The sequence below is a fragment of the Dromiciops gliroides genome, chromosome 3 (assembly GCF_019393635.1).
Source record: "Dromiciops gliroides isolate mDroGli1 chromosome 3, mDroGli1.pri, whole genome shotgun sequence".
Classification (NCBI taxonomy): domain Eukaryota; kingdom Metazoa; phylum Chordata; class Mammalia; order Microbiotheria; family Microbiotheriidae; genus Dromiciops; species Dromiciops gliroides.
The window spans coordinates 69,637,926-69,782,104 of record NC_057863.1 but is presented as its reverse complement, the minus strand read 5'-3'; the positions used below and the strand labels follow the sequence as shown (position 1 = coordinate 69,782,104).

The 144,179-nt window shown below is 42.9% G+C and overlaps 2 protein-coding genes across 3 annotated transcripts in view; one reads left to right on the top strand and one right to left on the bottom strand.

Annotated features, from left to right (window-relative positions):
- The window catches only part of TNS1 (tensin 1), a 284,132-nt gene extending 271,283 nt beyond the window's left edge, over positions 1 to 12,849 (bottom strand). The window contains exon 1 of the mRNA XM_043991711.1: positions 12,776 to 12,849. Coding sequence (XP_043847646.1) covers positions 12,776 to 12,802 — 27 coding nt within the window. The 5' untranslated portion in view covers positions 12,803 to 12,849. The remainder of the gene's footprint in view (positions 1 to 12,775) is intronic.
- A 69,852-nt stretch (positions 12,850 to 82,701) lies between these two features.
- On the top strand, positions 82,702 to 128,889 carry LOC122749447 (C-X-C chemokine receptor type 2-like). Of its 2 annotated transcripts, XM_043995824.1 has the most exons (5): positions 82,702 to 82,797; positions 87,359 to 87,505; positions 89,091 to 89,201; positions 116,097 to 116,147; positions 126,847 to 128,889. In XM_043995824.1, exons 1-5 carry the CDS (start codon positions 82,751 to 82,753, stop codon positions 127,952 to 127,954), a joined length of 1,464 nt encoding a protein of 487 aa, XP_043851759.1. In that variant the 5' UTR covers positions 82,702 to 82,750; the 3' UTR covers positions 127,955 to 128,889. The 2 variants fall into 2 exon arrangements, with proteins under 2 accessions (XP_043851759.1, XP_043851758.1); XM_043995823.1 differs by lacking the exons at positions 82,702 to 82,797; positions 87,359 to 87,505; positions 89,091 to 89,201 and adding an exon at positions 118,476 to 118,522 and having other exon boundaries at positions 116,112 to 116,147.
- The last annotated feature ends 15,290 nt before the right edge of the window (positions 128,890 to 144,179 follow it).

Here is a 144,179-nt window from a genome sequence, read left to right as displayed (position 1 = left end):
GGAATGGAGACTTAAGGGAGAAAGGGTGGAACAGTCCTGGGAGGAGGAGTTGATTATGGGAGGTGAGAATTCAATCCTAAAATATATCCTGATGAGTAAATGAATCCCCAGCCATAAGATTACAGGATTTACAGCTCAAAGGAATCCTAGAGATTACCTAGACCAACCTCATCATTTTACAGATGAAAAAACTGAGGCCAGATATTACTATTCACAGTAATAATAATAGCTGATAGTTACCTGGTATTTTAAGGTTTGCAAAGTGCTTTATATCCATTAGAATTTGGAGGCAACATGGTATAGTGAAAAGATTGTTGGATTTAGAATCAAAAGACTCGAGTACAAATTCCAGCACTACTACTTATTACCTTGGATAAGTCACATAACTTCTGTGGCCTCGGTCTTTTCTTCTTTAAAATTAAGAGGTTGTCAGATATCCTACTAGAGGTCCCACATATAGGAAAGTATTTATGGTAATACTTTTTATAGTAACAAAGAACCAGAAACCAAGTAAATGCCCATCATCTGGAAAATGGATAAATAAATTGTGATATATGAAAGTAAAAAGAGGGGTAGCTAGGTGGCGCAGTGGATGGAGCACCGGCCCTGGAGTCAGGAGTACCTGAGTTCAAATCCGGCCTCAGACACTTAACACACACTTACTAGCTGTGTGACCCTGGGCAAGTCACTTAACCCCAATTGCCTCACTAAAAAAAAAAAAAAACAAGAAAGAAAGAAAGTAAAAAGAAAGGATGACCATGAAGGATATAGAGAAGTAAGTGAAGATTTGTATGAGTTGATGCAAAGAAAAGTAAGCTGAATCAGGAAAACAATGTAAGTAATAACTACAGCAATTGAAATGGGAAAAGCAACAATGCTAACAGACAAAAAAATCATAACCTTGAATTCTTTGTAATTATAATGACCATGCTTGGCCCTGAAGATAAAATGAGAAAATGTGCCACCCTCCCTTATTTGCAGCTACAGAGGATTTGGGGCATGGGACTGTGCAAAAACACTGCCAGACTCCATTAATGTATTGGTCGGTTTTACTGAATTGCCTTTTTTTCTTTCTTTTCATTTTTTTATTACTGAGATGGCTCTCTGGTTAGGTAAAAAGAAAGATATATTTGGTAATGTAGGTGATGTAAAATTAAATTTTCTTAAATTTTAAAAGACGGGGTTGGACAAAATGACCTCTAATTCTCTGACCCCCTACATTCATTTGATTCTCAGAAAAATCCTGTGAGTCAGTCAATAAACATTTATTAAGCACTTACTAGGCAGGTAACAGGCACTATGCTAAATTCTGGGGATAGAGAGAAAAGTTCAATGCAGTCCTTGCTCTTAAGAAGCTCATAATCTAACAGCAGAAACAACGTATAAATTACTATGTATAAACAAGCTACAGACAGGATACGTTGGAAATAATCGACAGAAGGAAGGCACTAGAATTAAGAGGGATAAGGAAAAGCTTCTTATAGAAGGTGGGTTTCTAGATGGGACCCAAAGGAAGCAAATGTTATTGTTTCCATTTTACGAATGTGGAAACTGAGGTGTAGAGAGATGAAATAACTCACCCACACTATCATGAGAGGTCTCTCAGATCTTTGGAGGAATCTCTCCTCTCCTTCCTCCCTGTGTCTCCCAGCCAAGCCTGCCCACCAGATGTTTGTTCCCAGCGGTGAAGGCAGTGGTAATGTGGTTGAGGGTGGAGCCACTTTGAGAGCCTTGGAAACAACCCGTTGCTAAGAAAGGATGAAAGTCTGTTCCTCCACATACCATCCCATTCCCATAAGGGGACATGGTAGGGGGGTGATGGATGGGGAGCAATGTCCCTCAGTCCCCAGGTCCCCTGCTGGCTCTTCAGGCTGTCTAGTCATTCTTTTCCCTTCTGCTTCCTGCGGCTAAACACATACTGCTGAGCCCAGCCTGTGTTAACTGCAGACAGAGCAGTCCTGAGATCAAGGGATTCCAGGAGGATAGCTCCAGAGAGTGAAATCCACCAGGCAGGGTGGTCTCCCCTCCTTCCCAGACTGACATTTGCAATGAGCTCCAGGAAAGGGGAGAGACCAATTTCCTTCTATTGCTCCCTAATAATAGTTCAGGTTTTTAAGGCATTTTAAACCAAGCACTTTCCTCACTTCTTACTCTGAGGTAACTAATACATAGGATATTATCCTCATTTTACAAATGCAAAAATCAGCCCTTAGAGAGGTGCAGTGACTCACTCAGGATCACACAACTAGTAGCAGTGATGAACCAGGTTTCAAACTCAAGGCTTCTAACTCTGATCCTGTATCTTGGAGAATTTTAGCATCAAAGGAGCTAAAACGAGAAGAAGCATTAGGGGTCATCTAGTCCAATTCCTCTATTTTTCAGTTAGGGAAACTGAGGCCCCAACAGAGGAAGTGACCTTGCCTAAGATCACTCTATCTTAAAGAAAGGCTGGAAGTCCACTAAAGAAGGGATTGTTGTGGGGCAGCTAGGTGGCGCAGTGGATAGAGCACTGGCCCTGGAGTCAGGAGGACCTGAGTTCAAATCCAGCCTCAGACACTTGATACTTACTAGCTGTGTGACCCTGAGCAAGTCACTTAACCCCAATTGCCTCACCAAAAAAAAAAAAAGAAGAAGAAGAAGGGATTGTTGCTCAGATAAGGTCAGACCAGATGGCTCTCCAGTTCATGGAGAACATTTCCCCAATGCCTTGTTTGGCCCAGGCCTTTTTGTGTCCCCTGAGCTTGGTCCCTTAACTGGCTTGCCTTAAAGAGTAAAGCCAATTCCCCTCTCTGGGCCTCAGTTTTCCTCACGTGTGAAATAAATGGTCTGGACCAGGTAAGTTCTAAGACTCCCTCTGGCTCTGACATTCTACTGTAGAATATGTCCCATCCATCCCCTTTAGCCTTCTTTCTCAAGGCTAAAGAAAAGGGGAGGGGAGAGGAAGAGAGAGTTCTATTTCTTTCTGGGGATTAAAATAATTGAAAACATTTGGATTATAATTTTTAAAATGATAATAACGTTTGGCACTTTGCATACTTTATCTTATTTGGTACTGAAAATAATGGAGCATGAAATGCTTAAGATAAGGGGCTCACAGGCCTTTCCCCCCTTTAAAGAAAAAAAAAAGGATTTCTAAGAACCATGCAACAGGAAGGTTTTGATGTCAAACCATCTGCTGTATCAAATCAGTACAGTTCCTGTACCCCGAGGACAAGTTGAAGGGTGGGAAATCTCAGAGGCAAGAACACTGTGCATTCCTGCCTCTAGGGGGAGCTTCAGTTTTCACCAGGAAAGGAGGCACCTTAGTTCACTACACTGTCCCATTCAAAAAAAAAAATGGGACCAAGTAGACAGTTTTATGTGGCCTACAAAGTATACAACTGGTTATAGAGTTTGGTGTGTGTGGTTGTTGTTTTTTTCCCCTAGGGGTCAGGGCGGGGGGAGGGGAGGGAAAAGGGAGAATGGAGGTGGAAGATTCTCTTTTTTTTTTTTTCCTTTCAGCTTCTTATCCTAACAAGAGGCTTCCTGTGTCTGTTTCGCATCAAGTACACGAAACTTTTTTTTTTTGCTTTAATGTTAAAGGATTTCTTCTTTTATCACAGTTTTGCCATTTCTCCTAGGAGCAGCAAGATCTCAAAGATGCATGATTCCTTAAAACTCAGATCTCTGCTTTGTAATGAAAGCTTCAAACATTTCCTGGTAAATTCAATTAGCAAATTTCTAACTATTGCCTGATGTACTTTCAAATGTGATATTGAAATTGTGTTTTTATGAGCAAACCAAGTTGTACCTAATTCCGTGTTTTGTCTAAGCCGACAAAGCCCTTCTGGGTCTGATGCTAATATAATTCTTGCAGATATGCCAATTTTCCACAAATTTTCCATAATCACCACCCCCAGATGCCCCATGTACACATACATACTGTTAAAGGCACAACTACTTTCTCTGTTCATTGCTGTTTCTTTAGTAAACACTCCAAATCTGATGGAGCAGACCATTCAGCAGAATATAAACTCCCTGGAGCAGGGATTGCTCTTTGACTCGTAGTAGTAGGTGCTTAATAAATTTTGATTGACTGATTGACTCTAGGGCCTAGCACAAGCATTTATTAAGCACCAATGTGTTTGATGCCTGTATGTCAATGCCTGTACTAGCATTGGGGATATAATGGCCAATTTGGCTGGACCATAGAATGAATGAAAGGCATGAAGACTGCTAAGGCAGGATGGAGCCAGGTGCCCAACAGAGGCACTTGTATTTGATCCCACAGGTAATAGGGAGCCAGGAGAGTTTTTTGAGCAGTGGAGTGACATCTTGAGATCTTTTCTTTAGGAGTATCACTTTGGCATCTGTATTTAATAAATGTTTATTGGATTGAATCAAAGAGGAAAGGGGTGCACTGGTCCATTAGGGGAGGCTAAGACTAGAATGAGGTAAAACAATGAATGAGTCAGCAGATCATGCTGTGAGACCAGGCAGAGCTGTTACTAACAACAGTACAGTTTAAGCAGACACTTGGGAAAGAAGTATGTTAGCAGGGCAGCTAAGTGGCACAGTGGATAGAGCACCAGCCCTGGATTCAGGAGGACCTGAGTTCAAATCCAGCCTCAGACACTTGACTCTTACTAGCTGTGTGACCCTGGGCAAGTCACTTAACCCCAACTGCCTCACAAAAAAAAAAAAGAAGTATGTTAAGACCTCTGTGCTACAAGTAGGGGTTTGCTCTTGTAGCCCCTCTCAAGGCACTAGAAAAGAAGAAGGGGGCCAGAATGACCTCAAACAGACCCTCAACTACCTATTCCAGGTGAGCCCTGATTTGTGCCTAGCCTGGGGAAGAGAACTGATGTCTTCAAGGTGGTTCTCCGTGTTCTCCATTCATCCTTACTTGCATTAAAGCTTAGCCATGGGAGAGAAAGCCCATCAGACCTGTTGCTACTCATGCAGCGTACACACACACACACACACACTTTCTTATTAAGTACTTACTATATGCCAAGCCTTGTGCCAAGCATTGGGAATACTAAGAAAAGCAAGGAAATGAACAGACACTTGGAGGAGAAGGAGAGGAGCTAAGGGCATTGAGAGGAGCCAGGCTGAGATAGGGGTTTCAAGAGGAAATAGGAAGAAGAGAGGTCACTATGGGAAATGCATAGGAGTAAGGGTTGGAGCATCACTCTGGGAAAAATAAAGGGAAAGTGGCTGGGGAGGACAGAAGAAAAGAGAAGGGATTGAGAGATGCTAAGGAGAAGGGTCAGAAACAGGGGGATTGAAGGGGGAAAAACTGTGGTCCAGTAAAATGTGCTGGCTTGAGGTCTAGTCAGTGAAGCCCCAGGAATCTTACTTTTTATTACTTAAATTTCTTATCGGCTTCATTGCCCAGATTTAAATGCCATCTTGAGACCCTCTCGGCTAATTGGCTATTCCCAGTTTTACAAGGCTCTAGGGTGGAGTACTAGAACAAGTCCCTGAGCAACATGGGACAGTGGATTTGGGGCTGGATCATGCAACCCCATTTTACAATCAAGGTTACTGAGGTTTAGAAAGAAATGACTTGCTTAAGGTCACACAGGCAGTGAGCTATGATTCTAGTCAGGCTATGAACTCAGTGCCCTGTCTGCAAATCCAGAGAATCACACCACAATAAACTCAGGAGCTGTGAGTCCATCTCTCCTCTTTAAGATCTTGAACCTTCCACCTCCAAACCCAATGCAGTTGGAGGATCTGCGGTGAGGGGGTAAGGGGAGGTGGGAGAGAGCTGCTGCACATTCCCCTCAATCTCATCCAGTTCAACACTTAAGGGAGGGAAGGAAGAGAAGGGAGGGGAACAAGCATTGATTAAACACCTACTATGTAACAGGCACTTTACAATTGTTATGCCATTTGATCTTGCATCCACCTAGAGCAGAACTTTGTAGGGGGGAGGAGGGGAGGAAGGGGGAATACATGATTTAAATTAGACACAATCCCATGCCTCCTGAAGCTCACAGTCTAATGGGTAATGAGACACCTACACATATTAGAGAAAGCACGAAAGGAGGCAACATAGTACAGCTGACAGAGGGTCAGGTTTGGATCCAGCAGACCTGAGTTCAAGTATGACTTCTAACATAGACTGGCTGAGTGACCCTGGGATGGTCACTGAAAATCTCCGTGGCCCTGGCTGACTCCCTAAGATGATGTGTTTCAGAGCAAGTACCTGTTTCCATGGAGCAGGGGTTCTTCACCTGGAGTTCATTGACCACCCCCACCCACAATGCATCAACAGATAAATTTCAGGGGGTCCAGGAACTTGGAACTTTTTATATCTTGATAATTGCATTTCAATATAATCACTTTCCTTTATCATCCTATGTATTATATTTTTTTAAATATTATTCTGAGAAGGAGTCTATAAGCTTCATCAGACTGACTAAGGGATCCTGGATACAAAAACTGGAGGAGTCTCCTAAACCTATGAAATTAGAGGTCCAATTCTCTCTCTGTGTCTCCCTCTGTCTCTCTGTCTCTTTCTCTCTGTCTGTCTCCCTCTCTCCCTCCCTCCCTCTTTCTCTCTCTGTCTCTGTCTCTGTCTGTCTGTCTGTCTCTCTCTCTCACACACACACATACAAGATGTAAAATACTAAATGAGAAAAGAAAATCAGGGAAAGCTTCCTGGAGGAGGTAGCATTTGAGATGGATTTTAGAGGATACAAAGAAATGGCCAATCCAAGTTTAGAAAACAAGGTGGGCAAAAGCATAGAGATAAGAAAGCACAGGACATGTGTGGGGAATGAAGAGTCTACTTTCCCTGGGCAAGTCACTTAACCCTGATTGCCTCACACACACACCCCCAAATATATATATATGTGTGTATGTATATATACACACACATATATATGTACCCATTTTGCATAACTGTTTTGATATAATAGCTTTCCTTTGTCAAACCTTTTAAAATTAGTGCTGCTGTTATTATTCCTTCATGAGGTGGGTGGTTATGGATGTGCCATGCTGCATATACTGTCAGATAAGGGAAGTGGCTCTATTGGATTTACCTAAATTTATTTGTGACAAGGGAAAGCTCACTTGGCATGGGGGCTGGGGGAAAGGGAACTCTCTAGAAATAGCTGATATAAAAACAAAAGGCATCAATAAGATGTTTCAAAATAAAATAAAAGGAGGAGGCTGGGCTAGGTGATCTCTGAGCTCTGGCCCCAGTTTCAGAAGCTATGATGCTCAAGGAAGCCATTATAATGGTCCAGAGAATAGGTAAGGAAGCAGTCCTGCATTATGGTAGTGACATAACTGGATGGCTATGAGAGGTGGCGTCAACAAGACTTGGTAGACATATGAGAGGTAAGGAAGAACAGAGGGCTAAAGATGACTTCAACATTGAGAATGTGGCAGACTAGGTGGTGCTGCAGACGATGAACAAGCATTTATTAGGCACCTACTAGATGCCAGGTGCTGACAAAAATGAAATAGTCCCTGCCCTGGAGGAACTTTGACATTGTATCAGAGAGAAACAGTGAAGCCAGAAAGAGAACCAGATTTAGGGGGAAGATTTGGATAGCCTAGGTTTGGGACACATTGAGATGGAGGGAAAAGGTGTAGCATCCACATAGAAATGTGAATGTCAAAGTCTGAGGGAAGAGTTATGGGGGCTTGGAGCCAGGCATCTAGCTGGCTCAGCACCAAGGTCAGAATGCTGAAGGTGTCTAGCAAACGAGAGCCACCTGTGACCAGGGGAGAGCCCCCCCCCCCCATCCTGGCTAGGGATAGTGGTGAAAATAGGATGGATTAGAGTGGAAAAGGATTTTCCCAAAAGAACAGTTTTCTTTCTCCCACTCCTTGGCAGTAGAAGGGCAGGGGACAGAAGAGGTGTATGGATGCGGAACATTGTATATATTGTCAGCTTTTTTTTCCAATTTATTAATTGGTTTTGTTAATTTTTCCTCATTTTTTTTAAGAATTTTTTTTCTCAATAAGATGGCTTCCTGGAAGGGGCTAAGGGGAGGGATGTAGGGGGAAAATGAGACAATATAAAATAAAAAGATAGCAATAAGAAAAATGTTTTATGAAAAATATTTTATTTTTAAGGAAATTCCTATTCCTTTGGGTGTTATTGATGCATGTGACAAGACAAATAAGCAAAAAACAGTGAGCTTCTTCCTGAAGGAAAGAGATGCTAAAGACCAGGCCTGAGGAGCTCTGGGTCTCTGGGATATGGTTGGAGGGGGCTGGATACACCCCTAACCCACAGGGGAGAGGATATCCCAGACCCTGAATTCTTGATTTGGGACAGGATGGGATATAAAGGGCTGGCTAGACCCTCCCAAGCTCATTTCATCCATCTCCCTGCACCTTGGCAGAATGCATTCCTCGGGGGCAGCTAGGTGGTGCAGTGGATAGAGTACTGGCCCTGGAGTCAGGAGGACCTGAGTTCAAATCCAGTATCACACACTTGACACTTACTAGCTGTGTGACCCTGGGCAAGTCACTTAACCCCCAAGGCCCCGACAAAAAAAAAAGAATGGGTTCCACCAGTTGTCCTTCCACATTGAGAGGTTGGGGGGCAGGTGGGAAGGGAAGAGGTTCTCTCCTATTCTTTCTTTCTTTCTTTTTTTTTTTTTGCGGGGCAATGAGAGTTAAGTGACTTGCCCAGGGTCACACAGCTAGTATGTGTCAAGTGTCTGAGGCCAGACTTGAACCCAGGTACTCCTGAATCCAGGACCGGTGCTTTATCCACTGTGCCACCTAGCCGCCCCCCCTCTCCTATTCTTTCAAAGGCTTCCAAGGAAAGAGAGTGCACAGGAAATCTAACCTCCATCCCTCCTATTACAGAAGTGCCAACCCTTTTTCCTCATGTTTCAGCCTTGGTGGAGATGAAAACCAGCTGCTCACCAGCCTCTGTGTAGCAGTACCCCAGAGATTTGAAGCCCGTTAATCAGTTCTCATCCCCCCTGCCTCACCACCCCCTCCAACCTCCCCCATTCTGATCCTTTCCTCCCCAGCCCTACAAAGCCCAGTGATTCTTTTCCTCCCAGCTTCTGTCCTATGGGTCAAAAACACTTAGAATCATAGAATGCCATCCCCTCACTACATTTGACCAAAGTTGTGACTTTAAGTTCTACTTTTCTCCACTACTTCCACCCCAAGACAAGATGATTTTTCCATGGACCCAGACAGAGGGTTCTCCCTATTCTGTGTACCCCCCTGCTCCCCAACCCTGTAAACAAGGTAGGATATCCTGGCCCTCCCAGCAGAAGCATCTGAACATCTGGACACCAGAACTCCAAAAGTCCTATCTCTTTCTCAGACTCTGAAGTTAACCCTGCCTAAGGTTATTCCCCAATAGCTCTCTCACCTCCTTGACCTTTCCTGAATTCTGGGCTTTCTCTTAGCCAACCCATGGAGAGAAGGGGGTGGGGATGTCTGGAGACCCCTCTGTGGGGGTCTCTGTAGTCTGACCATACTGCTAGGAATCTCTCTTCCTCTCTGCCCTCCCCCTACCCCTCCACCCATTTCCCCCATCCCATCCTTACCACATTCCCTGAAGCAAACCTCCCCAACCCCATTCTGCACTCCCAGAAACCTCTGCCCCTGAATGATGGGAATTACCTGGACCATGTGGGCTACAGACCTTGTTCCCAATCCCCTTGCACACACCCGCACTGGGGGTGGGGGAAAGAAGGAAGGAAAGAAAGAAAGAAGGAAAGAGAGAGAGAAGGAAGGAAGGAAAAAAGGAGGGGAAAGGAAAGAAAGAGAAAGAGAAAAGGACAAAAGAAAGAAAGAAAGAAAGAAAGAAAGAAAGAAAGAAAGAAAGAAAGAAAGAAAGAAAGAAAGAAAGAAAGAAAGAAAGAAAGAAAGAAAGAAAGAAAGAAAGAAAGAAAAAAGAAAGCATCCATAACCTGGTATAGGATAGCCAAGGATAGGATAGTTGAGAGGTAGAGGATACTTAGACAGAATCCCCATGGAGGAAGGGAACACTGGAGGTCATGGCCAAGAGTGGGTTTGTGATGGAATTAGAGTGGAATTCTCTCCAGCCCTGATTTTACTCTGATTTTCCAGGACGATGCTTGACACCCTCTCCACCCTACCCCGCTCCCATCCCTCCACCCCGCAACCTACCCTCAGCCCCTAATGCATCCACCCATGCACAGAAAGCTGGGCAGCCTCTGGAGATGACAACTAGGCACTGGAGCTTAGAGAAGGCTTTTGAACACCCAGGCAGAGCAGGGGTGCAGAGGGGGTGAAGGAATATTTCCTCCCTATTCCAACTCCAGGATACCTTGTAGCCTCTACCCAGGTAAAAAAGGAAGGGGGGAGGTTCTGGTTATGGGTATGGGGGAGGGAAAAGTCCTATATAATGGCCAAAAGGACAAATCCACAAGTATATAAGCAATAAGCCAAGAGGTCCCTAAGGTGTGGGGGATTCTTTTCCTAGAACTTTCTGCAACCTATCAAGATACTAATGAGAGGGAGAAAGCCGTCCTCCAATCCCACACATACCACCAATACTGACTCTGTTCCCTAATCACCCTGGGGACTAGGTATTCTGCCTAAGAAATTAAGTGGAAGCAAGGGTGGGGGAAGAGAATGAACCCCCCAAGAGCCGAGGAAAGCCGACCTACCCAGAGCATACAAGACAGACAGATCCACGTCATCTTCTAGCCGTGTCCAGTCTCTTGGGTCACACCCTGGAACCTGAAGACATGCCCTTCCTGAAACTACCACTTGTGCCAGGCTGAAGAGAGCAGGACAGGGTAGAACAGACCCCCGGTCCCTCAGACCTCTGCCTCTCTTCGCTGAGACAGCATCTGTCTGGCGGGTCTTGCAGCCTGCCTCTCTCCCTCCTTCCTTCCCTCCCAGCAGCCAGCCCTCCCTTACTCCCTCCTCCTCCCCGCCCCCCCCCCCCGCCCCCTGTCCCTGCCTCCTTTTCCTCTGTCCTTCCCAACCCCTCTGGTGGAGTTTCAGGTCAGCTCCCATACTTCTTCATGAGTAGAAAGAAGAGTGGAGAGGGAAGGGCAAAACTTCATTCACTCGTCTCCAGTTGAACCCCCCTCTCCAAAAAAAAAGACACACACACACACTCACTCACGGGCGGGCTCGCTCGTGTACCTGCATCCCTCTGGGATCTGCACGCTTCTCCCTCCCAAATTCTGCCTTGTGGTCCCCTAGTTTTTAAAAACTTCTTTGAAGTGACCGTGGGGAAAGATGGGAGTCAATCTGCTGCATTCCCCTTCTGCCTGGCAGAAATAGCACCGGGTATTGATACTGTGAGAAAAGATTCAAAGACCTTCTCCATGGAGGAACGATCCCCCACATACCCCCCCCACCCCGTCAGCTTTGTGAATTTATAAATGCGCGCGGGCGCGCAAACACACACACACACACACACACACACACACACACACACACCCGGACCAACTGACAGCTCACACTCCCAGAGAGCCTAGAATGAGCTTGAGCCCAGGAAGCAGAGAAGGCTAAGTCCCGGTCAGCCTGGTAAGTGGCCCACCCCATCACTTCCACTCTCCCCCTCCCCCCACTCCAATCTGTGGACTTTCCCCCAGTATTTTCTTTCTTTCTTTCTTCTCTCTAAACATCTGTCCCGGCCCTTCCCTTCCTGAAGGGAGCCCCGACGCAGTCTCCCGCAAGAGTCTGTTTTTCTTTACTCTTCCCTGGGCCAACATTTGGTTTACATTTTCCCTCTTCCTCCTCTTCTCCCTCCTTCACCCCCCACCAATTCTTCTCCTTCTCAGGTCTCTCCTTCCCACCATTTCCTTCCCTCACTTCTCCCCTCCCCCCTGAGATTCCCCAGTGCCCACCAGCTCCAAGTTTTCTCATTGGCCTCCATCCGGGTTTCCCCCGGCCCTTGCTCCTCTCCCCCAGGACCCTCCCCAGCCCTTTGTCCTAACCTTCTCCTCCAATGCCCCCCTAATCCTTGCCCTTTGCCCCTTCCAGTCCTTGCTCGTCCCTTAGTGCCCTCCCAAACCCCAGCTCCCCTCCTACTCTTGCCACATCCCCACTTTTAAGACATTCCTGTTCAGGGATATGACTGATGAGGGAAAGTGGGATACAGAATCCAGACTCTCTCTACTGCACTGCATGGGTATCCAGCAAAACTAAATAACATCACACCCCCACCCTGCCCTCATTGTCTCCTTTCCTCTCCATCCCATCCCCTTCCAAAAAAATAAAAATAAAATAAATCTTTCCAAGTTTTTAACATGGCTGGGAGCAAGGGTGGGTGGGGACTGGTGAGTCACCCACCCAGTTCCAAAGAGAAGTCCCTGAGCATGAGGAGGCTCTGAGGCACAAGCCCAGCCACACAGGCACACACCCTTACACACACACACACACACACACATGTTTATTCCAAAGTACCATTTCAGCTTACGTGTCCACACTAACTCACTTCATATGAGAGCAGGCTAGAAAAATCGCAAAGAAATCCTTTCCTCTAGCTCTCTCTCTCTCTCTCTCACACACACACACACACACACACACACACACACACACAAACTAAACATGCAAGCTTACACACACAAAGCTATCCTCAGTGACAACCCAAGAGGTTCTCCATCCCTGCCTACATGAATACACACACATATACCAGGCATGAAGACCTAAGCACCCTTGGCCAGATGCCTGAATGCTTTGGCGAGCGTGTGACCATATGCAGGTTGCATGTGTCCATTGGACACAGCCATCCCCGACGCCCACATGCACTTTCACCTCATCACCATTCTTTTTATCACATTGTACATTGGGGTCCCAAGGCTCACATTACCTCCTCCACGGTCTGCACTATCCTCATTCAGTCCCTGACTCAGCCCAGGTGCACTGGCTCTCAGCCCATGGCCGGGCCAGTCTGTCCAGCCGAGGAAACCCAGAAGTGTGAGAGGAGCACTTACCAACACAAACAGGGAAAGGGAACTTGAGCCCCCCTGAACCTCTACTTCCCCATCTGTAAAATGGAACAGGGGTAGCTAAGTGATCTTTAAGGACTCTTCTGGTTATTCTGAGACTCTATGCTCTGTTCTGACAACACACAGGACAAGGACCCCAGTTCCGGCCCCTGGCACCGGGCAGAAGTTTAGGCACGAGGGAGTCTGTATTCCCATGCAGGAGTGGCTGATAGGGGAGTCCCAAACCCGGGTGCAGCACTGTTGACAGCCCTACCACAGTAGGAGTAGTGGAGAGTTAGCAGTAACCCAAAGGACTTCCCCCACCAGCAGAGTGCAGCTCTCTCTCCTAGCCTCTCACCCAGTCCCATGCCCAGGGTCTGTGCAAAAGGATGGGGGTGGGGAACACTGCAGCTATACACACTTTGAGCTGCCCTCCTCTGGCTGGCTAGGCAGTCACCTCTGAGGAGATCCTGCTGAGCCTTGTCCTGCTTCCCTCCCATCAGAGGCTTGCAGGGAGGGGAAGGTGGGGGAATAAGCAAGGACCACACTGTAGGGGACTCTGGGTCACTGAGACCCTGCATCCCCATCCCCAGCAGCCTGACTCTCTCTTGTCAGGGGGTGCTTGCTGCCAAGCCTGTCCCCAGACACTAACCTGCACATGGCCTGCACCCCCATCCCAGAGTCACGCCCCCCCCCACCCTTGCCACCCAGAAGTCATTGTCTGTGTCACATGGACTTTTCTTTCTCTCGCTATCTCTGGATTTCTGAGAAACCACCTTGGAGCTTCCCAGAAGTGTTGGGAAAAGCCAACCAGACAAAAGGCAGCGTCTCCATGACACCTTCTCTGGCTCTGCTGCGTAAATCCAGGCAGTTTCCTTCCCCAGGAGCTGCCCCACTCCCTCCCAGGCCTCCAACATTAGGGTTTACAATGATAGATAAAGAAGTGTGAGGCTAGAAGGAACCTTGTGAGGTCATCCAGTCCAGGACCCTGCCTCCTAAAGGTACCACCCAGTTTCCTTCCTTCCCCTGCCCCCTGCCCCCACAAAGCAGAGGGTTACCTTCCCAATACCAAAAGATTTTCCATGAAAGCACATTATAATAAGAATAATCCACATTTATATAGCACTCTATGACTTACAACTCTGTGAGGTAAAAAATAAAAGTATTTTTTCTGTTGGTTAGTCATTTTTCAGTTGTGTCTGACTTTCTGACCCCATTTGGGATTTTCTTGGATGAGATAGTGGAGTAGTTTTCCGTTTCCTTCTCCAGTTCATTTTACAGATGAGGAAACTGAGGCAAACATTTAAGTGACTTGCCCAGGTTAACAGCTAAAAAAGTGACTGAGGCCAGATTTGAACTCAAGAAGATGAGTCTTCCTGACTCCAGGCCTGACACTCTATCCACTGAACCACCTAGCTGCCCACAAGTATTATTATCTTCATTTTACAGAGATGGAAACTAAAGAACAGAGAGGTTAAGTGATTTACCCACAGTTACACAGGTAGAAAGTGTCAGAATTAGGATCCTACTCCCGGGCAATGAGTCAAGTGCACTCCTCATTGTGACATGCTATTATGCAGATGCTTTTTTATCCCTTCTCTGTCAGGAAATTCTTCCCGGTGCTTAATAATCAACCCTCCTGCTATATTCTAAGCCCCAGAAATCTCAGGAATCTCTAAACATATGTAGTAATTACACATCAAGCATGCCCTAGACTCTTCCTCTTCCCTTCAACAATTGCACCCCAACCTACCTTTCTCCACCTGGTTCACTGTTCCTCCACCCAGATGCTCTATTCCAGCCAGATGGTACTCCTCCTAGATGGTCCCTGAAAAACCTAGCGTAACCCCACTTCTGAGCACTTGGTCACAACATTCTCCCATGTGCAATGCCTTCTCGCCAACTAAATCCTCTCTATCCAACCTTCCTGCTTCAAAGCTTAACCCAAGTGCTTCCATGAAGACTTTCTGGATTGTTCCCCAGTCCATGTGGATGTCTCATGTATTATGAGCTTCCTTACCTGTGAAATGTGGCTGACCATACTTCTCTTTTTATTGTGGTTTACAAATAATCACTGGCCTTCAACTAAAAGCTCTCCATTATCACCTAGAAATATTAGCCCTTGCTCCCCTCCACTGAAAACATTTATCTATCTGTCTGTCTATTCATTCATTCATTTGTTTGTTCGTTCATTTATTTATTCACTCATTTATTCATTTGTTTATTTTTCATCTATTTGTTTGTTTATTCATTCATTCATTTTTATTTATTCACTCATTTATTCATTTGTTTATCCATTTGTTTATTTATGATTTTGCCCAGTCTTACACGTAAAAACAAATTGTAACATCGATTTTTTGGGGTGGCAATTGGGGTTAAGTGACTTGCCCAGGGTCACACAGCTAGTAAGTGTTAAGTGTCTGAGGCTGGATTTGAACTCAGGTACTCCTGACTCCAGGGCCGGTACTCTATCCACTGTGCCACCTAGCTGCCCCTTGTAACATTGATTTTTAAAACCATTTATTTATTTATTTATTTAGAATCCCTCCACTGAAAATAGAGTCTAAAGGTCAAGCAACACTGGAAGGAAGAAGGTAGATTTAGAGATGAATCTGGGTTTTAAATCCGACTTTGCTTTTTACTCACTTTGAGACCTTAATCAAGTTACTTAACTTTTACAGACCTGTTTCCTCATCTGCAAAATGGGCTCAGTTAATGGTTCCAGCCAATCAGTCAATAAACACAGATTAAGCCTTTACTATGTCAAGTGTGCTAAGAGCTGGGAATACTAAGAAAGGCAAAAACATGGTCCCAGCCTTCAAGGAAGAGAAAAAAACATATAAAAATAAGTACATTTAATATGATCTATATCAAATTGCCTGTCTTCTCAAGGAGGGAAGCGGAAGGGAGAGAGGGAGAGAATTTGAAACTCAAAGTTTTTTTTTTTAATTAAATATTAAAATTTGTTTTTCCATGAAATTGGAAAAAATACAAATGCTCATTCTTGGGGGAGAAACAGGAAAAAAGATAAGTACATACATGATGTATGCAGTGTGAATTTGGAGTAATATCAAAAGTAGGGGAGGGAGAGAAAGACCAGGAAAAACCTTTGCAGATTTGAGATGCACCTTGAAGGAAGGCAGGGAATCAGGTGGAAATGAAGAGGGAGAGGCCACCAGGCATGAGGGACAGACTGCTAAGACAGATTCAGGAGACTGAATATCATGTGTGAGGAACACAAGGGGCCAACTTATAGACTCTTCTACATTTGCTCCTGGAGGTCATAGGGATCCACTAGAATTTAGGGAGCAGGAAAGGTTGACCCTTTGGCAGTAGAGCAGGAGGCAGGCTGAAATAGGGGAGAGATTTCAAGAAGGGAGACAAATCAGGAGGCCATTGCAATAGTTCGGGTATGAGTGAGAAGGGACAAGAAATGTGATGGGAGAGCGGTTGCTGACCCCTACATGGTAGCAGAATCAGAATGAAAGAAATCCCATTTCTGACACTGCTACCTGTGTATGACCTAAAGCAGGCCCCGGAAGACACCCCACCATCCCTCAATTTTCTCAACTATGACACAACGGAGTTGGACTAGCTGGCTTTTGGGGTCCCCTCTGGTTCTAAGCCCGACCTCCAAGTCGATCTCTCTCTGCTCAGAATCCTGAGGAGCTGGATTGCCACCCTCTATCACCCCAGTGTGTCCATCTTCACAGAGTCACCTTTGCCCTCTCTTCTTTGTCCAATTTGCACAGCCTTCCCTGCCCCTCCCCAAGTTATGCTCAGTAGATAGAACTAGGCCAGAAAAAGGATGAGGATGGATCAGGGGAGGGCTGCAAATAATCTTCTAGAGAAGGTGCCTTCCCCACCACCCAGCCCAGACTAACAAAGAACCTTTTCTGGGCTGAGAGATCTCCAAGAAAAAAAAGCTCCTCCACCACCCCTTGCCATTCCACAGGCCCCTGACCTCAGAACGTTCTCATTGATATCTGACGCCCCATCTTTCTTGTGGAACGTCGAGCTATTTCTTCCTGTTATGTCTCCAAATGAACTGGATAACAGCTGGTGGACGTGAAACCCCTAGCACTCACTAACCATGTGACCCTGGGCAAGTCCTTTTACTTTTCTAAGACTGTTAAATGAGGGTAATCATCATTGTGTTACCTACTTCATTGAGCGATTGTGAGGCTCTAATAACATCATATATATATGACGCATTTTGGCAGCTTTAAAGAGGTAGTGGTCCTCTCTTCCTTCCTATCAAATAGTCCTAATTCCATTAATGCCAGAACTAGGGTATATCCCAATCATATTTGCTGCTTTTATTCATAGTCTTCCAGATTGTACCACACGGGTCTGGTGCAAAGCCAGCATTTAGCAGGACTGACCTTTTCATACCTTTCATAGAATTTAGAGCTGGAATGGACCTTAATGATAGCCTAGCCCAAGCCCTTTCATTTTACCCGTTACAAAACTGAGGTATTAGGGGCAGCTAGGTGGCACAGTGGATAGAGCACCGGCCCTGGAGTCAGGAGGACCTGAGTTCAAATCCAGCCTCAGACACTTAACACTTACTAGCTGTGTGACCCTGGGCAAGTCACTTAACCCCAATTACCTCACTAAAAAAAAAAAGAAACTGAGGTATCAAAATAGGACAAGACTTGGCCAAAGGATCTAATCCAAAATAACTAGAATTTAGAATTAATTATAAATATGATAATATTATATAATGAAAGGGCAGCTAGGTGGTACAGTAGATAGAGCACTGGGATGGGAACCAGGAAGACCCAGACTCCTAAGTTCAAATCTGGCCTCTGACTAACTACCTGTGTGATCCCGGGCAAGTCACTTAACCCTGTCTGCCTCAGTTTCCCCATCTGTAAAATGAGCTGGAGAAAGAAATGGCAAACCATGCCAGGATTTCTGCCCATAAAACCAAAGAGATAGACATGGCTGAAACACCCAGACAACAACACGAACGTGTGATATATGTATAGTGTTCACTCCTAGTACTTTAAAGGTGCCAAAATGCTTTGTATTCAGTATATGATTTGAACCTCACAACAACCCTGTGAGGTGGGTAATGTAGTTATCATCCTCATCTTACAAGTGAGGAAACTGAATCTTAAAGAACAGAACCCAGGTCTTCCTGACTCTAAATTATGGAAGTTGTTCCCTGTGCCTTCTTCTAGACAGAGCGGGACACTGAGACACAGAGAAACTGGGAATTTACCTTGAATTTCAGGAGAAACTTCAGGATCTGGAAGTCTTAGCTACAGACCTTAGCCTGTGGGTCAGCTCCTGACATTATTCCTTGGCCTCCCCACCTGTGGGGGTAACTCCCTGACCCCTGAGTTCCTCTGCTTGCCAAGGGTAGAAGATGGAGTCCTGGCTGGAACTGGGTGGGCAGTGGGGGGGGGGAACAGCAGAAAACCTCAGCTTGGCTCCTGATTGGCCAGGAAGGGGCCTGCAAAGGCATCAGGAAAACTGAAGCCCCCTGCCCATTAGGTACTGTGGGATCCCAGCAGACAGGGCTTCCAGGCCCAGCTGGGTCCTCTCTACCTATCAGCCCTCCCTTATGTGGCCGACCAGCCCATCCCTGCACACTTCAGCTCCCAAGCCTGAAGTATCCAGAGCACACTCATCCCTAATTCTTCCCCGGTTCTACAGATGACTCGGAGATTCCAGCCCAGCTATCCCTTCCTTCTTCCCTCACACAAAGCGGGGAGCTGGGTGGCACAGTGGATAGAGAGAGTGTGGGGCTTGGAGTTATTCACCAAGATCTCAGTTCAATTCCTGATGAGGCCCTTAATAGCTGTGTGATTCTGAATAAGTCGCTAAACCCTTCTCAGTCTCAATTTTCTCACATGTAGAATGGGGACAATACCAGAATCCACCTCACAGGGTTGTTGTGAGGACCAAATGAAATCACATCTCATAAAGGGCATTGCAAACCTTAAAGCATTACATAAATGCTAGATATTATTGTTATTAATTAGGTGATGATCTCAGACAGGGAAAGTTGGGGCAGGGTGGGGAACAGTTGGACTGATTTCCCTGATCCCTCCTTGGGTTTTATCCAGGACCCTTCCCCTATCTTCCATGCTTGAGTCTTGGTTTTTCCACCTGGGACATGGGGAGGAGAGTCATTTACTTTCTCACCACTCAAGGACCTTGGCAAAGGAAGGGCTCAGGGTGAAGAATAGGTCTGGGAGGGGGTCTGTGATCTGGCCGCAATTCCCACAATTTGTAATAAGATCCCTGAACGTTACTGCGTTTATCTCTACCTGGTCCCTGCTCTAATTTCCTGTCTGAAATGAAAAGGCCTGGAAATGCCCATTCAAGATATAAAAAGTGCCCCAGTCCTGGGTAACCAGCTGCAGCTGCAGCAGCAGCCCAGCACAGTAAGAAATTCAGTTCCCATCCAAACTGTCTCTGTCTTCCCATGGAAAAGGGAAGGGGAAGGGGAAGAGGAAGGCAGAATCTCTGGAAGACACAGGGAGTGGGGAGGCATTTGAGAACCTTTGGTTCCGATGTCCTCATAATCTATTTCCCAGCGCAGGCTTCCCTCTCTGAAAGTAATAGAAATTGAAAATTGGAGCCCAGCAGATTTTGGTTTGTTTTTTGTGGTATTTTTTTAGTGAGGCAATTGGGGTTAAGTGACTTGCCCAGGGTCACACAGCTAGTAAGCGTTAAGTGTCTGAGGCCTGATCTGAACTCAGGTACTCCTGATTCCAGGGCCAGTGCTCTATCCACTGCACCATCTAGCTGCCCCCAGCCCAGCAGATTTTGAACCCTGGACCAAGCTGGGAATAGCTTCGAGGACCTCTTCCCCACCTCTGTATTTCAACCAGTTCCCTTTATATTCCTTTACTCCAACTACTGGATTTGGAGACAACACCTTTTGTTAGAGAATCTCAAAGCACTTTGGCCAGGGCCTGGCATCATTTCCCTCTGCAAGCTAGGTGAATAGGAAGCTAAGCTGAGAGAGGCAGGAGTCTGCTAGAGAGAAAGACATCCCAACAGGCCCTCAGAGTCCTAAGTCCAAACTCTCCCATCTCACCTCATGGCAAGGAGGGAGGGGAGAGATGGGGGAGATGGTGCGGTCAGGAGGAAGCCCCATCACCGGCTCTTTATGAAGCTGCAGAATTATGCCTGAGTCTGTTTTGTGCAGAGACTAGGCATCGTGCATGTTGTAGGGTTCTAATTCCCCTCTGCCATTAATTAGCTACGTGACAACCCTCTCTCTGCCTCAGTTTCCTTTTCTGTATAATGAAAGCATCACACTGAAGGATCCCCAAGGTTCCACCCATCTCTAACATTCTGTAGCTATGTAAAACCACACTCAGCCCAACTGTGCTTTGCCCACAAGGCAGGGAAGAAGACAAACCCCCTGGGGTAAGGGGAATTACCCAGAGCTACCTGCCCTACTGCATCTTCCCATGTTCTCTTAGAGAAATGCAGGGCAGGTTAGAAAGCAAGGCAGTCACAACCTTCAGATTCCCTCTCCCCTCCCAACACCACATTCTCTTAGCCCAGGGGGCTCCCTGGGCTCTATGCCCAGCTGGCTTCTTGCCACCCCGGCTGTTAATTCCTAGCCACATGAGAAATGGTTCTTTCTAAAAGGGACCCTAGCCAGGCAGCTTTCCCACCATCTCCTCTCTCCCTCCCCACCCTCCAATCTCAGCCAAGGAGAAGCCTAAACCAGGAATGTGTTTGGAAAGGAAGGGTTCTTTACCAAGGGGGCTATGCTGGGAAATCAAGAGGACCCGTTCCCAAAGAAATGGTGTACTCCCTGCTCCCCAGCATCTTTCTGGCTCGTCCTGTCCCCCAGGATCCTGATAGATTCTGCCACTCTGTGAAGTATCCCCCCAGTTCCTGTCCCCGACCCCAAGTGTCCCCAAATGCCATCCCTGATCCTCTCCTAATGTCCCCCAGACTCTGCCTTTCTCCCCAAAGTTACACTCACCCTTGTCTCTCTTGACAGAGTGTACATAGCCCCTGCCTATATTCCCCCCCTCTCCCCCAGTGTAATCATGCCTCTCTCCACCCTGTCTACCTTTCCTTATCCCTTAGCCTTTGCCTCTCTCCCCTAGAGTCTACCCAGCTCCTGTCTACATTTCTCCATCCTCTGCCCATCTCCCCCAGACCTTGCCACTCTTAACAGCATCCACCAAGCTTCTACTCTCTTCCTCAATTCCCTCAAGCTCCTGTTCCTCTCCCTGTCCAATTCTCCCGGTCCCTGAAATCATCAGAATCGATCTGACATTGTGCCCGACGTTCGTTAAATACCGGCCAAACTCATCTCCCTCTTTTCATCTTAATTTGTTTGCTTCTCGCTCTAGGAGGCTGAACCTCTGATCCTTCCAAGTAAAAAGCATTTTCCAGGGGCTCCAGGGACCCTTCCCTTCTCACAGAAACTTGGGGGAGGGGATTCTAAAACCAACAGAAATGCCTTTCTGTGTCCAAATCCACTAGAGTGTCTATTATCTCAACTCATATACCCATTGCAAGGTGCTCCGACTTCAAATGCTGGGGTAACTAAAGTGAGCAGCAATGGAGTGTGGAAGAAAGGTAATAATCTCAGTGGGGCAATAATTCTCCTCCCTGGCTTTTACCAGGGGGCTTCCTTGGGTAGAGCTATTGAGGGCAGGGGAGACCCAGAGCAATGCATCCATCTCTGATGTTTTCTCACGGGGGGGGGGGGTGATGAAGAGGAGAAAGATGCGGGGGAGAGAGAGCCTCCTGGGCAGGCCTGAGAAGGGGTCACCGCCCCCCAGTCCTAAGGGAGCAGGGAAGAGCATTTCCATCAGCTTACCTCCTTTCGCAGACAGAATCGCAGGGGCAGGAGGCAGGAGAAAAAATACTTGCCCCAGCGGATTACGCAGGTGAAGCACCAGCTCAGACGCGTCATGTTGTCAAAGGGACCAGCTTCTGAATGGACACGGGGGTGGGGGGTCCTTAGGTGACCTGAGGAGAGGGAAGGGGGGACAAAGCTTCTGCTCTCTCTCTCCTCCCCGCGCGGGGTTCCTCTGCCTCAGCCCCTGGCAGGCTGGCTCCCATTCCCTCCTTCAAAGGGAGCGGTAGTACACAGAGGGTCAGTAGCCCCAGGCCGAGGGCCCCACATCTCTCCAAGTCGGAGCCCCAGGCTGCTTCCAGGAAGCTCCCAACCAGTCTGGACTTCCCCGACCTCCTCCGGAAAGCCGTTCAGCTGCTCCCTCTCCTCCTCCCCTCGGCAGTGACAGCCTCTAGGCACACCTCCGCCTCTCTCTTGATGGATTCGGTCAAGCTGGGGCTCCTGGCTGCTCCACGCTGAGAGGGCTGTGCCAGGCAGACAACTAACTTCGAAAGGGTTCGGAGCTTTGTGAGAGATGCAGGCTTAAGACTGGGGCTGAGCCTTCCACACACAAGAGGCCAGCTCCTACAACAACCCTGTGGTCCAGTGAGTGAGTGAGTGAGTGTGTGTGTGTGTGTGTGTGTGTGTGTGTGTGTGTGTGTGTGTGTGTGAGAAAGAGAGAGAGAGAGAGAGAGAGAGAGAGAGAGAGAGAGAGAGAGAGAGAGAGGATGGATTCCCTCCAGATCTCATCCAATTCCCATATTGCTCCCCAGAGCACAATGTGATTACTTGGAGGAGAGGCCACCAGCTCGCTCTAAGGGCTTAAGAAAAAACACCCAGTCACTCATTCTAACACAATATTCCATCCCTGTGCACTGTCTCGTCCTGGATGCCAACCCCTGACCCTGGACCCCTATCTGAACTCATACTGGATCTCCAGGGAGAAATGTTGATGAGCCTGAACAACCCAGGCTGAAACTGGGAGAGATCATCCCTCTGCCTTCGGGGAAGACTGAATATTTATCCAAACTAGGCAAATAAGGTCTTGGTTCTCAAGATCAAGGAGATTCAATCTCTTCCCTCCAAAAACCCTGGCAAGCTAACCATCAGCCCTGACCTCTGGGGGGAGGGGGCGTTAACCTTCCCATTTCCTTCCCACCCTACCTTGGCCATACACTGATTCATGGGAACAAAGGGTGCAGTGCCTGGACATCATCTAATCCAGGGGTTCTTACTTGGGGTCTGTGAACTCCCAAGGAAATTTTAGATAGATCTCATGGAATCTATGAAACTTGGATGAGAAAAAATTATATCTTTAGTTTTATTAACTTTTTGTTTTCTTTGTAAGTTTATGGATTTTATTTTATGCATTTAAACCTTATTCTGAGAAGGGGGCAGTAGGATTCACCAGGCTACCAAAGGGGTCCATGACCCAAAAGAAATTAAGAATCTCTGATCTAGTTCAGTATGCTCATTTTACAGATGAGTAAAGTCATTCCCCACAGAGATGGGAAATGACTTGCCCAAGGGCACACAGGCAGTAAGGAGAGATAGGAAACTCACATTCCCTAGTTCCACTTCCAGGTGTCTTTCCATTATACCTCCTGGCACATGCATGTAGAAGAGATGCCTCTCCCTCCCTCTCTCTCTCTCTCTCTCTCTCTCTCTCTCTCTCTCTCTCTCTCTCTCTCTGCCTCTGATCCATATGGATGATGTTCAGTGTCTCTTAGCAAATATGAAAGCAACAGGGCGCTGCTCTAGACCAAATGCCTTCCCTTGCTTCTCTCAGCCACCCACCCACTGTGATAGTCTCAGTACTGTAAGGTTAGACCAGCCTAGAAAAACGTCCCAGCTCCCCACCCCATTCCCCCAGCAATAGCAGACTAAATAGAAAGGACAGAGGAAAAGGGGAAAGATGGAGAGACCCCCGGAGGGAGGGCAGGAGGTCTGAAGCAAGGAACAAGGCCCTGTAGAACAGGCCTGGACTGCTTCTGGTTACAGAGCTTGAAGGCCATGGTCCTGCAGGCTTCAGCTCCCCCTTCCCCCTCCCCTGGTCTCTGCTGGTTGGCAGCTCTCCCAGTTTCTCAGGAGCAACAGAGCTGGGCAAAGCGCATGTCTTCCTCAAGGGGAGGGAGAGGTGTCATCCGGCAGCGCCCAGTTCTCCCCAAGTCCCTCAGCCCTCCCTTCTACCTGGCTCTTCCAAGAGCCAGAGCTACCCATCTGATCCACCCAGCGAGCCCTCTGCTTTGGGGAAGCCCACATTTCTGATGATGGGCAGTGGATATTAGAAATGACTTGAGGCTCATATACATAGAATCAATCCCACAATCCTCTCATCATCAAGGAAAAGGATATAGTATCATGAACATGCACAGCTGGATAATTCAGTCCGGACAACACCCCCTTTCCTATCCCACATTTTACAGATAGGGAAACCAAGGTCCAGAGAGGAGACGGCACTTAGCCCCATTCCAAAGTCCAGGCTTCCCATAAAGCATGTCCTTTATTGACTTATTTTCTCCTTCAAGGAGGACTTTGATTTCACCTGGAGAGAATTGGGGTGTGGCAAGGAGGGTATAAAGAACCCAGAGCTGGCTACCTTTCTTTTTGCCTCCAACATAATCCAAAAAACCCAACCCATCCGCCTTACTTCATGCCTGGGAGCTAGATTTTAGGACCCTTGGGCTGGGGGCCAGGACTCCCGAGTGTTTTCCTGTCATGCAATAGGGTGGGGAGTGGGGCTCCATCATCATCTCCATGCCTCATAGTTACAGAGTCTTAGAACTGGAAGGCCAAATAGCCTGACCCCCCATTGACAGTGAGGAAACAGGCCAAGAGAGATGAAGCTCAGAGTCAGACGAGTGTTAAGGGGCACAGTGGGGTTTTAAACTCCAAAGCCAACTCTCTTTCCACTGCCCCACAGTCATCTTGGCCCCTCTGTACCAAAGAGAGATGTAGGTAGGGGGTGAACATAAGGAGCAAAATTTGTTTTTGTTCGTCCTTTGTTTTTGAAGAGGACCAGTGACACCCCGGGGGGATGTCCTGACTTGTGAGGGAAGTGGGACTTGCCCAAAGCTGTCCCCCAGCCTCACTCTCTCTTCCAGAGTGGCAGGACAAAAGTCCGGACAGCTGCCGATGACCCGAGGATGCATCAGAGGACTTTGTGATCTTAAGTGTCTGACCAAGCTCCAAGCACCACACGGCACTTGCTTAGGCAGCCTTCTGTGGCCGCTGGAACAAATTGTTCTCATCTGCCCATTCCGCTGGGGAAGTCTTCACACGGTGGGGTGGACACCCTCCTAATTCACTGACGGGGTTGAGGTCTGTTGGTCACCCTCAAGGAATGAAATTTAGAAAGGCAATGGGACGCAGGGAGGAGCTTCCTGGTCGTGGTATCTGTGAGATGCTGGATGGAGACTGGAATCCCCTTCCCTGGAGACTCTTGGAGACAGAAGAGCCTGCCTCCACACAGTTCCGAATTGGCCCTGGCTGGAGGATTTGTTTGATAGGGAGAGCCCCGGATTTGGAGCCAGAGAACCTGGGCTTGAATCCTTGGGTGAATTATCTCATTTTTCTGGGCCTCAGTTTCCTCCCAGATGCTTTCAAAGGTCCCTTTCATCTCCAAATATATGACTCGGTCTTTGAAACTTTAGAAAGGGCTGGGGGTGGGGGGACATCCTTCACCCCCAGGCTTTCCCCAGCAGGAGGTGCCCTCCGGCTAGAGACTTCCAAACTCAGAGAGAAAATTGATGGCCAAGACTGTGTGCCAGGGAAGGGCCAGGCAGGAAAGGAGGTCTAAGATGCTGAGGCTAAGTGCAGACTACTCTCCTCTGGGGGACCAGGGAGATTCTCTGTATAACCCTGAACATCCTTCCTCTAGGACAGTCATCTCAAACATGAAGCCTGCAAGACTCAGAAGCACTTGAGAACCAGATTAAAATTGGGAAATGTTTAACAAAATAAACAGAAATGCAATGGAACATAGATAATGCTAATATGTGGTTTTCTAAGTCAACACTGCTGCTCTAGGGGACAACAGAGGTGTGCATTCCTGGGACCAACCTCAATTCTTTTTTCACTTGCTAGTCTTCAAAAAAAGCTCAGAGTGTTGCCATTAAAGAATCAGAGGTTGGTGGTGCCTGCTGAGAAATACCTGTGGTCATCCCACCCCCACCCCCATTCCCAATGGCCTCCTTCTTTTTCACAGAATCAAAGGATGCCAAAGAAGAAAGGATCATCTAGTCCAACCTTTTCATTTTACAGATGAGGAAACTGAGGCCCACCTGTTCAAAGGCCAGCTAATGGTGTAGAGGAAAGATCACCGGATCTGAGTCAGAAGACCTGGGTTCAGATCCTGCTTGTCTGACTTACTGCCTCTGTAACCCCACAGAACGAGATATTTCATCTTTTGGAGGCACAGTTTTTTTTACCTGTTTGTAAAATAAGGAGATTGAAGCAATGCTCTCTAAGGTCCTTTCTAGCCCTCTATGATCCTAGAGTTTTACATTCTTCTCTGAGGGTTCATAAGCTCAAAGCTGATAATTATAAGCAAGCAAGCCAACACGGATTTTGAACAGGAAGGGATCTTAAAGGTCCTCAAGTCCAACCTCTTTTTATAAGTGAGGAAACAGGCACAGGGTGAAATGACTTGCCCAGAGTCACACAGCTAGTAAGTGTCTAAGAAAGGATTTGAACTCAGGTCTTCCTCGCTCCAAATTCAGTTGATTAGCAGGGTTTTGTTGTTGTTGTTGTTGTTGTTGTTGTTGTTATTGTTGTTGTTGTTGTTGTTGACTTGCTAGCTTATGATTATCCCAAAAAGGCTTCTCTTTCTGACCTTTCACATTCGATTAAGGGTTGGGAACACAAACCTCCACACAAATAGACAGAATATCAGGCAAAAGCTGCAATAATTATCAGAGGTTTTCTCAGCATCATAAAATCTGAAGCTCAGGACTAAGCCTTGCCTTTCAGAGGTCAGCTCATCAATCCCCCTATCTCTAAGAAGCTCAGAAAGAAGGGGCTTCTGGGGTCAACTAGGTGGCTCAGTGGATAGAGCACTGGCCCTGAATTCAGGGGGACCTGAGTTCAAATCCAGCTTCAAACACTTGACACTCACTAGCTGTGTGACCCTGGGCAAGTCACTTAACCCTCATTGCCCCACCAAAAATAGATAGATAGATAGATAGATAGATAGATAGATAGATAGATAGATAGATAGATAGATAGATAGATAGATAGATAGATAAAAGAAAGGGCTTCTCCCATCTGGAGAAATTTCCAGGGGATTCCATGGCTGTCCATCCAGGTGGGATGTCTAACTCTGCTCCAGCCCGGCCCCTCTTACTTTGTCTTCCATGAAGCCAAAGAACATGCCACCACCTTTTTATGATGGCCACCTTCCCTATCCCTCCCCCTAACTCAGCATCAAAGATTCCTCCATCTCTCAGACCTTCTACCATCTCTACTCTAATTCTCCATCCATCAATACACACACACACACACCATTCTCTAGTTATAGACCTCATACCTTGACCTGAATTCCAGTTAGGATCCACCTAGGACAAGGATAATTGTAACTGCTGTTCTCCATCCCCTTAATCCAACCCAGAGACATCAAGTCTGAAGGCATGAAGGGACAGAGAGAATGACAGAGGGTTCGTGGTCCTCAGCAGATAGAAGGGGCCACCAAAGAATATGGAAGGGACCTTAGAAATCATCTACTCGGACCCATTAATTTTTTTTTGCAGGGCAATGAGGGTTAAGTGACTTGCCCAGGGTCACACAGCTAATAAGTGTCAAGTGTATGAGGCTGGATTTGAACTCAGGTCCTCCTGAATCCAGGGCCAGTGCTTTATCCACTGTGCCGCCTAGCTGCCTCCCCCCCCCCGCCCCCCCCAGACCCATTAGTTTTAGAGATGAGGACGTTAAATCCAAAAGAAGTCGAGTGACTTCCCCAAGATCAATCCTCTCTGATAAGATTTGAGAAGAAATTTGAACCCAGGTCTTCTGACTCCAAATCCCGGGTCCTTTCCATACAGTGTCAGGATTGTGTTTACACATTCCCCACCCACCCCCACCCCAGTTAGAGAGAGAGAGAAGACACTGGGTCATTCCATACAAAATGTCCAGAAGGGTCTTTCTCCCCACCCCACCCCACCCCCAGTCCAAAGAACTTGGGAGTGGAAAGGATTCCCAGAGACTCAGTCTGTGTGCTTGCTATCCAGGAAGAGATCTCAGAGAAATGAGAGAGCGGGTCCCAGCCCCTGGCTGGTGGGCTGGGGAGGCGAAGGGGGGCGGGTGGTGAATAGTGTAGGGATTAGAGAGAGAAACCAATGGAGTTAGGAGACGCATAGTGTGTCCTCTGTCCACTCCCCAGGCCCCTCCCCAGGCCCAGTGTTCCCAGCTGTGCTTTGTCTGAAGGGGACAAAGGCGGCTCCTGTCCGAGAAGTATCACTGGGGATCTGATCGGGAGGCTCCAGTTCCCGCTTTCACACCCTGAGAGAGATGCACAGAGCCCCATTCCCCAGGGACCTTGCCGCCCTTTCTTTTCCCATCTGATGGGGCCAGATCCCGTCCGGCCCCAGACTCCTCGCTCAGCCCCTCGGCTTTCTCACAAGGACAGCTTGAGTTTCACCTCCTTTCCCTACGGGCCACAATCCCTCCTGCATTCCTCTAGGAGGCTCTCGCCCAGGTCCCATTTCCCAGGTCCATGCCTCCTTCCCAAAGAGGCAAAGGTTTTCTAGCTAGATTCTCGATAGAGAAAGTAAATTTCTCAGGCTCTTCCTCTACCTCCAGGTGGGTTGGATGCCTCCACCAGCCTCGACAGTGATGTGGGCTAATGTCAGAGTTGGAAGGGACACCAGAGGTCATCGTCGAACCCTCTCCTTTTGCAGATAAAACCCTGAGGGGAAGTGGTTGGCTCTAGGTCGCACAGGGGCACAATTTTAATTCCAAAGCTCCCCGAGGGGTGTCTGATTCTAACCCTTCCCTGCCCCACTCCCAGATTCTGGAACAAAAGCATCTCACAGCTCCCCAGACCCACCTCTCCAGGACCCCAAAGAACTTTGTGACTAGTACGGGCAATGAAGTCATAGAATTAGCAGAGACCTTAGAGATCGACAATTAATCAACAAAGCATGTGGCAAGCACCTACTGTGTACTTAGGGCAGGAGAGACAAAGACAATCTCATCGAATCCAACGGAATCTGTCATTTTACAGATGGGGAAACTAAGGGATGAAGCACCTTGCCCAAGGTCACACATGTAGTAAATAGCAAAGTAGCATTCAAACTCGGGTCCTGTGACCCACCCCAGGTTCAGTGCTCTTTCTACCATGCAATACCGTCTCTGCTCCACCCTGAAGGTTCAGGTAGTCTGTCCTGATATCTGACGGCCTCCCCTCCACTCCTGCTGCTGTAACTTGGAATTTCTTATTCTCCCTTTCAGGAGGATGAAGAATAGCTCGCTGGCCCTTCTCTGTATCATAAATCCCGGCAGACACTAAAAGCTCATTATTCAGATTTCCTCCCCACTCCACCCCCCCTCCCCCCGAAGGCTTTCTATTTTCACGACTGAAAAGTCTAGGCCTTCTTTTGGGTCACTTTCAAATGGTTTCTATCAGCTCTACATTGCATACTGACATGGTATGGGGGGGGGAAGGGGAAGATGTTCGCAATGAGCATAAGGTGATGCTGTATATTAGTTAGGAAAAACTCCAACATTGCTCTGTCCCTGAATATGGGGAAAAACAAAAGGAGGAGGTGCCACTCTTACGGCAGCATCCGCAAGAAGGTGGTGAAATGGACCCTGGATCAGTTTGTCCATCCCTCTGCCTCCGCTTATCTGTCTGGACCTTCCAGGAGCCTGCAGTAGTCAGAGAGCTGAGCCACTTCATCTAAGCCCAGGCCCCTTTAAATGAGATTAAAGCTAGGGCTGCCTAATTGATGCTGATGAAACCAGGGAGAGAGTGACATGAATGGAGAGTGGAGTGGAGAGGGGGAGGGGACACCTCAGAGATGGGGGGGGGGTCGGGAAATCAAGGGAGCCAGGATAAATTAGAACTAGCTAATACCATTAGCTCCCCACACACACACCCGGTCTCCTCACTGCAACTCTCTCTTCTCTCCTGGGAAACCAGACCACTGACTGTTGCCCCAGTGGATTGGGGAGGGGGAGGCAAATAATAGAATGACTGGGGCTGAAGGAGGGGTACTGAGGTAAAGTCTCTGTCCTGGATACTTCAATGATGGGGAGAGAAAAAGGCAGAGATGGTAATAGAGACAAAGAGACAGACAGAGAGATAAACACACCCATAGGGACTAACAGAGAAACAGACACAAAGAGATGTAGACAGAGGCAAAGATAGAGACAGACATAGCTTATTTAAAAGATTCCCCCATCATGCAGATCTCAATCAACTTCTCTTCTTCCAAAGTCTCCCCTATTCTCCCCATGCCTCTCCCCACCCTCCACAGCCCTCCTCACATCTCCATGTATCTCCCCACCCTCTATGGCCATCCCCACATCTACCTCCCCAACCCCACCCCTCCCTGTCTATAGCTGGGCCCTGAGATCCCCCAGCGACCTGGCCATGAGTCCCAGCTCATTTCATTATTAAGTTTGGCATCGTGAAGAGGAAAACAAAAGGAACAAGACAGCTAGAAGGGAAGCAAAAGGAACAAACCAAGCCCCTGCACCTCTCCCCAGGCACCTCCTGCCCCTGCATCACAGCCTGAATCATAGAAAACGGTGGGGAGCTTAAGGGAAGTCCCGAGTCTGGGGGATTGGGAGAAACAGTTGGGAGAAACCAAAAAAGAGGAAGAGATAGAGACAGAAACAGACATAGATGGAAAAGGGGGAGGGGAAGAAAGGGAGGGAGGAGAATCTAGGCAGAGAAAACTGGAATTCCAAAGAGAGATAGAGAAGGGAATGAGGCAGAGATGGAGAATCAAAGACGGGAAGAGACAAAGACCGCCTGAGGAAAGGAGAGAGGGAAGGGGATGGAGAAGAAACAGAAGAAGAGGAGGAGGGAGTGGGAAGAGGTGGAAGCAAGGGTCAGGAGGAGGAGGGTGAAGAATTCATGGCTAACCCCCCCCACCTCTCCAAAAGCAGCCTGAGACAAGGAGAGTCGACAGGGAAAGTTGGGGAAGTGATGAGAGACAGCAGGAGAGAAAGGGAATGGAAGAAAGAGGAGAGACAAGAGTCCGTTTTGGACAACCACCCGGGGAAAAGGAAGCATAAAGAGTCAGTATCTTGTTCCCAGCCCTGAACATAAAAGGGCAGAGTTAGAGACCCAAGTTATTAGCTCCTTCTGCCCCTCCCCCACTACCCTTTTCAGTCCTCCTCTAAATGGGACCATCTGAAGGGAATAGCAGTTTTTGAGCCCATGACCTCAAGAATCCCCCAATTCACTCCTTCTAGTGATCTTGAAGATCTTGAAGTAATTAACCCTTCCCATTCAAGAGCACGGGTACAGAAGGGGAAATTAATAAAACTTTATTTTCTCTCCCTCACTAGAAAACCAAACCATTGCTTAAAAAATTTATGCATAGCCAAGCAAAACAAAATGCTGCATTGGCCATGTCCAAAAATATATATCTCATTCTGCATCTCGAGGCAGTCACCTCTCTGTAGGGGAGGTGAGCAGCATGCTTCATCATCATCCTTTGAAATCATGGCTGATCATTGCATTGATCAGAGTTCTTAAGTCCACTTTTTCAGAGTTTTTCTACCATTGCCATGGAAGACCTGGGAAGTCACAAAGAATTTGCAATACTATAGACGTGCAGTGACCCCTGGATGGACTATTGGGTAGATGGAGCATGAATCTCCTCACCTCTTCAGCTAAGACAGGATGGCATAGTTTAAGGAACGCTGGGAAAAAATGAAAAATAAAGAACACTGGATTTTGAGTCAGAGTCAATCAACTAGCATTATTAAGTGCCTAGTATGTGCTAGGCTCTATGCTAACATGCCGGTGATAAAAAAGGAAGTCAAAAGACCATCCCTGCTCTAACGGGGGAGGCAACATGCAAACTACTATGTGAGGACAAGATATATACAGAATAAAATGGGGGTAGTCTCAGAAGCAAGGCACTGAGATTAAGGAGGACCGGAGAAAAACTTCTTGGGATTTTGGCTGAGTCTTGAAGGAAGGCAAGGAAGTGAGGAAGTGGACAAGAGGAGGAAGAACCTTCCAGGCAAAGGAACAAGCATGGCGGTCAGCCAGAGAAAATGCCCAGTCAGGAGATGAAACAGCAAGGAGATCCGTACCACTGGATTGCTGAGTATGTGAAGAGTAAGATGTAAGAAGTGGGAAGGGGGCAAGGACAAAGGGCTTTAAAAGCCAAATGGAGGATGCTAGATTTGATCCTGAAGGTGATAGGGAAGAGCTGTAGTTTATTGAGTAGTGGGTGGCAGGTGGGGGTGGGGTTGACATCGTCAGACCCTGCTTTACGAAGATCAGATGAGTAGATGATGGATTTGAGGAGGAAGACCAACCCAAAAACCCTTACAGTAGTCCAAGCAGAAGGTGATAAGAGCCTCCTCTGCCACTTGCCTCCAGGTGTGACCTTAGGCAAGTCACTGTTTCATCATCCTATAAAATGAAGGGGTGGACTAGATGATTTCGAAGGTCTCTTCCAATTCCCGTTCCTATCTAAGGTTCTATGGCCAGGGCTGACCCCCGATTGTCAACTCTCCCCCTCTGACAGCCAAGACAGTTGGGAATCTGCCTCCCCCCAGTTCATCTCCCCTTCTCTCTAAGACACCAATCTTTCTCCCCTATCTCATAGCCCACCTGATGAAAGAGACCCCAGGCAAGGAGGAGCCCAGTTTTCAAAGTCCCCGTTCAGCCCAGTGCTGCCCTGGGTTTCTTTGATTATATTAGGTGCTCTGGAGTGGGATCAAAGAAGTTTACGTTGGGCTTCCAGAAGACCTATAACTGAGACTCAGCTGAGGCTGGTTTCCAAGCAGATTCCAAGAAACTCCTATGGCAGCTGGTGACTGCTGGTGGGGGAGGGTTTGAAGGGCAAAGCAAAGTGGAAGCACCACCCTGGGATGGATGGCCAGAGACAACAGCACTAACCACCCAAGCAAGAAAATTCCAGACACAACTCGAAAGATCTGAATTCTGTTTCATTCTACTAACCTGAGTGTAATCCATGCATCCCTCCCCTTCACCCCTGCCCTGCCTCCCATCAAGTCGACCCTTCCCTCGATCTGACAGAAGGGCTGTAGGGTGAAGCAGGGAAGAGAGTTGTTTTGTTCTTATAGACCTCAAGGAAAAGGAAGGTCCAGCCTCCTTAGTCACCCAAGGCTCATGTTCTAATCTCATGCTCCTCAAAGGACCATAGGTTAGATGTTGGAAAGTCATCCTACAGTAGCCAGCATCGGGAGACCTCCAAACAGGTAGGGCTAACTCCTAAGATGCCAGGACAGAATTTTCACATGTTCCTGTTCCTGCCACCTGAACGAATGAAATATCACTGGTAAAGCACTTAGTATGTGCTAAGCACTAGAGATACAAACAGAAAAGTAAGACAATCCTGGCTCTCAGGAAGCTCACATTCTAATGGGGAAGACAATACTGATGGAAAGTTTCAGCTCCAAGTCGGATGGAAAAAGTCCCATGGTTCTTAGGGTATGGCAATAAAGCAGGGAGAGAGAGACAGAGACAGAAACAGACAGATAGGCAGCGACAAACAGACAGACAAGTGACAGAGACAGAAAGACAGAGACAAAGACAGAAAGAGACAGAGAGAAATGGATATATATATATATATATATATATATATATATATATATATATCACCTCTTCTTTAATACCTTTTCCCCTGATAAAATCCCATCCGTTTCTGACATTGAACCATTTGAAAGGGCAAGGACTTTGGTGCCAAGAACTTTCCTTCCTGGGTCCTCAGTCTCGGCAGAAGCATTGGCCAGGCTCCCTCCCTATAGGGGCTGCTCCCCAGGATGATGACTATGGGCACCGGGTTGGAAGCCTTGCCGTTTCCAAGGCTTGTGGGTTCGGGCTCCTGAAGGTCCGAGGGAAGGTTATGGTCAAGGTGATGGTGGTGGTGGTGGCCTGCCCTGCCTAGCACAAGCTGCCTCCTGTTTTCCCCCCCAGGTTGCTTCAGCTAGCCTGGCTTGCCTGTGCTCCTGTTCTTAGAACTTTCAGACACTCATACTTTTCCATTCCCATTTCCTAAATTTCCACTTTTTAAAATGAACAGTCTGTAGTTCTTCCTTAGGTGTCCCCTCCCCTCGATTACCAAATGAAGTAACATACATGTAGCACCTTGCAACCCTTAAAGTGCTCTATGAATGCGTCTATTATTCTGATTATGATTATGCCCAGCAAAGTTATGAAGAGTGTAGGTTACCACTCTGGTTGCCATTGGCCTGACCATGGAGATGACTGGGGGGAAGAAAGCAAGTATCCTTCAATGCTTTTATTGCTTATAGGTTGTAACTTTCCAATGAACTCACACATCCCCCCATACAGGATATTTCTGCCTTCCCCATCCCCTAAAACCCAGAAAATAGAGCAGGTTCTGTCTGGTACAAACTGTTCACTCTCCCAATTCAGGTGTTTCTGGAGAAAATAGAGGAAAAGGAGCCAGGAGTCCCTGGGAGCCAAAGTAATATTATTAAGAGAACTTGGAGATAGGCCAGAAGGAGAGAACTGAGGTGACAGAAGGATGGGGGAAGGAGGCCTGAAAAGGGCAGGGGAAGGGAATGGGGATTAAGTCTCTGAAGAAGGGAAGGCTGAGAGAAGACATAATGATGGCCTTCAACCCTGAGGAAGATTCAGTCTTCAACAAACACGTCTGCTGGGGCAGACTTTTTTTTTAAATAACCTGCTCCCTGTTTTCAAAGAGCTAAGATTGGAATAGGGGGATGAGATATGCACTAGGATTTTTATTGGTGTTCAATTGTTTTTCAGTCATGTCTGACTCTTCATGATTCTGTTTGGGTCTTTCTTGGCAGAGATACTGAAGCAGTTTGCCATTTCCTTCTCCTGGTCATTTTACAGATAAGGAAACTGAGGCAAACAGGGTTAAATAATTTACCCAGGGTCACACAGTTAGTAAGTGCCTGAGGCCACATTTGAACTCAGGTCTTCCTGACTCCAGACCTAGTTCTATCACTACCCCACCTAGCAGCTGTGATACGAATGAGAATGTCATCAGTTCATAGGAAAAAGCAAGCAGATGGAAGATTGAGAAAGATCATAAATTAAAATTATGAAATGTGTAGGTTGTCACACAGGCTGCCTGATCACCCCCTAGGGTAACACTGTGGCCTGCCCATGGAGATAATTGGGGGGGGGAAAAGTAAATATCCCATCCAGCCCAACCTCATCATTTTATAAATGGGATAAAATGAGTTTCTAAATGACTTCCCAAAGGTTATACAGGAAGCAAGCGGCAATACTGGAAATCTAGCCTCTGTCTCCATCTGAAGCTCTTTCCATTGTATCAAGTGAGAAAGGACCACTTCTGGCTGGGTTATCAGAGAAGGCTTCCTGGAGGAAGTAGCATCCGAGTGAAGCATTGAAGAAAGAGAATTTCAATAAGAGATCTATGAGAAAGGCATCTAATACACACCCATTGAGGCCAGAGCATGCAAATTCAGGCACCAAGTCGAGTGCAGAACAAGATAAGTGAATTCCAACTGAATAACAGAAGTGTGAGCATGGAATTAATGGGAAATAAGGCCAAACCTAGATGGGTAGGTGATCCCCAAATGTTGGAAAGGTTTTGCACATGAGGATAAGGAGCTCTGGGTTTTATTCAGTAGGCCATGGGGAGCCACTGAGAGTCTTTATGCAAAGCAGTGAGTGACCCAATCAGACCCATGCATTAGGAAGATTATTCTGGCTGCTGGGTGAAGAAGAAATTGGAGAGGAAAGATTGGGGGCGGGGCAAAAGGTACAGAGGGTAACGTCGGCTGCCCTTCATCCTCACTGAAGGTGAATAAGAACTGGGCCATGACTAGAGGAATCAAGTTAGACATTGGAAGGAATTTTCTGACAATGTCCCCCATGTTTCCCCATCTTTTGGCCCCTCCCCCCAGAGGAAGGGGCTAACACTTAAATCTTTCTGTGGCTTAGCCCAAAGTATAAATAACGACTTCCTCTACTGCTCTCTCAACCTTAAGCACCTACTATGTGCCAAGCACTTCACTAAACTCTGGGTATACAAAGAATGACAATAATTTTTTAAAAGACAGTTCTTGCTCTCAAGGAGCTTACAATCTAAAAACTCCATTAACCTCTTTCTTCATCCTTAGTCAGTTCAGAAACATCTGTTCCCTTGCTACTCTTATTTTTGAGATCATATCCCCCTCCTATGTCCGATCCCTGGATAGTAAACTACTTGTAAACACGTTTTAGTTGCCTTGTTCATAGTAGGTGCTTTAAGACATTGTTGTGGTTGTTGTTGATTGTCCTTCGTTCTCGAAGAGGACCGTGACATTGGGAGGTGATGTCATGACTTGCAGTGAATTGGATTTAAGTGAGGCAAGGCTGTGCAAAGTCACCAACCTCACTCTCTCCTCCAGAGCTATGTGGATCCAGTAGCAAGATGGATAGATAGGTAGATAGATAGATAGATAGATAGATAGATAGATAGATAGATAGATAGATAGATAGATGGATGGATGGATGGATAATAAATAGATATCTCTCAAGACAACTGATATGTTCCATATGTTTAAGGCAATTGGGGTTAAGTGACTTACCCAGGGTCACACAGTTAGTGTCTGAGGTGAGATTTGAACCCAGGTCCTCCTGAATCCAGGGCCAGTGCTCTATCCCCTGTGCCACCTAGCTGCCCTTTAAGGCATATATATTGCAGGAATGAATGGCCTAGGGGCAGCTAGGTGGCACAGGGGATAAAGCACTGGCCCTGGATTCAGGAGGACCTGAGTTCAAATCCAGCCTCAGACACTTGACACTTACTAGCTGTGTGACCTTGGGCAAGTCACTTAACCCTCATTGCCCTGGGGGGGTGGGGAATGAATGGCCTCCCCTGCCCTCCTCCAGGCTCTCCATTTCCCTTTTTAGAAACCCTAGTTAGATCCAAAGCAATAGGTCTTTCCTCCATCTCCATCACCTTTTCATCTACATATTTCTGATCTTGAACACCCCAAAGGACTCCCTCCCCCCAGATTCTCAGCCTTTCCCAGCAGCCACTCACTATTCTTTGGACTTTCTCCCCTTTGTGCTTCCTGTCTGTGGGAAAGAACCGATGTATCCATCGGTTTTCTCCTCACACTTCTCACACACCCATACACAGGCCTATAAAACATGGACCAAACCAGAGGGACTGAGGGTAAAGTCTAAGACTGGAGCGCCAGGGGCACTGGAGGAGAAAGAAGCAGGACCCTTGAAGGAAGAAGTACTGGAGACGCCAGGAGGAAAGAATTAGGTTCTGAAGAGCCCTCTGTGCATTCCGACCCCAAATTACTGCCCTGGCATACAAATGAAATACAAAATACTATGGAAATGAACTTGCACAGGGGACTTCTTTTAAATGCCTAGTTTGGGCTTAATGAGGCAGCAGTGTTGAGCCTTCCCATGAATCAAAGTTCCCAGAAGCCTGTCCTCTGAGTTCCTTTCCATCTCGGCGAGATCTCTGTTCTAACTTTATTTCAGAAATTGGGCTTCCTGGCCCCAGGGGCTGGCGATCTCAGCAGAACTTCTTGTGCTGTCCCCCATCTTTCTCCTTCCCGCATCAAATCTGCAGAGAGGAGCTAAGAACAGCAGGTAAAGAGGAAGGGGAAGGGGGAGCAAAAAGCCTTTTCTGCCTTTTGCTCTTGGTCCTCAGAACTCTCACCATTTCCCCGGCAACATTGCCTGACACCCGGGTACTTCAGCAGCTCAGTCCTTGGGGCTTTAGGGTATATATTCCATCACCAAAGGAAACCTCAGTTCCATCCCTCTCTGACCCATCTCTCTGCTCATTTTCTCCTTCCTCCCTTGGCACCTGTTGCCACAGAAGGTGAAGAGACTTCCCTTAAGGCACCACAGAGAGGAGTCAAGGATCAATAGACCCAAGAAGAGAAGCTTTGTGTTGTTAGAATAAGAGAGAGAAAAGGAGGTTGGGAGGACATCAGTAGCGATTTCTCCCATCTGAGGAAAACCTCTCCAGAGGCCATTTCAGCTATCCTCCTGCCATCAGGAAGCTGGTGACCCCAGCCAAGAGATCCTATGTTCTCTTCCATACTAAAAGTTCTTGGGATTGGGGGGGGGGAAGGAAATCCCCACAGTCCCCCATAACAACCTCATTCTCTGGTCTCTTACAACTGACTAGTGGAAGTCCTTGCTGATGTCCAACCTCCCTCCCTGCTGCTTTTTTCATTCTAGAGCCCTCCGCCCCAGGCCAGTGCACTGACCCTTCAAACTGACCTTACAGTCACAGCCTAGAGAAATCCTGGGGAAGGAAGGAAAGGAAGGGGAAAACTTTTTTATTCCACTGCTGGATCACAGAGAGTGAAAAGAAGGATGGATGGAAGGGGTCTCGCCTTCAGGAAAACCCTAACAGTTTCTATCACACTGGAAGAAAACTAATTTTTTATCTCCTTTCTTCTCTTCCCTTCAGAAGCCATAAAGACCTCAGTTGTTCCTATTATTTATACCAAGGGAAAGATGTAGGGACCAGAGGAGAAACTCATGTGGTAAGTTAAGATGGTTTTGCAGATCCTAATATAGACTAGGACAAAGGCATTCCCAGTTCCAGTAGGGAGAGGGTATCACAAAAGCAAAGTTATGCTGGAATTGGGAGAACAACTACAATAATATCAGATAACATTTTGCTTTACAATTTCTAAAATCCATGGGTAGCTAGGTAGCACACTGGATAAAGCACTGGCCCTGGATTCAGGAGGACCTGAGTTCAAATCCAGCCTCAGATACTTGACACTTACTAGCTGTGGGCAAGTCACTTAACCCCAATTGCCTCACAAAAAAAAGAAATACCTATTAAGTACTTGTTTACTGACAACTGAATAACTGTTCTCCATCTATAGACTGGAGAGAGTAAAGAAAAGAGAGGAATTGACATCCTTAGTCTACAACTCCATTCTCCCAGAGGGTGCTAGGTGATACCATGGATTGAATACTGGACCTAGAGACAGGAAGGATGCTGAGTTCAAATCCAGCATCAGATATGTATTAGCTAAGTTATCTATAGCCATATGAAAAAATATTCTCAATCACTATTGATTAAAGACATGCAAATTAAAACTACTCTGAGGTACCACTTCATACCTATCAGATTGGCTAATATGACAAAAAGTGGAAATGATAAATGTTGGAGATGTGCAAAATTGGAGCACTGATGCATTGTTGGTGGAGGTGTGAACTTATCCAACCATTGTGGAGAGCAATTTGGAACTATGCCCAAAAGGCTATAAAACTGTGCATACCTTTTGACCCAACAATACCACTACTAGGTCTATATCCCAAGGAGATAATAAAAATGGAAAAGAACCCACATGTACAAAAATATTTATAGCTGCTCTTTTTGTGGTAGCAAAAATTGGAAATCAAAGGGATGCCCATAAATTGGGCAATGGCTGAACAAGTCGTGGTATGTGTTTGTAACAGAGTAGTATTGTGCTATAAGAAATGATGAGCAGATTTCAGAAAAACCTGGAAAGACTTACATGAATTGATGCTGAGTGAAATGAGCAGCACCAAGAGAACATTGTACACAGTAACAACATTGTGTGATGATCAACTGTGATAGGCTTAACTCTTCTCAGCAATGCAATGATCCAAGACAATTCCAAAAGACTCATGATGAAAAATGTTCTCCACATTCAGAGAAAGAACAATGGAGTTTGAATGCAGATCAAAGCATATGATTTTTTCACTTTTGTTGTTGGGTTTTTTATTGTTTCTTATTTCTTGTGGTTTTTCCCTTTCGTTCTTATTCTTCTTTCACAACATGACTAATGTAGAAATATGTTTAACATTATTGGGTAAGTCACAACCTAAATCTGCTTAAGTTTCCTCAACCATAAAATGGGGATAACAATAGCACCTACCTCCAAGGGTGGTTGTGAGGATCAAAAGAGATAATATTTGTAAAGCACTTAGCACAGTTCCTGGCACATCGGGGCTGCTTAATAAATGCTTGTTCCCAAAAGAGAGAGAGAGAGAGAGAGAGAGAGAGAGAGAGAGAGAAATAAATGCTTGTTCCCTTCCTTCCTCCCCACTTACCTCCCTCAGCATGAGGCCCGCCTGACTTAAGTTGACATTGGTGTCAAGTTTCCTTTGCCAAATTTCCTATCTCCCTCAGACTAGTGGATTAGATGTCAGGATCTCAAAGGAGAGAGATCAAAAGAATATATAGCAGGGTAGTCCCTGGAGAGGAGGTGATGGAGAAGAGTCCTGACTAGACCCTCCCTTCTCTGCTGCCCCAGAATACCCTGAAGCCAGAACCAAGCAGCTCTATTTTTAGCTTCAAATGGGCACCTCCGTGTTATTCTAGGCCTCCAAGGTCTCAGGTCCAGGTTAGGGTGGAAAGGACCAACCAGAGGGAGGCTGAGCCTCTGGAAAAACAAAGACCAGAGATTGGTGAGCTGGCTGGAGCTGGAGAGATGGGGGCAGGGCTAAGGAGTGAAGTAGAGAAGGGAGAGATCCAGGGGAGAAACAGAGATATAAAGATATGAGTTAGGAACTGAGCCAGGAGGACAGAGAAAGGAGTGAGGTGATTGAGAAGGAGTGAGAACCACAGAGCTGTCCAAAGAAGGCACAGACATAATATCGATCTAGAGCTGAGATCATTGAGCCCAGCTGCTTCATTTTACGGATAGGGAAACCAAGGCCACGAGAGATGAAGTGATTTACCCCAGGACTCAAAGATAGTACATAGGACAGCTATGTACTGTGATTCCAAATTAAGCTCTCTTCCACCTCAAATACTCAAAGACAGTCAATATATGGTCCTTAAGTCTTCTCTTCTCCCTTGTTCCTTTTACATTTTTTTTTTGAAATGAGCAAATTTAGAAACATCTCCACTCCAAATATTCATATGGACCATTTGTGCCCAACCTGTGGTAGAGCCTTCTGAGCTTGTATTGGTCTGATCATTCACAGTCAGACACACTGTACATTGATATAATGATACCATTTTGGAACTCTTCTAGCACCAAGAACAACCACCAGCCAACTCATTACAGTAGGACCTCCAAGGCCATTCTTCTAGTCACCCAGATGTGCAACCTTGAAGTCATTCCACCATTCCCTCTCACTCAGCCCTCCCCATAACTAATGACTGCGAAGACCCATCCATTCTATCACCGAAGCATTTCTTGCATCTATCTCTTTCTCTCCTCTCATAAACTGACCCTACCTAAAATCCTCACCATCTCTCACCTGGGCTATTGCAAGATTCTCCTAACTGATCTCCCAGTCTCAAGTCTCTCTGTTCAACCAATCCATCCGCCATGCATTTGTCAAACTGAGATTCCTAAAGTACAGTTCTGATGATCTCATTGCCCTGCTCAGAAAGATTTAGTGGCAAGTCCCTTCTGCCTCTGTTTGGCATTTAAAGCCTTTTACAATCTGGCTCCTATATTTCCAAACTGATCACACATTAGTCCCTCTCACATGCAGTATGTTCCAGCCAAAATGGCCTGTTTGCTGTTCCCAAGACTGGACATTCCCGTCTCTGTGCCTATGCACAAACTGTCCCTGATGTCTGGAGAGCTCTCCTCTGGGGCTCAGCTCAAGTGCCAATCCCTACTAAAAGGCCTGTCCTCAGCCCCTAAGCTTCTAGGGCCTCTCCACAATAAACAAACGAATTAATTAATTAATTAATAGATAGATGAATGAATGAATGCATGAATTAAATGAATGAATAAGTAGATAGATAAATGAATGAATGAATAAATAGATAAATAAATAATTTCCCTGTGTTTACTTATATACGTGCATGTTTGTGTGTGCATGCTATCTGTCCCATTAGAATGAAAGTTCCTTAAAAGCAGGGTCATTTTTATATTTGTACCCCCAATACCAAGTAGATTCCTGGCACATAGTAGATGCATAATAAATACTTCCTGAATTAAACTGGGAGTAGGGGCTGAGAGACATAGAAAGCAATTCAGAGATAACAAAGATCAGCTAAAAGAACATCCCTCACAGATCCATCCCAACTCCTTATCCTCCTCCTCCTCTTCCTTTCTTTCTTTTTCCTCCTCCTCCCTCCTCTTTCTCCTTCTTTTTCCTTCCTCTCCCTCCCTCCCTCCTCCCCCCCTCCCCCTCCCCCTCTCTCTTTTCCTATGGCTTTAGTGACCACTGCTATGCAGATGACTTCCAAATCCCAATTTCTAGCCCTGACCTCTCTCCAAATAGTCCAATTTAGCTGGACTATAGAGAATAAAGGAAAGTCTTATGCAATAAAGGCAGGTCAGAGCCAGATTGCAGAAAGCAAAGGACATTTCTATTTTTAAAAGCCAATGAAGAGTTTTGAGCAGGGGAATGACAAAATCAGATCTATGACACAGTAGGAAGTCAAACCTGGCATCTACATGGATACAGGATTCCACAGAATCTCTATTTAGAAGCAGGTTGAGGGAACAGGACCCCACAAAGTCTTACTCAGTCGCCTTGCTGTGGTGCAAAAGGGATCTTGGGGTCCCAAAGACCACAGTGTTGGACAGATTTTAGCACAGACTTGGCAACAGGCCATTGCAAGGACCTGCCTGGATGAGTATGGAGATTTTCAATGCCAGGAGGCTCGCCACTAGGTGACAAAGCCTTTGATGGGGCAACCAAGATCTCCAGCTGCCCTAGGTGCAGCATCCTTCTCCTTCTTTCAGAGGGAAGTAAAAAAGGGGGAAGAGAGGGCTAAGAATCCTAGTTTTTACAACATCTAGAAACATTAACTAACACTTGATAATCTAAATGGGAAGTCCCTGTCCAGGGGCCAAGGAGTGCATTATGGAAGAAATGGAATCTTATTCATCTTGCCATTCTCACGACAGATAAAAACCATGAGACAAAAGGAAATTATAGCTAAATGAGTTGCCTCTCCGTGGCAAGGCAAATAGAAATTGGTACAATTGATCATGCATGGAAAGGGAACCAGAAACAATTCCAAAGGATCTCATGTTGTTGTGCACAATGGGGTGGCCCAGTGGATAGAGCACTGAGCCCAGAGTTGGGAAGTCCCGATTTTAAATACCGCCTGAGATATTCACTAGCTTGTGTGGCCCGGGGCTAGTCACTTCACTTCTGTATATCTCAGCTTCCTCATCTGTAAATGGGGATAACAAAAGCATCTGCCTCCCAGGGTTGTTGTGAGGATTAAATGAGGTAACAGTGGCAAAGCATTTTGCAAATCCTAAAGTGATAGTAAATGCTCACTATTATTACTATTGGTGCCCACGATTAGTATTTGGAAAAGACCATCATGAAGATAACTGCAGCTTATATGCCACCATATGTTTCAGAGGACAAGGAGGCAACACAATTCTACAAAGATTAGATCCATATATACTTTAATACTCAGTGATTTCAATACAAAGGTGGTCGTGGAATTTCAAAAAATATATTGAACGATACAGTGCAGGAATAAAGATTTCAAATGCTTGGAAAAAAACATGAACATTATTACCCAAAAAAGAGGATTAAGAAAATATTAATAAGTATGAATCTGTGTCTACTTTCCTATCTTTACAAAATCTTGATAAGAATAATCTAAATACATATGTATTTTCTTTCCCCCCCAATTGTAAGTTCCTTGAGAGCAGGGGCTGTCTTTTGCCTCTTTTGTATCTCCAGTGCTTAGCGTGGTGTCTGACACATAGTAGGCACTTAATAGATGTTTATTCATTGATATTGATTGATTTACCAAATGAGAAAGGAACATGAAGGCTTTAACAAGCAATATTCTGCAATGGACTGAGTATTTATGCAAGTAACTGAAAGGTATAGAGGATACAAGATCCCACTGCATTTATTAGTTGTTGACTTTTTAAAAAGGTGATGTGATAAATGTGTATATACATTTTTTTAAGTGAGGTAATTGGAGTTAAGTGACTTGCCCAGGGTCACACAGCTAGTAAGTGTTAAGTGTCTGAGGCTGGATTTTAACTCAGGTCCTCCTGACTCCAGGGCCGGTGCTCCACCCACTGCGCCACCTAGCCTCGCCCATCCTGTATATACTTTTACATCCTAAGAGTCCTTGAAAGAAGTAACAACAAGGATGATTTTGTTCAGTGACCCTATGATTATAATTACCAAGCAAGGCATATACCAGAGAGACATATGCTCACCAAAAGATGTTTGCCGCTGTCAAGAATCAAGTCCAAATCAAAGAGGGGCTCCCTGTGGATGGTAACATCCCCTAAATGCTCTTGTTTTCCCATAACATTGTTCTGATTGTATTATTTCCTGGTCACTGCAAAGCCTCCTAAATGAGACCCATCATGACTAAGAATAATTCAAATGAACAAACCACACAGAGAAGACCAAGTGGACAACGAATGCCTATTCTGTAGATTAAGATATGTAATTGCATGGAAAACTCAAGGAACTGCACTTTCAGTTGGGAGACACTTTGAATGGCGTATGATTTGGATCCAGAATTGAATGGGATATGGACAAGAATTACATAGGATGTGTGAAAGGGCACAGTGGGTGACAATCCACATTGGAGGGCATAACCACATTGATAAGATCACAGATCAATGAAAGAATCAAAGAAATGAAGACCTTTTTTCAAGAGAGAAAAAGACTAGAGGCAAAGAAAACAATTAAAAGGCTATTAAAACAGTTCAGCCAATATTGAGACCTAGTACAAGGGTGGCAGCTGTAAGAGGGAAGTAGAGGGTGTAATGTCCTGGAGGTAGAATCAAAAGAACTCATAACTTGGCAACTTGACTGCCTCAGTTTTGCATTTGTATTCCTAGCATGTAGTACAGGGTCTGGCAAACACTAAATAAATGCTTTTTCACTCATTCATAATTCATCCATCCTTTGCCCATCACCAGATTATAAGCTTTTTGAAAGAAGAAGCGATTGTGTCACAGTTTGGGGATTTTTTCATCTTTGTATCCCCAAGACCTAGTTTGGTGCCTTGAACACAACGGTCACTTAGCAAATGTTTGTTAAATTGAATTGCATTGGATAGAAAAAAGGGAAGGGGCTCACAGAGAGAGATGGAGAAGAGGAGAAAGGGGGGGATGGAAAAATGCTGAGTAGGAGAAAGGATTTAGATTGGGAGACATGGGAGGATAGGAAAAGGGAATAAGGGAAGAGAAAGCAGGAAAAATGAGTGAAGGGAGACTGAGAAGAAGGCAGACAATGGGGTGGGGGATAAAAACCTCCAGCTAGCTCCCTGCCTCCCACAGGAACCTCATTCTCTTTTTGTTTTGTTTTGTTTTGTTTTTTTAGGAACCTCATTCTCAAACTTTACTTTCTCCAGTTCCCTTCAAAGGCAGCTTCCTTTCTCTCCATCATGAGTAGCTCAATCTTGATTGAGTAAATCTAGGGACCAGTTTGTTTCTCTGGATCTCCTCCAATACACCCCTCCCTGCCCCCCAGAGTTACACATCAAAGGCCCCCAGGCTGGGAAAAAAAGAAACACACATACACATACACACACACAAAAACCCTCCCAGGAAAAAAGAGAGGGAGAGAAAGGGAGGGGGAGAGAGAGAGAGAGAGAGAAGGAGGAGAGAGAGGGGTGTCCCTCACCCTCCTACCCAAGCCCTGGGAGTTCAAAATCACACAAAGCCCCACACAAAGAGACTCTCTCTTGCAGAGGGAGAGATAAATAGGAGAGAAAGGGAAGGAGAGGGAGGGAGACGCCCTGTCTGTGGGGCTGGGAAGGAAAATGGGGGTCGTTCTCACAGGCACAGATGCAGATAAAGAGCTTGGGGAGAAGCTGGTGGGGGTGGAAAATTACAGAGATTGGGGCCTTAGAGGGGAGAATTCATAGGGGTTAGGGATAAGTCTGGTACCAAAACAGGGGCATCCCAGAGGAGAGAAATGCCCTTGTCTGTGTTCAAACAGACCAGTTCCTCCCTACCTTCAGTTGGGAATAAAAAAAAGGGAGACTGGAGTCTCACTTTTCCTAAATTTCAGTAGAGGCAGTAGGCCTTCCCCCTTCCCCAAGCAGGACCAATTCCAGGTACCAGGCACTGGATCTCATGCAAGTCAGAGGCCACAGACCTTTCTTTCCAGATCCTAGAATGTCCTAAGCCCAAGATGGCACAAGGTGGGCAAAGTTCATTGCAAGACCCAATCATAACAGACAGATTGGAATAAGGATGGAGGAGTCCAAGTAAAATGTGGGCCTCCCTTTCCTTAGAGATGTTTAGAAACAGGAGAATATACCCTGCCGCATCCTGCTCCGAGACAGGGCAATGGATGGCATGGCAGGAAAGCCCAGTGAAAGTGGAGGAGGTAAGAGCCCTCGGTTCTTCGAGGATCGAGGTCTTTGTGACCTCAGGTAGAATAATGCGATCCCTGCCTACTCACAGGGATCCTGTGGGACTCACTTAAGAGACTGTTTGTGGAAACACTTCTGATGCTATAATGAGATTCTGTTGGATAGAATGACCCACGTAAGGAGTCCACAGCACGCTCCCTGAGCCCGGCAAGGATTCTTCTCCAGGAGCCCCCATCTGTCCTCCACTCCTCTGACAGGAAAAGGCTCAGAAGTGAAGCATTTGCACAAATTTGGTGTAGTGCAAGAAGAGTCAGATGATTCGGATCCCAGTCCTGGATCAGCTGTGGGACCTTCAGAAAGTCACTTAGAATCCAAGTTAAAGCTGGAAAGGAAATGAGAGATCGTCTAAACTTTACCTCTTGATTTACTCCTTTTGCAAATAAAAGGGGAAGGGGAGGGATGGAAGGAGTTGGGCTAGAATTCCACTGTAACATTCTTTGGTTCAGCGATTCTGATGAAATAAGGAAGAGATGTCCCTCCCTCTGTCCCCATGACCCCTTTTTCATCTCTGGGGGCCCATGCTTTGGAAAGAGGGAGGGAAAGAAAAAAATGAGAAAGAGAGACTGTGTACAGAGGCCCAAGGACATGGGGAAGGGAGTCTCTCTCCTCCACCCTGTATCCCCCTCCCTGGTTCCACTACCACCCTGAGGACACACCATCCATCCTAGGGGGCTGTAAATAACACAGGGCAGGGACCTGAGGGGCCATGGAGGAGGACTAAAGGGTGAGAGAAAGAGGGAAAACATCTCTGATGTATTACAGCCACCCCACGTGCAGACTTGTGGACACCCAGACACACCAATCCAGCTTCCTCTGTGGCAATTCAATTAAAAGTCAACGGAATAAATTAGCCCCGTTTAGCATAATGAGTGGCTAGAGTTCAAGAGGCCAGCCTCATACATCTCAATGCCGTCTGCGCCCGTGGCAGCAGCTGTGGGGGGAGGTTTGCAGGGGGTGGAGCTGTTGGGGAGGGGGCCACAGTGGGGTGGGGAGACAACCTGGCCATCCAGTGCGGACTTTCCCCCAAAGCATGCCTGACACAGTGCCCAGAAACAAAGCATCCACATCCAATTTCATTCCCTTAATGGATTTGCAGCCTGGCAGCTTCCCCTCTCCCTGGTACATTCCCCACCCTCACCCCCAGCAGCACCAGCCTTACCACCCTGCCCTGACCCCTGCCAACCTCAGAGAATGTGGCAAGACTAGGGGGCAGCTATGAGGGAGGCCAGGGTGGGGAGGGAAAGAGGCGAAATGTGTGAGGAAAGCAATGACGTCACAGTCTGGATGGCCAGGGTGCCTATCTTCCCCCCAGGCTCTGACAAAACTGAGAGGGAAAAGCTAGTGACCCAAGAGGCAAATAGGAATCCATAGTTCCCCAGTGAGACCAAGATGGGAGAAGCCTTGAGCAGAAAGTCACAAAGGACTCCCAACCACCACTTCACTACCCCAGGAGGTGTCGCATCCTGTGCCTCAGTTTCCCTTTCAGCTCTAAGGCACTCCAAGGGTCTGAAGGAAGGAAGAGGGGAAACCCTGAGAGAGGCACACAAAGGCAGAGGAGGCTGGGGAGGTTACAGGTAAAAACCCCACGAGGTACATGAAGATTGCAGATTGACCCCCTAGGGCTGGAACCAAGACAAGTAATGAATGACATCACCCTCTTTTCTTGGGGTGGGGAGGAGGTTCTTCAGTGTCCTAATCTGCAGCCTCTAAGCCTGATCCCTTCAGTCTCTCTAGATGTCTTTAGACCAGAGGAGGGTTCTGGGGGTCGTTCTCAGGCAGAAGGATGTGCCGTTCAGTTATCAGCAGAGGCCTATCAGTGAATCCAAAGAAGGATCCGGGAAAAGAATGTGACAGTCTGGGGCCTGGCTTTCTGACTTCTCCCCGGGGAGACACAAGGTATTTGTCTCCCTACATGTCTCAGCTTCCTTCTCTGTAAGATGAAGATCAACCCTGCTCCTTCCTCTCTAGGCCCATGGGATGACAAGGTCAGACAAGCATCTTCTTGACATTGCAGAGGGGAGCAGCTAGGTGGTGCAGTGGATAGAGCACTAGCCCTGGATTCAGGAGGACCTGAGTTCAAATCTGGCCTCAGCCACTTGACATCTACTAGCTGTGTGACCCTGGGCAAGTCACTTAACCCTCATTGCCTCCCCCCCAAAAAAGTATCATACTGCTATAGAGGCAGCTAGATGGCGCAGTGGATAAAGCACTGGCCCTGGATTCAGGAGGACCTGAGTTCAAATCTATCCTCAGACACTTGACACTTCACTAGCCGTGTGACCCTGGACAAGTCACTTAACCCTCATTGCCCTGCCAAAAAAAAAAAAAGACATTGCAGAAAGAGCACTAGACTTAGAACCAGAGGAGCTAGATTCAAATCCTGGCAGAGCTACTTCATAGTGCTGTGTGACCGTGAACAAGTTCTCTAACATCTCTGGGCCTTAGCTGGTCACCAATCAAAAGAGAGTTAGATTTGATCATTTCTAAGTTCCCTTTCAGCTCTAAATTGATGATCCTATGAGAAGTAACGATTCAGACAGAAGCAGAGAAGGAGGATAAACAGACATAAAAGAAAAAAACAGGGCAGAGAGAAGGAAGATCAAAAAAGGCAAAGAAGTGGAGAGATGGCCAGAACTCAGGGGGAAACAGTCCTGATCCTGTGAGGGAAGGAGTGCCCACTTTCTGCAGAGACATACAGTTTTGGACATAACCACATTGTGTAGATTCATCTCTATTGACTATGCTTAGATGGGACAGCTTGTTTTTTTCCTTTAAAAAAAAAGAAAGTACTGCCAGCCTTGTTCCTGGTCTGGCTTGGTAGGGATTAGAAGGCCAAGGGAAAAAGGTGATAAATAAAGAACAAGCCTTCACAGGGCTTGCTTGTGTTCTTGCTCTCTCCTCTCCTCTCCTCTCCTCTCCTCTCCTCTCCTCTCCTCTCCTCTCCTCTCCTCTCCTCTCCTCTCCTCTCCTCTCCTCTCCTCTCCTCTCCTCTCCTCTCCTCTCCTCTCCTCTCCTCTCCTCTCCTCTCCTCTCCTCTCCTCTCCTCTCCTCTCTCTCTCTCTCTCTCTCTCTCTCTCTCTCTCTCTCTCTCTCTCTCTCTCTCTCTCTCTTCTCCCTCTCTCTCCCTCCCTCCTTCTCTCTCCTCCTCTCTCTTTCTCTCCTCTCTCTTCCCTCTTCCCTCTCTTCTCTCTCTTCTCTCCTCACTCTTTGTCTCTCCACCCTCTTTCTCCCTCCCTCCTTCTCTCTCTCTCTCTCTCTCTCTCTCTCTCTCTCTCTCTCTCTCTCACACACACACACACACACACACACACACACACACTCACACACTCACTTTCTCACACTCCCCACCCCCAGCATACCCATGGTCAGGGGCATGTGACGGGTGTGTGTTGGGGGACCTCAGCCAAAAACAACACCTCCCTAAGTTCTAAGTTAACCTTTCACTCTGCAGCACAGCTGTTGTCTCAGGGACCTCCAGCCACACATGGGGCAGACTTGTTACCCCCTTCCCTGTTCATCAACACCTAGGGAGAACAAAGACCTTCCCAGGTCAGAACCTAAGCCCCACACGAATAGTCCTGAACCCCACACAAACCATGGGCCCCTCCTCCCACTCCAGCCCCCCCACCCCCAGCCCCCACTGTCTAACCCATCCGGCTCTGAGTGGGTTACACCTGGGGCTGGGGAAGGGCTCCTCTCAGTGCCAGTGGAGCAGAAAGGACATGGCAGGAGGCCAGCCCATTGCTCCAGTGGGTTGTTGGCTTAACTCCTCTGCTGCCAACCAAGAGTTCCACAGCAGCAGCTAGGGACTGGGCGGAGGAAGAGAGCAAATTCCCTGAGAGAGCAGATGGAACCCCTAGGTTAGTGTCAGAACCTAAGCTACCACCTCCAGTGCCTTGGCACTAACTTGGGCATGCCATCCCTGTGGGCTAGGGAATGCCAGCTGGGCTCCACCTAGATATACATCTGCCACACCAAGCACACAGACCCTAAGGCCCAGGCTACTTACTGGAGAAGCAATGGAAATCTTCATCGACAGATCTGGGAAGATGAGCCTGTGTTTCAATAGTGCCCACCCTTGGCTCCACCCTTGATTTAAGTAAAAAGAGAACTAGGCAGGATGGGAGTAGTAGGGCATGATTTCCTCCCTTGCATTTCCTCCAGGTTGAAAGGTAAGGGTTTAAAGGATGGATGGAGGGAGGTGTAATTGGAAAATAGTAGGGAACTGGGCCAGGACAGAGGAGGTGAATGGCGGGTCCCATCAGGCCCTCCAGTGCCAAACACATGCTTGCTTGCTGCCCCAGTTCACATCATTGCTGGACCCGTTGTGATATCCCACTCATCTTTCTATTGGGAAAGGACCTTTTGTCATCTACTATTATCTGTTGAAATTTACCAAGCATTTGCCAAGAGGCTAGGTATGTCTGAAACAAGCCAACCACCCATTTCTCTGAGCCTCCAGCCTGATTCCCTAGCCCCATCCCACACCCCTTCTTGCCCAGGACCAGAGGAAACACCATTTAACCTGCCTGGAGTGAGTGCTTGAGGAAAGAACAAGAGATAACCTGGAAAAAAGATTTTGTAAACCTAGATCAAGCAAATTCTCACACCCCCCTTCATCTCTGGGGCTTTCTTTGTTTCTGTCTCTCCCTTCCTTCTTTCTCTAGCCTCCAGAGACATCCCAACACTCTCATACCTCTTACTTCCTGAAAGACAAGACCCTAACTCCAAGTCACACCAAGTGATACCAAGTCACCCAATGATATAGAGAAGAAACTCAGGCTAAAATTAGATGGAGGTATCATGCCTGGGATCTGTTCCTAATCAGACTCTACTGGAGTCTTAGACAATGAATCACAAATCCTCACTTTGGGAGAACTGGACGCCCCTCCTCATCTTCCTCCACACATCTCTGGGCTGAGAGGGTAGGGCGACTAGGAAAATAAAGCATCAGCTCTCCAGGTCATAAAATTATGGGATGATAGATTTAGAGATGGAAGGAACCTCAGAAGTCATTGATTCTAACTCTTCAGTTTTATAGATGAAGAAACAGGCATAGAGAGGTTAAATATCTTATTCAAGGTCATACATTCTTCTGCTCCCTCTGCCCTCCAATCATGAAGCTCTCTGATGAGATACTCTCATCAGACTTGAGAATCAGAATCTCCCAATTCTCCAGCAGCTGGCCTTTCAAGACAGGGATTCGTCACTGGAGTCTGTAACCTTGTTTGTTTGATATTTTTATAACTGTATTTCAAAATAATCGGTTTCTTTTATCATCCCATGTATATTTTGTACATTTACAAACATGATTCTGAAAAGGGGATTCCCTAGGAGTCACCATCAGGTCAAAGTGGGCCATGACACAAAAGAGGTGAAGAAGCCCAGTTCTTTAGGATGACTAAGCTTGTCCACCCCTATCGGGGGAGGGTTCTGCCCACAATGGCAAGGGCTCTGCTTTATGTCTTTCATATTCAAAAGGAGGGTCAGGAAGAAGAGTAAGAGAAGAATGGAGGAGTATTGATCAGTCAACAGGTATTTATGAAGCACCTACTATGTGCTGGGTACAAGAGATACAGAGAAAAAAATTACAAAATCCCTGCCCTCAAGTAACTTACCAGGGAAGGCATGTATATAAATAAAAATACACACACACACAATGAATACAAGGTAATTTGGTGCGGAGGGCTGGGTGGGACCGGAAGAACTTCAGTAGAAGGGGTGCTTGAGTTCAGTTTCGAAGGAAATGCAGGATTCCAAGAGATGAAGAGAAAGTTCATTTCAAAGGTACAGAGATAGGTGATGGAAGACAGCAAGCAAGAAGAGATTTTGCCTAAAAAATGTCTAAGAAATTCCCATATTAGCTAGTTGTGAGAGAAAACAGTCAAAAATGTATAACTTATTTTGAATTGCTTGAGTTCTTATGGGTGGGGGGTGTGAATGGAGGGGGGAAGAGAAGTTGGAACACAAAGGTTTTTAAAAATTGATGTTAAAATTTTGTTTTTACATATATTTTGGAAAATAAAATTCTATTCAAAATTTAAAAATATCTAAGAAAATGGCAAAGGGAAGCTGAGATCAAGGTGTGAAAGGCTTTAAATGTCAAACGGGGGCGGGGGGGGGGGCCGGGGAGACCAATAGGGAGTCACCCTCCCCTTGCATGCACCTCTACCTTCCCCAACTGGTAAATGCTAAACATCTCCATTGAGTGAGTGTTTCTGCCTAAAGGACAAGACCAGATCATCTCTGCTCCCTTCCAAATTCTACTCCCTCTCCCCATATCCTCATTTTTTAATAAACACTAAACCTGACAGATTCAACTAGGACTGGAAGGCAGAGTAATTGGCCTTACTCCTCTGCTGGGGCAACTTTTTGTTGTTGTTCTATCTGTCTGACTCTTTGTGACCCTATTTGGGATTTTCTTGGCAAAGATACTGGAGTTGTTTGCTATTTCCTTCTCCAGCTCATTTTACAGATGAGAAAACTGAGGCAAACAGGGTTAAGTGACTTGCCCCAGGTCACAAAGCTAATAAATGTCTGCTGATATATTTGAATTCAGGTCCTCCTAAGTGTAGGCACAGAGCTCTATCTACTGCTCCACCCAACTGCCTGCTCGAGCTACTAGAGGCCCCCAAATAAACAAACAAAAAACCTCCACCTGACATGGTACCTGAAATTCTACCATTTCTTTTCATTCTGGAGTCCCTTATTAAAATAAACATTTTCCTAAAAGACATAACAGGGTAAAATCAGCTAATACTTTAGAGCCATAAAGCTAGGAGGGGTAAGCTAACATTTCAAAGACCACATGTCATGGATAAAGCACTGGCCCTGGATTCAGGAGGACCTGAGTTCAAATCCAGCCTCAGACACTTGACACTAGCTGTATGGGCAAGTCACTTAACCCTCATTGCCCCGCAAAAAAAAAAAAAAAAATATTTTGTCAGTTGCAGTGGTTGATAAATGGAACAATATCTCATCACGAGGATAAATGTCAAGTCCTTCACTTAGGTTCAAAAAATAAAATAAAATTCACCACACCAGTCTAAGAGAGAGTTGGCTTCACCACATTTAGTTTCACATGAAAACAACTCCTGAGTCTTAGTGGATAAAGAAGAGAGGTCAATACGAGTCAACTGTCCAGTGGAGCTACTTCCAAGAAATCTGGTGATATAAATGACAAGGTCACTCAAAGGAGCCCAACTCTAAGTCATTGATCAGATAATGAAACATATCCCCTCTTCTGGTAGGGATTTCTAGGGTAGAAAAATTGTATATGTTGTCAAATGCAGGAACCGTATGGGGTGCTTTTGCTTATTTGTTCTTTATTACAAGGGATCAAATGGATGAATGGATAGAGTGAATAAATGACTAAATGAATAGAATAAACCAATAATGAATGAATGAATGAAGTGCTTACTATGTATGGAACAGTCCGAAGCACTGAAGATACAAAGAGAAAAATCAAGACAGTCCCTAGCCTTAAGGACCTCACATTCTAATTGGGGAAGACAACAAACATAAGAAAACTTAGCTACAGGACAAATGGAAAGGTCCAGAACTCCAAAGGACACAGATGGCAGGGACTCAGGCTACATGACACCTAACAGTGTCAGGAGAATAGCCAGACACAGAGGCAGAGTAAATGATGAGCCCTTGAGGATCTTTGAATGATAAGGCATACGGTCACATCTTGTAGTCTCACATGTCACCAGAAGGACTAGAGCTGTTGATTCTTATCTCACCGAAACCCTTGAGCAGCCAAGCTACAAGGTGAGTAGACTGCCTTTGTCTCTGTTGATCCCATATGGCATTCCATCTCCTCTCTCCATGACTTTGTATGAGCTGTCCCCATACCTGTAATACCTTCCTTTCTCATCTCTTCTAACTCCTAGAACTCCTCATTTCCTTTAAGGCAAAGGTCAAGAGACAGCTTTTAGAGGAACCCTTTCCTGGTCCTCTCAATGACGGCTAGTGGCCTCCAGCTCTAATGACCTGTATTTATCTCCTAGGGCTCCACCTAGATATAAATCTAGGTTTATTTTCTAGGTTTATTGTGCATTCTTTTGCCTATATTTATTCCATACTCTGCATATGTTGTTTCTCCCATTAGAATATAAACTCTTTGAGAAGAGGGATTATTTTATTTTCTGTCTTTGTATCCCCAGAGCCCAGCTCATAATAGGCACTTAATAACCCCATTAATAAGTGAATGCTTCTGATTGATCGATTGATCCCACAAATGCCTGTGATGTAAAAGCAACAGACATCAATGTAATTTAAAATAAAAAATAACGACAATGAAAGCTAATACAACCATCTCAATGAGGAAACTGGTGCCACTGTACTCTACTCTGACCAGACCACATCTGGAACCAGTGTGGGAAGGCAGAGAAAGAACTGGGAAGACTTGGATTTGGATATCTCCTCAGATAGTTACTAGTTGTGTGATCCTTACCCTTTTCAGTCCCGGTTTTCTCATCTATAAAATGGTGACAATAATAATACCTATCCCACAGGGTTATGGTAAGGTTCAGATGAGATAATATATGTAAAAAACTTCCAAAGAACTGTATAAATGTTAGTTGTTGTTGTTGGTTGTTATCCAGCCCTGGGCACCAAATTTAATAGGGATACTGACAAACTGAAGCATTTATTCACTAAACATTTATGAAACACCTACTGTATACAGAATCCTGTGCTAGGTGATGGGGAAGATAAGACACACAGATAAAATACCATTCCTGTTCTCGAGAAGCCTTCAGACCTAGAAGAAGAAATTATACTATTTCACATCTCCATCAGAAGACTAGAACTTGGGGGCAGCTAGGTGTCATAGTGGATAAAGCACAGGCCCTGGATTCAGGAGGACCTGACTTTAAATCTCATCTCAGACACTTGACACTTACTAGTTGTGTCACTTAACCTTCATTGCCCCACAAAATAAGAAGAAGAAAGAAAGAAAGAAAGAAGACTAGAACTTCCAGTTAAGATGACTAATATAAAGTAATTACTAATACAAAGTCATAATGGCAGCTAGCATTTATATAGCACTTTAAGATTTGAAAAAAACTTTTAGAAATATTATCTCATTTTGTCATCACAGTTTTGGGAGGTAGATGCTATTGTTAGCCACATTTCACAGATGAGAAAACTGAAGCTGACAAAGTGGTCCAGGGTCACAGCTGCTGCTGCTGCTGCTGCTGCTGCTGATAATGATAATGTTGGAGGAGGAGGAGGAGAAAGAAAGGAGAAGAAAGGAGGAGAAAGGAGGAGGAGGAGAAGGAGGAGGAGAAAGGAGGAGGAGGAGGAGAAAGGAGGAGAAGGAGGAGAAAGAAGAAGGAGAAGGAGAAGGAGGAGAAGGAGAAGGAGAAGGAGAAGAAGAAGAAGAAGAAGAAGAAGAAGAAGAAGAAGAAGAAGAAGAAGAAGAAGAAGAAATATTTATATGGTGCTTCTATGTGTCAGATACTGGATGTTGGAGGAAGCTGTGCAATGGCAGGCATGCTAATGTACTAGTGGTGAAGCTGTGGAATTTCCCCCAACCGTTCTGGAAACCAATTTGGAATTGTGCTAAGAAAGTGATTCAATTGTCCATGCCCTTTGTCCATGAGATCCCACTTCTGGTCTCCTATACACCTAAGGAAGTTAAAGGGGAAGGGAAGGGAAGGGAAGGGAAGGGAAGGGAAGGGAAGGGAAGGGAAGGGAAGGGAAGGGAAGGGAAGGGAAGGGAAGGGAAGGGAAGGGAAGGGAAGGGAAGGGAAGGGAAGGGAAGGGAAGGGAAGGGAAGGGAAGGGAAGGGAAGGGAAGGGAAGGGAAGGGAAGGGAAGGGAAGGGAAGGGAAGGGAAGGGAAGGGAAGGGAAGGGAAGGGAAGGGAAGGGAAGGGAAGGGAAGGGAAGGGAAGGGAAGGGAAGGGAAGGGAAGGGAAGGGAAGGGAAGGGAAGGGAAGGGAAGGGAAGGGAAGGGAAGGGAAGGGAAGGGAAGGGAAGGGAAGGAGGTTAAAGGCAGAAAGAAAGGCCCCTTAGACAACAAAATGTTTATTGCAGCACTTTTTATAGTAGTAAAGTAAAATATAATGGAAACAAAATGATGCCTATCAACTGGGGAATGGCTAAACAAACGGTGGATATGTGAAGGTAATGGCAACCGGGAAGACCATATGAACAGATGCTCCGTGCAGTAAGAAGAACCAGGAAAACAATATGCATCATGACTACAACAATGCAAGTGGAAAGAACAACAAAAACTCTCTTGTTGCTGTGCTAATTATGACTCAACTTGGTCCCCAAAAGAGATGAGAAAATGAATGCCTGCCATTTCTTTGCAGAGATGGGAGTTGTGTATACTGTTGGACTTGGCTGGGTTTGCTGAATTGCCTTTTCTTCTTGTTTTCTTGTTTTTGCTCTCTGGGGATGGCTCTCTGGCTAGAGGAAGGGGAGGTATACATTTGGAAGTGAAGTTGATATAAAGTAAAAGATTTCAAAACACAAGACGCACGCACTTAACTCTCCAGGCCAAAGCATAAGAGAGTCCAACCCTGACTCATTTGAGCCCGTGGTTTAAGTTCCCCTCCCCAGAACAGCTGCCTCTGGATGTGTGATTCAGAAAATGACTATCTCCCAGTTCCCCACTCACAACTCTGCACTCCCTCCAGAAGCTACAAGTAAATCACGGCAGGTGGAGATTCCACAGGCTCCCCCAACAAGGGTCCCACTGATAAAACCATGTAGAGAGAAGCCAAACTGAAAATTGGGAGACCTGGGCTCCTAGTTCCAGATCTTGTTTGTCAACTACCTTCATGTCCTTGGGCAAGTTACTTCCCTAATCTTGGCTTCAGTTTCCTATTCTGTAAAATAAGGGGACAGAACTAAAATGACCTCTAAGGTTTCTTGCAGGTCTAAAATGTCACCATTGCCATGATTCTGTATAACTGAGAAAAGAACAAAAGAAAACAGTCCCTAAGTTCAAACTAAGGTTAAACAATCAAAAGAATTTCCTGACTCTGAGAGGTAAGAACACAGAATAGGAAATAAAAGGAGTTTATGAAATAGTCTTAGCTGGGGATCATTCGGAATAATATCCCCCATTTTAGATAGAAAAAAAAAAAACCTGCCAAGTCCTGAGTGGGGGAAGGGCAAGGAGAGAATGGGGCTGGAACAGACACAATGACCTTGAGAGTGGGTGTGGAGAAATCTCTGGAACTGCCCCATATCTGCTTGTTCCTCTATACCTTTACCAGTCCTACAAGTGCCTGCTTGTCTCTAGAGGAGGCTAAGAGGGAGAGAGTTGAGACTGGCACCTGGTGGTGCCCCCCTTGGGGCCCCTTGGCATATACCCCTGGAAAAGTTTAGCGGGAATGGTTCTGGGGAGGGCTTGCCAGGCACGCTCTGAATGGGGCAGCCCCACCCTCCTTTCACCGCCAGCAAGGCAGGTTGGCACTGCCAGTGGAGTGAGTGAGAAGAAGAATTAGCTAAATACATTGAGGGCTTCCTGTGCCCTCCCAGGAGAGGGGAGGGGGTCCTTCTAACCACCAGGAGTAACCATGCAGAGCCTAACACATAAACAATTTTGGGGTAACCAAGACATCTGGCTCTCTTTAAAGACCAAAAAAAAAAAGAAGGCCAAAAAAAAAAATCCCAGGAGAGGACAGTGGAAATAAAATTGTGATTTGGAGGAGAGAAAAGGAAATATTCCTCCTATTAATGATGATACTAACTAGAATTTATGTAACACTTTACAAAGTATTTTAAATTCGTTGTCTCAATGGTTTCTCGAAACAGCCCTGAGTACAAGTATTTATTTCCATTTCTCAGATGAGGAAATTAAGGTTAAGCCGAAGCCCACACAGTATGAAAAGGACAATGTGGTCTCTAGATAAGAATAGGCAGGGTGGTCTTAGAGGGGAGGGGAGGGAGGATTGTGTGGTCTGTGGGAAAAGAGAGGGGCGTCCTGGGCAGGGAAGGAGAGAGAGTGTAGTGTGGGCTGTGGGAGGAAAATGGGAGTCCCTCTCTGGCAGTCAGGACTGAGAGAGCTGAATAGTGGAAGGCAGCTAACATAGAAGAAGTCTGGGGTCTCCACTAGAAATGACAAGAACTGACGCCCCGGGCTGTTGTTCTGAATTCTCAAGGCTCTGTCATGATTTAGTCTCTTAAAATTGGGGTTTGGGGGCATGTAAGTAAAAGCAAGCAGGCTGAAGGAAAAAAGCCATGGGGCAAGGAAAGCAGCAGCTAGACCAAACTGAAAACAGCCATCCCAGAGGGTAGCAGAGGACATTGGACTGGGCTTTAGTTTAAGCAGATGAAAGCTAGGCATGAGTCATAGGGGAGGGAGCAGGGGTTCTCTCAGGAGACCTGTTCTGTAACCAGCTCATCCTCATGCAGCAGACTTCATCTCCTCTCCTCCTTCTTTCTCTTTCTCTTTCTCTCTCTTTCTCTCTCCCCCCTCCTCCCTCTCTCTCCCCTTTCTCCCCCCTCCCTCTCCATCTCTCTCTGTCTCTCTCTAAATATGTGTGTGTATTTCTCTCTCTTCCTCTCCCTTTCTTTCTTTATCTCTCTCTTCCCCCCTCTGTCTCTCTGTCACTGTGTCTATGCCTCTCTGTGTGTCTGTCTCTCTCTGTCCCCCTATCTCTGTCTCTCTCCCAACACCCACACCCACACCCACATCTTCTCCAACTAGTCCACTTCTCCATCCCCACCCTCACTTGTCTCTTAATCCCCTTTCCTCCAATGAAGCTCACCTTCTTGAAAATAGCCCCTAATTATTCTCAGAGTCCCAGTCCCAACTCCTGAGTCCTGCTGACCTCTGAAAATAAGCAAATGGGTTCCTATCTTGCTCCCTGGTAGGAAACCATGTACTATGATAGAAAGAGCATGGACTCAGGGGCAGCTCTGTGGCGCAGTGGATAAAGCATCGGCCTTGGATTCAGGGGGACATGAGTTCAACTCTGGCCTCAGACACTTGACACTTATTAGCTGTGTGGCCCTGAGCAAGTCACTTAACCCTCATTGGCCTGCAAAAAAAAAGGGGGGGGGGCAGCTAGATGGCGCAGTGGATAGAGCACCTGCCCTGGAGTCAGGAGTACCTGAGTTCAAATCTGGCCTCAGACACTTAATACTTAACTAGCTGTGTGACCCTGGGCAAGTCACTTAACCCCAATTGCCTCACTAAAAAAAAAAAAAAAAAGGGGGGGCAGAATCAGAGCAAAATTGAGAAACAAAGTCTATGCCAAGAGAGACAGAAATGGAGAAAGAGAAATAGGAAAAGATAGGAGCACAGACTGAAGCAGACAGTAACAGGAACAACAACAGAAAGGGTGCCCGAAGTAAAGACTGGAGTCAAGGGGAGCTTGAGGCAGAATCTCGGAAGCACTAGAGAGCAGAGTAGAAAACAAAGGCCCCAACTTCCAGAAAGCTCTAAGGGCGAGGACCAAGGAGTCCCTAAGAACTTAATGGAAAAGGGGGTGGGGGCGGTCTCTATCTCCACTGGAAATCAAATAAGGGGAAATGAACTTGAAGGACTCTTTGAGGTTGGACATGAGCAAAGGCAAAAAGGCATAGGGTAGGGGGGCAGCTAGGTGGCGCAGTGGATAAAGCACCGGCCCTGGATTCAGGAGGACCTGAGTTCAAATCCAGCCTCAGACATTGGCACTTACTAGCTGTCACTGGGCAAGTCACTTAACCCCAATTGCCTCACCAATAAATGAATGAATGAATGAACGAATGAATGAATAAATAAATAAATAAATAAATAAAAAGGCATGGGGCAGGCCAGCCTGTGGGAGGGAGCTATACTATAGCCTTTCCTGGAAATCTTGAAGGAGAGACTACCACTTGTATGGGCTAAGAGGAAGTCCATACTGCACAGAGGCAAAGAAAAGGTGGCAGATTTCTGCCAAGGGTTCTGGAAACTAGATACTTCTACAATTTTGTCATAAGCCCCTTATGATCACCTTTTACTCCACTCCTCCCCAGCCTCCCACTACATTGAGCCAGACAGCAGACAAATGGACTTCTTTTTGTGGTTTTTGTTTTGTTTTGTTTTGTTTTGTGGGTTTTTGGGGGGTGTGGCAATGAGGGTTAAGTGACTTGCCCAGGGTCACACAGGTAGTAAGTGTCAAGTGTCTGAGGCCAGATTTGAACTCAGGTTCTCCTGAATCCAGGGTCGGTGCTTTATCCACTTCGCCACCTAGCTGCCCCCAACAAATGGACTTCTGAATCCTTCCCATTCTCCCCTCCAGACATCATTCCGTTCACTAGGTCCCCTTGCCCAGCCCCAGAGCTTCCCCTTGATGTGATTTATTCTGAATCCTGAGCAACCCATAGAAGGAGAGTCACCTCACCTCTCCAATTCTCACCCAGCCTGGCTTCATCCCCTGCTGTGGACACTCCCTAGGTTGGGAGCTAGGAGTTTAGGGTCTTTGATAGACCATGATTGAGGTCTGAGGAACACATGATTTCCTTGGGGGATGAAGACTACAGTTACCGGAAATAATGCAAAGCAGATGGTTCCTGATTAGTATTTAGGCATTGCTTTGCTTCCTCCCAACAGTCTCTGGGACCTCTACCATCCAGGTAGGCTCCTTCTTCTGACTGTGGAAAGAGGAACCCCAAGACACCCCAGCCTTAAGTGCCAACAATCCAAATTCCAACATTGCAACTACATGGTCCAGTGTTCCAGTCTTTGCCCCAAAGATGCTGAGTTAGGAAGGGGGTAAGTAGCCAAAATCAGAAGTATCCAAGCCCCTGACTCTTCATCTATGCCCCCTGCTGAAAATGTCCAAGAAGAGGGGCGGGGGATGGACACCTCAGGTGATGCCAAATGAGTCATTTCTCTCCAGCAAGTCTGATTCCAACCACCCAGCCCGTGTCCCTGGGACACATATACTACTCATCAAACCTCAGCTTCTCCCCTTGTGGCCAAATCCCTAAGAAATACCAATTGTCCAGGCTCAGGCCTCTAACATCCACCTCACTTCAACAAAGACCCGGAGACTTACCTCCACCAATAATGAAGGAAGAGATGAGAGTCCAGCTTACTAACATCTCTCTCTCTCTCTCTCTCTCTCTCTCTCTCTCTCTCTCTCTCTCTCTCTCTTGGAAGGGCAATAGGGGTTAAATGACTTGCCCAGGGTCACACAGCTAGTAAGTGTCAAGTGTCTGAGGTCAGATTTGAACTCAGGTCCTCCTGAATCCAGGGCTGGTGCTTTATCCACTGTGCCACCTAGCTGCCCCCTTACTAACATCTCAATGCCAGGCCTCAGCTCTTGAAGGACCCCCTTCTCGCCATCTGCTTGCCCTTCTGGCTCAGAAGTTCCTCCCAACCCAACTCAACCAGGTAGAGTCTGACCACTGGACATAGCTCCCCACACAGGACTCAGCATCTGGGTACTCAAGGCCTGAGACAGACTCTTAGAAAGACTAGCTACGGAAGTTTAACCCTTTTGTCATCCTTCCTTGGCACAGTCCTGCTCCCTCTTACACACACACACACACACACACACACACACACTCCTGTCCACTTCACCCTTTAAACTGTCCTGACCGGAGGCTCCCTCCCCTGGCCCAGGTAAGATACGACCACCCACCCCACAGCCCCATGCCCCTCCCCACAGCAATCACAGAAGCATTTTGAATGAAAGGCAATTTAGAAATCACCTAATCCGACCCCCTAACTTTTGAGATAAGGAAACTGAGCCCCCCCCCCCCCCCGCCCAAGCCAACTGGCTGCCCGGTGCTCACACAGGTGGAAGTCCTCCCTTATCCCCAGAACGCGCTCATTAGCCTGCCCTAGGGCTCCTGTCCCAGCCCAGACACAAGTATATACCTCACCCCTTTTCCACAGGCACGGATAGTCAGCTCCTCCCCACCGGCATCTCCCCTGTCTCCCTTCCACTGCCCCTAAGCTTACCCCCACCAGCCGCTTCTTTCTCTGAGGGCTCTCTGAGCCCCAGGGGGCTGGGCGCTTGCAGTGTCCTGGATCCGTTGAACACTTAGGAAACTGGGGGATCCCCGAGGACCCAGGATCCAGCTCCTCGCAGCAGACCAAGCTCACCGTGCAGCCCATCAGTCCGAGAGGCTCAGCGTAGGGGGCGGAACAGGGAGAGGCAGCTGGGGACCCGGACCTCCCAGCCCTAGAGACGTCCGCGGGTCACCACGTGCCCCACCCCCACGGAACGGTGGGCTGGGGGTGGCTCCGATCCTAGGCACCCAGCCGGGACAGCGGCAGGCGGTAGGGCCTGCCTCCCTCCGCTCCTCCTTCTCAAAGGACGGCCAGGAAGTGTGGGAGTGTGCCCTGGGGACAAGAATGGGCAGCAGCATATAGATGGGGAGACAAACCCAGCTAAGCCCCGCGATCCGAGGGGCTAGGCACAGGCGGGGACTAACCCTGGAGAAGTCAGAGACAGAACACTAGCTTTGGAGTCGGAACATCTGTGCTTGATCCCACTTGGTGTGACCTTGGGCAAGGCACTCACTCCCCCCACCCCCCCATCGGCCTGTTTCCTTAAACTGTAAAATGAAAGGGCTGGCTTAGATGCCCTCTAAGATCTCTTGCTAGCCTGGATCTATGACCTTATGAGAATGACCCAGTGGGCTAGCGGTAAGAGGCGTGGAAGAGACAATCACTGGGAGAAGTCGCAGAAAGAGATAGAAGCACATTCTTGAGAGGAAGTGGACAAATCAGAGAAGAATCACTGAATTACGATCTATAAGCAGTCTGAGAGATCAGCTAATCCATTCTTCAAGGATGAGAACATTGAAGTACTTGTTCAAAGTGCATAGCTGGGTGGAGTAGTAGATAGGGTCCGATCTGGAGTCATCTTCCTGAGTTAAAATCTGGCTCCAGATATTTATGGGCTTGACCTCGGGCAAGTCACTTAACCCTGTTTGCCTCAATTTCCTCATCTGTAAAATTAGCTGGAGAAGGAAATGAAAAGTCCCAAATGGAATCACAGAGTCTAATTTAACTCTGCCCCAGTTTTCTCTTCTGTAAAATGAACTGGAGAAAGAAATGGCAAACCACTCCAGTAGCTTTGCCAAGAGAACCCCAAAACGGAGTCCCATAGAGTCTGACAGGACTGAAACAACAAAAAGTAGCAAGCAGATACCCTAACTCAGAATGCCTTTACTCCTCTGTCTGATGCCTAGAGAATATCTTATGTACCTCCTCTGTGTATTTTCCTGTTGTCTTATTACAATGTTTGGAAATTCTCACCATCACCCCCTCCTTTCCTCCTAGTATGTACAATCTGAGTACAAGCCTAACAAACCACAGGTAGAGCTTTGAGCTGTCCTTTCCATAAGAAAACCGAGTCCCACTTTTGGGGGTGGGAACCAGAAAATAAGTCAACCCACTTGGGTACCTTTCCCAGAGTTCATCATCTGAGTTCCTGGGACTTCATTACCTAATCAGCTGAAAGTTTTGGAGAAAAAAAAGGGAGGAGAAATGAACTTCAGAAGGTGACACTAAGAATCATAACGTCTAGCTTCCTCTAGATGGCATATTTCTGTAGGGGAGGGTCTGATCTTTCTCTCCACAAAACCATTATCCATCCTCCTATTTCACACACCTGGCGGGGGGGGGGGGGGGGGGGGGCGGGGGCGGGAAGAAGATGGAAAGTGTGTGTGTGGGTCTAGGTGCTGATGACAGCATCCCAAGATCTTAGCGCCACCTGGCGGTTATAGTGAATATAAGCACAAACAAGTGGAAGTGATAAGAATTTACTGTGTGAAGGAATAGGTTCTCTCTTGGGAAGCACACAGAGTTTGTTTTTGTTTTTTAGGTTTTTTTTAGTGAGGCAGTTGGGGTTAAGTGACTTGCCCAGGGTCACACAGCTAGTAAATGTCAAGTGTCTAAGGCCGGATTTTAACTCAGGTACTCCTGACTCCAGGGCTGGTGCTCTATCCACTGTGCTATCCAGCTGCCCCGAGTTATTTTTTTAAATAAGTTCTTATTGATATTTTCTGTTTCCTACATCACCATAGTTTCCCCAAGTATTCTTTTCCCCCTCCCAAAGAGCCATCCTATATGATAAATGGCATTTTTAAAAAGAGCAGAATAACAAATTCAGCACAACTAATCAATGTATTGAAAAGACCTGAAAACATGTAAAATGTGCAACACCTGTGGACCTCCCAACTCTGCTAAGGGGTAGGTTGAGGGTGTTCTGTCTCTTCATTCAAGAACTGCTTGCTCCTTTAAATTTTGCTACATTTGATTTTGATTTTTAAATTTTTTATAGTTGTTCTTTCTATTTGCATTGTTATAGTTAGCGTGTACATTGTTTTATTTGCTCTGCTTCCTTCACTCTGCAGCAGTTAATACAGATCTTTCCATGCTTCTCTGTATTTATCACACCCCTTTCTTACAACACAGGAGTATTTTACTACAGTCATGTACCTCTATTCCTATAGCGGTTCCCCAAACAATGGCTATCTACTTTGTTTCCAATTAACTATCACCAAAAAAAAATGCTGCTATAAATATTTTGGAGTATATGGGGTCTTTCTTCATATCGATGGCTTCCTTGAGTTATTAGCCCAGTAATGGCATCCCTGATACAAAAGGTACGAAAATTTTAGCAACTTTATTTGCACATTTCCGAATTGCATTCCAAAATGTTTATGCCATTTCCCAGCTCCTCCAACAATGTATAAGTGTATCCATCCTTCCACAACCCCTCTAACATTGACTGTTCCATTTTTTGTCATTTTGTACAGTGTGAGATGAAACTTTAGGGTTGTTCTGATTTGTATTCCTCTTATTTTTAGTGATTTGGAGCGTTCTTCCATGTGGTTGTGGATACTTTGCAATTCTTCTTTTGGAAATTGTTTGTTTATATCCTCTGACCATTTATCTATTGGGGAATGGCATATATGTTGTTGTTATTCAATCATTTAAGTTACGTTTGACACTTCATGATCTCTTTTGGGCTTTTCTTGGCAGAGATACTGAAGTGGTTTGCCATTTCTTCTCTATCTTATTTTACAAATGAGGAAACTGAGGGAAGCAGAGTTAAGTGATTTGCCCAGGATCACACAGACAGCAAGTGTCTGAGACCATATTTGAACTCAGGAAGATGGGTCTCCCTGACTCCAGACCTGGCACTCTAGCCTCTATGTCACCTAGCTGCCCAACTACACTTTAAAAAAACAACTAAATGAATAGGCAGCAAATAGAGATTCTTCTAAAGGTCATTAGTATTCCCTTGGATTCATAGGATTTATATTCATTAATTTATACATTACAAATATAAAATCCTCTGGCTTTTTTTTGCAGGGCTAATGAAGGTTAAGTGACTTGCCCAGGGTCACACAGCTAGTGTCAAGTGTTTGAGGGCAGATTTGAACTCAGGTCCTCCTGAATCCAGGGCTGGTGCTCTATCTACTGCACCAACTAGCTGCCCCCTCTGTTTCGCTTTTAAAGCCCCTTATAACCTAGTCCCTTCCTATCTTTCCAGTCTTCTTGCACCTCATACTCTACAACACAGTGACAGTGATCTCCTTGCTATTCCCAGGACACCCCATCTCCCAGTTTTATGTCTTTTCACTTGCTGTCCCTCCTCTCTACCTCCAGACTCCCTGGCTTTCCCGAGTCTCAGCTAAAATCCTGCCTTCTCAGTTTTCTGATGAAGAAACCAAAGCTATCTATTCCCATATGAAAAAATGCTCTAAATCTCTAATGATTAGAGAGATGCAAATAAAAACAACTCTGAAGTACCACCTGACACCTATCAGATTGGCTAGAATGACAAAAAAAAAGGAAAATAATAAATGTTGGAGAAGCTGTGGGAAAACTGGAACACTAATCCATTGTTGGTGGAGCTGTGAACTGATCCAACCATTCTGGAGAGCAATTTGGAATTATGCCCAAATGGCGATAAAGCTGTGCATACCCTTTGACCCAGCAATACCACTTTTGGGTCTTTTCCCCAAAGATATCATGGAAAGGGGAAAGGGACCCACATGTACAAAAATATTTATAGCTGCTCTTTACGTGGTGGCAGGGAATTGGAAGTTGAGGGGGTGCCCATCAATTGGGGAATGGCTGGACAAGTAGTGGTATATGAATACAATGGAATACTATTGTGCTGTAAGAAATGATGAGCAGGAGGAGTTCAGAGAAACCTGGAGGGTCTTGCGTGAGCTGATGATGAGTGAGATGAGCAGAACCAGAAAAACATTGTACACAGTATCATCAACATTGAGTGTTGATCTACTGTGATGGGCTATATTCTTCTCACCAATGCAATGGCACAGAAGAGTTCCAGGGAACTCGTGATAGAAGAGGATTTCCAAATCCAAGAAAAAAAAAAGAACTGTGGAGTATAGATGCTGAATGAACCATACTATTTCTTTTGGTTTTGATGCTGTTGTTTTTTTCTATTTTGAGGTTTTTCATCATTGCTCTGATTTTTTCTCTTATAACATGACTAATGCAGAAATAGGATTAATGTTATTATGTGTATATATATAACCTATATCAGATTACCTGCTGTCTAGGGGAGGGGGGAGGGAGGGGAGGGAGGGAGAAAAATCTGAAATTGTAAAGCTTGTATGGACAAAAGTTGAGAACTATCTTTACATGTAATGGAAAAAAATAAAATACTTTATTAATTTTAAAAAAATCCTGCCTTTTATAAGAAGCCTTTCTTGTTCCCCCTTAATGCCAGTGCTTTCCTTTTGTTGGTTATCTCCATTTTTTCCTGCCTGCAACCTGTTTGTATATAGTTGTTTACATGGAGCCTCCCCTATTAGACTATGAGCTCCCTGAGGGTGGGGACTGTCTTTTGCCTTTCTTTGTTTCTCTAGTGCTTAGCACAGTGCCTGACACATTTGTTGTTTTTGTTCAGTCATTTCAGTTCTGTCTGACTCTTCATGACCCCATTTGGGGTTTTCTTGGCAAGGATATCAGAGTGGTTTACTTTCCTTCTTCAGCTCATTTTACAGATGAGGAAACTGAACAGGGTTAGTTGCCCAGCGTCACACATCTAGTAAGTATTTGAGGTCAAATTTGAACTGAGGATCACGAGTATTCCTGATACCAGGCAAGGCGTTCTATCCACTGCACAACCTAGTTGCCCTATCTGACAAAGGGTGGGTGCTTGCTGACTTCACTTGACTTACATAGAAAGGGTCCTTAGTGTCCTCATTTTATAAATGGGAAAACTGAGGCACAGGGAGATAAAAATCCCAAGATTACACAGGACCATAAGTAGCAGACCTAGTTTTACATCCGGCTCCTCTGATCGAATGTTCTCTCCATTGTCCCACACTGGCTCTTTCTACCTTCCATCACCCTTCTACTCTCCTAAAACCCAAACCCCACCTTCTCCTGAAGCTATTTCTCCAATCACTATGACTCCAAGTCCTCTGCTCCTTCTCCTTCCTAAACGCTGGTCCTGTGGTTCTCTCCTACTCACCATTTCCTCCCCCTACTCCTTCCTTCCCAAGGCTCTAGAGTTCCTCCCAGCCTCCTAGAGGTCCCTAGTGGTGCTGGACATGAGTCACTATCCGGAAATCAGGATTCAAGGAAGGCTTCCAAGGCTAGACAGACACACAAAGACATTCCACTTCTGATGCCACAAACTGACCACTCCAGTCCTTCCTGGGTGAGTAGCCAAGGATCACTTCTGAGGAGAAATATGGGAGGGGGTTAGTGGCTCACCTGAAAGAGTCTGAGAGATTTCCCATGATTTCCAGGATCTGACAGTTTCTTCCTCCACCTCCACCCCTTCTCCAACCACCTACAGAGTCTCCTCTCCCATTTGTCCCTTAATTTCCCCAGGGATGCTTCCTGCTACTCTATAATGCCCCTACCAACCCCAGCAATTTGATTAGGACCTCAGAAGTCATTGAGTTCAATTAGTACCTGAAACAATTCATTAACAAGCACTTATTCAGTGCCTACTATATGCCAGCACTGGGAGAATGGGATACAAAAGCAAAAATGAAGCAGTCCCTAACCTCAATGAGCTTCCATTCTATCAGGAGAAACAATATGTAATTGAATAAGACTCCCCTCTGCAACAGGCGATCCATTCAGCTTTCTCAAAGACATCCAGTGAAAGAAACCTACTACCTCCCAAAGAAGCCCACGCTACTTTGGGGCATCTCTACTTGCTAGTAAATTTTCTTACACTGTTTCTAGGTCAGCTTCTCTGCAGCTTCAGAGTTCTGTCCTCTAAGACCAAGCAAAAGAAGCTTGATCTCTCCTCCAGCTTTTCTAATACTTAAAGACAATTATCATGTCCCCACCTAACTCTTGGTCTAAATATCTATAGTTCCTTTAACTAATCCCCTTCTTTTTTTCTTTTTTAAGTGAGGCAATTGGGGTTAAGTGACTTGCCCAGGGTCACACAGCTAGTAAGTGTTAAGTGTCTGAGGCTGGATTTGAACTCAGGTACTCCTGACTCCAGGACCGGTGCTCTATCCACTGCACCACCTAGCTGCCCCAAACTAATCCCCTTCTGGCACGGGCTAGAGATCCCTTTGCCTTCTTCTGGGCACTTGCTATCCTTCCTAACATGTCTTCCCATGATTAAAGTCAGACCACCTATGCTGTACTCCCTATACCTGTTCATGACTTCCAGTGTGCATACCAAGTTCTTTGACTCTCTAATGCTATCCTTAGATTCTTAGTAGTTATAGACCCTTACAGGGATTAGAGGAGGGAATAAGCATTTATATAGTACCTACTACATGCCAGGCACTGTGCTAAGTGCTTTTTAAAACTATTGGCTCATATGATCCTTATAACAACCCTGAAAGATGTTATTCCCATTTTATAGATGAGTGTAATTGAGGATTAGCATCAGTCTGGAATTACACTGAGAATCTCTGGCAGAATTGATGAAGGAAGCCAGGACTCCTGGCTCCAGTCTAGTCTTTTTCCTATTTCTCTATATCCTGGGGTCTCTATCCCTTTGGTCCTTTCTCCCTTTTCTTGAAATAAATCAGACTTTCCACTCAGATGGAGATCAGGAAGGGATGAGTGTGTGTGTCTTAAGGATGACTGTTCCTAGGAGGCTGTCTTTCTTGAGGGGGAAGGGAACACTGAATAGGAGAGGATGGGATCTCATAACCCAACTCTCAACTGAGATACTCAACCTAAACCCTGGAGGGGTCTGGGGAGGAGAAGTAAGTGCATTGCAATAGGAGTACAAAATCAAGAAAGAAGACCTAGAAAGGAGCTTAAAGGTCTTCTTTGCTGTATCATCATCCATGTCTCAAGATTGATATCTCTGCCAAGGCTCTGTTCTAGACATTCTTCCCTTCTCTCTCTCTCTACCCTCTCTCTTGGTGATCTCCTCAGTTCCCATAAGTGCCATTGTCATCTCTCTGAAGTTGACTTCCATGTCTATATCAAAGGGCTCATAAATAGTCCCCATCTGACTCCTGGACCCCAACAATCTATGAAACTTCTCCAACTCAAAATGTCCAAAAATGGAACTCTATCTATCTTCTCCCTTAAACTAGCTCCTCTTCCAATCAAAGGTTCCCAATCTCAGTCATCCTGAATTTTGTGCCTCTCTGGATTTTGCTACCCCATAGCCAAAATTTTGTCAACTCTGTCTCTATAACATCTGATCCATTTACCCCCTTCTCTTCATTCTCACAGTTACCATCCTAGCTCCACCATCATCCCCTCTTACATGGGCTATTGCAGTAGCCTCTTAATTGGTCTCCTGCTTCTAGTTTCTCACCCCTCCAGTTAACCCTCCCCATTACCATCAAAATGATCTTCCTAAAGCAGTTTTGACTAAGTCACTCAAAAATTTTCTGCAGCTCCCCATTGACTCTAGGATAAAAACAGACTTAGTGGCTTGTCGTTCTTTGTAACATATTTAAAAAGAAAAGAGAAAAGAAATTTAGCAAAACTAACCAATATATCAATCACCATAGCACATGCGATATTCTATATTCATAGTCCCCTTCCATCATGAAGAAAGGAAGGTGTGTTTTATCAAACGAGATCTTTGTTAAATGCTTAACACAGTGCCTAGTATATAGTAGGTACTTAATAAGTGTGTGCTCCTTTCCCTGCCCTTCCAGGGTTCTCAAGGCCCCAGCTTGGTCATTATAATTATGTAGCATTTGGTTACATTTTTATTGTTGTTGTCAATATTGTTCTTCCCATTTTCATTTTTATGATCATAGTTTTCTGCCTACTTCCTGCTACAAAAGTTCACGTATATCTTCCCACGCTCCCTTGGATTCTTAACATTAGTCATTTCTTACAGCCAAGAAATATTCCATTCTATTCACAAGCCACAGTTTATTTAGATATTCCCTACTTAATTTGCACCTATCTTGTTTCCAGTTCTTTGTGCTCTCTGTCTCTCTGTCTCTCTCTCTCTCTCTCTCACACACACACACACACACACACACACACATGCTACGAATACTTTTGTGTATATCATCCCATTCTTTCTGTCTGAGTCTCCTTAGGACATATGCCTTAACACTGGTATCTCTAGATCAAAGGATATTGACATTTTAGTCCCTTTCTAAGATTAATTTTAAGTTGCTTTTCAGAATGATTGGATCAATTCACAGAACTCCATTCCCACTGTATACTCATGCCCGTCTTCCCAAAGCTTTTCTAACACTGACTTCCTCTTTTGCCAGTTTGTCACAGAAGTGAAACTTTCTAGTTGTTTTTAGTCACATATCTCTTTTTACTTGTGATTTGGGGTAATTTTTCATATGACATTATTTGTGATTCTTCTTTGGATAATTATTTGTTCAAAACCCTTTTCTGCTTATCTGTTGAAAAATGGTTCTTAGATATTTGTTTCAATGTTCAATATCTTGGACAGCAGACTTGTAAGATTTGATCAAAAATTGTTTCCCCCACCCCTGCCAATGAGGGTGTCTTTTCTTAGCTTTACTACATTGATTTTATTAATGCAAAAAAAAAACTTTTGAATTTAATGTCATCTAAATTTTTTTTTTATCTTTTCTGTCTTTTATTTGGTTAAGTATTTTCCCCTGTCTATACCTGATTTTGCCCTCTTCTAATTTGTTTTAATGATGTGGTCTCTTATACTCAAATCACATATTCATTTTGAGGTGTTTTTTTTTCTGTTGATTAAGATATTGGCCTAGGGCCGGCTAGGTGGCGCAGTGGATAAAGCACTGGCCCTGGATTCAGGAGTACCTGAGTTCAAATCTGGCCTCAGACACTTGACACTTACTAGCTGTGTGACCCTGGGCAAGTCACTTAACCCCCATTGCCCTGCCCCCCCCCAAAAAAAAAGATGTTGGCCTAAACAATTTTTTTTCTTTTGCCAGTCAGCTTCCCATTTTCCCCTACAGTTAGCCAATTTAATTGTTTTATTTAATTTTTGTTCCCAGTTTTATTGAACACTGGCTTACTGAGTTTGGTTGTTTCTGATTCTGGCTTAATCTATTTCATTGGTCTACTTTTCTATTTTTAACCAGTACTAAATGGTATAATAATGGATAATTACTGCTTTATAATATAATTTGAGGTCTGGAAATGTTAGCCTCTTTTCATTACTTCTTTTTTTTTCTTTATGTTCCTTAAGACCTCTTGCTCCTCTAAGGGAATTTTATAATTATCATATTTAGCTTTATAAAGCACATCTTTGGTAGTTTGATTGGTGTAGCATTAGCTCTGTAAATATTGGTCTTTATTTATATTTATAAAATTCTAGAGTATGCATTGGTAAATTGGTAGGTTATGCATTTTTTAGTTATTTTTATGGGATTTCCCTCTGGATTTTGTTATTTATAAATAGAAATGCTAAAAAATAAAAAATAAATAGAAATGCTGATCATTTTACTTTATTGAATTAATAATTGCTTATTCTTTGGGGTTTTCTAAGCAAATCACATTGTCTCCCAATAGAGATAATGTTGTCTCCTCTTTGCCAAAATTTCTACTTTAATTTATTTTTCTAATTGCTAGTGCTAGCATTTCCAGAACTACATCAAATAAAAGTGAATGGAAGGGATTTCTCTTTAAAATAGTTTTTAGAATAAACTTAATAGCAATCCTAACAAAAACACAAAATAAGAAATAAAATCATTTATAAACCATAAACTCCAAATAATGTATAGTTTGCCAAAAAGAAATAGCACGTTTTACATATAATACTTGATATGTGTTTTGATCGATGTAAGGAATTCCTGAAAAATAAATTCCTTCCACCAGTGCAAATTGGTACCTGCTCTGTATGCATGTATTTGTGTGTGCATGTGCACATATGCATATATACATGCACATGTATATGTGTGTATATGTATACATGTGACTATATACATGTGTACATATTGTGTATTTGTACACATGTGTATGATTTTGTGTTGTATAAATTTGGGATTATGTGTAATTATGTATTAATACATAGAAATTTTAACCAGATGGTAATAATATCTTATTTGTTCTATATATCTGCTTCCTATCTATCTTCTTTATGTGTCCTTATTGGGATAAACTTTTTAAAAGGTTGTTTGTCCTACAATCTCAAAGAGGACCATGACATCAGGGTGATGTCATGACTTGTAATAAATTGGATTTAAGTGAGGGAGGGGTGTGCAAGGTCACCAACCTCACTCCCTCCTCTAGAGCAATCTGGGTCCAGTGGCAAGATGTATATCAGGATGACTGGAGATGGCCCTGGATGCTTAAGGCAATTGGGGTTAAGTGACTTGCCCAGGGTCACACAGCTAAGTGTCTGAGATGAGATGAGATTTGAACTCAGGTCCTCTTGACTCCAAGGCCACCAAACATATGGTGGGACGGCTGGGAAAGATTGGAAAGGGCCTGGGAAACTTTATATGCTAAAAAAATAGACAGCCGGGGAAGCTAGGTGGCGCAGTGGATAAAGCACTGGCCTTGGATTCAGGAGGACCTGAGTTCAAATCCAGCCTCAGACACTTGACACTTACTAGCTGTGTGACCCTGGACAAGTCACTTAATCCTCATTGCCCTGCCAAAAAAACAAAACAAAATAAAACAAAAATAGACAGCCAGATAACTGGAATCATGAAGAACTATTCCATTTCAGAGTCACTATGGAAGGAGCTAGAACCATCCTCAGAGTTATCCAGGACCTCAAAAGTAAGTAAGACCTCTAAGGTTTTCTTGGTTGGTTTCCAAAATGAGATAAAAAGTTAAGGTGGGGGGCAGCTAGGTGGCGCAGTGGATAAAACACCGGCCCTGGATTCAGGAGTTCCTGAGTTCAAATCCGGCCTCAGACACTTGACACTTACTAGCTGTGTGACCCTGGGCAAGTCACTTAACCCCCATTGCCCGGCAAAAAAAAAAGTTAAGGTGGGTCTAGTCCATTTTTTGGCATTGTTGCCCAGATGTCCATTTTCCTCTTTGCAGAAGTCATCTCTGCTATCCTTCGAGGATACGGGGAACAAGATCAACCAGTAACAGATGCCTGCGCTGAGCTACATGGATTCTGTGGCTATCTGGAGCTCTTGCTACAGGTGAGTTGTGGGGCAAGGAAGGGTCATTGAAGCCATCCCCCTGCCTCCTAAAGAATGCCACCCCCCCAAAAAAAGAATGACCCCTCTGCAAGCCCAGAAAGTCCGAGGGACTTTCTCCTCGCACTGAATGAGAAGCTGTAGACTCCCTCAGTCACCTATTTCACTGTCTTAAATCCCACATTTTCCCCTTGAATTATCCCATTTTACCAGTTTGTTTTTCTTGCTTTATCCATAGGTGGACTAGAGATTAAATGGCTACCTGCTTCTATGTAATAAGCCTTAAGAGGCTTGGGTTCAAATTTTACCTCTGCTACTTACCACCTGTGCAAACTTGAGCAAGTCTCTTCACATGCTTAGACCTCAATTTCCTCACCTGTAAAATGAGGGAGTGGGACTGGCTGACCTGTGAGGTCCCTTCCAGGTCTATATCTATGATTCCGTGATGCTGCCTTCAAGGTCCTCGACCTCCAAGGAACAGTCCTTGTTGTTGCTTTTTAATTTCCAATTCAATATTTATTTTCTTTTTTAAAATAATAATAAACATTTTCATTTAAAGTTTTGAGTTCCAAATTTCATCCCTCCCTCACCTCTGCTCTCCCTGAGGCAGTAAGCAGTCAGATACAGGCAACATCTATTTTCTTACATGAAAGGCACAATACCAGGTGCTAGAGATACAAAGTTTATAGCATCATAAACTCAGCCAGCTTAGAGACCGCTGGGTCCAACTCCCTTGTTTCACAGATGAGGAAATGGGCCTAGGTCACAGGGGTAGCAAGCATGAGAGGTGGAATTTGAATGTACGTCCTCTTACTCCACAGTCATTTTTCTTTCTACTGTACCGTGATGCCTATCTCCATCAATACTTTGGTGAATCAATCATCTCATCAACGTGGTTCATCCTTTACTAGGTCAAACTAAAATATATCTGCAGTCTCACTGTATGATTCTTATCCCTGTCTGTCCCCATGTCCTCCAAAAAGGATCTGCCCAATCCAGTGGCAGCCTTAGCATTATGTGTCTCAATGATGCCCTGGTATTCCCTGATTTTTTTTTTTTTTGCGGGGCTATGGGGGTTAAGTGACTTGCCCACGGTCACACAGTTAGTAAGTGTAAAGTGTCTGAGGCTGGATTTGAACTCAGGTACTCCTGAATCCAGGGCTGATGCTTTATCTACTGCGCCACCTAGCTGCCCCGGTATTCCTTGATCTTGATGTGTAAGCACTCCACCTCCTCTTCCCACCATGTTATTGCCTTGAAATTACTTATTTTTGCATCATTTCTTTTTTTGTTTGTTTGCTTGTTTGATAATGTGAGATTCATTCAATTGCTCCAGTAAAGATTAAGTTGGGTTACAATATACTTATTGAGAATTTCTCTCTTAAAGGGTGGTATCTGCAGTAAGAGTTATAGGTAGCCTTAGTCATTCTAAGACAATCTTACAGCCATTTTTACAATCAAGACAACAGATGTATTTCAATTTTATATACAACAGAGTTTAAACATAATACACACACACACACACACACACACACACACACACACACACCCTCCCCATTGTATGGCTGGTGCTCCCTCAAGCATCTCATCTGTGTTTTTTGCATTGTTTCTTTAACTAAGTTACCACTAGTAATAAGTAATCCCTAGATATACAAAGATGAAAAATAACACAATCCTGTGTCCTCAAGGAGTTTACAATCTAACAGAGATCTGGGGAGATAATAAGAAGAGCCTATAGATACAAGTGGAAAACAGCATAATTCCTGCCCTCAAGGAATTGAGTTTTATAAAGGGCTAGAGACATCATAAAGGGGCCCCAGGGATACAAGGGTAAAAAATAGCACAATTCTTATCCTCAATGAGTTTACAGTCTAATAGAAGGTTTGGGAGCTAGGTGGAGTCATGGATAGAACCTGGAGTCAGGAAGACTCATCTTCCTTAGTTCAAATCTAGCCTCAGACACTTCGAAGCTGTGTGACCCTGGGCAAGTCATTGAACCCTGTTTGCCTTGGTTTCTTCATCTGTAAAATGATCTGGAAAAGGAAATGACAAACCACTTCAGTCTCTTTACCAAGAAAACCCCACGATGGGTCACAAAGGGTCAGACATGACTGACAAATGACCGAACAACCACATGAATAAAAAGGTGAAAAATAATAATAATAAGTAACATGGTAATAAATAAGCCCTAGGGATGCAAACATGAAAAACAACACATCAAGGAGTATGCAGTGTATAATAGAGAGCAGGGGAGGGAAAATATGATAGGTATAGAAATGTGACATAAGGTAGTATGTGACCATGTAAGGGAGCAGTTTAATATACTCTAAAGGTGCGGAGGAGAAGCTCTGAGACAGAATGCCTGAGTCTGGGTTCTACCAGACCATCCTCCATTCCCCTAGCTGCTGGGTAGACAGAATCTTACCATAAGATTCTAGAAGGTAGCATAGGAGAGGTGCTAAAAATAAAAGAAACTAAACAAAATTTTAATCGGGGAAACAATGAATGAATGGATGAGCTAGGGGGCAGCTAGGTGGCGCAGTGGATAAAGCACCGGCTCTGAATTCAGGAGGACCTGAGTTCAAATCCGACCTCAGACATTTGACACTTACTAGGTGTGTGACCCTGGGCAAGTCACTTAACCCTCATTCACACACACACACAAAAGAATGGGTGAGCTGGAAATAAAAAATGTGGTCTGATGGTGGGTTTAGAGAAGAAAACCTCTTCATGCTTTGTTCCCACCCCCTACCTTGTCCCAGTTTGATCAGAAAGAGCGGAGGAGATTCCTGGGACCTCGGAAAGATTACTGGGACTTCCTCTCCATGGCCTTGCAGAGGAATGGTGGAGACATGGAAGCCGTGCGATTCGTCTACACCCTGGACAAGGTAGCATCAGGAAGGGAAGAAAGGAGAGGGGAGACAGCCAGATTAACTGCACCCACCAGGACCTCCTCCCTTACTGATAGCTTGCTTGGTTTTCATGTGCCCCACCCCCTTGATTCTGAAGAACACACACTCTTTCTCTCTGTCCCTCTCCCCCTGTCACTCTATTTCTCTCTGTTTCTCTCTGTCTCTGTCTCTGTGTTGCTCTCTTTCTGTCTCTGTTTCTGTCCCTCTGGCTTTTTCTCTCTGCCTCTGTCTCTCTCCGTGTCTGTCTGTCTCTGTGTCTGTCTGTCTCTCTCTCTCTTTGTCTGTCTCTGTCTCTCTGTCTGTCTCTGTCTGTCTGTCTGTCTGTCTCTCTCTCTCTCTCTCTCTCTTCACTCAACCCCTGAGCTGTCAGCTTTAATTGTGTCAGCACATCAATATGGACTGTCCCTTTAATATTGAAATTCAGCATGATCCTCTCATATCTTCAGTTTCCTCATTTGCAAACTGAGGGATTTGTACAAGATGGCCTCTGTAGTCCCTTCCACCTCTGCTCCTGTAATCCTATGATCTATATATTATATATAATAATAACATATATAATTCTATAATGCTATGATACTGCAGCCCCTGCCCTTATCCCTCAACGTTCTGCCAGCCCATAACTCCGTTCCTTCAGGCTTCCTCCAGCTCTTTCCCCTCTCCCCTAGGGCCCCCCTTACCCTCGATCCTTCTCTTCCAGCAGCCACCTGAGTTTCTGCCTCCTACCCCAGTGATCCCTGAGTCCTTCCTTGTCCTTCTTTTTCCTTCCTCCACAAGTTTCCTCTCCCCACCCCAGACTCTTCTCCTTTATACCCCAGTGTCATAGAAATCCTTTAAAGCACTCCTGGGCCACTCAGCTACCTTCTTACCTCTTCCTTGCTACTCCCCTCGGCTCTGCCCACCTCACCCACTCCCTTATTATTTTGCAGCTGAAGACTGCTGTGGGGAGAGGCCGTGCATTTATCCGGTTCTGTCTGGCCCATAAACGGTTGGCGGACACTCTGCAGCTCTGCCTCCTGGACCCTGAACTCATCAGGTCAATGACCACCACCTCCTCTGCCCCTTGACATTTCATGACTTCATTAGATATATGTGTAAATGTATATGTACATGTATACATATATAGCCAATGAGTATGCATATGTATATAATGTGCATATACACAATACGTAATATATATATATATCTCCACTACATATCCAATGTGCATGTATACATACACATAGTTAATGTTTATATACAATGTGTGTATGTATATCCAGTATGTGTGTATCTCTCTCTCTCTCTATATATATATATATGTGTGTGTGTGTGTGTGTGTGTGTGTGTGTGTATGTGTGTGTATTCTATATCTAATTGAATATACACACACATCCTTGTATATATCCAGTTCAGAAGGGGGATACTATAGTATATATAGTATCAAAAAATAAAAGGACCGGGGGCAACTAGGTAGCACAATGGATAAAGCACTGGCCCTGGATTCAGGAGGACCTGAGTTCAAATCCTGCCTCAGACACTTGACACTTACTAGCTGTGTGACCCTGGGCAAGTCACTTAACTCTCAATGCCCTGGCAAAATGAAGAAAGAAAAATAAAGGGGGAAAAAGGACCAGTTGTCAGGGGGATGGCTGGCGACATGGAGGCATGGGAGAGGAGGAATTTGCAAAAGGTTTGAACCAGTAATGGTATAATAGAGGAAATGACCTTTCCCCTAGATTCACTCTCTCATATCCCACACTGGAGATTCTCATATTCCCATTGCTGGGAAGTTCTGACATCTAACTTCAATCTCTCCTTTTGTTGTCATTTTATCCACGGTGCCCATTTCCCTTAAGGTCAGTAGTTTTCCAAGCTGAGCAGTAAAGAAGAGGAAACTGAGATGGTGGGGCCCAGGGGGCAGAGGGGAGGAAGGAGGAAGAAAGAAGAGGAAGGAGGTATCAGAATAAGGAATAAAAGACCTGGACGGCCTGCTTTGGAGGCCCTTCCTTGTACAGACCTGTGAACTTTACACGGAGGGAAATTCCTCTTGAGAAATTAGATTGAAAAATTCATTTTTTTGAAATTGGGGGGAGAGGGGGCACAGTACAGGGAAGGCAATTCTTCTTACAACATTAGACAAAAGACTCGTTTCTAGTCACTGGGGAGAGTGGGTCAAGGATAAGAATGTTGGGGCCAGAAGTTGGGGCCTGAGCTTCTGTGATTGCCTTAGGGAGTGGTATGGGAATCAAAGCCCCTTCCTGTGCCCAGAGCTCAGCACTGACATCCTAGAAGCGCTCTATGTTCTGAATGGAGTGACTTTTGATCTGGAGTTGCAGCGGTGCGACCTTGATGGGGGCTGGCCAATGTTCTCAGAGTAAGTGACCTTCAAACAGAGAAGGAAGACCCCATGAGAGGGAATGGACTCCCTTGCCTGCTGGTGCCCTTGCCCCTGTTCCCCCCACCTCCCCCAGCACACACACAAACTCTAGTCTCTTATCTCATCTTTCCCTGTCCCCCTAAGTTCCCACCATTTCTTCACTGGTCCACCACCAAAGATGACACAAAGATTGGGGAGATCTTCCAGATGTGGGCCAAAGACTCAGGTAGAGGGAGATATAAAGTGTTCCTCTGCCTCTATCCTTTCAGGTCGCGACATCAGGATTTCAGCATAACCCAGGAACAGTTAAGAGCAAAGCCTCAAGAAGAGGAGGTACTTACTGCCCCTTGTCCCAACCCTGGCAAGCTCCTTGTCCCTTCTCTGTTGTGTCCAGTAGATGGAGCAGTAAGTAAGCTAGAAACTCTGGGAAAGACAACATGGTAGCACAGAGAGGCAGATGGGTGAACACTGGAGGGTTTGTTCAGGAATGATGAAGATATTAGGAGACAGAGAAGAAAAGGAGCCCTGGGGTCCTGAGAAGTCATTGAGGATGACCAAAGTCTTTCTGGGGAAAGAGAACATAGGGTCAGTTAATAAGCAATTACTGAGCCCCTATCACATGCCAGGCACTGTGCTAAGCCCCAGAGATAAAAATAAAAGCAAAAGGCAGGTCCTGTTCTCAAGAGGCTCACAGGAGACAGCGTGCAAACAGCAACGTACAGGCAAGTTATCTAGACATGAAAAATTGGAAATAATCAGCAGAGAAAAGGCACTCAAATTAAGGAGAGGAAAGACTTCCTGTGGAAGGTAGGATGTTAGCCAGGGAAGTCAGAATGTAGAGAAATGAAGAGAATGTATTCCAAGTATGGGGGGAACAGCAGGTGAAAATGCCCAGAACTGAGGAAGGGAGTATTTTATCCAAGAGACAGAAAGGAGGCCAATGTCACTGGATCAAAGTATACTGCGACAGTGGGAAAGGTTGCAAGGTATAAGAAGGTTCGAAACATGGGGGAGACCAGGTTAGGAAGAGCTTTGAAAGCCAGAGAATTTTATATTTGATCTTGGAGGTGATAGGGAGCCAGTGGAGTTGATTGAGTAGGGGGTAACATGGTAAGTCCTGTTCTTTAGGAAGATCACTTTGACAGTTGAGTAGAAGGTGGACTGAAGTGGGGAGAGACTGGAGGTGGGGAGACCAACCAGCAGGCAATTGTAATAGTCTAGTATCTAGGTGACAAACCCTGCTTCAGAGAAGTTGGCAGTGACAAAGGGGAAAGGGTGGAGTATGTAAAGAATAACTCAAAAGCAAAATCAAGTGACCTTGGCAACAGATTGGATATGGGGAATGAGAGAGGGTGAAAAGTTGAGACTAACACCTAGTTGGGGAGTCTGGGTGCCTGGGAGAAAGATGGTACCCTCTATAGCAATAGGGAATTTAGGAAGATGGTAAGTTTGGGAGATGGGAGTGGAAACAAGTTCAGGGATTGGATCTTGGAGCCGAAAGGGATCTAATCAAACTCCCTCAGTTCACAGAAGAGGAGATTGAAGCTGAGAGATCTCAGACTTGTCCAAGGTCACACGGGTAGTAAGTGGTAAAACTGGGGCCAAACCATAGTTCTGTGACTCTGAATCCAGAGCATTTTCCAGTAGGCCACATTTTCGCTGAAAAGGTAACCAAAGGAACAGAGAGGGGCATCAATCACAAGGCGTTCAGGAGGAGACTAAAGAAGGAAAAAAATGGCAGAGTTAAAGCAGTTGGGAGGAGAAGTCCCAGGAAAATGGAATAGTCTGAGAATGTTCCAATCTACCCCAGAGATGACCAAGGGGGTTGATCTGGAAATAGAATCACTTATTTGGGGGCTTCCCTCTAGATCCTAGTCACACATCTGGCAAGCAAAGGAATCCAGTCCAAGAAGCCACCAACCCCGTTTGCTGGCTACCACCTCCAACCCCAAGGAGATGCCCCTAAGGCAATCTGCCTGGTGAGACCTAACAGTGCTGGGATACAAGAACCCTCGACAGAAAATAAGATAGAAGATTCTGAGAGCACCAGAAGTCAAGGATCACTTGAGGGTTCCAAAGGACTGGAGGTGCTCCCACACCTAAGCTCCCTGCTTGAGGAAACAAGGGAGATGCCCCAGGGACAGAACCCCAGCCTTCATAAAAAGCAACAAGGAAGTCTCCCAGGAACCAGGACACCTGGGTCCCCTCACATTAGGCAAAAGCCACATCAGCAAAAGCTGCATCAAAGAAAGGAAGAAAGAGTATGGTTCCCAGGAGGACTCACTGAGCCAATATGTACATCTCCAGAGAATCAAACACAGGTAGCTCTCAGGGAACGGGGAGAGGGGAAAAGGGTGTCTCCAAAGGTAGGACAGATTAAGAAGGAATCATCCATTAGGGCTGAGGACAGAGGAGAGCAGATGGGACTAGGACAGAAAAAGCCAAAAGATCCCCAAAGAGGAAGGAAAGACCAGAGATCTGCCCCAAAGCACCTGCCAAATACCTTGGGGGAGAGGCTTGGGGAGGAAGAGTCAGCACCCAGAAGGGAGCAAGAGATCCATGGAATCCCAGGAGAGTCCAAGATCCTTCAAGGCCCAGAAACAGGGGAGAAGCACAAAGATAAGCAGGCTCAAAGATGGCTGCCTGGTGCAGCAGGAGAGGAACCAGTGGAGAAAGAGAACCTGAGAGATACTGAGGATGTTATCAAGGTAAAAAGTGCTCAGCATGAAAAAAAGCTCATTTCATCTACATTCTTGCGTCTCTCCCAAACCAATGGAACTTTTTTCTCTGCTTTTACCCATTTTCTCTCTCCTTCTATCTCCATGTCTCTATGGCTATGTCTCTATATCTTTATCTCTGTCTCTCTCTGTCTCTGTCTTGTTCTTCCTGATTCCTAAGTCTCTGAAGTCCCTGACCTCTGCCTCATTTCGTCCTGTTAGATATGAAAACAGACAACCTTTTGTGGCTTTTAAGACTGTTATTAAATACCCATTCAGTCTTTTCTTCTCTAGACTAAATCATCTCACTGCTTTGATCTTTTTTTTTTTTTTTGCTGGGCAATGAGGGGTTAGTGACTTACCCAGGGTCACACAGCTAGTAAGTGTCAAGTGTCTGAGGCCGGATTTGAACTCAGGTCCTCCTGAATCCAGGACCGGTGCTCTATCCACTGCGCCACCTAGCTGCCTTTTTTTTAAATAAACATTTTTATTTATAGTTTTGGGTTACAATTTTTATCCCTCTTTCCCTCCCTCCCCTCTCCCCTTCTTTTTTTTTTTTTTTTGCGGGGCAATGGGGGTTAAGTGACTTGCCCAGGGTCACAGAGCTAGTAAGTGTCAAGTGTCCGAGGCCACATTTGAACTCAGGTCCTCCTGAATCCAGGGCTGGTACTTTATCCACTGCGCCACCTAGCTGCCCCTACTTTGATCTTAATAATTTCTCTTCTCTCAGTTTAGAAATAATTTCCCCTCTAGGTTCACAGAGTATACCCAAGGAAAAAATTTGGGTATCTTGTACCCAAGCCCTGTCCCTAGATATGATGTCTGCCACAGGGATAACCCAATGACCAAGGGATAACAGTGCCTAGCTGATGATGCTCACCTGGGGCATCTCTTCAGCAGATTCAGCAGACAGCAGCCCCCAGCAGGTGGTGCCTCTTTCCAACTTTCTAGTTCCTCCATTCTTGGCCTTCCCTTTCCCCTATCCCAAACCTTTCCCCCAAGCCATCCTTGGCTGCCTGGGGATTTGATGTCCTCATCTCACAGAACCTCAAAGAATGTCTGAAAAAGGCTGAGGAACAGTCCCAGAAGAAGGAGGAGCTACTGATGACCCTGGAGGAGAAACTGAGAGAACTGGAAGAGCAGTTGTTCAGGTAACTTGAATGAGTAGCTAAAGTGAGGGAAGGGAAAAGGCTTCAGGATCTGCAGGGGATTGGATGAATTGGCTTCCCAAGAGCATATTCTGAGAACCAGCACCATTCCCTATCTCTCCTGCTTTTCCATGTCCTCTGGGACATCAGTTTCTCTTTCTCTCAGTCTCTCCTGCATGATGTATCTCTATCTCTCACTTTCTCTCTCTTTTCTTCACTTTCCTTCTCTTTCTTTTTTCCTCTTTTTTTTTTTTTTTTGGCAAGGCAATGAGGGTTAAGTGACTTGCCCCGGGTCACACAGCTAGTAAATGTCAAGTGTCTGAGGCCGGATTTGAACTCAGGTCCTCTTGAATCCAGGGCCAGTTCTTTATCCACTGCGCCACCTAGCTGCCCCCGCCTCTTCTTTTTCTTCTTCTCTCCTTTCTCTCCACTCTTTCCTTCCCTCTATTTCCCCTTTTTCCTTCTCGCTATTTCTCTGTCTGTCTCTCTTGCTGTCTCTTTCTCTATATATATTTCACTTTCTCTCTCTTCTCTTTCCTTCTCTTCCCTCTCTCCTCTTCTTTTTCTTCTCTCTCTCCACTCTTTCCTTCCTCCATCCCCCCCGCCTTTTCCTTCTCTCTATTTCTTTCACTGACTCTCCTTCCTCTGGCTCTGGCTTCCTCCCTGTTTCTCTCAGTCCTCTCCTTCCCCCTCCCCCTCTGTCTCACTGTCTGACTCTCTCTCCCTCCTTCTATCTCCAGACACCTAATATCAGCTTTGCCTCACTCCATGCCTGCAGGGGTTCAGTGTAAGTCTGACAGCCAGTGAAACTCAGCCAGCTGTGATTTAGGCTGAGTCAATGAGTCAGTCAGTCATCATACTTCTATTGACTATCTACTTAGAAGTGATGAGAAATCTCAATAAGTCTAACATCACACTTTTAAGTTTGGCTAGGATTTTTTTTTTATTTTTAAGTGTCATCAGTTAGACATCCTGCCAACTCCTGCCACTGGGCCAGCAGAGGCAAAGACTGATGATTCATGCTGGGGAGGGGCCCATTTCACCTATTGATAGAATCATACAATGTCAGAGCTAGAAAAGACTTTTAGAGATTATTTAATCCTACTGTCACCTCCCCATTTTATGGGCAAGGAAACACATCTGAGGGAGGAAGGGAGTCACCCAAAATTACGCAGAAGGTAACCAGAAGAGCCGGGATTCATCCTTTCTAATGCCAAGTTTTTGCAATGGCTTTTAAATAATACTGATCCAATCAGAAAACCCTCCATGACTGAAATTGGTCTCATGGTAACAATGAAAGATTTCTCTTGCTAGGGACTCTAAGAGGAGCCAAGTCCCAAGAGTCCTGGATGTAAAACCAGGAGGGTACTAAGTTGTAATCTTGCCTCAGAAACTTGCTAGCTATGTGACTAGGGATGTCATGTAATCTTTCTGAGCCTCAGTCTCCTCCTCTGTAAAATAGGGATGATGAGGATAACAACACCCCCCCCCATAATACCTACCTCAAAGGATTGTTGTGAGAATCAGGAAAGGTAGAGCATGAAATGTGCCTTGTAAACTTTGAAGTACAATACAACTGCCAACTATTATTTACGAAGATGATAGGTACCAAGTAAGCACATAGCATGTGAAGATAGTTTACATAAGAAACATAGTCTCAAAGAGCAAATTCTTCCAGTTAAAACGCTAAGAAGATTTATGATAATGGCATCACCAAAAGCACATACGATGCCATCAATTTGAAACATTTTATAATTTTTATCTTATTATTCCTAGCTACATGAGCACCCTGAGATTTGTAGACTTTTCTTTGATTTTTCGTGCTCTGGCTACAAAAAGCTATCTCTCAAGGGTGCTCTGCATTTCATAAACGGCCCTTACATTGATAAACAGTCATTTTCTGCCTTTTATGATATGGTCGATTTCACTTTTTGTAGTATTATTCGATGATTGCTATTTCTAGAATCTTTCAAATCTCTCCTTGAAGAAAGTATTGATGATACACAGATGAGAGGCTTCTGAGTAGATTGTCACCCTACCGATGGAAAAGGGGGGAGGTCACACAGGATTGAAAGCCATCATGTATTTTTCTTCACTTCTTGTCTTGCCATAGCAAAATAATTCATCACCTGGTGGCCAACTTACTGCTGAAGATTGTCATTAAACCATCTACTAGCTAAAATAAAAGTCAAGATTAACCATAGATTAGAATAGAGAATAAAAATAGGAAGGCATGTAAGCAAATACAATAGTTTCAGACTGACCTGTTCAAAAGAGGTATTTACCCTGATAGAGAAAATGAATAAAGAAAAAGACATTAACTCATACTATCACCATTTCCTGCAGAAGTTTAACTGGCAAAAAGCAATTGCCTCAGGGCAACTAGGTGGCACAGTGGATAGAGCACCAGCCCTGGAGTCAGGAGTACCTGAGTTCAAATCCAGCCTCAGACACTTGACACTTACTAGCTGTGTGACCCTGGGCAAGTCACTTAACCTCAATTGCCTCACTAAAAAAAAAAAAAAAAGGCAATTGCCTCAATACAGAGGCCAAAAGATACTCAGCCAACAAATATTTGATCTTCTAATACAGTAAATAAACATGGAAGCTTAGGACAATACCTATACGGTATTTAAACTTTGCAAAATGTTACAGGAAAGGTGATAAAATGCTACAAGTAATATCACATATCTCTCTCTCTCTCTCTCACACACACACACACACACACACACACACACACACACAAATAAAGGGTGCTGGAAGGAAAAACCAGTGTGAAGAAAACGTGGTGCAAAACCCAAACGATAGAGATCATCCCAAGAGCTGAAATTTTGAAAGCACTAAGAAACCTATTTTTAAGTTATCTGAAAGGGAAAAGGGAAGGAGAGCAGGGACATCATCATGGGGAGGGGGGGGTGAGTAAGAGGAAATGGACAGTTTTATTACCTCAAAAAAGGTAATCAAGATGATATTAGTGACCACCAACCCAATGTCTACTTTCTCACCCCTATGAAATTCTTTTTTTTTGGGGGGGGGGGGGTGCAGCAATGAGGGTTAAGTGATTTGCCCAGGGTCACACAACTAGTAAGTGTCAAGTGTCTTTGGTCAAATTTGAATTCAGGTCCTTCTGAATCCAGGGCCGGTGCTTTATCGACTGCACCACCTACCTGCCCCACCTATAAAATGTTTATGAAAATAATCTATACGTGTATTAAGGTTAGTCAATAAAAACATGAAAAGAGAAGAGAGGCTTCCTCAAATGATTTTCTATGCCAGACCACATCTTTACAGTAGTACAAATAACTGAACAGCTGTAGTATATAACAATGTTTATTGTTTATCGGTTTTTTAAAAATTGTAATGAGTATATTTTAGTGTATATATATTAGTATATAAATCCCTAATTAGTATATTTTTAAAATCCATAATTAGAATAATTTTAAATTTTTAAAATCCTTAATTAGTATAAAATATGGCCTAAGTCGGATATCTTTTAAGCGTAGAGTCTCTCATGGACACATCAAGATCATAAAAGATTCCTTGACATTCAAAAACATAGAAATAACTTGCACACAATCTTCTAATTACCAACATTAATTGAGGAATAAAACAAGGAGGCAAAGGCTTGTCAAAGGTGTTTGCTACAGTGATGGAAAATGCCTTGAAGAAGTCCAAATGCAAAAGGGATTCCTTAATATTAGGTGAGGGCTTCCAAATGCAGATTTGTAAATGACATTGCACTGATCGCCTCAAGTTCTAGCATAGTACATGGCCATCTCGTGGGATAGATTTGTCAGCCAAAAAATTCACACAGGAAAAACCATATGGACAAGGAATACCTATAGTCCAGATTATGGCATACAATTGGATGGACAACCTATTGAGAAAGTCCAACCCATTAATCTAGAAGCAGTAACTAGACACCTTCTGTTTTCTGGGCCCTGTGCTAAGCACTGGGCACGAAGAGGTAAGAATGAAACTTCTCTGCCTCCCAACGGAGGTCCTCTCCCAGAAGGAACTAACATTCGAGCAGGAGAAATAGCACATACATAAATAAGTGTGCACAAAATCGATTTTTAAAAATTCAAAATATATATTTTATGAGGAAGGACACTAGTAGTAGTTGGCAGAGGGGGGAGGCCGGGATCAGGAAAGCCTTCATGTGGAAGGTGATTTGTAGCACTATGAAGTAAACAAGAGATTTAAAACAGGGGAGGTGAGAAGAAAATATATTCCGGATAAGGAGGAAAGCTAGTGCAAATGTGCAGAGATGGAGCTGGAATGGATGAGGAAGGAAAGTCTGGAAGAGGGTTAGGTTTGAGGGGAAAGAAAATGAGCTTTTAGATCTGCTGAGTTTAAGAATTGAAATATCCAAAGATCATTGGACTGAAAATTTGGATTCAAATCATGGTTCTGACACATACTAGTTGGATGACCCAAGGAAAATCACTTCACCTCCCTGGGTTTCAGTTTCTTCACATCTATGTTATCTTAGCATGATTTTCATCATGTCAAGAAACAATTCTATCCCTGCCTCCGGCTCCTGATGCCTTTCCCCATCCAGATGCCAGGAGCAGAAGACCCAACTAAAGGTAGAGCTGGAGCAAAGACAACAGGAGGCTGAGAAGAGAGAAGACCAGTACCAAGAAGAACTCAAGGAGCAGCATGAGCTGGTCCGAGCCATGAAGAGACGTGTGGTGGAGCTGATTCAGTAAGGGATAGGAGACATCCCATCAGTAAGGGGATGGAGTAGGAGGTTGGGTATGGAGGGAATAGACCTAGGGCTTGGGACATGAGAGGGAAACGTGGCCTGTGGGAGTGAGAAGGAATGTGGAAAGGATTAAAGGAGACATAAGTGATAAAAAAAGACCCAATCTGTTCATCACTAGTAGTACCCCCTTCTTCCCAACCACAGCTTCTGTGTAGGTCTCAGTGGAAAGTGGGGGCTCTAGGGTATTTGCTCACCAGCCTCAATCAACAAATATTTATCAGATATGTTCTGCATAGCACTGCAATGATGGTGCAGTACTACTACAATGTAGTAGTAGTAGTAGTAGTAATAATAATAATAATAATAATACCTGGCCCCTGCCCTCAAAAAGCTTACAATCTAGTTGGAAAGAGAAAGACCCATGACACTTAAAAAATATTATTAGTAATACAATGCTGTGTATAGGTGGTAGGGATAGGGACTGGACTTGTGATTTCATTGGTATAGAGAACTCCCTCTACCAATGCACATTGTCACCTTCTCCATAGCATGTAGTCTTAGAGTTGCCTAGCCTACTGAAAGGTTAGGATTTGCCCAAGGTTGTAGAGCCAGTGTGGGTCTGAGGCAAGACTTGAACCTGGTTCTTTCTGGATCTGAGACCCAGCCTTCTATCCACTACACCATGATGCTAGATTATTCAATGAATGTTGGATGAGTTCCAAAAAGGGAAATCTTTATGCATGGGAATGGTTGAAAAAAGCCTTGTAGAGGAGACAGGGCTTAAGTCTTTAGCTCTGGATGATAGTAATCATTTCAAAAAGTAGTCCCTGGCCTCAAAGAGCTTATTATTCTAGTTAAGAGGAAAACCTGTACATACACTGACTGAGAAATGAGACTAATACAGGCTAATACAGTAGCACAGAGTTTCGGAGGAAGAAGATGTCTCCTTTGGCTTTGTCTACCGGACCAGAACTGGCCTCTAACCTGAGGATGACCAATGCTGAACAGAGCAGGCTAGACACGAATGAGTAAGGAGGCTTTAATTTCAAAGTGAGGAAAATGGCTTGCAAGCAACAAAGGGCTATAGACATATGTGCCAGGGGACCCGAGGCATTGTGAGATCTCAGTGCCTACGGTGAGCTGTAGCCCTGACAATGAGGGGGTAACAGCAACAATGTGACAAGTTTGATTCGTGGCAGGACTTCATGACTGGAACATGGGTACTTGTCCAAGCTCAGAGAACACCTGGTAATACAATAACTGTGTGATTTTTGCCAGAGGCTGAAATCATCCAGAGGGTGAGTGCAAAGGATTGTTGTCTTGCCAAGCTCAGGGTACAGTTTGCTTGCTGGGCCTTAGCTCTGGAAAACAGGGGTCTCCTAATATTCTGTCAGCTTCAGTCATCAGGAAAGGTTTCATGAAAGGGGTAGAGCTGGAGTTGGACCTTGAGAGCTATGCCTATTTAAATAGCCCAAGTAGAGATCTCAGTTCCCTAGGGATTCACTGACAGACCTCAGTCCCCATTTCCCCTCTTCTTTTCTGTCCTTCCTTCCTCAATCTAATTCTCTCTGTCCCTTCCTTCTAGGGAAAAAGACAGCCTATGGCAGAAGACTGAGCATCTCTCTTCCCTGGCCCCTCAGCTCTGTGTAGTCTGTAATAAGATCTTTGGCCGTCTGTCTAGGAGATATAAATGCAGGTAAGGGCAAGGGGGGTGTCCTTCTAAGACCTCCATACTTCCTCCCAACCTCCTTCTCCTTCTGACTTCAAGACAGTGGGAAATGCAAGAAGAGAAAGTAGAAACAGGCAGCATTGTGAGGTTATCCTTTCACTACACGCATCCTTGATCGCACCCTGATCACACCCAGGACTAGTTCTGGGCTTCTCAGGAGGGCAGAACAACCATCCCTGGAAAGGATTAAGATGGTAGACATGAGTGATAAACTGAAAATGAAAGGATTCAGGGAAAGGCAAGGGATTATGTAGCCTAGCAATTAGTTGACTGATTCAGGGGCTTCTCATCTCTCATGGGATTTCTTTGACAGAAGGTAGAATGTTCAAGCTGTCTTCCACCTCCACTGAGAATATATTAAGGGGAAATACAGTAAGAGAGAAGACATTGAGATATGAAGAGAACTTGTCAGTTAGGGAATGGAAAACATTAGAAAACAGGGAATAAGGGCATCTGAAAAGCTTGAGAAAACAAAAGCAAGGCCTAATGCTCAAAAGGACAAGGGGCAGGGGCCAGGGCTGTTCTGGTGAAAGGGAGTAGACAGAATGACCTCTAGGAATCACCTGGGATTCTGGCACGTATGGTTCATACACACTATTGCCCTTGGCATCAATTTCACTGCCCAACTCAGGCCCATAGAACAGAAATCCTCGCTCTCCTTTCTCCATCTGATTTTTTATAATCTTTTTTTTTTGTGGGTCAATGGAGGTTAAGTGACTTGCCCAGGGTCACACAGCTAGTAAGTGTCAAGTATCTAAGGCCGGATTTGAACCCAGGTACTCCTGAATCCAGAGCCAGTGCTTTATCCACTGTGCCACCTAGCTGCCCCTCTCCATCTGATTTTGCTGACCTCTACTTAACTAGAGGGCTCTGAATCCCCACAGACTCTGCGGAGGCCTTGTCTGTTATGCCTGTTCTGTGGATTACAAGAAGAAAGAACGATGTTGTCGATCTTGCCACCAGAAGGGAGAAACCTAGATCATCCAAGGCAAGATCCTACTTCAGGACTGGTCTTCTCCCTATTTTAAGATCCTTGGACCAGAAGCCCCAGGTCCTTTCCTTGATGACCTTCTTGTCGCCTCACTGGCCAAGGCGATTCAGAGAGACAAGGTCTCTGCTCTCTCGGAACAGAAAACACTGTCTTAGATTGTGCTCAGAAAACACTATATGTAGGGGAGCACTGGAAGACAGTTCATTGGATTGTAATTTTCATGTATGTATTTAAATAGTTTTTTGGTTTGGGGGGGTTGAGGGTTTGTTTGGTTGTTGTTGTTGTTTGTTGTTTTTTTGCATGGGGCAATGAGTGTTAAGTGACTTGCCCAGGATCACACAGCTAGTAAGTGTCAAGTGTCTGAGACTGGATTTGAACTCAGGTCTTCCTGAATTCAGGGCCGGTGCTTTATCCACTGCGCCACCTAGCTGCCCCCTTAAATAGTTTTAAATGAATAACCATTTAAAAATTATATACATAAAACAGACTGTCTCTGGAGAGAATGGACTCCTCTTTATTGGAGGTCTTCAAGCAAACATCATCAGGTTTTGTGTATGGGAATTGTTTTGGAGGTGTGGATAGGACTAGATGGTTGCTGAGGGCCTTTTTATGTCTGAAAGTCTAAGGATCTACAAAAAATTCCAGTGTAACCTATGGATTTCTGAGCAAACTCACTCTTTCACAAATGTCTCAGATACCAGTTCTTTGTAATTCAAGGATAATGATAATAACAACCCACATTTACATAGTGCTTTAAAGAATACCTCCCTTACAATATTCTTATAGGCTATCTAGTTTAAATAATAGTATTCACATCTTACAGATTAGAAAAGTGAAATCCCAAGATGACTAATGTAGAAATATGTTTGATGTGATTGTACATATACAACCTATATCAGACTTCTTTCCGTCTTGGGGAGGAGGGAGGGAAGGGAGGGGGGGAGAAAAGGAAAATTTGGAACTAAAAATACAGTGAAAACAAATGTTGAAAACTATCCTTATATGTAATATGTAACTGGAATATAATAAAATTAAATTTAAAAAATGAAATCCAGATATTGTAAATTACTTGTCCAGTTTTAGGTTATACAACTAAGACTCAAACCCAGATCTTTTGACCACAAGATTACTACATGGGTCTTTGAACATCAGTCCATTCAAGTACCTGTTGTAGGATCTGTGTGAAACCAGCCTTCTCACAAGTCCTTGTGTAGATTAAATGAGATAATATTTGTACTAGTACAGTGCCTTGGTACATAGTAGGTAGGTGCTACATAAATTCTATCACCACCACCACTATCATTTATGTAGGGAATCTGAGTTGGACAAACAGGAAAGACACATGAACAGAAGACAAGGGTCTATATATAGGTCCTGTCCACCCACACTAGTGGCATGTATCAGTCACAAGAATGAACCACAAAATCTTAGTTTTATAAAGAAATTTATTAGGTTGTTTGGTAGAGGAAAGTCAGAAGAAGACTACCTCCACAAGTCTTTGTGAGGTTACATTATGTAGAGTTCAGACAAGGGCTTAAAGACATTTACCTGATTGGTAGTAGGTAGCGTCTAAGAGAAGTTCAGTTTGAGATATGTATCAGCAGGTTAAGTCAATTTAATTTGGGGAACCCAAAACAAGACCTGAATGAACCCCAAAGAGGCACTGGGTGGGATCTAAGCATTCCTTACAACCATCCATCTTCCTTGGAGTATTTCTGTGGTCTACTTGACCTCTACAATAAGCTTTTTGGGTTCACCAGTTGCCTAGCCACATAAAGACAGGTTTAGCAATATTAATATAGGATAAAGAAACATTTTTTCCAAAATCCTCTTTTGGGGCTTATCAAAGCCCAACATTCTTATATGTAGAGAGCAAAATTACAGAAGTAGAAATCTGGGATATGGTTTCAAAGGGCATTCATTAAAATAATCCAACTTAGGGGGCAGCTAGGTGATACAGTGGATAAAGCACCAGCTCTGGATTCAGGAAGACCTGAGTTCAAATATAGCCTCAGACACTTGACACTTACTAGCTGTGTGACCCGGGGCAAGTCACTTAACACTCATTGCCCCGCAAACGAAATAAATAAATAAAACATTTTTTAAAAGCACAACTCAATGGCATTCTCCTCACCACCTATCTTATATAGAGATTGACAGAACTCCTTTAGGATGGGTAGGAGCCAGATTAATAAGAAACTTTTCTCAATGTCGCATAGTCAGAAGAATCAATTTGAATAAGTCTCCAGTGTCAGGAGACTTAAACTTATAATAGGAAACAAGTGTACTATGGTTGTGAACATCAGAAAAAAAATCATAATACCATGCTTCCTTCAATGTTATAAAGGTTGAATAAACTTAGGTAAATAAAGTCATGGTCTCATACATCCTTTGAGGAAACAAACCTTGTTAAACAGACTTGTAATGTTAGCTCTTTTCATATTCCAAGCCCTCTGATCCCTTAAAGTGGAAGCTGCTAAATCTTGTGTGATCCTGACTGTGTTCCATAATATTTAAATTGTTTCTTTCTGGCTGCTTGCAATATTTTCTCCTTGACCTGGGAGCTCTGGAATTTGACTGTAAAATTCCTGCAAGTTTTCATTTTGGGATCTCTTTCAAGAGGTAATCAGTGGATTTGTTCCATTCCTATTTTACCTTCTGGTTATAGGATATCAAGGAAGTTTTGCTTGATAATTTCTGAAATATGATGTCTAGAATCTTTTTTTTTAAAGTGATGACTTTCAGGTAATCCAATATTCTTAAATTATCTCTCCTCAATCTGTTTTCCTTATCAGGTGTTTTTCCAATGAGATATTTCACATTTTCTTCTATTTTTCATGATTTTTATTTTTTTTAATTGTTTCTTGGTATCTCTTGGAGTCATTCTCTTCCATTTTCCCAATTTTAATTTTTAAGAATTATTTTCATCAGTGATTTTGTAACTCTTTTTCCATTTGGCCAATTCTATTTCTTAAGGAGTTCTTTTCTTCAGTGCATCTTTGTGCCTTTTACCACTTAACCAATTCTGGGTTGTTGTTTTTTTGTTTTTGCTTTTGCAGGGCAATGAGGGTTAAGTGACTTGCCCAAGGTCACACAGCTAGTAGGTGTCAAGTATCTGAGGCCGGATTTGAACTCAAGTCCTCCTGAGTCCGGGGCTGGTGCTTCATCCACTGTGCCACCTAGCTGCCCCCTTTTTTTGTTTTTTCTTTCTTTCTTTCTTTCTTGTGGGGCAATGAGGGTTAAGTGACTTGCGCAAGCTCACACAGCTAGTAAGTATCAAGTGTCTGAGGCCAGATTTGAACTCAGGACCTCCTGAATCTAGGGCCGGTGCTTTATCCACTGTGCCACCTAGCTACCCCCTGGGGTTTTTTTAATTGTTATTTTCTTCAGTATTTTTGTGCCTTATTTACCAAGTTGTTGACTCTTTTTTCATAATCTTCTTGTACCACTCTTATTTCTTTTCCCAATTTTTCCTCTACCTCTTTTATTTGATTTTTTTAATCTTTTTGAACTCTTCCAGGAATGCTTTTAGGGCCTGAGATCAATTCACATTTTTCTTTAAAGCTTTGCATATTGCTATTTTGACTTCGTTGTCTTCTTCTAAGTTTGTGTCTTGATCTTCCCTATTATCATAATAACTTTCTATTGTCAGGTTCCTTTTTCATTGTTTGCTCATTTTTAACCTATTTCTTGACTTTTAACTTTATATTAAAGTTGGACTCTGCTCTTGGAGTGGAGGGGGTACTGTTCCAAGCTTCAGTCCTTTCTTGCTGCTGTTTTTAGATCTAGCACTGGGGGTCTGTAGGATTTTGGTTCTTCCAAGGTGATATGCTCCAAAGAGAGGTGTGGTCCCTGCTCTCCTAGCCTATGCTCTGGTCTTTACTCAGGAACGGACCTTGTTCCCCTATAGCCACCAGAGGCAGCACTCCTGATGGCCCTGTGAGCTGAGAGTTCCTGAAGCTTGCCAATGCAGCCACCCTTGAGATTTCGCCTGTACTACCTGTGCTGCCTTCCTGGAGCTTTGGAAAGATAGATTTGAAAAAAATATCATTTTTTTAAAATCTCCTCAAGATAAGAAATATATGAGAAACTTTCTGGAGAATTGCTTATTAGCGATTTCAGACAATGTTCTAACAAATTTTAATATTTACTAAGTCAAAACTATAGAAATAAATTTGCAACATGGAATCATTTGAGCATAGCATACTAAAATTCTGTCCTTGAAGGACCATTAGAAATATATGTCCCGGGGGCGGAGCCAAGATGGCGGAGAGGAAGCAGCAAGCTGCCTGAGCTCTCCTTCTGTTCCCTCAAAACGAACATTAAATCAAGCCTCTGGACGGATTCTGAAACTACAGAACCTGCAAAGAGACAGAGAGACACAGTCCTCCAACCAGAGATAATTTAGAAGACTTCAGGAAAAGGTCGGTCTGACTCGGGCAAAAGGGAGGCCCAGCGCAGGGCAGCAACCCAGCGCCGAGGGGGGTCGGGGCAAATCAGCAGGAGCTGCGGGTCACAGCCGAACAACTGAGGCTCCCGGAACCTGGTTCAAAAATCTGGTGGCCAAGAAGGACAGTGGAAAAACTTACCTGTACTGGCCGAGAGGGCCACGAACGGCGGGATCAGACGCCGGGGTCTGGCGCCTGGCTGGCCGAGCACAATCAGACAGGAAGTGCAGGACAGGGGATCTCCACACACCATAAAGGCCTCAGAGTAAAAGCCCGGTCACACAGCACCTATACACCTGCACAAGAAGCCCAAAACAGGGACCCTGGTGCCCCCAGAGCAGACCTCAACTTAAAGAATAAATAAATAAGCTGCAATAATGAGTAAGAAGCAAAAAAGAGCCCTCTCCATTGAGAGCTTCTGTATCAATAGGGAAGAAGCCAACACAAACTCAGATGAGGACAATAGCCTCAAATTGTCTACATCTGAAGCCTCACAAGGGAAGGTGAATTGGTCGCAAGAACAAAAAGCCTTCCTGGAAGAGCTCAAAAAGGATTTTAAAAATCAATTGCAAGAGGTAGAAGAAAAAATGGGGAGAGAAATGAAAGCAACACAAAAAAACTATGAAAAAAGAATCAGCAGCTTAGAAAAGGAAGCTGAAGAAAACAAAGCCTTAAAAAATTCATTTGGCCAAATGGAAAAAAAGCTGCATAATCTCACTGAAGAAAACAATACCTTAAAAAATTCACTTAGCCAAACGGAAAAAAAGGTACATAATCTCACTGAAGAAAACAATACCTTAAAAAATTCACTTAGCCAAATGGAAAAAAAGGTGCATAATCTCACTGAAGAAAACAATGCCTTAAAAATTAAAGTGGGACAGTTGGAAGAAAAGGAATCCATGAGACACCAAGAATCGGTCAAGCAGAATAAAAAAAATGAAAAAATAGAAGAAAATGTGAAATACCTCATTGGAAAGACAACTGATCTGGAAAACAGATCGAGGAGAGACAATTTGAGAATCATTGGACTGCCTGAAAGCCATGACCAGAAAAAGAATCTAGATACCATATTCCAGGAAATTATTAAGGAGAACTGCCCTGATATCATAGAATCAGAGGATAAAATCATCATTGAAAGAATCCATCGATCACCTCCTGAAAGAGACCCCAAAAGGAAAACTCCAAGGAATATTGTAGCCAAATTCCAGAATTATCAGGTGAAGGAGAAAATACTCCAAGCAGCCAGAAAGAAGCAATTTAAATATCATGGAGCCACAGTCAGGATTGCTCAGGACCTGGCAGCTTCAACATTAAAGGACCGCAAGGCTTGGAATATGATATTCCGGAAGGCAAAGGAGATTGGATTGCAGCCGAGAATCTATTACCCAGCAAAAATGTGCATTTTCTTTCAGGGGAAAAGATGGACATTTAATGACATTGGGGACTTTCAATCTTTCCTGGTGAAAAGACCAGAACTGAATAGAAAATTTGATCTCAACATACAAGACTCAAGAGAAGTTTAAAAAGGTAAACAGAGGGGGAAAAAAAAGTTACCCTATTAGGTTAAACTGTTTATATCCCTACACAGGAAGATAATACTCATAACTCTTAAGAACTGTAAATGTATTTGGGCAGAGAGAAGGACTTTATATAGAGGGGATAAATATAAATTGTCTTTGATGTGATGATACAAAAGAATTAAGGGGATAAAAAGGGAGTCTATGGGGAGGAGAGGAAAGGGGAGGTGGAATGGGATGAATTATATCATATGAAGAGGTGGAAAAAAACCTATTATAATAGAGGGAAAGAAAGGAGGGGGGAACATGGTTTCAACCCTATTCTCATTAGATTTGACTCAAAGAGGGAATAACATATACGTTCATTGGGATAAAGAAACTTAACTCACTCTTTAGGGAAACAAAAGGGGAAGGGAAAGGGGGGACTGAGAAGGGAGGACAAAAGCAAGGGAGAAAAGGGTAAAGAAAAGAGAGGGGGGTGATAAAAAGGGAGGGCAGATTGGGGGAGGCAGGGGTAAGAAGTAAAACGTCGGTGAGGAGGAATAGGGTGAAAGAAGGGGGGAAAAGTACAAAGGGGGTAAATAGAATGGAGGGGAATAGACAGTCAGTAATAATAACTGTGAATGTGAATGGGATGAACTCTGCTATAAAACGGAAGCGAATTGCAGAGTGGATTAAAAACCAGAACCCTACAATATGCTGTTTACAAGAAACACATTTGAAGCAGAGAGATACACACAGAGTAAAGGTAAAAGGCTGGAGCAGAATATATTATGCCTCAGCTAAAGTAAAAAAGGCAGGGGTAGCAATCCTTATCTCAGACAAAGTGCAGGCAAAAATAGATCTCATTAAAAGAGATAAGGAAGGAAATTACATCTTACTTAAAGGTACTATAGATAATGAAGTAATATCAATATTGAATATGTATGCGCCAAGTGGTATAGCATCCAAGTTCTTAGAGGAGAAGTTAAATGAGTTACAAGAGGAATTAGATAGTAATACTATACTAGTGGGGGATCTGAATCTCCCCCTCTCAGAATTAGATAAATCTAGCCAAAAAATAAATAAGAAAGAAGTGAAAGAGGTGAATAGATTACTAGAAAAGTTAGACATGATAGATGTCTGGAGAAAATTGAATGGGGATAGAAAGGAATATACCTTTTTCTCAGCAGTACATGGCACATTTTCAAAAATTGACCATGTATTAGGGCACAAAAACATCATAGTCAAATGTAGAAAGGCAGAAATAGTAAATGCATCCTTCTCAGATCATGATGCAATAAAAATTACATGTAAGAAAGAGCCAGGGAAAAGTAGAATGAAAATCAATTGGAAACTAAATAATTTCATTCTAAAGAATGAATGGGCCAAACAAGAAATCATAGAAACAATCAATAACTTTATCCAAGAGAATGACAATAATGAGACAACATACCAAAATCTATGGGATGCAGCCAAAGCAGTGCTTAGGGGAAAATTTATAGCTCTAAATGCTTACATGAATAAAAAAGAGAAAGAGGAGATTAATGAATTGGGCATGCAACTTAAAAAGCTAGAAAAAGAACAAATTAGAAATCCCCAATTAGACACTAAATTAGAGATCCTGAAAATTAAAGGAGAAATCAATAAGATTGAAAGCAAAAAAACTATAGAACTAATCAATAAAACTAAGAGCTGGTTTTATGAAAAAACCAATAAAATAGATAAAATACTGGTTAATTTGATTAAAAAAAAGAAAGAAGAAAACCAAATTACCAGTATCAAAAATGAAAAGGGTGATGTTACCACCAATGAAGTGGAAATTAAAGCAATAATTAGGAAATATTTTGCCCAACTGTATGCCAATAAATTTGACAATCTAAATGAAATGGATGAATATTTACAAAAATACAAACTGCCCAGGTTAACTGAAGAGGAAATAAAATCCTTAAATAAACCCATATTAGAAAAAGAAATTGAACAAGCTATTAATGAACTCCCTAAGAAAAAATCCCCAGGGCCAGATGGGTTTACGGGTGAATTTTACCAAACATTTAAAGAACAATTAATTCCAATATTATACAAATTATTTGGAAAAATAGGTGAAGAAGGAGTTCTACCAAATTCGTTTTACGACACAAATATGGTGGTGATACCAAAACCAGGCAAAGCAAAAACAGAGAAAGAAAATTATAGACCAATCTCCCTAATGAATATTGATGCTAAAATCTTAAATAAGATATTAGCAAGGAGATTACAGCAAGTGATCACCAGGATAATACACTATGACCAGGTGGGATTTATACCAGGAATGCAGGGCTGGTTCAACATTAGGAAAACTATTAACATAATCAACCACATCAATAAGAAAACCAACCAAAATCATATGATTATCTCAATAGATGCAGAGAAAGCTTTTGACAAAGTACAGCACCCATTCCTAATAAAAACACTAGAGAGTTTAGGAATAGGGGGAGCTTTCCTTAGAATAATAAACAGTATCTACCTAAAGCCATCAGCAAGTATTATATGCAATGGAGATAAATTAGAGGCCTTCCCAATAAGATCAGGGGTGAAACAGGGATGTCCATTATCACCCCTATTATTTAATATTGTCCTAGAAATGTTAGCTTTAGCAATCAGAGAAGAGAAAGGAATTAAAGGAATTAGAATAGGCAAGGAGGAAACAAAACTATCACTCTTTGCAGATGATATGATGGTATACTTAAGGAATCCTCGAGAATCAAGTCAAAAATTACTTGAAACAATTAACAACTTTAGCAAAGTAGCAGGATATAAAATAAATCCACATAAATCATCAGCATTTCTATACATGACCAACAAAGTCCAGCAGCAAGAGATAGAAAGAGAAATTCCATTTAAAGTAACGGTAGGTAATATAAAATACTTGGGAGTCTACTTGCCAAGACAAACCCAGGAACTCTATGAACACAACTACCAAACACTCTTCACACAAATCAAATCAGATCTAAATAATTGGAAAGATATCAATTGCTCATGGATAGGCAGAGCTAATATAGTAAAAATGACAATACTGCCTAAATTAATTTACTTATTCAGTGCCATACCAATCAGGCTACCTAAAAATTATTTTATACAGCTAGAAAAAATAATAACAAAATTCATCTGGAAAAACAAAAAATCAAGAATATCCAGGGAAATAATGAAAAAAAATTCACAGGAAGGTGGGTTAGCGGTACCAAACCTGGAGCTTTACTATAAAGCGGCAGTCATCAAAACTATCTGGTACTGGCTAAAAAATAGAGTGGTAGATCAATGGAATAGGCTAGGCTCAGGAAATGCAGTAGTAAATGACACTAGTAATGTAGTGTTTGATAAACCCAAAGACTCCAGCTTCTGGGATAGGAACTCAGTATTTGACAAAAACTGCTGGGAAAACTGGAAGATAGTATGGCAGAAATTAGGCTTAGACCAACATCTTACACCTTATACTAAAATAAGGTCAAAATGGATACATGATTTAGACATAAGAGGTGATACCATAGGTAAATTAGGAGAGAAAGGAATAGTGTACCTATCAGATCTTTGGAAAGGAGAACAGTTTTTGACCAAACATGAGATAGAGTATATTATAAAATGCAAAGTGGATGATTTTGATTATATTAAATTAAAAAATTTTTGTACAAACAGAAGCAATGCATCCAAAATTAGAAGGGAGGCAGAAAGCTGGGAAACAATTTTTGAGGCCAGTGCTTCTGATAAAGGCCTCATCTCTAAAATATATAGGGAATTAAATCAAATTTATAAGAATCCAAGTCATTCCCCAATTGAGAAATGGTCAAAGGATATGAACAGGCAGTTTTCTGATGAAGAAACCAAAGCTATCTATTCCCATATGAAAAAATGCTCTAAATCTCTAATGATTAGAGAGATGCAAATTAAAACAACTCTGAGGTACCACCTGACACCTATCAGATTGGCTAAAATGACAAAAAAGGAAGATAATAAATGTTGGAGAGGCTGTGGGAAAATTGGAACACTAATGCATTGTTGGTGGAGCTGTGAGCTGATCCAACCATTCTGGAGAGCAATTTGGAATTATGCCCAAAGGGCGATAAAGCTGTGCATACCCTTTGACCCAGCAATCCCACTTTTAGGTCTTTTGCCCAAAGAAATCATGGAAGGGGGAAAGGGACCCACATGTACAAAAATATTTATAGCTGCTCTTTACGTGGTAGCAAGGAATTGGAAGTTGAGGGGGTGCCCATCAATTGGGGAATGGCTGGACAAGTTGTGGTATATGAATACAATGGAATACTATTGTGCTGTAAGAAATGATGAGCAGGAAGAGTTCAGAGAAACCTGGAGGGTCTTACGTGAGCTGATGATGAGTGAGATGAGCAGAACCAGAAGAACATTGTACACAGTATCATCAACATTGAGTGTTGACCTACTGTGATGGACTATATTCTTCTCACCAATGCAATGGTACAGAAGAGTTCCAGGGAACTCATGATAGAAGAGGATCTCCAAATCCAAGAAAAAAAAAGAAAGAAAGAACTGTGGAGTACAGATGCTGATTGAACCATATTATTTCTTTTGTTTTGGGTGCTGTTGTTTTTTTTTCTATTTTGAGGTTTTGCATCACTGCTCTGATCCTTTCTCTTGTAACAGGATTAATGCAGAAATAGGATTAATGTTATTATGTGTATATATATGTGTGTATATATATATCTATATGTATATGTATAGATATATATAGATATAACCTATATCAGATTACCTGCTGTCTAGGGGAGGGGGGAGGGAGGGGAGGGAGGGAGGGAGAAAAATCTGAAATTGTAAAGCATGTATAAACAAAAGTTGAGAACTATCTTTACATGTAACGGAAAAAATAAAATATCTCAAAAAAAAAAAGAAATATAAAAAAAAAAAAAAGAAATATATGTCCCAATCTTTAGAGCTTCATGGGCTCCAAAAAAGGATGGGAATGTGAAAATCCCATCACAACTCTTTAAAAGTGAGCTAATTAAAAGCTATGGTCTCTATAATTTGAGATACTTGCAACTAATGACCCTTTGGAAAACTGAAATTTCCAGAATTACCATTTGTGATTGTAAATCCAAGTTTGATTTGATTAAAGTTTGTTCTGAAACTAAACTATAATGTGGTCTCACTTATTTTTTCTTTTTTTAAAAAATGTTTTTATTTAAAGTTTTGAGTACCAAATCCTAGCCCTTCTTCCCTCCTTCCCCTCCCCTCTCCCTGAGGCAGTAAGCAATCAGATATAGTTTATACATGTGCAATTATGTAAGACACTTCCATATTAGTCATTTTGTATAAGAAGACTGAAATAAAAGAAAAAAATCAAAGGAAGAAAGTGAAAAATAGCATGCTTCAGTCTGTATTCAGTCAATATCAGTTCTTTCTCTGGATGTGGATAGTATGCTTCATCATTAGTCCTTTGGGATTATCTCAGAATATTGTACTGCTGAGAATAGATAAGTAATTCATAGTTCTTCATCAAACAATGTTGCTGTTACAGTGTACAATGTTCTCCTGGTTCTTTTCACTTCACTATACATCAGTTAGTGTAAGTATTTCCAGGTTTTTCTGAAATCATCTTGCTTGTTATTTCTTAAAAGCACAATATTCCATATTCCATTACAATCATATACCACAGCTTGTTTAGCCATTTACCAACATGGGCATCCCTTTGATTTCCAATTCTTAACCACCAATGTGGTCTCATTTAAAGTGAGATGTGGTCTCCTATTAGGATAGTTGTGGTAAATCAGAAAAATGCAAAATATTGCTATTTGGCATTAAGGCTATGTACCCAGATTAACAGAAGAGGAAATAGAATTCCTTAAATAACCCTATCTTAAACAAAAGAAACTGAACAAGTCAAATGTGAGCTCCCTAAGAAAAAATCACCAGGACCATCTGGATTTACAAGTGAATTCTACCAAATATTTAAATAATGATTAATTCCAATTCCAATTCTATGTAATCTATTTGGGGAAATTGGCAAAACAATTTGTCTGTGAAATATGGCTAATATGGAAATGTTTTTCATGACTACACATGTATAATCTGTATAAAATTCCTTGCTTTCTTAAGGGGGGGGAGGAAAAAAGATCATTTGAAATGTGATGTTTAAAATCTAAATTGTGGTCGCCTTAAATTAGAAGCTTTAGCACCAGTCCTTGTGCATTAAACATTTATTAAAGCATACAGATATTCCCATGGAGTTCAGAAAGTTAAGAAAAAAGCCTATTTAGCCTAGAGTTCCAGCCTGGTCTGGTTCTTTCTCAAGTCCTCTGCTACAAGCCTGCTTTAATCATGAGCTCTCTCCAGCAAGCTGATTGTGGAAGCTTTTTATAGGTCTGGAACAGAGGCAGTCCTTACACACTGCTTCATGCTGATTGGTTGGCATCATCCAAATCCATTGGTTCTGAAGGTGTTCTCAAGGTGTGATTACAATCCAGTTAACTTGAAGTAGGCTAATCAGCAGTTAATCACTCTCACTTGATTCAATCAGTCTAGATTAATCTCCAGGTGGGTCTTTGAGTATCTGCTAAATCTCATTATTTCATCACAGAAACTCAAAATGTTTTTTATAATGTTAAAAGTTTTATTTTACATTTAATTGAGAAAAATTAAATTAAATATAAAAACCCTTTAAACCATAATTTGGAAATTCACAGTAAAGATATATTTCAGTCACAATTTTACTCCCTAATTAGTTTATAATGCCAAAAAAATTCTACAAACTAGGGAAAAGATTTTCTTTTTTTTCTTGTCTGATTTTTATCTTTGCAAACTCCAACCCAGCCAGGGTTGCAAAAGTAGAAAGAAAGAATCTCAGAGTTTTCCCTCCTTATCTCCCACTGAAAAGCTAATAAAATGAGTCAGAGGAAGTAAATCCTCATTATTTTGTAGATAGCTTGGAAAGCTATTTTAGGTATGAGACTTCATTAGATTTTCCCACCCTTTGACACTCCCTTTCTGCTGGTAATTTACCAAAGTCTTTATGAGTGACTAGGTGTTTTTCAAAGTTCTCCAAGGTAAGTAAAACCTTGTGTTCCTAGAAAACTTCTGAAGTGGAAGTCTCATTAAAGTTCACCTCACTGTCTGCCAAATACAAGTTTCCCACTAACCTAGAGTGGTCCTAATCAGTTAACCAGGATAAGACAAGATCCAGCTATCTGATATAGAGGTTGAACTGGTGGCTGTTGGGAAAGCTACCATTATAGACCAGCTCTATGGGAGAGTTGAGGAGAAAGACAGGAAAAGAAATAGAAAAAAAAAAGAAAAAGTTCTACCAAAGGACCAGAGAAATCTAATTTTAACCAAATTTATAAGGCCTGGGGTGATTAATCAAGGGGTTACTCATTTTGTGAATCAGGGAAGCCTGAGTTAATTCTAACCCTGCCCAAGTCTTTCCCTGAGCTAATGCCATCACAGCCCCTTAATTTTCTAGATACCCAGGGTCTTCAGTCCTACCCCTCCCAATCCAAGATATTGACCATGTCCAATTTAAACTGGAGGTTCTCACCATATCAATCTGATCCTATATAAGTCAGTGCCACCCATATTCATTCCTAAAATCACAGAGACTTATTCAGCTTCCCTGGTCTGGAGAACCTTCGAGTTTAACTTGGGTTGATCACCAGGGAGATCCTACCACTGCTACCATGATAGTTAGTCACAAGAATGAACATCAATTATCTAAAATAGTTTTAGAAAGAAATTTATTAGTTCATTTGGTAGAGGAGGTTACATTATATAGAGTTCAGACGTGTATAAGGACATTTGTGTGATTGGCCTCACTAGGGCAGTGGGAAGTCTCCAAGAGAAGACCAGTAGATTAGTCAATTTAATTTGGGAAACCCAAAATGAAAATTTTGGGGGGCAGCTAGGTGGCACAGTGGATGAAGCACTGGCCCTGGATTCAGAAAGACCTGAGTTCAAATCCAGCCTCAGACACTTGATACTTGCTAGCTGTGTGACCCTGGGCATGTCACCCCCTTGCCTTTAGTAATATCAGAAGGACTGCCTGGAATCCCTATAAAGTAAAGAGGGGATGATCATATCTCAGAATTTTGTAGAAGGAATCTTAGAGCTTTGAGTAGACCCAAAATAAGACCTGGGCTAGATCTGAGCATTCCTTATAAGCATTCAGGTTTCCTATCTCTGAGGTCAGCCTGACCTCTACAATAAGCATTTTGGGTTAGAAAATTTTCTACCTACATAAATCTAGATTCAATAATATTAACAAAAGATAAATACTAAATGTTTTTGTCACACATGGTATGTCTTTAATCATAGGCTTCCAGAATTCAGACGCTATATCTATGTTCTGATGCATACAGGAGGCACTTAATAAAAGTAGTTTTATGAGGACTGTAGCAGTGCAACCGTATATTGACTTGATAAGTGCCGACAGTCAATTTCTCTGACTGTATAAACATAAGCAAATTATATGTAAAGACATCTGGAAACTATCACACCCCGAGAGGGCTTTTGGCACAATCCTCTTGAAAACCCGGTTTTAGAAGGTCTGTGTCTTCCTTTGAGCCCTGCTATATCTAGTGCTGGAGCTCTGGACTTAGTATCCAGTGCAGTCTCAGATACTTGCAAGCTGTGTGGCCCTTGGTAACTCACTTAAGCTCTTTCTGCCTCAGTTTTCTTATCTGTAAAAAAGGGGGTTGGATTTAATACCATCTAAGATCTCTTCCAGCTGTGAATCTATGATGCCATGCTTTTCCTGTACACGTTCAAAGGTCGGAGATTCCCCTGGAATAGGATTTCAGGCTATTCTATGAACCCTTTAACCTTCAACTTCCTCCCCACTCCATTTGGCCCCATGTCCTCCACTCATGTTGGCTAAGTCTCGTAGCTGTGACACAAGACTACACACCTCCTAAATAGCCATAGTCCAGCCCAGGGCCTCTCAAGTCCTGGTTGCTCAGAGTTGCATCTCATCCACAACTTATGGGGCAAGAGTTTCTCAACAATGGTTCCTCTCCCATGAAAGTCAGCAAGGGCTTTTGGTCTCTGGATGGCACAAGACTGATCCAGCTTCCTCATCAAGCTGAACAGGAAGATGTACAAGCACCAAGCCCAACAGCCTCCAGGCCAGGTACTCAATTCATTACAATGGACTAATCTATCGGAAGACTGTGGATACGAGTCAGCTACTGACAGCCAGGGCATGTTGAGTGGCTAAAAAAAAATAATAAAATTTAAAAAAAAAGAACAAGTCAGTAGAAGCCTGTCATCTTCCCATGAGAGGTCCACAACCAACAAGAATGCTTGGGGCCACACCCAGAAGAGTCCTCCATATCATTCACAAGAACAAATACTTGAAAGATCTCCACCTAGCTGCCCATTGATAGTTCAGTACTAGTTTTTGGACCCAGAAGTCAGAAATGGCAAGAAAGTAAACCCATCCTCCCCCCAAGAATAATACCTACGTGTGGTTCCACACTCCCTACCCCTACTTTTGACCAATAATCTGCCTGGAAAAAGAAAGTCAGTAAGGACTTCCTCTCATCGCTCTGTTGAAGATGGGCTGGGAGAAGGGTGGGTCAATTTAGGGGAGCTTTCCCCTACGTATCTGTGTTTGTGTTCCCTGTGTATCCCTGGAACAAGTCTTGAGCGACAGGTTCTGCCACATGTTCTTAAGGCCTTTGTCAAAGGAAGCACGAGGATTTAGGCAATGGTATCCGTGTTATAAGGTCACTGACAGCCAAGACCCTGTCAGCACTAGAACCTTGTTCTGACAGGTTGACAGATGCTGTGAATCAATGATGCCATGCTAAGAGGTCAGGAGACAAAAAGGCATGTTAGTCAATATCAGTTGATATCATCAATAGGGAAACCAATGAACAGGAGGAAAAGGGAGCTGTGTAGATATAGATTTCTTTATGTCTGTCTGTCTCTGTCTCTGTCTCTGTCTCTCTCTGTGTATCTCTGTGTATCTCTGTCTCTCTCTCTCTCTGTCTCTCTCTGTCTCTCTCTCTCTCTGTCTCTCTCTTTCTCTCTTTCTGCCTCTGTCTCTGTCTCTGTCTCTGTCTCTGTCTCTCTCTCTCTCTCTCTCTCTCTGTCTCTTGAGAAACAGCTTATTGTAATGAAGAGTTCCAGACTGGAGAACAGGAGACCAGAATTCTACTCACTTCTCTTGTCTTGGTCTCAATTTCCTCATCTATAAAATGTAGTGTCTGAGTTAGAGAAATAAGGTATTTTCTAGCACTAAGATTGTTTGAGTCTATACATTACCACTAGCACTTATCCCAGTGACCAACAAATAGGAGGAGCTTAATAAATGCTAGTTGACTGACTGACCACTTAAGTATCCCAATTTTAATGAAGGTAAAACTATGAAAGAAAACCCTTAGTAGGAGAAGACTAATTACTACTGTCCCAGAACTCTTCCCTTCCTAGGAAATCTGTTCTAACCCTACCTTCTCTCCTGAGTGATCCTATTAGCTCCCTTGGATTCAATTATCATTACCATGTAGATGACACAGCCTCTCTCCTGAATGTAACTTATTCATTGCCAACTGCCTAATAGACATTTCCAAGTGGATATCCCCCAAAAAACTCAACTTCAACATGTTTAAAATAGAACTCATTGGTCTCCACTTCTCCCACCCCAACCCACACCACACCACCCCTTTCACTTCTTGCTTTCTAATTTCCCTATTTCTGTCAAGGGCATCATCATTTTTCCAGTCATCCAGGTTCTCAATCTCAGAGTCATTCCTGATTCTTAGCTTTTCCTCATCACCACCCCTCATATTCATTCAGTTGCCAAGTCTTGTCAATTCTACCTCTATAATAACTCTCCCATCTATCCCATCTCTCCCCTTGCACAGCCAGCCCCTTATTTCAAGCTTCCATCATCTCCCACCTCAACAATTGCATAGCCTTCTAATTAATTGGCTTTTCTGCCTCAAGTCTTTCCCCTCATAGATTTAAATGTGTTACACACCTTGGTTGCCTAGTTTCCATTCCTCTACCTGTGCTTTAAAATAATAATAATAATAAATTGATTTTTTTTGCTTCTTACATCACCATAGTATCTCATAGTATCCCCTAACCCTCTCCAAGAGCCATCCCATATGGCAAATAGTGTGATGTTTACTTTTTTTAGAGAGGAAAAAAAATAGTCAGCAAAACCAAGTGATACATTGAGAAAGCCAAAAATCTGCAGAAAAAAAAGAATGTTAAAAAAAATTTTACATGTAACTGGAGGAAAATATTAAATACAAAAATATATTCAATGTGTAATACCTGTGGACTTTCCACCTCCACCAAGAAATAATTTGGGAGTGTCTTCTTTTATCTCTTCATTTGACTGCTACCGATTTTTATAATTTTGTTATATTTACTTTTGATTTTTTTGGTATGTCATTGTTCCTTCCATTTACATTGTTGGAGTTACAGTGTATATTATTTTCTTGGCTCTCCTTATTTCACTCTGCATAAGTTCATATAAATCTTTCCATGTTTTTCTGTATTCATCACATACATCATTTCTTACAGAACAGTAGTATTGTACAGGGTGGGCCAAAAGTCACAAAGGAGTCTGATGTTTTAATAACTTTTGGAGAATTTTTTTAATTTTTTGCCATTTATAAGATTTGATTTTTCACACATAATGTGAATTCATTTCCTATATATACTGTAGTTGATGCTATGGTATTGTAAATTAAAAATAAAAAATAAAGGAGTTATTAAATATCCATGACTTTTGGCCCACCCTGTATTTATATAAATGTATCATCATTTGTTTAATCATTTTCCAATCAATGGGCATCTCCTTTGTTTCCCATTCTTAGCTATCCCCCCAAAAAATGTGCTGCTATAAATATTTTGGAGCATACAGGGACTTTTTCCTATCAATGGCTTGTGGTATAAACCTAGGAATAGAGTCTCTGGTTCAAGAGTAAGGATATTTTAGTAACTTTATTTGCATAATTCCAAATTGCTTTCCAAAATTGTTGCACCATTTTGCACTTCCACTAACAATGTATTAGTGTGTCTATTATTCCACAACCCCTCCAACATTGACTGTTGCCATTTTTTGTTCTTTTTTGGTTTGAGTTTTTTTTGCCCATTTGCAGAGTGTGAGATGAACCCTCAGGGTTGTCTTGATTTGCATTTCTTTAGAGCATCTTTTCATGTAGTTGTGAATATGTTTTGGTTCTTTTGAGAACTATTTGTTCATATCCTTTAACCATTTATTTATGAAGGAATGGCTATAAGTTTTATGGTTATTCATTATTTATATATCTTATATACTAAGTCCTTATTAGAGAAATTTGATACAACTAGTTTCCCCATTTGACTACTTCCCTAGATGCATTAATGCAAATTGTACAGAATCTTTTCAGTTTCGAGTAATCAAAGTTAGCTATTTTAATCTTTTTAAATTGTTTTTGTCTTTTGTTTAGTTAAGTAAGTCTCTTCCCCATAGTTATGAGAGGTACATGATCTGTTTCTCTTTCAAATGTTTTAATAGTATGAGTTTTAATATTCAGGTCATGTATCTTTTTTAGAATGTACTATAAAATGTGCCAAAAGATTTTGGTCTAAGCTTAATTTCTATGAGACCACCTGGAAGTTTTCCCAGAAGTTTTTGTCAAACAGGGAGTTTGGGGGGTTTTTTCCCCTAGGTAACTTATTATTTTCTACTTACTCAAGCACTGGTTCATTGAGTCTATTTTTCTGAATCTCCTTGGTCTAGTCTATTCCATTGATCTACCTCTCTATTTCTAAACTAATATGAAATGGTTTATAATGTAGTTTGATATCTGGAAGTCCTATTCCCCCTTTGTCCTTTTTCTTTTCATCATTTCCCTTGATAGTTTAGATCTTTTGTTTTTCCAAATGCATTTTGTTATTATTTTATCAAACTCTTAAAAGTATCCTCTTGGTGATTTGATTGGCATAACATTAAAAGAATAAATTAGGGGCAGCTAGGTGGCTCAGTGGATAAAGCATCTGCCTTGGATTCGGGAGGACCTGAATTCAAATCCAACCTCAGACACTTGACACTTGCTAGCTGTGTGACCCTGGGCAAGTCACTTAACCCCCATTGCCTCACCAAAAAAAAAAAAAGAATAAATTAATCATGGTAATATTGTCATTTTTATTATATTGGCATGGTCTAGCCATAAGAGCTGAATATTTCTCTAACTATTTAAGTTGTTATTTAATTCTTTTCTTTCTTTCTTTCTTTCTTTCTTTCTTTCTTTCTTTCTTTCTTTCTTTCTTTCTTTCTTTCTTTCTTTCTTTCTTTCTTTCTTTCTTTCTTTCTTTCTTTTTTTTTCTCCTGTAGGGCAATGAGGGTTAAGTAACTTGCCCAGGATCTGCTCTTTAATTCTTTAAAGAGTGTTTTGTAACTGAATCTATTCATGTTTTTTGCACACTTTGGGAGGTTGATCCCTAGATATTTTATGCATTTTGGAAATGGAATTACCCTATCATTCTTTTCTTTTGTTTTGTTAATATTCTATACAAATGCTCTTTATTTTTGAAAATTTATTTTGTAACCTGCAACTTTGCTGAAGCTATTAATTGTCTTAATTAGTATTTTTGCTGATCCTCTGGGGTTTCTCAAGTATACCATCATATCAGGAACAAACAGGGATAGTTTTAGCTCTTCTTTGGCCATCTTTATTCTTTTAATTCCTTTCTCTTGTCTTTTTGCTATTGCTAGCATTTCAAGAACTATATCAAATAATAGTGGGAAGAGTTGATATCTTTACTTCACTCCTGTATTTCTTGAAAAAGGCTCTAGTGCAAATTGTAGTATATAATTGTGATGGAATACTATTGTTCTATAATAAATGAAGAGCAAGATACTCTCAGAAAAACCTGGAAAGACTCACATGAACTGATACAAAGAGAAATGAGCAGAACCTGGAAAACACTGTATATGATAACAGCAATATTTATGTTAATCAACTGTGAAAAACTTAGCTATTCTCAGCAATACAATGATCCAAGACAATTCTGAAAGATTTATGATAAAAGGTTCTGTCCATCTCCAGAGAATGAACTGATGGAGTCTGAACACAAATTGAAACATACTTTTTCTTTATTTTTCTTTGTTGTTGTTTTTTTGTTTATTTCTGTTTTCTTTCACAGTGTGACTTACATGGAAATGTGTTTTGCATGACTACACATGTGTAACCTATGTCAGATTGCTTACCTTCTCAATTGGAGGTGGGGAGGACGGAGAGAATTCGGAACTCAAAACTAAAAATAAGAGAATGTTAAAATTGTGGGGAAAATAAAATATTAAATTTTTTAAAAGAAAGAAAAAGGTTCTAGTGCATCCCCATTGCACATAATGTTTGCCTTTTGTTTTAGAGAGTTTTCTTTTCTATGACACTAAAAAAAGGTCTCTCTATGCCTATACTTTGTAGGGTTTTTAGCATAAAAGAGTATTGTATTTTGTCAAAGGCCTTTTCTGTATCTATCAAGATGATCATGTGATTTTGAATGTTTTGTTTTTTGTTTGTTTTTTTTTTGCAGGACAATGGGGGTTAAGTGACTTGCCCAGGGTCACACAGCTAGTAAGTGTCAAGTGTCAAGTGTCTGAAGCCGGATTTGAACTCATGTACTCCTGAATCCAGGGCCGGTGCTCTATCCACTGTGCCACCTAGCCGCCCCATGTTTTGCTTTTTAATAAAATTAATTATGCTGATTATTTTCCCATTTTTCTTTGTATCCCAGGTGTAAGTCCCACATAATCATAATGAATAATTTCTTGGATAAGTCACTGCAGTCCTGGGGTTGTGTTTAGAATTTTTGAGTTGGTATTTGTTAATTATATCAGCCTATAGTTTTTCTTTCCATCTTTCATGGGTTTAAGTACATAAAATGAATCTGGCAGGCTTCCTTCTTTCTAAAATTTTAAGTAGGGGTACTAAATGATCTTTAAAAGTCTCATAAAGGGGGGAGCTAGGTGGCACAGTGGATAAAGCACCAGCCCTGGATTCAGGAGTACCTGAGTTCAAATCTGGCTTCAGACACTTGACACTTACTAGCTGTGTGACCCTGGGCAAGTCACTTAACCCCCATTGCCCCGCCAAAAAAAAAAAAAAAGTTTCATAAAATCCTCCCGTAAGCCCATCAGATCCAGAGTATTTTTTTCTTTGGAAGCTCCTTTACAGCCAGATATATTTTCTTTTATGAAACTGAATTATTTAAAATCTCTAGCTAGTCTTCTGATTGTCTGGGTATTTAATATTTTGATGCATTCCTCTATTTCTTCTTTGTTCTCAGTTTCCTAACATATAACTGCATAATATGTTCTGATTATTCTTTTTATTTCTTCTGGCTTTGCTGTGATTCCACCTTACTCATTTGCTCTTTTATTTATTTGATTTTCTGCTCTCTTCTTTTTAGGCAGATTAGCTAAGGGTTTATCAACTTTAACAGCATTTCAAAAAACAGTTTTGAGTTTTCTTTATTATGTCTGAGGGCAATTGTTTGCAATTTAACTCTTTTCCCTTTGCTTTTTAATATATTTTCTTTTGTGCTTGTCACTTAACCCTCATTGCCCTGCAAAAAAAAAAATAGTTAATGTTTCTATGATTTGTTCTTTGGCCCATTCATTTTGTTTGTTTGTTTTTGCAGGGCAATGGGGATTAAGTGACTTGCCCAGGGTCACACAGCTAGTAAGTGTCAAGTGTGTGAAGCCAGATTTGAACTCAGGTACTCCTGAATCCCACGCCAGTGTTTTATACACTGCACCACCTAACTGCCCCTCAGTATTTAAGATTTCATTGCTGTCTCCATTTCTTTTGTTTTGTTTTGTTTTCCATATCTTTTGTTTGTGGTTCCTGAACCAATTTGTATTCTTATTACATTATGATCTATAAAGGATGTATTATTTCTGCTTTTCCACATTTGTTTGCAACATCTCTGTGCTGTAATACATGGTCAATTTTTGTAAAAGTTCTATGAGGTGCAGAGAAATATGCATATTCTTTCACTGTCCCATCTAGAAGACTCTATATGTCTTTTAACTCTAGTTTCTCCAGAAACTTGTTCAGTTCTATATTTTCCCTTTGTTTCCCTTTTTGTTAGACTTATCCAAAACTGATAATGGGATATTTAAGTCTCCTGTTACTATTGTGTTACCATCTATGTCTCCTGAAGCTCAGGTGATTCCTTTATGAATCTGTATGCTAAGGCATTTGGAATGTATAAGTTTATTACTAATATTGGTTTGTTCTCTGAGGTTCCTTTCAACATAATGCAGTTCCCTTTTTATTCATTTTTATTTTTTTTAATTTGCTTTTGCTTTGTCTGATAGTATGATGATAACACCTAATTTTTTTTATTCATTTAATGAATAATAAATTTTTTCCATCCTCTCAAGTTTTATTTTGCATATGTCCTTATTTTTAAATATGTTTTTTTTTTGTAAGCAACACATTGTAGGGTTTTACTTTCTTTCTTTTTTTTTTTTTTTTGGGCGAGGCAATGAGGGTTAAGTGACTTGCCCAGGGTCACACAGCTAGTACGTGTCAAGTGTCTGAGACCATATTTGAACTCAGGTCCTCCTAAATCCAGGGCTGGTGCTTTATCCACTGCGCCACCTAGCTGCCCCCATGGGTTTTACTTTCTTATCTAATCTGTCACTCTTTTTTATTTTATTGGATTGTTTAATCCATTCATTTTTAAAGTTATGAGTTAGGTTTATATTTTCCTCTATCTATCTCAAAAATTAGGATTTTTCCCCAAGTTATGATTTTCCCTTCTTCTACTGTAAATACAGTATCATGTTCCTTCATTTACTTTACTTCAATCTTTTTAAAGTTGGTTCTATTTTCAGTGGCCCTCTTCCCCTCACCCCATTCCCTCTTTTTGTTTGTTAACTCTTTCCTTTTAGGGTTTTGTTTATTAGTTACTCTCTCTTGCTTTTATCTGGAGATACATATTATGTATGTCTATGTATGTATATATGTACATATCCATGTGTGTATCTATCTTCCCTCTCTTTTTTCCTTTTATTTACCCTAATAGATGCTCCCTTCCTCTCCTCCCCTTTAGCTAGTCCTGTTCATTAGGGTTGGGGGGGGGGGGTTGCATTCCTTTCAAAACATTATTTCTTTCTCTCTTCTCATTATCTGTCTTCTCTTTTTTGTTTTTTCTGGATCCCTATTTCCTGAATCATGACCACTTTAATCATCTCCCACTTCTCCCACTTTTTTCTGTACTCTTCACACAATAAAAAGTCCACCCTCTAGGTGTTTTCTGCCACTGCCTCATTGAGCTTACCCTATTTATTCTCTGTTTCCATTGTGTCTCCCTAATTCTTGTAGGTGTCAGAGAGGACATTGCCCCATGGGAATCTCTCACACCCCCATCCCAACTGACCTATCCTGTTTCTTGTTGACCCCTTGTTAGTATTCCCTAAACTCATAAATTCTTGCCCCAAATGGAGTCTAACCTGCTGCCAACCATACCTACCTCCCGAAATTCCCCATAGAGATTAAAGGGAGCAGAGGCTGTGAGTATCAACCCTATATCCCATGGGGAGGGATTCTCTGTTTCTTTAACTGATACCTAGACTGGGGCTAGGACTTGCCCTAAACCTTGTGCCCTTTGGTTCCCCTCCTCTGCCCCCCAAGCCTCATAAACAGAGCCATTAGGAACAGGACACTTTACAAACAAATACCCCTTTTTAAACCCATGAAGCTTATATATGGTAAGGGAAAGAAGGAGTGGACATTTATTCCAGGGCACATGGAAAATTATGGCAGAGACAAAGAAAGAGGACATATAGTCTTCTGGCCTCTGATATCTCTAGCATCAAATATAAATTTTTCTGTTTGGCATTCAAAACTTTTCACAACCTGACCCTTTCCTTATCTCTCCAGTTTTCTTATACACCACCCTCTTCTGTATGCTCTATGGTTCAGCGGTACTGGCTACTTGTTGCTCCTCATCATCTCCCATCTCCATGCCTTTGCAGTAGTTGTACCCCATGCCCTAGAGTCAAGAGGTCCTAAGTTTAAATCTCACCTCAAACACTTACTAGCTGTGTGACCCTGGGCAAGTCACTTAACCCCAATTGCCTTAAACATCTGGGGCCATCTACAGTCATCCTGATGTATATCTTGCCACTGGAACCAGATGGCTCTGGAGGAGAGACTGAGGCTGTTGACCTTGCACAGTCCTCCTTCATTTAAATCCATTTCACTGCAAGTCATGACATCATCCTGATGTGATGGTCCTCTTCGGGAACAAAGGACAAACAAACAACAACAACAACAACAACAACACACCTGGAAGGTGTTCCCTTCTAATCTCTGTCTTTTAGGATTTCTGGCTTTTTTTTTTTTAAGACACAGCTCAAGGGTCACCTTGCAAAGAGGCTTTTCCTGTTTAATGCCTTTCTTGCTCCATCTATTCCATGTGTCCTATGTTGTACCTAGTAATATCCATGTCGTCCACCCAATTAGAATGCAAACTGCCTGAGGGCAAGAATTGTTTTTGCCTTTCTCTGTATCCCTAGCACTTAGAGAGTTAGCAAATAGCAATCATCTAATAAATGGTTTCTGATTGATTGAATTAGAAATTCTGGAGCCTCTGATTTCTAACATAGGGTTGGGTTGGGAGAAGTGTTTTTTAAAAACCCCACTAGGTTTAGAAAGTAGTCAAGTGGAAACTAATCCAAATCTGGGAATCACATCTTAGAAGGGACAGTGACAAATTAGGGCATGTCCAAGGGTGACCTGGCTGGTGAGGGAGATTTGGTGGTTCCATTTCCACCTGGTCTCTTCCCTGATGGCTTCGGTTTAGTAGCATAGATCAGATAGAGACTCCTCAGATTTCTTATAATAATAGCTAGCTAATTATAATCATCATAATAATAGTTGTCATTTATGTGGATCTTTAAAGCTTGCAGAGGCCCTTTACATATTTCATATGATCCTCACAACCCAAGCTGCTAGCAGGGATGTGATGGTAAGTGTTTAAGAACCAGATTTCTGAAAAGGCACAACATATTTTAAGTTTAATCTGCATTATTAACATTTTCTCAATTGCTTTCTTAAGTCTAAACAATCAACAAAATAAATCAAGTTCTGATTGGAAATATTTGCTTATTTCTGAGGTATAAATGTCAACACTAAACATTTAACAAATGGCTACATTGGTTTTAGCACAACCCTATGAGGTGGGTGCTATTATTATTCCCATTTTCCAGGTGAGGAAACAGAAGCTGATAGAGGCAAAGTGGCATTCTCAGAGTCACAGTTAGAAAAATGCCTGAATCAGGATCGTAACCCAGATCTTTATCCAATGCCTTATTCAAAAGTTAACTATTAGTTCTTGTGGGTGGGGGGTGGAAATGGAGGGAGGAAGAGAAGTTGGAACACAAAGTTTTAAAAAATTGATGTTAAAATTTATTTTTACATATGTTTTGGAAAATAAAATTCTATTTAAAAGGAAAAAAGTTAACTATTAATATAAGAAATCAAGAGCCTCTATCTGTTCTAAGTCACTAGACTGAAGCCATGACAGAAGAATCCAGGTGGAAAGGAATCCACCAAGATATAATTATAAGCCCCCTCACCAGCCAGGTCACCCTTAGACATGCCCTTTACTAAACACCTGCTGTATGTCAGGTAGGTACTCTTCTAGGTTCTAGAGATACAAAAATATAAGTAACAAATCCTTATACACAAGGGGTTTACCTTTTTTTGGTAGGTCACACAGCTAGTTAAGTGTCTAAGGCAAGATTTGAACTCGGGTCTTCTTGAGTCCGGGTCTGGCTCTCTCCACAAGCTAATAGTCTCTCTGCCCCCTGAGTTGACTGATTTAAGGCCTCCTGCATTTCCCCTCCTTAGACCAATTTCGTAAGTTTCTCCCTAACAGCCACTTCACATTTCTTCCTGTCTAACAGCACATTCAGCTTTTGGATCCTGACTCACTTCAGAGGTGTCGGCAGCAACAGGTAAGTTGGGGCTTTCACTAGCGTTTACTGGGAACCAAGGAGAGAAGTTTTCCCCCACAGAGAGAAACTCTTTCAGATGGAAGACCTTGAGAGGTCATGTCTTTGGGAAGAAGCCTTCTTCAACTCTCAGCTAAACAGAATTCAATCAAAAAGTAGATTTGTTCTGAAAGGTTACCAGAGATTAAGACTGCAACACAACCCCTACCCTGACTCAGTTCCTTCAGAAAAACTGCTTGGGACATTTATCCTTAATTCCTGCCACATTAGCCTCTCCTTTCCTGCTTTATCCTCAGGGCAATAAGAAAATGTCCACTTGTATACACCGAGGTCTGGTGAAAAGAGGAATAGATTTTGAGTCAGAAAACCTGGGTTTAAATCCCACCCCTGACATTCAGCATGTGGCTTTGAGACTCTCACATCAGTTCCCTGAACCTCACTTTCCTCATCTCTAAAATGAGGGGTTTGAATTGGCTAGAATCTAAGGTCCTTTTCCAGCTTTACATATACAATCTATTTCTCCTGAACACTACTAACTTATGGAAGAAATCAGAGTGAGGGTCTGTTGCTGCTTAAACTGTGAGATCAAGGGAAACTCTACAGTAACCCCGAGGGAAGCAGAAAGTGGAACCACTGAGAAAGTTCATGTTCTCTGGGTTTTTTTTATAACTTTTTTAGAATGTGGGAAAAATCATCCCTTAGAGTTTCAGGGACTCTAGAACGAGTGGTACTCTCTTCTCAACTCTGCCAAACTTTTTTAAGCAGGTGAAACTGGTTTAAAATGAACACCAAAAGCAGCCTGGAAAGAGAAAAGAAGTCTATAGAGATAGGAAAGTCTCACTGTGTTTTATCCCTGTGCTGGTGGAGGCATGGAAAGCCAGCATAGTTACAAGCCAATTATAGATTAAAAACCTCAGCTTTTTTTTTTTTTTTAAACTATCAGTTGACCTGAATCCACTTCTTTCACTCCTGGTGAGATAACTATAGAGGTAGAAAGGCAAAGCTGAAGGCTCAGCATACCCTAATATAACAATTCACATCTCAAAGTGTGGTACAGGACCCCCCAAGGGTCCTTGAGAGACCTTTCCAGGGAGTCCCTGAGTTCAAATAAATGTTCATAATAATATTAATATGTTTAAATGTCTTACATGGTAAATATCAATTGGTATAACCTACATCAACAAAAGTTCTTTGGGGTCCCCAATTTTTAAGTGTATAAAGGGGTCTTGAGATCCAAAAGTTTAAGAACCCCTTGCCTAATCACATCATATGTTCCTGGGCTTTGCTTTTGGAGGAAAATTCTAAATGTTTTTGTTTGTTTGGTTTTGTTACTGCAAACGGGCTCTCTGAGCCTGGGAATGTAGAAAACCAAAGGAAAGGGGAAAAAAATACTTGAGGGGCAATCTATATACCTAGGCTTGCATTTATCCTTTCTGCTGTGGTGGTATTTTAACACAATAGACGGCATAGCAAATAACATTTGACAGAGTGACCAAAATGTTATGTTTATAACTGGGTAGACTTAGAATTTTCTCTTCTTTTATTAAAGACTGCTTAGTGCTACAGTTAGAAAGACTTTGCAGCAGGGGCTGGTAGGTTGCTGCGGTATTGCATTTCTCAGACCCCATCCTAGAGCAATTTGGAGCATGTGATCAGTGTCTAAGAGGGCTACTGGGTTAAAGCAGATGTTGGTGAATGAGGTGTCTCACAAAACAGGAAGAAATATAGATGAGGCCACCAGTAGCTCCAGAATGGGTCATTGAAAAGGGTTGTAAGATGGAAATGGAATGTGGATCTCGGGGTCCCTGTGGAGCAGAGGTTGAAACTAAAGATGTCTTTAGAAAGGCCAACACCAAGACTTACCAAATACCCCAGTCTCATCTTGGCTACCTTTATGAAATACTGGCTCCCAGAAATATACATATGTGTGTATACATATATATATATATGAAATATATATATGAAATATATATATATGAAATATATATATGAAAAGAGAGAGAGAACCATAGAATAGTTGGGTTGAGGGAGGCAGGTGGCAGATGAAGCTGTTTAACTCCAGACTTGGGGGATGGGGTGTCTAGCAGGGTACAGGAGGGAGGGGAAGTGGAGAAAATTTGAGAAGTAGAAACCCAAAGCTTTCTGGGTAAACTACATCAGCAATTAATTCAAATGAGCTATTAAGAATATCCTACTCACTCTGGGAAATCCACTTCAGGTTGAACAACTTCATCTGCCAGGCACCTCCTTCTTATGAATCCATAGTACCTTCATCTTGTTTTTTTTTTGTTTTGTTTTGTTTGATTTTGTTGGCATACTTCTATGCCAAAGAAGCTGACTTTCAGAAGCTGACACCAAAGTGAAAAACCAGCTGTCAGGTAAGCCTTGGGATTTTCTCCTCTTTGGTTTCTCTGATCTTTGCCCCTACCCCCAAAGGCCCAGAGACCTTGTCTTTGTCTATCTTGGTCTTCCAAATCCTGGGTGAGTGGATAGATGGATGGATAGATAGATAGATAGATAGAAGGATGGATAGATTGATAGATAGGCAAACAGAAAAATGCACAGATAGACAGATAGACAGACAGACAGACAGATAGATAGATAGATAGATAGATAGATAGATAGATAGATAGATAGATAGATGGATGGATAGATAGATAGGGGATATAGCTAGGAGATGGAAGATAGATGATAGATATAGATAAATAGATAGATAGATTAGATAGATATGGATAGGGCACATATTAAGCACATATGTGCCAGGCATTCTTCTAAGGGCTAGAGATTGAATCATAAGCAAATAAGCTAATCTCTACCCTCAAGAAGCTTACATTCTTCACCAACCTCCACCCTCACCCTAATGGGGGAAAACAACACACAAAGGGAAGGCGGGGGAGGGGCTAAGCAGAGATAGTAGGAGATTTGGGGGACAGGAAATGAAGAGCATTTGGGGTGCCCTGTGAAATAGAGGTCTGAGTCAGAGATTCACCAGTGAGGAGAAGAAGCTATAGGGAAGAGGCATCTCCAGAGTGAGAAGGCTGCAGAGAATGAGAGGGCAGTTAGGAGAATACAGATAGATATCCCAAACCCACCAGGGCTCACACAGATCCTACACTCTGGGTCTGCATATGACCCACCCACACCCACCACTCCTCTTTCTGGTGCTCTTTTTCCAAGCAGAATAAGGGTAGGGAAAGGGAAGTATATGTGGGGAAGAGCAGAGAGAAACAGGAGGGGAACTAAGAAAAATGTCCATTCTTTGTTTTTCTTTTTTTTTTTTTTTTTGCAGGGAAATGAGGGTTAAGTGACTTGCCCAGGGTCACACAGTTAGTGTCAAGTGTCTGAGGCTGGATTTGAACTCAGGTACTCCTGACTCCAGGGCCGGTGCTTTATCCATTTCATTGCCTAGCTGCCCCTGAAAATGTCAATTCTGATCAACGGTACAAGCTTTTATATGCTTACATTATTCCATAATACTGGTACTGCTACCCAAAAAAAGAGGCATTTGTACTAAACCTCCCACACACAGTTCCTCTTGGTTGAGGGTTCAATGTACCAGCCTCCATGCTCATACTAACACTCATTCTCCCATTGAATCCTTGAGTACCTGCTGGGACTACATGTCTCAGCCCCCACACACAACAATTCTTACAACCCACTGTGCTCCTCCCCACACTCTGAGTCATTCACACAAACACTAAGGCTCCAAGCTCCCAGGAACGCCCTCACTCTCTCCTATAGATAGATTCATTCCTCACAATGCTAGCCCTCAGTCCATATTCCTTCTCCCCTTTCTTTCCCTCCCCTTTACTAGTTTCTGCCAAGATACTTCATGAACAATGGAACCAGGAATATATCCCAAAGTGCCTTAAATACAATTGGAGCATAATTGGTATCTCTGCATTCCCTCATATCTAAAGACGTTTAGGGGGCAGGTAGATGGCGCAGTGGATAAAGCACAGGCCTGGATTCAGGAGGACCTGAGTTCAAATTCGGCAACAGACGTTTGACACTCACTAGCTGTGTGACCTTGGGTGAGTCACTTAACCCTCATTGCCCTGCCCCCCCCCCAAAAAAAATTTTACATTGAGGGCAGCTAGGTGGCACAGTGGATAAAGCACTGGCCCTGGATTCAGGAGGACCTGAGTTCAAATCAGGCCTCAGACACTTGACACTTACCAGCTGTATGACCCTGGGCGAGTCAGTTAAGCCTCATTGCCCTGCAAAGAAAGAAAGAGAGAGAGAGAGAGAGAGAGAGAGAGAGAGAGAGAGAGAGAGAGAGAGAGAGAGAGGAAGGAAGGAAGGAAGTTTTAAAAAATAAATAAAGACATTTACCTTTTGCTAACATTTTCTCACCCTAACATGCATATATACATGTACATATGTAGATGAGCTATGGTGAGCTCCTCCTCTCTAGAAGGCTTCATACAAAACCTTGATGCCCACAAATTCCTAAACTAGGGATTCTTAACTTGGGGGCCCTGAATGTTTAAAAAAGAGAGAGAGAGAGAGAGAGATAATAAATATTCCAACATAACTGGTTTCCTTTATAATCCTATGTATTTTGTTTTATGCATTTAAACTATTATTCTGAGGAGGGGTCCATTGGCTTCACCAAACACAGCCAAAGAGAATCATGACCCCCAAAAAGTTAAGAACCCCAGTCTTAGGATATAAGCTTCTTAAGTCAGGAATTGTTTCCTTTTTGTCTTTATAACATTTAGAATGGTGCGTGACACATAGAAGTTGATTTCTTAATCAACATGCTCATTGCTTGATTAATTGAATAATGTAGAGATGATTTCTGTCCAGATCTGGATTAGACCAGATGACCTTGGAGACCCCTTCCAGCCTAAAATTAATCTACATACGCACACCCATGAATCTTCCTTTAATATCCTACTTGAATGCCTCATCATGACATGAAGATGATCTTGGGTTCTTGAAGCCTATGCCAGTCAAGTACAAGCTCTCATGGGTATCATTCACTCTTGCTCTGAAGCAAGAAGACCTGAGTTCAAATTCAGTCTCAGACACTTACTACCTGTGTCACCCTGGACAAGTCACTTAACCTCTGTCTCAGTTTCCTCAACTATATAATGGACATCATAATACCTCAAAGGGTTGTTGTGACAACCAAATGAGATAATATGTATATAAGGTGCTTAGCACACTTGCCTGTGCATAGTAGACACTTAATAAATGTTTGTTCCTTCCCTGCCCCTTTCAACTGTATCCAGCTGGAAGAGATTTGAATACAGACCTGGGTGATGGCCTGTGGATCATCCAAAGACCAGCCTACCTATACTTGGAGAGGCTTATTATCGCCAGAAGTTTGGCCACTGGGCAATTAATTTTTCAAACACAGCAACTCAGAAAATGTGGAGGAGCTGCAATCTGTGTTGGTAGAAGGAATACCCACACTGAGGAAGTTATAAATCTTTTGAAATCTCTAGCTAGATAAATACAGTGTTGATTATCTACCTAAATGATGTTATAGAAGGAGCACTGGATGGAAAGTTAGGAGAAAGCTACTAAGGACTTACAGGACCTTGAACAAATCCTTTCATCTTTCTGGGCATCAGTTTCTCTATTAAAATGAGGGAGTTTGACTAGAACCTGAAAGTGCCTCTCAACTGTAAATCCTGTCTCATCTCTTTTTTTTTTCTTTTTTTTTCTTTTTTTTGCAATTGAGGAAGTTGAGGTTTGTTTGACTTGTATGAGGTCTCACAGGTGGGAAGAGTGGGGAAAAAGATGGGGTTCAAACCCCGGTCCTCTCATTCCCAGATCCAATGCTTTTCCTACTCCACCACAATGCCTCTGGGCATGGGGATTGCACTGTGGGTTGTATTTGAATGAGCAACCCAGCAAGGGTCATGGTAAGTGGTAGATGAGGTCCCAGTTGGGACAGAACACTTTGACTTTTAGAGGTCAGTGAAGTCTTCATTGAGGAGATATGGGTATGAGCTGAGCCTGGAAGTCTAGGTAGAATTTAGGTAGAAAGGACATTAGAACCATCTAGTTCAACACTGTCATTTTATAGATGAGGAAACTGAGTTCTGGAGACATTAAACAAATTGCCTAAAGTCACAAAGTTAGTTAATTGCAGAACAGTGCTTAGAACCCAGAACTCCTGGCTGTCCATCCATTTCCATCACTCTTTCCATGATAGGTTTTGCAAAAGATTTTAGGGAGAGAATACAACATAAGCTAGTCCTTAAACTGGAGTTAAGATATAGAGATATAGGGGCAGCTAGGTGGCGCAGTGGATAGAGCACTGGCCCTGGAGTCAGGAGGACCTGAGTTCAAATCTGACCTCAGACACTTAACACTTACTAGCTGTGTGACCCTGGGCAAGTCACTTAACCCCAATTGCCTCACTAAAAAAAAAAAAAAGATATAGAGATATAGATAAATAGACGGTAGATAGATGGATGGATGAATGGATAGATAAATAGATATAGATAAATACACACACATGTATGTATGTATACATAATAGATATAAATATATATGCATGTATATGTCTATATGTATGATATGTGTATGTCTGTGTTTATATACATTTATATTTATATATTGTTTCCTTGATATGATTTTTATATTACAAAGCTTTTTAAATATTATTCCCACTTCATGAGAGGACACTTGTAACAAAGTAAAACTAATAATACAGTGAACTCATATAAAAAGTACAATCAATATATCACATCTTCAATTCCCCAGATTCACTCCTTGATATTTTTTAAATTATCAAAAATCTATTTTCTCTCCCTCCTACCCTTACCCCATTTTTTTTTAAAAAGGAAAACAAACTTCTTGTGGTAAATATTCATGTCAAGCAAAACCCATTCCCTCAAAATATAAAAAAATGCAAAATGCAAAAAATAATGTGAGTGTGATTAGCACATCATCCCAGATCCTAATTCTATCACTGCTCTGTAATGAATAGCATGTTTCATCACTCATTCTCCGGAATTATGAACAGTCATTGTATTGATCATAGTTCTTATGGTTTTGAAGGTTGTTTATTTTTATACTGTTATTGTCAATTTATATAAATTGTCATTTTATAATGTTATTGTCGATTTATATAAATTCTTCTCCTGGCTCTGCTCATTTCATTCTTCATTAGTTTATCAAAGTCCTCACAACTGTTCATTTTGATATTATTGTTGTAATAGTATAAATTGTTTTTCTGAACTGATGGAAGGCTGCTCTATGCTAAGGCTTCCAAATTCCATTTAGCTGGGTCCCTTATTTCCTCAATTGTTTATTATTCACTATGGTACAGAGCTGAGTATCACAGGAGCCCCAGATGGGGACTAAGAAGATAAAACCATCTCATCTATCAGCAAAGACTTGGGTTCATAGCCCACCTCCAACACTTACCAGATTTTTACCATGGATAGGGGATTAACTTGACCTTGCCGATTCAGCTTCTTCATGGAAAAAATATAAGAAAAATGCCCATAGGATCTACTTCTTAACAAGCCAACTAGAAAAGGGAAAGACCAAGGAAGGGAGGAGCTATGGAGAACAGACCTAGATAGTTGGGATCTTGGCTACAACTGGATCATGAGGAATATGTGGAGGTTCCCTGCTCGGCCCTCCTAGTTCTTTCCCTCTTCTATTTACCTTGTTTGCAGATAGTTGCAAATTCTAGTTTCCATCTACCTTGTCAATCTTTTTAAATATTAATCCTCTCACATGTTCTCCCTTCCAATCCAACCAGCCTTCTAAATATTCTCTCATCATGATACTCCAACTCCCACCTTGGTAGCTTTGTGTGAGTAATTTCCTGTCTGGAATGTATTTCCTCTTCACCTTCACCAACCAGATTTTCTAACTTCCTTCCAAGCATAATTCAGGCACCACCTCCTAGATGGGGTCTCAGGCACTTACTAGCTGTGTAACCTTGGACAAATCACTTAAACCTCTATTTATCTCAGTTTGCTCATCTGTAAAATGGAGATCATAACAGCACCTAGCTCCTTGCTGTGAGACTCCAATGAGATCATTGTAAAGCACTTACAGCTCCTGGCACATAGTAGGTGCTGCATTTATTACTGTTGTTGTTGTTGTTGTTGTTGTTATAACCTCTCGAGTTATTATTCTCAGCAATACAATGATCCAAGATAATCCCAAAGGACTCATGATGAAGCAGACTATTCATCTCCAAAGAAAGAACTGATATTGATTGAACACAAACTGAAGCATGCTATTTTTCACTTTCATTTGTTTTCTTTTATTCAAGTTTTTTCTACAAAATGACTTGTGTGACGTTTTACATAATTGCACATGTATAAACTATATCTGATTGTTTATGACCTCAGGGAAGGGGGAGGGGAGGGAGGAAAAGATAGAGAAAATTTAGAACTCAAAACTTTAAATAAAGGAGTATTTACTGAAAATATATATATATATATATCATTTTGGGGGGCAGCTAGGTGGAACAGTGGATAAAGCACCAACCCTGGATTCAAGAGGACCTGAGTTCAAATCTGACCTCAGACACTTGATACTTACTAGCTGTGTGACCCTGGGCAAATCACTTAACCCTCATTGCCCCATGGGGGGGGGAACAAAAATTTCATTCTTTATTTATTTATTTATTTCTAGGAAAATTTTGCGTTCCAAATACCCTCCCTCCTTCCAGCACCCCCCAACCATTGAGAAGGCAAGCAATATGATATCAGTTATATATGTGAAACGCAAAACAGATTTCCATATTAGCCACGTTGCAAAAAATAATTGAAGCAAGAAAAATAAAGTGAAAAAAATTATACTTCAATCTGCCCTCAAGAGTTCATCAGTTCTCGGGGGCAGCTAGGTGGTGCAGTGGATAGAGCACCGGCCCTGGAGTCAGGAGGACCTGAGTTCAAATCCGGCCTCAGACACTTAACACTTACTAGCTGTGGGACCCTGGGCAAGTCACTTAACCCCAGTTGCCTCACTGGGAAAAAACAAGCGTTCATCAGTTCTCTTTCTGGAGGTGGATAACATTTTTCATCGTGAGTCCTTTGGAATTGTCTGGGATCATTTTATCGATCAGAGTAGTCAAGATCACATAACGAATGTCTGTTGAATTTAATAGGTGCAGAGGGAGAGGGGAGACATTCTAGCTATGGGGAAAAATAAGTAAAAGGTCAGAAATAGGATAGAAAAGACCATGTTTGGGGGACAGTGAGCAATTCAGGTTAGCTGGACCATGGATGCTTTACACCAAATAGTGTGAAATAAGACTGAAATAGTAGAGAAGTATCAGACTGTGGTAGGCCTTGAATGCTTGGTAACTATTCCCATCAAAATGAAGGTTTTCCTTCAAAGTGGACTTCTTAGGAAGCCAGATACATATTCCAATTATTCTAACCTTGTTAAAATGGTTAAATTTTCTCTTGGAAATAGGTCTAATTGTACAGCCACCCCCCAAAAAAATAGTTTCATTACTTTAAACTAAGCAACAGTAAGTCAGTCAATAAGTATCTATTAAATGCCTACTATATACCAGGCACTGTGTTAAATGATGGAAATCACATCTAGTTTAGTTTTATTTCTACCTCCTCTCCCACATCCCCCCCAAAAAAAGAATGTGCTGTAAGCTCTCAGTACCATTCGCAATCCATTCCCTGGTGTTTGAGCAAAAGCAGCCTCCGTGAAATAAGTGAATAGCCTTCCAAGGTGACCACTTTGAAGAGATCAACGCTCATATGGATGAACAAATTGTTTACCATCTTAGAACTGGATTTCTTACTTTGGGGGGCAGGGCAATGAGGGTTAAGTGACTTCCCCAGGGTCACACAGCTAGTAAGTGATAAGTGTCTGAGGTCAAATTTGAACTCAGGTCCTCCTGAATCCAGGGTTGATGCTTTATCTACTGTGTCATCTAGCTGCCCCCTTACCTTTTTATTTTTATAACATGGACCCCTTTGGTAGTCTGGTGAAGCCTATGGATTCCTCAGAATAATGTTTATAAGTTACATGTAAGAATACAGAAAGAACGCATACAATTATAAAAGAAACCTATTATATGGTGATGCAATTATCAAAATATTATTTAAAAAAACAAGTTGAGCCTCACCTCACCTCATCTTACATATTTGAAGTTAGGTGTTCTTGCATACAATTACAGTTATCCCTTTGACTTTCCCCATCATAGTTTTGATAAATCACAGGTAGACATAAATAATTTTATTTATTTTTTTTGTGACACAGTTGGGGTTAAGTGACTTGCCCAGAGTCATACAGTTAAGTGTCTGAGGCCGGATTTGAATTCAGGTCCTCCTGAATCCAGGGCCGGTGCTTTACCCACTGTGCCATTTAGCTGCCCCGACATAAGTAATTAAATGGGAATTTTGGAGGAGTTTTGCAGAAGACACAGATGACACGAAAAGGCCAGCAGATGACACAGAAAAGGTTTAGAAACTCAGAAATGTATAAAATATATGTATAGTAATATAAACACATTTTATCTTTTAATACTAGAATACTTCAGACTTCTTCTCTGGCATGAAGGAAGGGCCAAAACATTTTCTGTGACTTTTCCAGATCACTGGGGAGCCCTGCTCCTAATCTCTACCTTGTGGAAGGGAGAACTGTATACACTAACCTGGATTCCCTGTGGGAGTCCCTTATGAGTGGGAAGAAGGGAGGGAAGGAAATGGATGACTACACTATGAAATGACTCCAGTCTCTTTTGCAGGCAGAGACATTGGCTGGCGTCTAGAATGGCCAACGTGTTTGAGATGAGCTCAGAGGATATTCTCCACTTGTTTGATGATGATTTCAATTTTTCTGGATACAGTACAGACCTGCCACCTGAATCTGCGGATGCATCCCCCTGCCGCATCGAGGACTCAGGCCTCAACAAGTACTTTGTCATGACCCTATACATCGTCGTGTTCTTGCTGAGTTTGCTGGGAAATTTTCTGGTGATGCTTGTCATCCTCCACAACCGGCTCAGCCGTTCAGTCACAGATATCTACCTGCTCAACTTGGCCATGGCTGACCTGCTCTTTGCCCTGTCACTGCCCATCTGGGCCGCCTCCAAGGTGAACGGCTGGATCTATGGTACCCCTCTTTGCAAACTGATCTCCCTCCTGAAGGAGGTCAACTTCTACAGTGGCATTCTGCTGCTGGCCTGCATCAGTGTAGACCGCTACCTAGCCATTGTCCATGCTACTCGTGCTTTGACTCAGAAGCGCCACTGGGTAAAATTCATCTGCATGGGCATCTGGGGCCTGTCCTTGGTCCTGTCCATGCCCATTCTTTACTCCCGTGAGGCATTCAAGTCAGAGGATTATGGCTTTGTCTGTTATGAGAGCTTGGGCAAAAGTACTGAAAAATGGCGGCTGGTACTGAGGATCCTGCCCCAGTCCTTTGGTTTTGTCCTGCCCCTGCTGGTCATGCTCTTCTGCTATGGCTTCACCCTGCACACCCTCTTTGAAGCACACATGGGACAGAAGCATCGGGCCATGCGGGTCATCTTTGCTGTGGTCCTTGTCTTCTTACTCTGCTGGCTGCCCTACAATCTGGTGCTGGTCACTGACACCCTCCTGAGGACCAATTTGATTGAGGACACCTGTCCACGAAGGAAGGCGATTGAACAGGCCATAAATGCCACTGAAGTGCTGGGCTTCCTCCACAGCTGCCTCAACCCCATTATCTACGCCTTCATTGGGCATAAGTTCCGTTACAGCTTCCTCAAAATCCTGGCTGCCCATGGTATGGTCAGCAAAGAGTTCTTAGCCCAGCACAGCAAGCCCTCAGTCCATGGTTCCTCCTCTGGAAATACCTCTACCACCCTTTGAAGATCCCTTTGGTCCAGATTTCCTGGGTCTCTCCTTGTCCTTCTTTGCCTTTCTCCCAACTGTCTCCAAAATTTCACTCTGGGAAAAGTTAGCTTCTCCTTTTTTATGGATGCCTCTGCCGTGTGATATGGGAGGAAACTGAGTGCCCTATTAAGGGATACCACCTCGGGGACAGCTAGGTGGCACAGTGGATAAAGCACCAGCCCTGGATTCAGGAGGACCTGAGTTCAAATCCGTCCTCAGACACTTGATACTTACTAGCTGTGTGACCTGGGCAAGTCACTTAACCCTCATTGCCCCACCAAAAAAAAAAAAAGAAAGAAAGAAAGAAAGAAAAGAAAAGAAAAAGGGATACCACCTCAACAGGAATTATGTCTACCCCTGCAATTACCTTGAACTCTTGGATTACAGTTGCCATATCGACAGGACAGCTCCTATTATTTAACCCCCTCAGGCTATAGCATGATTTCCTGAGATTCCTAGATCCTATTTAGGGTGACTATTAGGGGATTCCACAGCAGAGAAGGGACATGGGGAAGGAAGGGAACTGTCAGATTTCATAAATAAGTCTGTTTTCATGTAATCTCTTTGTCTATCATTAGAGTCGGCTAGGTGGCTTAGTGGATAGAGCTCTGGGCCTGGAGTCAGGAAGACCAGCCTCAGATATGCACTAGCTGTATGACTCTGGGAAAGTTGCTTAACCTCTTAATCCACTGGAAAATGAAGTAGAAAACCAATCCAGTATATTTGCCAAGAAAACCCCACACAAGGTCACAAAAAGTTGGATATGACTGAAAGACTGAACAACAGTCTTGTCTACCCAGGACCTGGAACTGGGAGAGAAAAATTAAACTTGAAGATGGACTTCTAATCAGCTACTTACAAAGACAGGCCTGATCCTTATTTTCTCTTGGACTTGTTCTGCTGAAAATAAATCTTATCAGGAAATATGCCCTTTACTTGTCCCTCACACACACACCCTTTTATAACCTATAGGATCTTTGGTGTAATAAGAATCTGAGACACAGAGTAATGTTTAGGCACTAAACCTATGGAAGGGCTAAAATAGGTAACCACCAAGGTCAACGACATATGAGTGTGTTGGTAAGTTCTAGGCTCTGTTGGGCTAGGCCAACAGTTCCTTCCTATTCCTGCTGGTATGAAATTCAATCTTCCCCAACAACAAACACAAACACATAACATTGTTAAAGGAGTTGAAGAAAAAAGATCTAATGTATGAATAAAAAAAAAAGCCATGGGAAGACTTATATGAAGTAATGCAAAGTGAGTTAGTGGAACCAAGAGAACAATGTACACAATGACTACAACAATGTAAATCAAAAGAACCACAACAAAACCTGGAAATTATATGAGATTTTCATGACCAAATTTGGTCTCAAAGAAGAGACATGAGAACATACCTCTGTCCCTTCTTTGAAGAGGTAGGGAACCCTGGGTGTGGAACACTGTATTGAGCATCAGACTTGTTTGATAGGTTTATAAGTTTTGTTGAACTCGGTGGTTTTTTTTTTCCTCAGAGGCAAGATATATTAATAAGTGAAGATTCTACTAAATATATATACATTTTTAAAAGAGAGATCTAGTGAAGAAACAGAAAAGAAGTATGTGCAATTCAGTCAAGAGCAATGTCCTGAATGATGATTGAGCTCAAGTCTCTAAAGGGTCATTGTCAAGAAAAGCAGAATCAGCTGCTAGACATCTCCATCTTGGGAACAACTAGACAGAATGGGCAGTAAAATGAAATTGGGCTAGATTTTAAGGAAGCAAGTCTTGGGAGTAAGGTATTAAGACAAATTTGATATTTTATTCCCCAAGTTATAGTTATCCAAGTCTAGTCATATAATCCTCATGCCCTCATTTGAATATTTTTTTCAATTACATGTAAAGATAGTTTTCAACAATCATTCTTTTTTTTTTTTTGCAAGGCAATGAGGGTTAAGTGACTTGCCCAGGGTCACACAGCTAGTGTCAGGTGTCTGAGGCCGAATTTGAACTCAGGTCCTCCCGAATCCAGGGTCAATGCTTTATCCCCTGAGCCACCTAGCTGCCCCAACAATCATTCTTAATAAGATGTTGACTTCCAAATTTTTCTCCCTCCCCTCTCATCTCCTCAAGACAGCAAGCAATCTGATATGTTATACATGTACAATCAGAGGATATGAATTTTTATACAGGTATATTTTCCCCAGCTATTTTGGGAGACTGAAGAAACTTCAGGCAGGTGTATAATTTTAGACTGGAGTTAGTTCTGAAGGCTTGATCAGAACAACTAGCCACTCTTTGCATCTATTTAAACACTCATAAAGCATATAATGGTCATCAAATTTTAGAGCTTTACGGGAACTCAGAAATCATTCGGTCTGCTAATTTATTTTTATAATTATATTTTAACATTCATTTTTTTAAATTTTGAATTCCAAATCTTCTCCTTCCCTCATGCCACTCCCCACCCATTGAGAAGTCAAGCAATATAACAATTATGGATGTGAAGTCATGCATGTTAGCCATGTCATACACACAAGAAAAATGAAGTAAGTGAAAAAGGTGTGCTTCAATCTGAATTCAAAGTTCATCAGTTCTCTCTGGAGGTGGAGAACATTTTTCATCATGAGTCCTTTGGAATTGTCTTGGATCATTTTATTGATTAGAATAGCTAAGGCTTTCACAGTTGATCGTCATTACAATATTGTTTTTAGTATATATAATGTTGTCCTGGTTTTGATCACTTCACTTTGTGTTAGTTCATATAAGTCTGCCTAGGTTTTTCTGAAACCATCCCCTCCATAATTTCTTATAAAATAATATCCCATCACAACTATATGCCACAACTTGTTTAACTATTTCCCAGTTAGTGGGCATCCCCTCAATTTCCAATTCTCTACCACCACAGAAAGAACTGCTATAATTATTTTGGTATATATAGACCCTTTTCCTTTTTCTTTGATCTCTTCAGGATACAGACTTAGAAGTGGTAATCCTGGGTCAAAGGGTTTGCACAGTTTTATTGCTTGTCATAGTTCCAAACTCTTGTCTGGAGTGATTGGTCAATCCACTAATTTAAAGGAAAACTGAAGAAAAAAGCCATACCCTTATTCCCCGCAAATGGAAAGAGTGGGCTTGGAAGAGGTAGCTGTAAAAAGAGTGATTTTTTTTTTTGCTTCTTTGTGGGGGGGGGGGGGTGAGGCAGTTGGGGTTAAGTGACTTGCCCAGGGTCACACAGCTAGTAAGTGTTAAGTGTCTGAGGCTGGATTTTGACTCAGGTCCTCCTGACTTCAAGGCTGGTGCTCTATCCACTGCACCACCTAGCTGCCCCAAAGGAGTGATTTTTAATCACTAATAAAACCAGAGATGAAATGGATTAAGTATAGCTTTGGCTGAGGAATCTCTTAGATTGCATTCAGATCCTAAGACAACTTCTCTTCCCCTTTAACAAACTATGTTAGAAGCCTCTTTAAGCATAACAGGGAGAAAAGGAAGTCTTGCGAGTACAGAATGTGGAAGATTGACTAAGTTGGTCTTGATGTGGACTGAGTCAGTGTCTGTCTGTCTGACTGCTCCTCTCTTCATCTTTCCCTTTCTCTCATCATGACTTTCTCCTCAACAATGTTCTCCCCCATGACCCTCCAGGAGATCTGGGGTTGATAAAATGACCATAATCATTCTTTACCATCTCTATTAAACTCTTATCTAAACATGTCTTTATGCTGGTGCTATGCCTGTAGAATCAGTGATACATAGTTCTGTTCCTCCAGAATAATCTGATCTAAGATAAACATGGACAATACCCTACACACAGAAGGTGGTGTACTGTAGTAGAAAGAATCTTGAATTTATGGTCAAGAGATCAGAGTTCAAATCCAAGCTCTACCATTTACAAACTATGTGACTTTGGAAAAGTCACTTAATGTCTCTGATTCTCAGTTTCCTCATCTGGAAAGTGGCAACATGTTAGGACCTGTACTGCCTAACTCACAGGGATGTTATGAGAAAAGCTTTACAAGCCTTCAAGTGCTCAATAAAAATCAAGTCATGTCTTTTTGGATACTAGCTTCTCAGTTCATCCACTTCTTTAATTCATTCACAAGGGGAGCCACACCTTACATCTCACCTTTACATTTCTGAATTCAGAAACTCCTCCCTCTCACCACAATTTCTTGTGCTTCATTTTTTGTTGTTATTTCATTTCCCTTAAGCCCATTCTTTGCTCTTACTGGGATCTCTAGTTCTTTCATAGTTCTCTGTCTTCCTAGTTCTTCACTCCTGCTTAAGCCTTACTTTCTTCCCTTAACCATCCTGGCCTCATAGTCAACCACTTCAATAATGCACTATCCTCTGCCCTGGCATCCTTCATCCCCTTGTCTTTTTTCTAAATCTTCAACCTGGAATGATCTCCCCAGAAATCTCCATTTTCCACTCCTAGATTTTTGTACATTGCTGAAGGAAGCCATCTAACCATGCCTACTAGATCCACCTAAAAATTCACATGATCTAATCTCAACTGGGTTATCACTGGTTCACAGCAATCTTTTTATTCATTGCTGACTTTAATTCCCCCAGTGGCTGCTCCAAAGCTTCTTTCAAGCTCCTCATGTGACACACATACCCCCCAATTTGACACTCTCAGTAGATGACCTCAAGTGAAGTTACTTCAATGAGAAAACTAAAGCCATTTGCCTTTAAGCTCCCTCATTTCCCCTCCTCTATACCTCAAAACCCCTCTGCAATTTTCACCATCCTATCCTCCTTTAATCCATCTTTAGAGAGTAAAGTAATAGTTCTTGACATAGTTAATCCTAGGTGGGGTAGTGGATAGAGTATCAAGCCTGGAGTCAGGAAGACATGACTTCAAATCCAGCCTCAAATACTTAGCAGCTGTGTGATCCTGGGTAAGTTACTTAACCCTCTTTGCTTCAGTTTCCTCATCTACAAAAATCAGCTGGAAAAGGAAATAGCAAACTAATCCAGAATCTTTTCCAAGAAGACCTCGGGGCAGCTAGGTGGCACAGTAGATAGAGCACCGGCCCTGGATTCAGGAGTACCTGAGTTCAAATCCGGCCTCAGACATTTGACACTTACTAGCTGTGTGACCCTGGGCAAGTCACTTAACCCCAATTGCCTCACACAAAAAAAGACCTTGAATGGGGTCACAAAGAGTCAACATGACTGGACAATACTTATGTTCTTGACCCCCTTCCTTCCTGCCTTCTTTGGGAGTTCACCCCATCAAAAAATTCCCTTGTCTTTCTCATTTATCTACCAACTTCTTATCTACTGACTATAAACATATTTAAGCCTCCTCTATACTTGTATTTGTCCTTCCTGGTGGGTTATATATAGTATGCATAGTGTTCCCTGCCCAGTTCCAACCCAAGACATGGAGGTTTAGTAAACATACTTCTAGCCTAAATGACTAGGAGACTGGTGTTGTTTGATGAGGAGTTTTCTGGTTGGCTGAAAAGCCCTGGGACTGAGTTTACATACCAAAGGATCTATATACTTTTCCCTGGGTCCTTTTGCTTTCTCTTTCCTGGAGGCTTTCAAAAGCAAAATATTTCAATGAATTTCTAGGTAGGGGGAAAGTCAGTGTCTGATTTATCTCACCAACCAGTCACCATGTATCTGTAAACACATGGCACCTGATCTTAGGTGAAAGGGTATAGACATAGAATTGACCAGGTTCTGATCTTGTAAACTTTGATAAGTCAGAAGAGATTTAAGAGGTCCCCTCAAAAACTGAAAAGTAATTCTTAGGAGGAACCAAGCCAGTTGAGCAAAAAGGTGACATGTTGGTTGCTGATGCTACATCCAGAAATGAAGTTGTTGGGGATTTTATAAAGGAATAAAGGACTTCCAGGGCCAAGAATCTTAACCTCAGCCCCACATGTTCCCACATGTGTGCTTTATTACCTTTGTACCTTAAATTTGTATCTACTTTCTCCAGGAACAGGGTATATGCAGAGGAAAGATTGTGTCTCTGGTTTGGGGGAATGTTTTTATAACTTTCTATCTTTTCTATACTTAATGAATATCCTTTTGTAAAAACTAATTCACATCAACAGGCTGATTGATATTGAGGGACCACACCAGATGGGGGCTCATAGGTGACAGTGCTAAGAAACCCAGACCCTTATGATTACCCCTAGAATATTTAGGGAAGTAATATTCAACTGCCCTCTGGGGAATCAGACTGCCAGAAGGAGTTAGAAGAGGAAGCCCAGACAGGATGCTACATACATAAAGCACTTTGTAAAACCTAAAGCACTGTATAAATATCAGCTATTATAATGAATATGATTCATGTTTTAGTTTAGAGAACTGTTTGATCTATCCATAACATCTTGGTTTCTGTTGTGCCTGGAACCTTTAACACATGGCCCTACCTAGTAATCCCTCAGATCAGTCTTCTTCTTCTTTTTTTTTTTTTTTTAAATTTTTTGCAGGGCAATGAGGGTTAAGTGACTTGCCCAGGGTCACACAGCTAGTAAGTGTTAAGTGTCTGAGGCCGGATTTGAACTCAGGTACTCCTGACTCCAGGGCCGGTGCTCTATCCACTGTACCATCTAGCTGCCCCCAGATCAGTCTTCTTAAGAACAACGTTGAGGCAGCTAGGTGGTACAGTGGATAGAGCACCGGCCCTGGAGTCAGGAGTACCTGAGTTCAAATCCGGCCTCAGACACTTAACACTTACTAGCTGTGTGACCCTGGGCAAGTCACTTAACCCTCATTGCCTCACAAAAAAAAAAAGTCAACAAGTCAAGCAAACAATCACTTATTAAGCTCCTACTATGTGCCTGAAACTATGTGCCAAGGACTGGAATAATACTAGAATGACAACAATAATGATTAGTAAGGATAATATGGGTTCAGGGTACACAGAATAGATGGGCAGCTACATGGCACAGTAGATAGCACACTAGGCTTGGAATCATGAGATTCCTCTTCCTGAATTCAAATCCAGCCTCAGACCCTGTGTGACCCTGGGTAAATCGGTTAATCCTGTTTGCCTCTGTTTCTCATCTGTGAAATGAGCTGGAGAAAGAAATGGCAAACCACCCCAGTATCCTTACCAAGAAAACCCCAAATGGAGTCATGAAGAGTCAGACATGACTGAAAAACAACTGAACAACAATAACAACACAGAATAGATATAAAGTCCATGATTTCGTGCTCAGTCTAGTTCTTTATCAGATTCTTAAGGTATATTCTTGCCTTGCTCCCTGAGAAGTCTGGAGTCTCTCCAGACTGCAGGAAAAGTCTATCCTTATCCAAGTTTCATTATTTTTTCTCCTTAACTAAAATTCTTCATCCCTCCCCTTTAATCATCCCCTCACTCTTTCTCCTTTTCCTGAATCCCCCCAGGGACCAGACTCTTTTTCTCTGACTGCCCCACCCAAACTCCCTCCCCATCCACCAAGAACATCTTTTCCTTTGTTCTGACAGATACAAAAAGGCATGTGCAGATAATCCCAAGTGCCATACAGACAAGTCACCTTTCAGATAAAAAGTTATTAAAACGCTCATTTACATATAGTGAAGCAAAGCTCAGTATGTTCTATAGAACCTTACACTTGCTAAATATCAATGATGTATCCTGTACTTTCCAACCTCAGACTGGAATATGAGCCCTGCCAGGCTTCCTAAAACATCAGCAAAACCTACTTGAGAAGCACAGTCAGGAAAGAGGTGGGTTGTGATAAGGTTTCCCCAATTAACATATGTGGTCTTAACAGAAAGAGACCACGTCGTACAGTTCTTCAGGACACCTGGTAATGCCACACATAAGCCGAAGACACTGGAGATGCTGGGTAAGTAGATGACTGATAAGTAGTCAGACTAGATCGCACCTGGGGATTTTCTCTCTCTGAGGTTCGGTGATTATGAGTGATGAAAGCTGAGTGCCCACCACCATTGTATACTGGTCGATAGAAGACTAAGAAGGAATTTGCCAACAGGTTGTCTCAAGGGGTCATTCACTTGTTCCTCTTTTGCTCTACTCCTATATTTGTCCTCATTTCTGTTCCTCATGAAGCTGGTTTCAGAAGCCCCTGTCTCTTAAAGAGCCCACAGCTGTCCTTCTAAGGCAGACCTCTCCCATCACAAACTCCAATGGAATAGAATTCAAAGCCAGTGGGCTCACATCCGGGAGGATTAGGAAGGCAACAGAAGAATGAGGTGCACTGAGAATTTTGCCCCATCTTTAGGCTCTGCCCTCCCAGACCTAGACAACCAAAGCAGAAAAAGAGTACTAGGGTCTTTGAAGAAGTCCATTATTTACCAGGAAAGACAGAGGGTTGCCCAATGTCTGTTTCAGCTTCCTTCAACTGTAAACAACTAACCCTAGCTTCCCATCAGTGGGCCCAGTTCTCCTCTAGGAAGTACCCAATATATAAGAAGGTCTAATATGAATTATTAAAACTTTCATAATTTTTTCCTTCTCTCCCTAGGTCCTACATATTACCCACGTAAGAACTACATGACAAAAGCTAGATATGTGTTTAATTTTGATAAGGTGACTCTTAAAAATTTTATCTGGGGACCAAAAAAAAGTTTTAGTTACTGAAACTGTGAAAATGATTTGAATTATAGTAAGTGGGTCTGGGAACATCAGAGAAAGTGGAGAATATGGGTCCTTGGAGCTAGTATAGAGTATGGGATAACTCAGAAAATAAATGATTTAGTGGTCATAGTAGTGTACTTCAAGCTGAAAATGAGATAGGAATACAGGAATGAAATTCTCTTTTCTTTTTTTTTTTTTTTGCGGGGCAGTGAGAGTTAAGTGACTTGCCCAGGGTCATACAGCTAGTAAGTGTCAAGTGTCTGAGGCTGGGTTTGGACTCAGTTCCTCCTGAATCCAGGCCTGGTGCTTTATCCACTGAACCACCTAGCTGCCCCTTAGGAATGAAATTCTCTATGGACTTAGTTACTTATGACCTTAGAATAGCTGGAACTTGATGTTCTGTTCCAAGTTTTCAGGGATAGTTTACATTAAGAAAACCCTAGTTATGAAAAATCCTTTGCACAAGAGGTAAATTACAGAATGATTAGTCATGTAACAAATGGTTCCTTCCATTTACTAAAGAACTCATGCTTCCCTAAAGCATTGAGTTGTTTTATAGATTGTTAATTATTTGATGAAACTTGAAAACAAGAGAAACTTTAAGTGTTAGGGGCTGCTGTTAATTAAAGATCAAACAAAAAAAAACAAGAAAAAAAAGCTGAGATATTATCCAATTTCTAAAAATCACATAATTTGTTCAGGAATGCATCAATCATGTAAAGCAAAGTGAGCCCAGGCGGGATCCTGGGTATACCTCCATGTCTAATTCTGTGCCGTGCAGCTGAAAAAAGATATTTGGGGACAGCTAGGTGGTGAAGTGGATAAAGCACTGGCCCTGGATTTAGGAGGACCTGAGTTCAAATATAACCTCAGACATTTGACACTTACTAGCTATGTGACCCTGGGCAAATAACTTAACCTCATTGCCCCCCCAAAAAAACTGGAGGTAAGGATGGGGTCAATTTAGCTCCAAATTGAACAATGATTCCAAATACAGGTGACTGGAGGAAGATATTGAGACAGATCACCCATGGACATAGAAATTCCAATTTTCAGACATAATACTCTGATCTACTGGACTGGGCTACCCTGCCCCATGGAACTGGACATGTGGTCTAGCCCCTTTCTATGTGACAAGCTTACCAACCTCTTACTAGAGTTGTTATAGCAACTCTCCATTGTGTCACACAGAATTAAACACTATGCATCTTGGAACATAGACTACTGTGGAGGAACCTCCTCCCTAGCAAATTATAAGAGGTATAGAAAGACTCTCCTCTCTCTTTTTTGAGCATACTACTCTGGGACCCTGGCAACTCTCCCTTGGGTTTCCAATCAAGAACAGAGAGAATTTCTCTCCCATCCTTCCCTCTAATTACAGTAATAGAAGTTATAAACGCATGGCAACAAGAGAATATGCTTGCCTAGGTAAGCCTGAAACTGACCTCAAGCCCTTGGCTGCTGTTCCCACTTTGTATCTCTCCCCTGAACACAGGACACCAAACATCAATTCTGAGGAGTAGATGGGTGTTTCCAAGCTCATGGGTTTGTGAGTTTCCAGGTTCCCAAGTCAGTGCCAGTTGTCCAATAAAAAGTATTTTCTTCTACTACGATTTTCTTAGGGAAGGAGATGATGACTGATAGACTTATCCTAAACATAAAAATATTAAAGGTTAGTTTCTGGCTTGGCCAAAAGATCTATATCTTTCTGAAAAATAGACTATAAAATATCTATTCAGCTATCCCACATACATCCTGGGACAATACAGGATGTCCCTAAAGTCTTAAGCTATCAAAGCTTACAAGCGCCCTAAGACTTTGGGGACACCCTATATAATAGGTGTGTTGGGTTATTGTTTTATGTTTCAAATCTTTGTTAATATGTACCATTTAAAATGTATTCTGGGGAAAACTGGAAGATAGTATGGCAGAAATTAGGCATAGACCAACATCTTATACCTTATACTAAAATAAGGTCAAAATGGATACATGATTTAGATATGAGAGGTGATACCATAGGTAAATTAGGAGAGAAAGGAATAGTCTACCTTTCATATCTTTGGAAAGGAAAACAGTTTATGACCAAACAAGAGATAGAGAATGTTATAAAATGCAAAATGGATGGTTTTGAGTACCGTAAATTTAAAAATTTTTTGTACAAACAGAAGCAATGCATCCAAAATTAGAAAGGAGGCAGAAAGCTGGGAAACAATTTTTGTGGGCAGTACTTCTGATAAAGGCCTCATTTCTAAAATATATAGGGAACTGTAACGATTGGAATAACGCCACCTGCTGGATACTTACTGTAGAAGAGTTCTGCCCATGAAGCGAAGGTCTTTGAGGGCAAGACCAGGAGTCTTTTCTTTGGTATCAGGAAGTGACGCGGAGTAGTGGGAGGAGGAAGGAGGAGACTGGCGCTTTTTCCTGAGGACGCTGGCGGAGAAGGGAGCTAGAAATGTGCTCTCCCTTTAATAGATAGGAATCTAGGCCTTTTTCTCTCTCTTTACCAAACTCTTATTCTCCTTAATAAATGCTTAAAAGTCTAACTCTTGCTAAAGCTTTTAATTTATTGGCGACCACTCATTAGATATTTTAGACAGACTAGCTAGAATTTTAACCCATAACAGATGGCTGACCACGAAGAGGAAAGCTAACCCTCAGTCTTCTGATCTTCTGGTTGGGTAAGAAATTTCCCCTCCCTCTCCCTTTAACTGCTAAGTACTGGCGTACTGGCTGTGTTTTCCTTTAAATTTTTTCGAATGGACCTTTTAAACTCCCTAATTACCCTATTTTTGATTTTAGTCTGTTTAACCAGACAAATGGGAGATAAGATCATGTTAATGCTTTGTTTTTGTGGACTTTCTATTTTTCTTTTTATTTTTGTTAAAAGAGCCAGCAACTTACTCACACAAGGAAATATCTCTCCCTCTCCCAACCATGCTTTTTCAGAGAAACCTGAAGAGATTCCCGCAGCTTTTCCCAGTTCTAACAGTAATTGTTGCTTTAATTTTGCATTCCTGGAGGCAATGACCCACCCTCTAGAAGCTTTTAATCCCCTAGCACCTGGAGGCAAAGTGGGGGAAGAGGAATCCAGGCCTGAGTTCAAAATCAAGTCTGATTCAAATTGCTCTGGTCCCTCCCCTCCTCTCCAGACCCCACCCTCTACTCCTCCTATGGCCAAGCCCATAGCTTCCCCTGCCTGGGAAGTCCAGAGATCTGATGCTCATGCGCAACTTTCTCTAACTACATTTGCAGCTTCAGGCTCAGCCCTTCCCCAGCCTGGCTGTGCTTCTGAGACAACCTTAGAAAGCCCTTTAAATTCCAGATATGCTCGTTTTGTTCATAATTTTGCTAACCTGCTTTTGTCTTTAATTAGTAATCTTATAAAGCATTTGTATGGTGAAAAGACTGACAGACAATATAGAGGGGTTAAAGAAGAAAAACTTAAGCTGAATAAGAATGACAATCATCACCATAGTTCAAGACTCCGCTTCTTTTGCCATGGAAGGGTATATATTGTACAGAAATGTAGAAGTAAGCAGCAAGGTATTGATATGAGTATTGGGGATTTTAGATACCGGAATCAAAAGTGTTCTGAATTCATTCAGAGTATTAATGTCAGTTCAGAGGTTACATAGGATTTCTATGCTATTACATATACATTTTGAAATTAATGGTATGGGTTTATTTTCGTAGAGATTTTCCTGCTTTTGAGATTGTGTTTTATACTTAGTTTTTAAAACAAGGAGAATATTTGTAAAAGCTTTTTATAGTCATGTGATCAAGTTTATATTTTATAATACTCTTATTGATATTAAGTTCATATTCATTTAGATTTCCTTAGTTTGAATTTCACTGTATTTTATTGTTCCATGTGTATTTTCTTCTATTCATTTGTCTATCTAATTTTGAAACATTGCAAGATGGTTTTGATTTTATTATACAATGTTAATTCTAGGAGTATTGTGCTCCCATATTCTGAGTTATTTGTTTTTGTTATTTTTTCTCAACTGATTATTTGATCAAACTCTTTAAAGAATTTCCTTGGCAAATTGGTTGCCATGGCAAGTGTAAATTGATTCTAGAAGTATTATTTTTGATAAGCATATTCCCAAAAAAAAAAAAAAAAAGGGGAACATTTGTAAAAGTTTTCTTTTTTCAAAAAAAAAAAGTTCTTTGAGATTGTGTTGTGCTTTAACTTGTATTCAAATATGTTCTGATTTTTCACAAAAGTAATTGTATACTAAGTAAAAAAAAGGGGTATCATTTGAAATTGTTGCATAATTATATATTGTGTTCTGAGTCAAGATGTATTCACATTTTTTGCAATCATTTATTATCCTCAATTTTTAAATCCATATGAGACTTGGATTATGGGAACTTATCATTTAAGACATTAATTGCCTTTATTCTGAGTTATCAGATGCCAGTTGGCCAAGATGCCATCCAATCACAAGAGGAATACATGCAAGAGCAGACACTGAACTGTCACATGAGGGGAGACATGCATGAAGTCAAGGTATGGCCAAGGGAACGGCTTTTGACAAATGTTGAGGTTGGATTCTCTTGGTTTAATATTTTATTTTATTTTTCCCCACAATATTGTACAGATGGCTGGAAGTATTCATCCCACCCATCTCACTTCTACACCTGGCTTCTATGCTCCCTCCTATATGCCTGATGCCATGGACCATCTCAATCCCATGCATCTGATTAAGTCTGACTCAGTTTCCTCCAATATGTTCAGTGGCATGGACATATATTCCATCCACCTATTTTAAGCCTGGCATACTGCATGGGCAGTATATATTGCTCAAGTGTGGGAATGCTCATATCCCATCATTTCTCTGTTCTTTTATGGTAACCCCCATAATTATCTCAGGTGTCATGATAAATACAGTGTTGAATTTGGCCTTGACATCTGTTACTAATTATATTAGATTTTCTAATTTCTCATAATGGCATGAGGATAATTAGGCAGATGATGCAAAAAGTGATGAAACAAAGATAAAAATTATTTTTAAAAATTAATATCGCAGCAATTGTCTTCTCAAATACCCTCCATAAGGGGGGACTATAGTAATATTATAATTTTAAAGAATGGTTCAATTTTTGTTTTATTATATGTTTCATGTGTAACAACTAAGATTCTGAATTCCCTTAGACATGTTTTTGAGAACTTTCATTGTTTGATTTGATTATTGACAAAGCTATTTTAAAGTTGTGTTAAGCTCAATTTTGTAGGAAATTTCCTGGCTGATTACCAGTATCCACACATCAACCCCTGAAAAGACTTCCATTCCACGACTACACCTAGAGGACATCTGAGAAAAGACTTTCAGAGACTTTAAATGAACAGTTTTGTTTTGGTTTTTTCTCTTTTCTTTTTCTGTTATAATATACACCATCTGTAATATGTATTCTCTGCAGAGGCCCTCCCTTTGCAAGACCAATGTCAAAGCGTCGGTTCATGAGGACAAAAAAAAAAATCGCCCCTCTGGACAAAACTTTCCTCTCTTCCTTTTCTATATTGTTGTTCACATATTATTAGTTAGCAATAGTTATTATATTGTTTTTACTGTTCCGTCAAGGAAACATTTTGTTTCTTGAGGAACAACAGGGGGGACTGTAACGATTGGAATAACGCCACCTGCTGGATACTTACTGTAGAAGAGTTCTGCCCATGAAGCGAAGGTCTTTGAGGGCAAGACCAGGAGTCTTTTCTTTGGTATCAGGAAGTGACGCGGAGTAGTGGGAGGAGGAAGGAGGAGACTGGCGCTTTTTCCTGAGGACGCTGGCGGAGAAGGGAGCTAGAAATGTGCTCTCCCTTTAATAGATAGGAATCTAGGCCTTTTTCTCTCTCTTTACCAAACTCTTATTCTCCTTAATAAATGCTTAAAAGTCTAACTCTTGCTAAAGCTTTTAATTTATTGGCGACCACTCATTAGATATTTTAGACAGACTAGCTAGAGAACTAAATCAAATTTATAAGAATCCAAGTCATTCCCCAATTGAGAAATGGTCAAAGGATATGAACAGGCAGTTTTCTGATGAAAAAAACAAAGCTTTCTATTCCCATATGAAAAAATGCTCTAAATCTCTAATGATTAGAGAGATGCAAATTAAAACAACTCTGAGGTACCACCTGACACCTATCAGATTGGCTAAAATGACAAAAAAGGAAAATAATAAATGTTGGAGAAGCTGTGGAAAAATTGGAACACTAATGCATTGTTGGTGGAGCTGTGAACTGATCCAACCATTCTGGAGAGCAATTTGGAATTATGCCCAAAGGGCGATAAAACTGTGTGTACCCTTTAACCCAGCAATACCACTTTTGGGTCTTTTCCCCAAAGAGATCATGGAAAGGGGAGAGGGACCCATATGTGCAAAAATATTTATAACTGCTCTATATGTGGTGGCAAGGAATTGGAAGTTGAGGAGATGCCCATCAATTGGGGAATGGCTGGACAAGTTGTGGTATATGAATGTAATGGAATACTATTGTGCTGTAAGAAACAATGAGCAGGAGGAGTTCAGAGAAACCTGGAGGGTCTTGCGTGGGCTGATGATGAGTGAGATGAGCAGAACCAGAAGAACTTTGTACACAGTATCATCAACATTGAGGGTTGATCTACTGTGATGGACTATATTCTTCTCACCAATGCAATGGTACAGAAGAGTTCTAGGGAACTCATGATAGAAGAGGATCTCCAAATCCAGGGGGGAAAAAAGAACTGTGGAGTGTAGATGCTGAATGAACCATACTATTTCTTTTGAAAAAAATAAATAAATAAAATGTATTCTGTTTGGTTTAGAAACTGAGTCACAGGAGAGCCATACTTCAGTTACTATTTTTATTACTTAAACAATAATCACCTCTATAACCTAACCAACCAGTAGTCATCTAGCCTTTGCTTGGAGATTTCCATTGAAGAGAAAATGACTATCTCCTAAGACAGAGAGCCCCACTTTTGTGCAGTTCTAGTTGTTAAGAAGTTTTTGTTTCCATTGCATCAATTTTGTTGCCTCTTAGAAACTTTGACCCACACTCTTTCAAGTTCTGCCCAGTAGTGTCAAGAAAGCCTTAACCCTCAACCTTGTACCAATACTTCAAATAATTGAAGATCGATACCATTGTTCTCTCCTTCCTCCCCTACTCCCTATGAAACTTTCTCTTCTTCAGGCTGAACACTCCCAATTTCTTTAAGTGATCTTATGATCTCAAGGGTAGGAAAAGAGAAGGATAAGAAGGAAACAAAACTTAAGTGTCTATTTTGCACCAGGCACTGAACTAAGTGCTTTACAAATATTTCATTTGATCCTCACAACAACCTTGGGACATAGGTACTACTACTGTCCCTATTTTACAGTTGAGGAAACTGAAGCAAACAGAGATTAAATGACTTGCCTGATGCATGGCTAGTAAGTGTCTGAGACCAGATTTAAGCTCAGATCTTACTGAGGTGGCACAGTGGATAGAGTGCTGAGCCATGAGTGAGGAAGACAATCTTGGTAGGTTCAAATCTGACCTCAGACACTTACTGGTCTGTGACCATGGGCAAGCCACTTAACCCTGTCATCCTCAGTTTCCTCATCTGTAAAATGAGCTAGAGAAGGAAATGGTAAGCCACTACAGTATCTATG

Bases quoted from the DNA above. Each gene is read 5' to 3' on its own strand.
- LOC122749447 (XM_043995824.1), top strand. From the start codon at position 82,751: ATGACCCTGGAGGAGAAACTGAGAGAACTGGAAGAGCAGTTGTTCAG. The intron at 87,506-89,090 runs GTAAGGGATAGG...CCTTCCTTCTAG, and splicing joins CGTGTGGTGGAGCTGATTCA to GGAAAAAGACAGCCTATGGC. The intron at 116,148-126,846 runs GTAAGTTGGGGC...TCTCTTTTGCAG, and splicing joins AGAGGTGTCGGCAGCAACAG to GCAGAGACATTGGCTGGCGT.